The sequence below is a fragment of the Lemur catta genome, chromosome 9 (genome assembly GCF_020740605.2).
Source record: "Lemur catta isolate mLemCat1 chromosome 9, mLemCat1.pri, whole genome shotgun sequence".
In the NCBI taxonomy this organism is placed as follows: Eukaryota; Metazoa; Chordata; class Mammalia; order Primates; family Lemuridae; genus Lemur; species Lemur catta.
This window is the reverse complement of record NC_059136.1, coordinates 19,805,159-19,912,682: the sequence shown is the minus strand read 5'-3', so window position 1 is coordinate 19,912,682 and position 107,524 is coordinate 19,805,159. Positions and strand designations below refer to the sequence as shown.

General features: G+C 38.9%; 26 non-coding genes and 2 pseudogenes across 26 annotated transcripts; all 28 read right to left on the bottom strand.

Annotated features, from left to right (window-relative positions):
• Positions 1-3,094: 3,094 nt before the first annotated feature.
• Positions 3,095-3,160, bottom strand: LOC123645540. The gene has a single exon (XR_006737651.1). It is a non-coding gene; the product is annotated as a small nucleolar RNA SNORD109A (small nucleolar RNA).
• Positions 3,161-6,732: 3,572 nt separating this feature from the next.
• On the bottom strand, positions 6,733-6,798 carry LOC123645539. The gene has a single exon (XR_006737650.1). It is a non-coding gene; the product is annotated as a small nucleolar RNA SNORD109A (small nucleolar RNA).
• A 3,572-nt stretch (positions 6,799-10,370) lies between these two features.
• On the bottom strand, positions 10,371-10,436 carry LOC123645538. Its single transcript, XR_006737649.1, has one exon. It is a non-coding gene; the product is annotated as a small nucleolar RNA SNORD109A (small nucleolar RNA).
• A 3,572-nt stretch (positions 10,437-14,008) lies between these two features.
• Positions 14,009-14,074, bottom strand: LOC123645537. The gene has a single exon (XR_006737648.1). It is a non-coding gene; the product is annotated as a small nucleolar RNA SNORD109A (small nucleolar RNA).
• A 3,572-nt stretch (positions 14,075-17,646) lies between these two features.
• On the bottom strand, positions 17,647-17,712 carry LOC123645536. Its single transcript, XR_006737647.1, has one exon. It is a non-coding gene; the product is annotated as a small nucleolar RNA SNORD109A (small nucleolar RNA).
• A 3,572-nt stretch (positions 17,713-21,284) lies between these two features.
• LOC123645535 lies at positions 21,285-21,350 on the bottom strand. The gene has a single exon (XR_006737646.1). It is a non-coding gene; the product is annotated as a small nucleolar RNA SNORD109A (small nucleolar RNA).
• Positions 21,351-24,922: 3,572 nt separating this feature from the next.
• Positions 24,923-24,988, bottom strand: LOC123645519. The gene has a single exon (XR_006737630.1). It is a non-coding gene; the product is annotated as a small nucleolar RNA SNORD109A (small nucleolar RNA).
• Positions 24,989-28,560: 3,572 nt separating this feature from the next.
• LOC123645518 lies at positions 28,561-28,626 on the bottom strand. Its single transcript, XR_006737629.1, has one exon. It is a non-coding gene; the product is annotated as a small nucleolar RNA SNORD109A (small nucleolar RNA).
• A 3,572-nt stretch (positions 28,627-32,198) lies between these two features.
• Positions 32,199-32,264, bottom strand: LOC123645534. The gene has a single exon (XR_006737645.1). It is a non-coding gene; the product is annotated as a small nucleolar RNA SNORD109A (small nucleolar RNA).
• A 3,572-nt stretch (positions 32,265-35,836) lies between these two features.
• Positions 35,837-35,902, bottom strand: LOC123645533. Its single transcript, XR_006737644.1, has one exon. It is a non-coding gene; the product is annotated as a small nucleolar RNA SNORD109A (small nucleolar RNA).
• Positions 35,903-39,474: 3,572 nt separating this feature from the next.
• On the bottom strand, positions 39,475-39,540 carry LOC123645532. The gene has a single exon (XR_006737643.1). It is a non-coding gene; the product is annotated as a small nucleolar RNA SNORD109A (small nucleolar RNA).
• Positions 39,541-43,112: 3,572 nt separating this feature from the next.
• LOC123645531 lies at positions 43,113-43,178 on the bottom strand. The gene has a single exon (XR_006737642.1). It is a non-coding gene; the product is annotated as a small nucleolar RNA SNORD109A (small nucleolar RNA).
• Positions 43,179-46,750: 3,572 nt separating this feature from the next.
• LOC123645530 lies at positions 46,751-46,816 on the bottom strand. Its single transcript, XR_006737641.1, has one exon. It is a non-coding gene; the product is annotated as a small nucleolar RNA SNORD109A (small nucleolar RNA).
• A 3,572-nt stretch (positions 46,817-50,388) lies between these two features.
• Positions 50,389-50,454, bottom strand: LOC123645529. The gene has a single exon (XR_006737640.1). It is a non-coding gene; the product is annotated as a small nucleolar RNA SNORD109A (small nucleolar RNA).
• A 3,571-nt stretch (positions 50,455-54,025) lies between these two features.
• On the bottom strand, positions 54,026-54,091 carry LOC123645517. Its single transcript, XR_006737628.1, has one exon. It is a non-coding gene; the product is annotated as a small nucleolar RNA SNORD109A (small nucleolar RNA).
• A 3,572-nt stretch (positions 54,092-57,663) lies between these two features.
• Positions 57,664-57,729, bottom strand: LOC123645528. Its single transcript, XR_006737639.1, has one exon. It is a non-coding gene; the product is annotated as a small nucleolar RNA SNORD109A (small nucleolar RNA).
• Positions 57,730-61,301: 3,572 nt separating this feature from the next.
• On the bottom strand, positions 61,302-61,367 carry LOC123645527. Its single transcript, XR_006737638.1, has one exon. It is a non-coding gene; the product is annotated as a small nucleolar RNA SNORD109A (small nucleolar RNA).
• A 3,572-nt stretch (positions 61,368-64,939) lies between these two features.
• Positions 64,940-65,005, bottom strand: LOC123645526. The gene has a single exon (XR_006737637.1). It is a non-coding gene; the product is annotated as a small nucleolar RNA SNORD109A (small nucleolar RNA).
• A 3,572-nt stretch (positions 65,006-68,577) lies between these two features.
• On the bottom strand, positions 68,578-68,643 carry LOC123645525. The gene has a single exon (XR_006737636.1). It is a non-coding gene; the product is annotated as a small nucleolar RNA SNORD109A (small nucleolar RNA).
• Positions 68,644-72,215: 3,572 nt separating this feature from the next.
• LOC123645524 lies at positions 72,216-72,281 on the bottom strand. Its single transcript, XR_006737635.1, has one exon. It is a non-coding gene; the product is annotated as a small nucleolar RNA SNORD109A (small nucleolar RNA).
• A 3,572-nt stretch (positions 72,282-75,853) lies between these two features.
• LOC123645523 lies at positions 75,854-75,919 on the bottom strand. The gene has a single exon (XR_006737634.1). It is a non-coding gene; the product is annotated as a small nucleolar RNA SNORD109A (small nucleolar RNA).
• Positions 75,920-79,491: 3,572 nt separating this feature from the next.
• On the bottom strand, positions 79,492-79,557 carry LOC123645522. Its single transcript, XR_006737633.1, has one exon. It is a non-coding gene; the product is annotated as a small nucleolar RNA SNORD109A (small nucleolar RNA).
• A 3,572-nt stretch (positions 79,558-83,129) lies between these two features.
• Positions 83,130-83,195, bottom strand: LOC123645521. Its single transcript, XR_006737632.1, has one exon. It is a non-coding gene; the product is annotated as a small nucleolar RNA SNORD109A (small nucleolar RNA).
• A 3,573-nt stretch (positions 83,196-86,768) lies between these two features.
• LOC123645520 lies at positions 86,769-86,834 on the bottom strand. Its single transcript, XR_006737631.1, has one exon. It is a non-coding gene; the product is annotated as a small nucleolar RNA SNORD109A (small nucleolar RNA).
• A 2,376-nt stretch (positions 86,835-89,210) lies between these two features.
• Positions 89,211-89,286, bottom strand: LOC123645370 (annotated as a pseudogene).
• A 1,373-nt stretch (positions 89,287-90,659) lies between these two features.
• On the bottom strand, positions 90,660-90,740 carry LOC123645361. The gene has a single exon (XR_006737541.1). It is a non-coding gene; the product is annotated as a small nucleolar RNA SNORD115 (small nucleolar RNA).
• A 2,723-nt stretch (positions 90,741-93,463) lies between these two features.
• On the bottom strand, positions 93,464-93,543 carry LOC123645369. Its single transcript, XR_006737548.1, has one exon. It is a non-coding gene; the product is annotated as a small nucleolar RNA SNORD115 (small nucleolar RNA).
• Positions 93,544-95,538: 1,995 nt separating this feature from the next.
• On the bottom strand, positions 95,539-95,605 carry LOC123645373 (annotated as a pseudogene).
• Positions 95,606-107,524: the final 11,919 nt, after the last annotated feature.

Sequence of the window (107,524 nt, the reverse complement as noted above, 5' to 3'; positions counted from 1 at the left end):
AGAAAAAAATAAAGAAGATTCCTTGGACAGGGAAGACACATCCATGGGCAAATATATGTACTGTAAAAAGAATCTCCTTTAAGCCGCCGAAGGAATGAACACATAGACCTTGAAGTTCTGACTTCACCAGCCCCAGACACACAGAAGAATGGCAAAAGTACCAAAGGGGTTGCTCACCTCTCTTCCCTGAAGTACAACAACTTGTTCTCATTCTTAACCTGCAACAAAGCATCATATGAAAATATAAATCAGGTCAGAAATGCGCCAAATTATTTAGAAACAAAGTGCCACACTAGGTCTTCTTTAATTACTTATCATACAGGCATCCCAGCATCCTAGTCCTTGTGATAAACATCAGAGTGGATCTTTTGTCACCTTTGTCATTTCATTTATTCACTTGCTTCCTCCCTGAATTCTTAACCTGCAGTTTCCTCGATACCAAGCTATCTGAGTTAGTGACACAGCAGTTTTTGCTCGAATGCAAAGTTCTAAAGCTGTATTCAACCAAAAAGATTTTATGAGAATACCCTGTGGTGCGAAAAATGGAAGGTACAGGGTCATGGCAGTGTGAGATCTTTGAGGAGGACATCAATTGGGCCAGTGCAGAAGGGGTCATTTGTCCTGTTCTAGTAGAATAAATGGCCACTCGGCTGCACCTCAACATCCTCAGGTACTTGTGCTTATCCTGGATCCAGACAAGTCCACTTCCAGTAAATAAGGATTCCTCACACCACACTAACGCCCCAGAACCTTTATCCCCTACATTCAGCTCATAGCGGATTACAGCACAGGTGGGCCTTTCAGGTGACTTTAGTGAAGCTTGCCGTAATGGCAACAGCAGAAGTATCTCAGGACCCTTTGGTCTGGAGCAATACTTGAAGAGATGCTGCAGTGGGACAGATGTCAATGATGATGTAGTACTCAATAGAATAGAATCCTGGAGTTCACTGTGAACTTGGATTGTATCATTTCAAAGACTATTAATATGTGCCAGGACATAAGTATCCAGTGTGGGAATTTTCCTGTCAGATTGGTTTCTAGTCCCTAACCAAAGCATATACATGTGTTCGTGTTACACGCATAGGACAATTCCCCACGTGACTCTATTTAAGGACTAGGTGTAACATGATTTCAACATAATCCAAATCCAGGCTAGCCAATTCTCCTTCAGGAATCCTTGGCTTCCATAACCAACAAATACAGCAAAATACCTCAGTATTTTCTTATTCGGTCCTCATTACTATTGTGCAAAATACATTTGCTTTCAGAAGCTGTGTAAAATCTCCCGGTCAAAGAAGACTTTACTTATTTTCCTGATTTGGCCCACTTTTCAACATCTTGTCAGTTTCGTTTAATGCTCTATTATTGGCAAGCGCAAGAAATATTAACCGCAAATGACTGAAAATCATAAGTAGATAAGTATAGTATATGCAAGAACAATACACGCAAACTACGAAGCACTACAGCGAACTCACAATCAACAGCTCTCATTGAAGATTCAATCTACATTAATAAAGATCTTATTAATAAATTTTGAATTGAAATCTCTCACCCAGGAAGAGAGGTGAGGAGTCTAGGTTCTATTTCGATATATACAACATACACCCAGCGGAACAGACACTTCAATACGTGTAGATGGCATAATGTTAACTGTATGATTCCATTTCACCACGACTTGACTTATGGGAAAGTAAAAGGATCATTTCTTTCTCACTACCCTCCAAGTTCTGTCTGAAACCAAAAACGAAGCCGAGAGAAAATCAGCCTTCACTCTCATTCCACTCGAAACGTCTGATACACAGAAAAATACAAGTAAGGCAAGATGAAGCAAGAAAATGGAATCCAGAATCCTGATAAACTAACAGGCGGATGACCCATTTTCAGAAAGAGCAGAGAAATAATAAAAACTCTGTCATAAACAATGAAAAGAAGACAATGGCAGGAATGTGTTAATAGATGGTAGATTCATAAGGAAAATGGAAATTATGAAAGGGAACCAAGTGGGAATTCCAGGACATAAAGTAATATCTTCCATAAAAAGATTTCACATGAGCTGATACATGCTGACAACATGGATGAACTTCAAAGAATTTAGGCTAAGTAAAACAAACAACAACCAACGTACTACATACGGTATGATGCCAGGTATATAAAATTTCTGAATAAGGCAAATCCATATAGACAGAACCCTGCTTAGCGGTTACCTGGGGCTAGGGAACAAAGTATACATTGATTATAAGTGGGGATGGGGCAACTTTTAGGGATGATGCACAGTTTCTAAATGTGAATTTTGGAGATGCGCACACAACTCTGTCGACTTAGTAAAAAATCATTGACTTGTACACTTAATGTGTCCTTGTTTGGGAAGGGGTAATGAAGAGTTGTTGGTGAAGGGGTAACTCTGTTCAAAGGAAGGAGAAATTCTAGTGTTCAATAGTGAAATAGGGCAAGTAGAGTTAACAATAATTTACCATATTTCAGAAGAGCTAGAATTTTTCAAATGTTCCCAACAGAGAGCGATGATAAAGGTTTCAGGTCAATCATGACCCAATTACCAAGGTCATGACACATAATGCTGTGTCATCTGCCCGTATTAAAATATAACGTGTACTCCTTGAATATGTACAATTACTACGCTTCAACAAAAGTTATTTTAAACCGTCACAAGTTTAGCTACTCACCCCATTCTCTGACGTGGAGGACCACATGGCAGGCTTTCTATCTCGGCAAAACATGACAGGGGAAAAAAAGAAAAGAAAAAAAGCGAAGGCAAACTCTTAGAAAATCCTCATCAGGGAAAGTAACAAAGCACGGATATTGCTTTCTTCCTGAGCGGTTCTATTGTCATTATTGAAAAGAGGCATAGCGTTCCCTCGGTATTGGCATTAACACACCAATGAGATTTCCAGTACGTATCACTGTTGCTGGACCCTTCCTTAATACAATCATTTTAATGTCCTCATGTCAAGGTAATATGTCCAGAACACGGTGAAAACACACACGTGCTCCCAGCGCTATTACGCTGTCCCTGTGGCCTTACCAAATAAGCCAGCATCTCAAAGTCTTACTTGTCCTACCAGAGGGCCACTCATCTGGACCTCAGATGTACATCTGCCATGTGTCGTCACCGTCCTCGGACACTTAGGCTCATCATCGATCCAGACAATACCCCTTCCAACAAACAAGTATATTCCACAGCCAGGCTTATTTTGTGCAGGCTAATCTCATGCTTTACCAATGGAGAAAAGTAAATGTACAGTGGATGTTTTGTTTAGTACCTGCTTACTGGAATGCTCACACAAAAAACAAGAAAAAAATGACCTTCGATTGTTCTAATAAAATTAGATAAGAAGTACGAGGGAAATTTCAGTAAACCAGTAAATCCACTAAAACTTTAAGGAATAAGTCAGGTACCGAAGTAACATATGGTATCATTACCGAACAAAGATGAACAAAAACCTCTATCTTGGGAAGGTGCCAGATAAATATTAAAAAATTTAATATTCAGTACACGAGAATTCCATTACAAGATTATTCTCCCTCTTCAGAAAATGGTCAAAAAGAGAAATACGTAAGTCATTCCCCAAAATCTTCTTGGTTACTTCAAAAACATATCGAAAGAAAAGGGAAGAAACAAATAAAGAAGATTCCTTGGACAGGGAAGACACATCCACGGGCAAATATATGTACTGTAAAAAGAATCTCCTTTAAGCCGCCGAAGGAATGAACACATAGACCTTGAAGTTCTGACTTCACCAGCCCCAGACACACAGAAGAATGGCAAAAGTACCAAAGGGGTTGCTCACCTCTCTTCCCTGAAGTACAACAACTTGTTCTCATTCTTAACCTGCAACAAAGCATCATATGAATATATAAATCAGGTCAGAAATGCGCCAAATTATTTAGAAACAAAGTGCCACACTAGGTCTTCTTTAATTACTTATCATACAGGCATCCCAGCATCCTAGTCCTTGTGATAAACATCAGAGTGGATCTTTTGTCACCTTTGTCATTTCATTTATTCACTTGCTTCCTCCCTGAATTCTTAACCTGCAGTTTCCTCGATACCAAGCTATCTGAGTTAGTGACACAGCAGTTTTTGCTCGAATGCAAAGTTCTAAAGCTGTATTCAACCAAAAAGATTTTATGAGAATACCCTGTGGTGCGAAAAATGGAAGGTACAGGGTCATGGCAGTGTGAGATCCTTGAGGAGGACATCAATTGGGCCAGTGCAGAAGGGGTCATTTGTCCTGTTCTAGTAGAATAAATGGCCACTCGGCTGCACCTCAACATCCTCAGGTACTTGTGCTTATCCTGGATCCAGACAAGTCCACTTCCAGTAAATAAGGATTCCTCACACCACACTAACGCCCCAGAACCTTTATCCCCTACATTCAGCTCATAGCGGATTACAGCACAGGTGGGCCTTTCAGGTGACTTTAGTGAAGCTTGCCGTAATGGCAACAGCAGAAGTATCTCAGGACCCTTTGGTCTGGAGCAATACTTGAAGAGATGCTGCAGTGGGACAGTTGTCAATGATGATGTAGTACTCAATAGAATAGAATCCTGGAGTTCACTGTGAACTTGGATTGTATCATTTCCAAGACTATTAATATGTGCCAGGACGTATGTGACATAAGTATCCAGTGTGGGAATTTTCCTGTCAGATTGGTTTCTAGTCCCTAACCAAAGCATATACATGTGTTCGTGTTACACGCATAGGACAATTCCCCACGTGACTCTATTTAAGGACTAGGAGTAACATGATTTCAACATAATCCAAATCCAGGCTAGCCAATTCTCCTTCAGGAATCCTTGCCTTCCATAACCAACAAATACAGCAAAATACCTCAGTATTTTCTTATTCGGTCCTCATTACTATTGTGCAAAATACATTTGCTTTCAGAAGCTGTGTAAAATCTCCCGGTCAAAGAAGACTTTACTTATTTTCCTGATTTGGCCCACTTTTCAACATCTTGTCAGTTTCGTTTAATGCTCTATTATTGGCAAGCGCAAGAAATATTAACCGCAAATGACTGAAAATCATAAGTAGATAAGTATAGTATATGCAAGAACAATACACGCAAACTACGAAGCACTACAGCGAACTCACAATCAACAGCTCTCATTGAAGATTCAATCTACATTAATAAAGATCTTATTAATAAATTTTGAATTGAAATCTCTCACCCAGGAAGAGAGGTGAGGAGTCTAGGTTCTATTTTGATATATACAACATACACCCAGCGGAACAGACACTTCAATACGTGTAGATGGCATAATGTTAACTGTATGATTCCATTTCACCACGACTTGACTTATGGGAAAGTTAAAGGATCATTTCTTTCTCACTACCCTCCAAGTTCTGTCTGAAACCAAAAACGAAGCCGAGAGAAAATCAGCCTTCACTCTCATTCCACTCGAAACGTCTGATACACAGAAAAATACAAGTAAGGCAAGATGAAGCAAGAAAATGGAATCCAGAATCCTGATAAACTAACAGGCGGATGACCCATTTTCAGAAAGAGCAGAGAAATAATAAAAACTCTGTCATAAACAATGAAAAGAAGACAATGGCAGGAATGTGTTAATAGATGGTAGATTCATAAGGAAAATGGAAATTATGAAAGGGAACCAAGTGGGAATTCCAGGACATAAAGTAATATCTTCCATAAAAAGATTTCACATGAGCTGATACATGCTGACAACATGGATGAACTTCAAAGAATTTAGGCTAAGTAAAACAAACAACAACCAACGTACTACATACGGTATGATGCCAGGTATATAAAATTTCTGAATAAGGCAAATCCATATAGACAGAAACCTGCTTAGCGGTTACCTGGGGCTAGGGAACAAAGTATACATTGATTATAAGTGGGGATGGGGCAACTTTTAGGGATGATGCACAGTTTCTAAATGTGAATTTTGGAGATGCGCACACAACTCTGTCGACTTAGTAAAAAATCATTGACTTGTACACTTAATGTGTCCTTGTTTGGGAAGGGGTAATGAAGAGTTGTTGGTGAAGGGGTAACTCTGTTCAAAGGAAGGAGAAATTCTAGTGTTCAATAGTGAAATAGGGCAAGTAGAGTTAACAATAATTTACCATATTTCAGAAGAGCTAGAATTTTTCAAATGTTCCCAACAGAGAGCGATGATAAAGGTTTCAGGTCAATCATGACCCAATTACCAAGGTCATGACACATAATGCTGTGTCATCTGCCCGTATTAAAATATAACGTGTACTCCTTGAATATGTACAATTACTACGCTTCAACAAAAGTTATTTTAAACCGTCACAAGTTTAGCTACTCACCCCATTCTCTGACGTGGAGGACCACATGGCAGGCTTTCTATCTGGGCAAAACATGACAGGGGAAATAAAGAAAAGAAAAAAAGCGAAGGCAAACTCTTAGAAAATCCTCAACAGTGAAAGTAACAAAGCACTGATATTGCTTTCTTCCTGAGCGGTTCCATTGTCATTATTGAAAAGAGGCATAGCGTTCCCTCGGTATTGGCATTAACACACCAATGAGATTTCCAGTACGTATCACTGTTGCTGGACCCTTCCTTAATACAATCATTTTAATGTCCTCATGTCAAGGTAATATGTCCAGAACACGGTGAAAACACACACGTGCTCCCAGCGCTATTACGCTGTCCCTGTGGCCTTACCAAATAAGCCAGCATCTCAAAGTCTTACTTGTCCTACCAGAGGGCCACTCATCTGGACCTCAGATGTACATCTGCCATGTGTCGTCACCGTCCTCGGACACTTAGGCTCATCATCGATCCAGACAATACCCCTTCCAACAAACAAGTATATTCCACAGCCAGGCTTATTTTGTGCAGGCTAATCTCATGCTTTACCAATGGAGAAAAGTAAATGTACAGTGGATGTTTTGTTTAGTACCTGCTTACTGGAATGCTCACACAAAAAACAAGAAAAAAATGACCTTCGATTGTTCTAATAAAATTAGATAAGAAGTACGAGGGAAATTTCAGTAAACCAGTAAATCCACTAAAACTTTAAGGAATAAGTCAGGTACCGAAGTAACATATGGTATCATTACCGAACAAAGATGAACAAAAACCTCTATCTTGGGAAGGTGCCAGATAAATATTAAAAAATTTAATATTCAGTACACGAGAATTCCATTACAAGATTATTCTCCCTCTTCAGAAAATGGTCAAAAAGAGAAATACGTAAGTCATTCCCCAAAATCTTCTTGGTTACTTCAAAAACATATCGAAAGAAAAGGGAAGAAACAAATAAAGAAGATTCCTTGGACAGGGAAGACACATCCACGGGCAAATATATGTACTGTAAAAAGAATCTCCTTTAAGCCGCCGAAGGAATGAACACATAGACCTTGAAGTTCTGACTTCACCAGCCCCAGACACACAGAAGAATGGCAAAAGTACCAAAGGGGTTGCTCACCTCTCTTCCCTGAAGTACAACAACTTGTTCTCATTCTTAACCTGCAACAAAGCATCATATGAATATATAAATCAGGTCAGAAATGCGCCAAATTATTTAGAAACAAAGTGCCACACTAGGTCTTCTTTAATTACTTATCATACAGGCATCCCAGCATCCTAGTCCTTGTGATAAACATCAGAGTGGATCTTTTGTCACCTTTGTCATTTCATTTATTCACTTGCTTCCTCCCTGAATTCTTAACCTGCAGTTTCCTCGATACCAAGCTATCTGAGTTAGTGACACAGCAGTTTTTGCTCGAATGCAAAGTTCTAAAGCTGTATTCAACCAAAAAGATTTTATGAGAATACCCTGTGGTGCGAAAAATGGAAGGTACAGGGTCATGGCAGTGTGAGATCCTTGAGGAGGACATCAATTGGGCCAGTGCAGAAGGGGTCATTTGTCCTGTTCTAGTAGAATAAATGGCCACTCGGCTGCACCTCAACATCCTCAGGTACTTGTGCTTATCCTGGATCCAGACAAGTCCACTTCCAGTAAATAAGGATTCCTCACACCACACTAACGCCCCAGAACCTTTATCCCCTACATTCAGCTCATAGCGGATTACAGCACAGGTGGGCCTTTCAGGTGACTTTAGTGAAGCTTGCCGTAATGGCAACAGCAGAAGTATCTCAGGACCCTTTGGTCTGGAGCAATACTTGAAGAGATGCTGCAGTGGGACAGTTGTCAATGATGATGTAGTACTCAATAGAATAGAATCCTGGAGTTCACTGTGAACTTGGATTGTATCATTTCCAAGACTATTAATATGTGCCAGGACGTATGTGACATAAGTATCCAGTGTGGGAATTTTCCTGTCAGATTGGTTTCTAGTCCCTAACCAAAGCATATACATGTGTTCGTGTTACACGCATAGGACAATTCCCCACGTGACTCTATTTAAGGACTAGGAGTAACATGATTTCAACATAATCCAAATCCAGGCTAGCCAATTCTCCTTCAGGAATCCTTGCCTTCCATAACCAACAAATACAGCAAAATACCTCAGTATTTTCTTATTCGGTCCTCATTACTATTGTGCAAAATACATTTGCTTTCAGAAGCTGTGTAAAATCTCCCGGTCAAAGAAGACTTTACTTATTTTCCTGATTTGGCCCACTTTTCAACATCTTGTCAGTTTCGTTTAATGCTCTATTATTGGCAAGCGCAAGAAATATTAACCGCAAATGACTGAAAATCATAAGTAGATAAGTATAGTATATGCAAGAACAATACACGCAAACTACGAAGCACTACAGCGAACTCACAATCAACAGCTCTCATTGAAGATTCAATCTACATTAATAAAGATCTTATTAATAAATTTTGAATTGAAATCTCTCACCCAGGAAGAGAGGTGAGGAGTCTAGGTTCTATTTCGATATATACAACATACACCCAGCGGAACAGACACTTCAATACGTGTAGATGGCATAATGTTAACTGTATGATTCCATTTCACCACGACTTGACTTATGGGAAAGTTAAAGGATCATTTCTTTCTCACTACCCTCCAAGTTCTGTCTGAAACCAAAAACGAAGCCGAGAGAAAATCAGCCTTCACTCTCATTCCACTCGAAACGTCTGATACACAGAAAAATACAAGTAAGGCAAGATGAAGCAAGAAAATGGAATCCAGAATCCTGATAAACTAACAGGCGGATGACCCATTTTCAGAAAGAGCAGAGAAATAATAAAAACTCTGTCATAAACAATGAAAAGAAGACAATGGCAGGAATGTGTTAATAGATGGTAGATTCATAAGGAAAATGGAAATTATGAAAGGGAACCAAGTGGGAATTCCAGGACATAAAGTAATATCTTCCATAAAAAGATTTCACATGAGCTGATACATGCTGACAACATGGATGAACTTCAAAGAATTTAGGCTAAGTAAAACAAACAACAACCAACGTACTACATACGGTATGATGCCAGGTATATAAAATTTCTGAATAAGGCAAATCCATATAGACAGAAACCTGCTTAGCGGTTACCTGGGGCTAGGGAACAAAGTATACATTGATTATAAGTGGGGATGGGGCAACTTTTAGGGATGATGCACAGTTTCTAAATGTGAATTTTGGAGATGCGCACACAACTCTGTCGACTTAGTAAAAAATCATTGACTTGTACACTTAATGTGTCCTTGTTTGGGAAGGGGTAATGAAGAGTTGTTGGTGAAGGGGTAACTCTGTTCAAAGGAAGGAGAAATTCTAGTGTTCAATAGTGAAATAGGGCAAGTAGAGTTAACAATAATTTACCATATTTCAGAAGAGCTAGAATTTTTCAAATGTTCCCAACAGAGAGCGATGATAAAGGTTTCAGGTCAATCATGACCCAATTACCAAGGTCATGACACATAATGCTGTGTCATCTGCCCGTATTAAAATATAACGTGTACTCCTTGAATATGTACAATTACTACGCTTCAACAAAAGTTATTTTAAACCGTCACAAGTTTAGCTACTCACCCCATTCTCTGACGTGGAGGACCACATGGCAGGCTTTCTATCTGGGCAAAACATGACAGGGGAAATAAAGAAAAGAAAAAAAGCGAAGGCAAACTCTTAGAAAATCCTCAACAGTGAAAGTAACAAAGCACTGATATTGCTTTCTTCCTGAGCGGTTCCATTGTCATTATTGAAAAGAGGCATAGCGTTCCCTCGGTATTGGCATTAACACACCAATGAGATTTCCAGTACGTATCACTGTTGCTGGACCCTTCCTTAATACAATCATTTTAATGTCCTCATGTCAAGGTAATATGTCCAGAACACGGTGAAAACACACACGTGCTCCCAGCGCTATTACGCTGTCCCTGTGGCCTTACCAAATAAGCCAGCATCTCAAAGTCTTACTTGTCCTACCAGAGGGCCACTCATCTGGACCTCAGATGTACATCTGCCATGTGTCGTCACCGTCCTCGGACACTTAGGCTCATCATCGATCCAGACAATACCCCTTCCAACAAACAAGTATATTCCACAGCCAGGCTTATTTTGTGCAGGCTAATCTCATGCTTTACCAATGGAGAAAAGTAAATGTACAGTGGATGTTTTGTTTAGTACCTGCTTACTGGAATGCTCACACAAAAAACAAGAAAAAAATGACCTTCGATTGTTCTAATAAAATTAGATAAGAAGTACGAGGGAAATTTCAGTAAACCAGTAAATCCACTAAAACTTTAAGGAATAAGTCAGGTACCGAAGTAACATATGGTATCATTACCGAACAAAGATGAACAAAAACCTCTATCTTGGGAAGGTGCCAGATAAATATTAAAAAATTTAATATTCAGTACACGAGAATTCCATTACAAGATTATTCTCCCTCTTCAGAAAATGGTCAAAAAGAGAAATACGTAAGTCATTCCCCAAAATCTTCTTGGTTACTTCAAAAACATATCGAAAGAAAAGGGAAGAAAAAAATAAAGAAGATTCCTTGGACAGGGAAGACACATCCACGGGCAAATATATGTACTGTAAAAAGAATCTCCTTTAAGCCGCCGAAGGAATGAACACATAGACCTTGAAGTTCTGACTTCACCAGCCCCAGACACACAGAAGAATGGCAAAAGTACCAAAGGGGTTGCTCACCTCTCTTCCCTGAAGTACAACAACTTGTTCTCATTCTTAACCTGCAACAAAGCATCATATGAAAATATAAATCAGGTCAGAAATGCGCCAAATTATTTAGAAACAAAGTGCCACACTAGGTCTTCTTTAATTACTTATCATACAGGCATCCCAGCATCCTAGTCCTTGTGATAAACATCAGAGTGGATCTTTTGTCACCTTTGTCATTTCATTTATTCACTTGCTTCCTCCCTGAATTCTTAACCTGCAGTTTCCTCGATACCAAGCTATCTGAGTTAGTGACACAGCAGTTTTTGCTCGAATGCAAAGTTCTAAAGCTGTATTCAACCAAAAAGATTTTATGAGAATACCCTGTGGTGCGAAAAATGGAAGGTACAGGGTCATGGCAGTGTGAGATCCTTGAGGAGGACATCAATTGGGCCAGTGCAGAAGGGGTCATTTGTCCTGTTCTAGTAGAATAAATGGCCACTCGGCTGCACCTCAACATCCTCAGGTACTTGTGCTTATCCTGGATCCAGACAAGTCCACTTCCAGTAAATAAGGATTCCTCACACCACACTAACGCCCCAGAACCTTTATCCCCTACATTCAGCTCATAGCGGATTACAGCACAGGTGGGCCTTTCAGGTGACTTTAGTGAAGCTTGCCGTAATGGCAACAGCAGAAGTATCTCAGGACCCTTTGGTCTGGAGCAATACTTGAAGAGATGCTGCAGTGGGACAGTTGTCAATGATGATGTAGTACTCAATAGAATAGAATCCTGGAGTTCACTGTGAACTTGGATTGTATCATTTCCAAGACTATTAATATGTGCCAGGACGTATGTGACATAAGTATCCAGTGTGGGAATTTTCCTGTCAGATTGGTTTCTAGTCCCTAACCAAAGCATATACATGTGTTCGTGTTACACGCATAGGACAATTCCCCACGTGACTCTATTTAAGGACTAGGAGTAACATGATTTCAACATAATCCAAATCCAGGCTAGCCAATTCTCCTTCAGGAATCCTTGCCTTCCATAACCAACAAATACAGCAAAATACCTCAGTATTTTCTTATTCGGTCCTCATTACTATTGTGCAAAATACATTTGCTTTCAGAAGCTGTGTAAAATCTCCCGGTCAAAGAAGACTTTACTTATTTTCCTGATTTGGCCCACTTTTCAACATCTTGTCAGTTTCGTTTAATGCTCTATTATTGGCAAGCGCAAGAAATATTAACCGCAAATGACTGAAAATCATAAGTAGATAAGTATAGTATATGCAAGAACAATACACGCAAACTACGAAGCACTACAGCGAACTCACAATCAACAGCTCTCATTGAAGATTCAATCTACATTAATAAAGATCTTATTAATAAATTTTGAATTGAAATCTCTCACCCAGGAAGAGAGGTGAGGAGTCTAGGTTCTATTTCGATATATACAACATACACCCAGCGGAACAGACACTTCAATACGTGTAGATGGCATAATGTTAACTGTATGATTCCATTTCACCACGACTTGACTTATGGGAAAGTTAAAGGATCATTTCTTTCTCACTACCCTCCAAGTTCTGTCTGAAACCAAAAACGAAGCCGAGAGAAAATCAGCCTTCACTCTCATTCCACTCGAAACGTCTGATACACAGAAAAATACAAGTAAGGCAAGATGAAGCAAGAAAATGGAATCCAGAATCCTGATAAACTAACAGGCGGATGACCCATTTTCAGAAAGAGCAGAGAAATAATAAAAACTCTGTCATAAACAATGAAAAGAAGACAATGGCAGGAATGTGTTAATAGATGGTCGATTCATAAGGAAAATGGAAATTATGAAAGGGAACCAAGTGGGAATTCCAGGACATAAAGTAATATCTTCCATAAAAAGATTTCACATGAGCTGATACATGCTGACAACATGGATGAACTTCAAAGAATTTAGGCTAAGTAAAACAAACAACAACCAACGTACTACATACGGTATGATGCCAGGTATATAAAATTTCTGAATAAGGCAAATCCATATAGACAGAAACCTGCTTAGCAGTTACCTGGGGCTAGGGAACAAAGTATACATTGATTATAAGTGGGGATGGGGCAACTTTTAGGGATGATGCACAGTTTCTAAATGTGAATTTTGGAGATGCGCACACAACTCTGTCGACTTAGTAAAAAATCATTGACTTGTACACTTAATGTGTCCTTGTTTGGGAAGGGGTAATGAAGAGTTGTTGGTGAAGGGGTAACTCTGTTCAAAGGAAGGAGAAATTCTAGTGTTCAATAGTGAAATAGGGCAAGTAGAGTTAACAATAATTTACCATATTTCAGAAGAGCTAGAATTTTTCAAATGTTCCCAACAGAGAGCGATGATAAAGGTTTCAGGTCAATCATGACCCAATTACCAAGGTCATGACACATAATGCTGTGTCATCTGCCCGTATTAAAATATAACGTGTACTCCTTGAATATGTACAATTACTACGCTTCAACAAAAGTTATTTTAAACCGTCACAAGTTTAGCTACTCACCCCATTCTCTGACGTGGAGGACCACATGGCAGGCTTTCTATCTGGGCAAAACATGACAGGGGAAAAAAAGAAAAGAAAAACAGCGAAGGCAAACTCTTAGAAAATCCTCAACAGTGAAAGTAACAAAGCACTGATATTGCTTTCTTCCTGAGCGGTTCTATTGTCATTATTGAAAAGAGGCATAGCGTTCCCTCGGTATTGGCATTAACACACCAATGAGATTTCCAGTACGTATCACTGTTGCTGGACCCTTCCTTAATACAATCATTTTAATGTCCTCATGTCAAGGTAATATGTCCAGAACACGGTGAAAACACACACGTGCTCCCAGCGCTATTACGCTGTCCCTGTGGCCTTACCAAATAAGCCAGCATCTCAAAGTCTTACTTGTCCTACCAGAGGGCCACTCATCTGGACCTCAGATGTACATCTGCCATGTGTCGTCACCGTCCTCGGACACTTAGGCTCATCATCGATCCAGACAATACCCCTTCCAACAAACAAGTATATTCCACAGCCAGGCTTATTTTGTGCAGGCTAATCTCATGCTTTACCAATGGAGAAAAGTAAATGTACAGTGGATGTTTTGTTTAGTACCTGCTTACTGGAATGCTCACACAAAAAACAAGAAAAAAATGACCTTCGATTGTTCTAATAAAATTAGATAAGAAGTACGAGGGAAATTTCAGTAAACCAGTAAATCCACTAAAACTTTAAGGAATAAGTCAGGTACCGAAGTAACATATGGTATCATTACCGAACAAAGATGAACAAAAACCTCTATCTTGGGAAGGTGCCAGATAAATATTAAAAAATTTAATATTCAGTACACGAGAATTCCATTACAAGATTATTCTCCCTCTTCAGAAAATGGTCAAAAAGAGAAATACGTAAGTCATTCCCCAAAATCTTCTTGGTTACTTCAAAAACATATCGAAAGAAAAGGGAAGGAACAAATAAAGAAGATTCCTTGGACAGGGAAGACACATCCACGGGCAAATATATGTACTGTAAAAAGAATCTCCTTTAAGCCGCCGAAGGAATGAACACATAGACCTTGAAGTTCTGACTTCACCAGCCCCAGACACACAGAAGAATGGCAAAAGTACCAAAGGGGTTGCTCACCTCTCTTCCCTGAAGTACAACAACTTGTTCTCATTCTTAACCTGCAACAAAGCATCATATGAAAATATAAATCAGGTCAGAAATGCGCCAAATTATTTAGAAACAAAGTGCCACACTAGGTCTTCTTTAATTACTTATCATACAGGCATCCCAGCATCCTAGTCCTTGTGATAAACATCAGAGTGGATCTTTTGTCACCTTTGTCATTTCATTTATTCACTTGCTTCCTCCCTGAATTCTTAACCTGCAGTTTCCTCGATACCAAGCTATCTGAGTTAGTGACACAGCAGTTTTTGCTCGAATGCAAAGTTCTAAAGCTGTATTCAACCAAAAAGATTTTATGAGAATACCCTGTGGTGCGAAAAATGGAAGGTACAGGGTCATGGCAGTGTGAGATCCTTGAGGAGGACATCAATTGGGCCAGTGCAGAAGGGGTCATTTGTCCTGTTCTAGTAGAATAAATGGCCACTCGGCTGCACCTCAACATCCTCAGGTACCTGTGCTTATCCTGGATCCAGACAAGTCCACTTCCAGTAAATAAGGATTCCTCACACCACACTAACGCCCCAGAACCTTTATCCCCTACATTCAGCTCATAGCGGATTACAGCACAGGTGGGCCTTTCAGGTGACTTTAGTGAAGCTTGCCGTAATGGCAACAGCAGAAGTATCTCAGGACCCTTTGGTCTGGAGCAATACTTGAAGAGATGCCGCAGTGGGACAGTTGTCAATGATGATGTAGTACTCAATAGAATAGAATCCTGGAGTTCACTGGGAACTTGGATTGTATCATTTCCAAGACTATTAATATGTGCCAGGACGTATGTGACATAAGTATCCAGTGTGGGAATTTTCCTGTCAGATTGGTTTCTAGTCCCTAACCAAAGCATATACATGTGTTCGTGTTACACGCATAGGACAATTCCCCACGTGACTCTATTTAAGGACTAGGAGTAACATGATTTCAACATAATCCAAATCCAGGCTAGCCAATTCTCCTTCAGGAATCCTTGCCTTCCATAACCAACAAATACAGCAAAATACCTCAGTATTTTCTTATTCGGTCCTCATTACTATTGTGCAAAATACATTTGCTTTCAGAAGCTGTGTAAAATCTCCCGGTCAAAGAAGACTTTACTTATTTTCCTGATTTGGCCCACTTTTCAACATCTTGTCAGTTTCGTTTAATGCTCTATTATTGGCAAGCGCAAGAAATATTAACCGCAAATGACTGAAAATCATAAGTAGATAAGTATAGTATATGCAAGAACAATACACGCAAACTACGAAGCACTACAGCGAACTCACAATCAACAGCTCTCATTGAAGATTCAATCTACATTAATAAAGATCTTATTAATAAATTTTGAATTGAAATCTCTCACCCAGGAAGAGAGGTGAGGAGTCTAGGTTCTATTTCGATATATACAACATACACCCAGCGGAACAGACACTTCAATACGTGTAGATGGCATAATGTTAACTGTATGATTCCATTTCACCACGACTTGACTTATGGGAAAGTTAAAGGATCATTTCTTTCTCACTACCCTCCAAGTTCTGTCTGAAACCAAAAACGAAGCCGAGAGAAAATCAGCCTTCACTCTCATTCCACTCGAAACGTCTGATACACAGAAAAATACAAGTAAGGCAAGATGAAGCAAGAAAATGGAATCCAGAATCCTGATAAACTAACAGGCGGATGACCCATTTTCAGAAAGAGCAGAGAAATAATAAAAACTCTGTCATAAACAATGAAAAGAAGACAATGGCAGGAATGTGTTAATAGATGGTCGATTCATAAGGAAAATGGAAATTATGAAAGGGAACCAAGTGGGAATTCCAGGACATAAAGTAATATCTTCCATAAAAAGATTTCACATGAGCTGATACATGCTGACAACATGGATGAACTTCAAAGAATTTAGGCTAAGTAAAACAAACAACAACCAACGTACTACATATGGTATGATGCCAGGTATATAAAATTTCTGAATAAGGCAAATCCATATAGACAGAAACCTGCTTAGCAGTTACCTGGGGCTAGGGAACAAAGTATACATTGATTATAAGTGGGGATGGGGCAACTTTTAGGGATGATGCACAGTTTCTAAATGTGAATTTTGGAGATGCGCACACAACTCTGTCGACTTAGTAAAAAATCATTGACTTGTACACTTAATGTGTCCTTGTTTGGGAAGGGGTAATGAAGAGTTGTTGGTGAAGGGGTAACTCTGTTCAAAGGAAGGAGAAATTCTAGTGTTCAATAGTGAAATAGGGCAAGTAGAGTTAACAATAATTTACCATATTTCAGAAGAGCTAGAATTTTTCAAATGTTCCCAACAGAGAGCGATGATAAAGGTTTCAGGTCAATCATGACCCAATTACCAAGGTCATGACACATAATGCTGTGTCATCTGCCCGTATTAAAATATAACGTGTACTCCTTGAATATGTACAATTACTACGCTTCAACAAAAGTTATTTTAAACCGTCACAAGTTTAGCTACTCACCCCATTCTCTGACGTGGAGGACCACATGGCAGGCTTTCTATCTGGGCAAAACATGACAGGGGAAAAAAAGAAAAGAAAAACAGCGAAGGCAAACTCTTAGAAAATCCTCAACAGTGAAAGTAACAAAGCACTGATATTGCTTTCTTCCTGAGCGGTTCTATTGTCATTATTGAAAAGAGGCATAGCGTTCCCTCGGTATTGGCATTAACACACCAATGAGATTTCCAGTACGTATCACTGTTGCTGGACCCTTCCTTAATACAATCATTTTAATGTCCTCATGTCAAGGTAATATGTCCAGAACACGGTGAAAACACACACGTGCTCCCAGCGCTATTACGCTGTCCCTGTGGCCTTACCAAATAAGCCAGCATCTCAAAGTCTTACTTGTCCTACCAGAGGGCCACTCATCTGGACCTCAGATGTACATCTGCCATGTGTCGTCACCGTCCTCGGACACTTAGGCTCATCATCGATCCAGACAATACCCCTTCCAACAAACAAGTATATTCCACAGCCAGGCTTATTTTGTGCAGGCTAATCTCATGCTTTACCAATGGAGAAAAGTAAATGTACAGTGGATGTTTTGTTTAGTACCTGCTTACTGGAATGCTCACACAAAAAACAAGAAAAAAATGACCTTCGATTGTTCTAATAAAATTAGATAAGAAGTACGAGGGAAATTTCAGTAAACCAGTAAATCCACTAAAACTTTAAGGAATAAGTCAGGTACCGAAGTAACATATGGTATCATTACCGAACAAAGATGAACAAAAACCTCTATCTTGGGAAGGTGCCAGATAAATATTAAAAAATTTAATATTCAGTACACGAGAATTCCATTACAAGATTATTCTCCCTCTTCAGAAAATGGTCAAAAAGAGAAATACGTAAGTCATTCCCCAAAATCTTCTTGGTTACTTCAAAAACATATCGAAAGAAAAGGGAAGGAACAAATAAAGAAGATTCCTTGGACAGGGAAGACACATCCACGGGCAAATATATGTACTGTAAAAAGAATCTCCTTTAAGCCGCCGAAGGAATGAACACATAGACCTTGAAGTTCTGACTTCACCAGCCCCAGACACACAGAAGAATGGCAAAAGTACCAAAGGGGTTGCTCACCTCTCTTCCCTGAAGTACAACAACTTGTTCTCATTCTTAACCTGCAACAAAGCATCATATGAAAATATAAATCAGGTCAGAAATGCGCCAAATTATTTAGAAACAAAGTGCCACACTAGGTCTTCTTTAATTACTTATCATACAGGCATCCCAGCATCCTAGTCCTTGTGATAAACATCAGAGTGGATCTTTTGTCACCTTTGTCATTTCATTTATTCACTTGCTTCCTCCCTGAATTCTTAACCTGCAGTTTCCTCGATACCAAGCTATCTGAGTTAGTGACACAGCAGTTTTTGCTCGAATGCAAAGTTCTAAAGCTGTATTCAACCAAAAAGATTTTATGAGAATACCCTGTGGTGCGAAAAATGGAAGGTACAGGGTCATGGCAGTGTGAGATCCTTGAGGAGGACATCAATTGGGCCAGTGCAGAAGGGGTCATTTGTCCTGTTCTAGTAGAATAAATGGCCACTCGGCTGCACCTCAACATCCTCAGGTACCTGTGCTTATCCTGGATCCAGACAAGTCCACTTCCAGTAAATAAGGATTCCTCACACCACACTAACGCCCCAGAACCTTTATCCCCTACATTCAGCTCATAGCGGATTACAGCACAGGTGGGCCTTTCAGGTGACTTTAGTGAAGCTTGCCGTAATGGCAACAGCAGAAGTATCTCAGGACCCTTTGGTCTGGAGCAATACTTGAAGAGATGCCGCAGTGGGACAGTTGTCAATGATGATGTAGTACTCAATAGAATAGAATCCTGGAGTTCACTGGGAACTTGGATTGTATCATTTCCAAGACTATTAATATGTGCCAGGACGTATGTGACATAAGTATCCAGTGTGGGAATTTTCCTGTCAGATTGGTTTCTAGTCCCTAACCAAAGCATATACATGTGTTCGTGTTACACGCATAGGACAATTCCCCACGTGACTCTATTTAAGGACTAGGAGTAACATGATTTCAACATAATCCAAATCCAGGCTAGCCAATTCTCCTTCAGGAATCCTTGCCTTCCATAACCAACAAATACAGCAAAATACCTCAGTATTTTCTTATTCGGTCCTCATTACTATTGTGCAAAATACATTTGCTTTCAGAAGCTGTGTAAAATCTCCCGGTCAAAGAAGACTTTACTTATTTTCCTGATTTGGCCCACTTTTCAACATCTTGTCAGTTTCGTTTAATGCTCTATTATTGGCAAGCGCAAGAAATATTAACCGCAAATGACTGAAAATCATAAGTAGATAAGTATAGTATATGCAAGAACAATACACGCAAACTACGAAGCACTACAGCGAACTCACAATCAACAGCTCTCATTGAAGATTCAATCTACATTAATAAAGATCTTATTAATAAATTTTGAATTGAAATCTCTCACCCAGGAAGAGAGGTGAGGAGTCTAGGTTCTATTTCGATATATACAACATACACCCAGCGGAACAGACACTTCAATACGTGTAGATGGCATAATGTTAACTGTATGATTCCATTTCACCACGACTTGACTTATGGGAAAGTTAAAGGATCATTTCTTTCTCACTACCCTCCAAGTTCTGTCTGAAACCAAAAACGAAGCCGAGAGAAAATCAGCCTTCACTCTCATTCCACTCGAAACGTCTGATACACAGAAAAATACAAGTAAGGCAAGATGAAGCAAGAAAATGGAATCCAGAATCCTGATAAACTAACAGGCGGATGACCCATTTTCAGAAAGAGCAGAGAAATAATAAAAACTCTGTCATAAACAATGAAAAGAAGACAATGGCAGGAATGTGTTAATAGATGGTAGATTCATAAGGAAAATGGAAATTATGAAAGGGAACCAAGTGGGAATTCCAGGACATAAAGTAATATCTTCCATAAAAAGATTTCACATGAGCTGATACATGCTGACAACATGGATGAACTTCAAAGAATTTAGGCTAAGTAAAACAAACAACAACCAACGTACTACATACGGTATGATGCCAGGTATATAAAATTTCTGAATAAGGCAAATCCATATAGACAGAAACCTGCTTAGCGGTTACCTGGGGCTAGGGAACAAAGTATACATTGATTATAAGTGGGGATGGGGCAACTTTTAGGGATGATGCACAGTTTCTAAATGTGAATTTTGGAGATGCGCACACAACTCTGTCGACTTAGTAAAAAATCATTGACTTGTACACTTAATGTGTCCTTGTTTGGGAAGGGGTAATGAAGAGTTGTTGGTGAAGGGGTAACTCTGTTCAAAGGAAGGAGAAATTCTAGTGTTCAATAGTGAAATAGGGCAAGTAGAGTTAACAATAATTTACCATATTTCAGAAGAGCTAGAATTTTTCAAATGTTCCCAACAGAGAGCGATGATAAAGGTTTCAGGTCAATCATGACCCAATTACCAAGGTCATGACACATAATGCTGTGTCATCTGCCCGTATTAAAATATAACGTGTACTCCTTGAATATGTACAATTACTACGCTTCAACAAAAGTTATTTTAAACCGTCACAAGTTTAGCTACTCACCCCATTCTCTGACGTGGAGGACCACATGGCAGGCTTTCTATCTGGGCAAAACATGACAGGGGAAATAAAGAAAAGAAAAAAAGCGAAGGCAAACTCTTAGAAAATCCTCAACAGTGAAAGTAACAAAGCACTGATATTGCTTTCTTCCTGAGCGGTTCCATTGTCATTATTGAAAAGAGGCATAGCGTTCCCTCGGTATTGGCATTAACACACCAATGAGATTTCCAGTACGTATCACTGTTGCTGGACCCTTCCTTAATACAATCATTTTAATGTCCTCATGTCAAGGTAATATGTCCAGAACACGGTGAAAACACACACGTGCTCCCAGCGCTATTACGCTGTCCCTGTGGCCTTACCAAATAAGCCAGCATCTCAAAGTCTTACTTGTCCTACCAGAGGGCCACTCATCTGGACCTCAGATGTACATCTGCCATGTGTCGTCACCGTCCTCGGACACTTAGGCTCATCATCGATCCAGACAATACCCCTTCCAACAAACAAGGATATTCCACAGCCAGGCTTATTTTGTGCAGGCTAATCTCATGCTTTACCAATGGAGAAAAGTAAATGTACAGTGGATGTTTTGTTTAGTACCTGCTTACTGGAATGCTCACACAAAAAACAAGAAAAAAATGACCTTCGATTGTTCTAATAAAATTAGATAAGAAGTACGAGGGAAATTTCAGTAAACCAGTAAATCCACTAAAACTTTAAGGAATAAGTCAGGTACCGAAGTAACATATGGTATCATTACCGAACAAAGATGAACAAAAACCTCTATCTTGGGAAGGTGCCAGATAAATATTAAAAAATTTAATATTCAGTACACGAGAATTCCATTACAAGATTATTCTCCCTCTTCAGAAAATGGTCAAAAAGAGAAATACGTAAGTCATTCCCCAAAATCTTGTTGGTTACTTCAAAAACATATCGAAAGAAAAGGGAAGGAACAAATAAAGAAGATTCCTTGGACAGGGAAGACACATCCACGGGCAAATATATGTACTGTAAAAAGAATCTCCTTTAAGCCGCCGAAGGAATGAACACATAGACCTTGAAGTTCTGACTTCACCAGCCCCAGACACACAGAAGAATGGCAAAAGTACCAAAGGGGTTGCTCACCTCTCTTCCCTGAAGTACAACAACTTGTTCTCATTCTTAACCTGCAACAAAGCATCATATGAAAATATAAATCAGGTCAGAAATGCGCCAAATTATTTAGAAACAAAGTGCCACACTAGGTCTTCTTTAATTACTTATCATACAGGCATCCCAGCATCCTAGTCCTTGTGATAAACATCAGAGTGGATCTTTTGTCACCTTTGTCATTTCATTTATTCACTTGCTTCCTCCCTGAATTCTTAACCTGCAGTTTCCTCGATACCAAGCTATCTGAGTTAGTGACACAGCAGTTTTTGCTCGAATGCAAAGTTCTAAAGCTGTATTCAACCAAAAAGATTTTATGAGAATACCCTGTGGTGCGAAAAATGGAAGGTACAGGGTCATGGCAGTGTGAGATCCTTGAGGAGGACATCAATTGGGCCAGTGCAGAAGGGGTCATTTGTCCTGTTCTAGTAGAATAAATGGCCACTCGGCTGCACCTCAACATCCTCAGGTACTTGTGCTTATCCTGGATCCAGACAAGTCCACTTCCAGTAAATAAGGATTCCTCACACCACACTAACGCCCCAGAACCTTTATCCCCTACATTCAGCTCATAGCGGATTACAGCACAGGTGGGCCTTTCAGGTGACTTTAGTGAAGCTTGCCGTAATGGCAACAGCAGAAGTATCTCAGGACCCTTTGGTCTGGAGCAATACTTGAAGAGATGCTGCAGTGGGACAGTTGTCAATGATGATGTAGTACTCAATAGAATAGAATCCTGGAGTTCACTGTGAACTTGGATTGTATCATTTCCAAGACTATTAATATGTGCCAGGACGTATGTGACATAAGTATCCAGTGTGGGAATTTTCCTGTCAGATTGGTTTCTAGTCCCTAACCAAAGCATATACATGTGTTCGTGTTACACGCATAGGACAATTCCCCACGTGACTCTATTTAAGGACTAGGAATAACATGATTTCAACATAATCCAAATCCAGGCTAGCCAATTCTCCTTCAGGAATCCTTGCCTTCCATAACCAACAAATACAGCAAAATACCTCAGTATTTTCTTATTCGGTCCTCATTACTATTGTGCAAAATACATTTGCTTTCAGAAGCTGTGTAAAATCTCCCGGTCAAAGAAGACTTTACTTATTTTCCTGATTTGGCCCACTTTTCAACATCTTGTCAGTTTCGTTTAATGCTCTATTATTGGCAAGCGCAAGAAATATTAACCGCAAATGACTGAAAATCATAAGTAGATAAGTATAGTATATGCAAGAACAATACACGCAAACTACGAAGCACTACAGCGAACTCACAATCAACAGCTCTCATTGAAGATTCAATCTACATTAATAAAGATCTTATTAATAAATTTTGAATTGAAATCTCTCACCCAGGAAGAGAGGTGAGGAGTCTAGGTTCTATTTCGATATATACAACATACACCCAGCGGAACAGACACTTCAATACGTGTAGATGGCATAATGTTAACTGTATGATTCCATTTCACCACGACTTGACTTATGGGAAAGTTAAAGGATCATTTCTTTCTCACTACCCTCCAAGTTCTGTCTGAACCCAAAAACGAAGCCGAGAGAAAATCAGCCTTCACTCTCATTCCACTCGAAACGTCTGATACACAGAAAAATACAAGTAAGGCAAGATGAAGCAAGAAAATGGAATCCAGAATCCTGATAAACTAACAGGCGGATGACCCATTTTCAGAAAGAGCAGAGAAATAATAAAAACTCTGTCATAAACGATGAAAAGAAGACAATGGCAGGAATGTGTTAATAGATGGTAGATTCATAAGGAAAATGGAAATTATGAAAGGGAACCAAGTGGGAATTCCAGGACATAAAGTAATATCTTCCATAAAAAGATTTCACATGAGCTGATACATGCGGACAACATGGATGAACTTCAAAGAATTTAGGCTAAGTAAAACAAACAACAACCAACGTACTACATACGGTATGATGCCAGGTATATAAAATTTCTGAATAAGGCAAATCCATATAGACAGAAACCTGCTTAGCGGTTACCTGGGGCTAGGGAACAAAGTATACATTGATTATAAGTGGGGATGGGGCAACTTTTAGGGATGATGCACAGTTTCTAAATGTGAATTTTGGAGATGCGCACACAACTCTGTCGACTTAGTAAAAAATCATTGACTTGTACACTTAATGTGTCCTTGTTTGGGAAGGGGTAATGAAGAGTTGTTGGTGAAGGGGTAACTCTGTTCAAAGGAAGGAGAAATTCTAGTGTTCAATAGTGAAATAGGGCAAGTAGAGTTAACAATAATTTACCATATTTCAGAAGAGCTAGAATTTTTCAAATGTTCCCAACAGAGAGCGATGATAAAGGTTTCAGGTCAATCATGACCCAATTACCAAGGTCATGACACATAATGCTGTGTCATCTGCCCGTATTAAAATATAACGTGTACTCCTTGAATATGTACAATTACTACGCTTCAACAAAAGTTATTTTAAACCGTCACAAGTTTAGCTACTCACCCCATTCTCTGACGTGGAGGACCACATGGCAGGCTTTCTATCTGGGCAAAACATGACAGGGGAAATAAAGAAAAGAAAAAAAGCGAAGGCAAACTCTTAGAAAATCCTCAACAGTGAAAGTAACAAAGCACTGATATTGCTTTCTTCATGAGCGGTTCTATTGTCATTATTGAAAAGAGGCATAGCGTTCCCTCGGTATTGGCATTAACACACCAATGAGATTTCCAGTACGTATCACTGTTGCTGGACCCTTCCTTAATACAATCATTTTAATGTCCTCATGTCAAGGTAACATGTCCAGAACACGGTGAAAACACACACGTGCTCCCAGCGCTATTATGCTGTCCCTGTGGCCATACCAAATAAGCCAGCATCTCAAAGTCTTACTTGTCCTACCAGAGGGCCACTCATCTGGACCTCAGATGTACATCTGCCATGTGTCATCACCGTCCTCGGACACTTAGGCTCATCATCGATCCAGACAATACCCCTTCCAACAAACAAGTATATTCCACAGCCAGGCTTATTTTGTGCAGGCTAATCTCATGCTTTACCAATGGAGAAAAGTAAATGTACAGTGGATGTTTTGTTTAGTACCTGCTTACTGGAATGCTCACACAAAAAACAAGAAAAAAATGACCTTCGTTTGTTCTAATAAAATTAGATAAGAAGTACGAGGGAAATTTCAGTAAACCAGTAAATCCACTAAAACTTTAAGGAATAAGTCAGGTACCGAAGTAACATATGGTATCATTACCGAACAAAGATGAACAAAAACCTCTATCTTGGGAAGGTGCCAGATAAATATTAAAAAATTTAATATTCAGTACACGAGAATTCCATTACAAGATTATTCTCCCTCTTCAGAAAATGGTCAAAAAGAGAAATACGTAAGTCATTCCCCAAAATCTTCTTGGTTACTTCAAAAACATATCGAAAGAAAAGGGAAGAAACAAATAAAGAAGATTCCTTGGACAGGGAAGACACATCCACGGGCAAATATATGTACTGTAAAAAGAATCTCCTTTAAGCTGCCGAAGGAATGAACACATAGACCTTGAAGTTCTGACTTCACCAGCCCCAGACACACAGAAGAATGGCAAAAGTACCAAAGGGGTTGCTCACCTCTCTTCCCTGAAGTACAACAACTTGTTCTCATTCTTAACCTGCAACAAAGCATCATACGAAAATATAAATCAGGTCAGAAATGCGCCAAATTATTTAGAAACAAAGTGCCACACTAGGTCTTCTTTAATTACTTATCATACAGGCATCCCAGCATCCTAGTCCTTGTGATAAACATCAGAGTGGATCTTTTGTCGCCTTTGTCATTTCATTTATTCCCTTGCTTCCTCCCTGAACTCTTAACCTGCAGTTTCCTCGATACCAAGCTATCTGAGTTAGTGACACAGCAGTTTTTGCTCGAATGCAAAGTTCTAAAGCTGTATTCAACCAAAAAGATTTTATGAGAATACCCTGTGGTGCGAAAAATGGAAGGTACAGGGTCATGGCAGTGTGAGATCTTTGAGGAGGACATCAATTGGGCCAGTGCAGAAGGGGTCATTTTTCCGGTTCTAGTAGAATAAATGGCCACTCGGCTGCACCTCAACATCCTCAGGTACTTGTGCTTAACCTGGATCCAGACAAGTCCACTTCCAGTAAATAAGGATTCCTCACACCACACTAACGCCCCAGAACCTTTATCCCCTACATTCAGCTCATAGCGGATTACAGCACAGGTGGGCCTTTCAGTTGACTTTAGTGAAGCTTGCCGTAATGGCAACAGCAGAAGTATCTCAGGACCCTTTGGTCTGGAGCAATACTTGAAGAGATGCTGCAGTGGGACAGTTGTCAATGATGATGTAGTACTCAATAGAATAGAATCCTGGAGTTCACTGTGAACTTGGATTGTATCATTTCCAAGACTATTAATATGTGCCAGGACGTATGTGACATAAGTATCCAGTGTGGGAATTTTCCTGTCAGATTGGTTTCTAGTCCCTAACCAAAGCATATACATGTGTTCGTGTTACACGCATAGGACAATTCCCCACGTGACTCTATTTAAGGACTGGGAGTAACATGATTTCAACATAATCCAAATCCAGGCTAGCCAATTCTCCTTCAGGAATCCTTGCCTTCCATAACCAACAAATACAGCAAAATACCTCAGTATTTTCTTATTCGGTCCTCATTACTATTGTGCAAAATACATTTGCTTTCAGAAGCTGTGTAAAATCTCCCGGTCAAAGAAGACTTTACTTATTTTCCTGATTTGGCCCACTTTTCAACATCTTGTCAGTTTCGTTTAATGCTCTATTATTGGCAAGCGCAAGAAATATTAACCGCAAATGACTGAAAATCATAAGTAGATAAGTATAGTATATGCAAGAACAATACACGCAAACTACGAAGCACTACAGCGAACTCACAATCAACAGCTCTCATTGAAGACTCAATCTACATTAATAAAGATCTTATTAATAAATTTTGAATTGAAATCTCTCACCCAGGAAGAGAGGTGAGGAGTCTAGGTTCTATTTCGATATATACATCATACACCCAGCGGAACAGACACTTCAATACGTGTAGATGGCATAATGTTAACAGTATGATTCCATTTCACCACGACTTGACTTATGGGAAAGTTAAAGGATCATTTCTTTCTCACTACCCTCCAAGTTCTGTCTGAACCCAAAAACGAAGCCGAGAGAAAATCAGCCTTCACTCTCATTCCACTCGAAACGTCTGATACACAGAAAAATACAAGTAAGGCAAGATGAAGCAAGAAAATGGAATCCAGAATCCTGATAAACTAACAGGCGGATGACCCATTTTCAGAAAGAGCAGAGAAATAATAAAAACTCTGTCATAAACGATGAAAAGAAGACAATGGCAGGAATGTGTTAATAGATGGTAGATTCATAAGGAAAATGGAAATTATGAAAGGGAACCAAGTGGGAATTCCAGGACATAAAGTAATATCTTCCATAAAAAGATTTCACATGAGCTGATACATGCGGACAACATGGATGAACTTCAAAGAATTTAGGCTAAGTAAAACAAACAACAACCAACGTACTACATACGGTATGATGCCAGGTATATAAAATTTCTGAATAAGGCAAATCCATATAGACAGAAACCTGCTTAGCGGTTACCTGGGGCTAGGGAACAAAGTATACATTGATTATAAGTGGGGATGGGGCAACTTTTAGGGATGATGCACAGTTTCTAAATGTGAATTTTGGAGATGCGCACACAACTCTGTCGACTTAGTAAAAAATCATTGACTTGTACACTTAATGTGTCCTTGTTTGGGAAGGGGTAATGAAGAGTTGTTGGTGAAGGGGTAACTCTGTTCAAAGGAAGGAGAAATTCTAGTGTTCAATAGTGAAATAGGGCAAGTAGAGTTAACAATAATTTACCATATTTCAGAAGAGCTAGAATTTTTCAAATGTTCCCAACAGAGAGCGATGATAAAGGTTTCAGGTCAATCATGACCCAATTACCAAGGTCATGACACATAATGCTGTGTCATCTGCCCGTATTAAAATATAACGTGTACTCCTTGAATATGTACAATTACTACGCTTCAACAAAAGTTATTTTAAACCGTCACAAGTTTAGCTACTCACCCCATTCTCTGACGTGGAGGACCACATGGCAGGCTTTCTATCTGGGCAAAACATGACAGGGGAAATAAAGAAAAGAAAAAAAGCGAAGGCAAACTCTTAGAAAATCCTCAACAGTGAAAGTAACAAAGCACTGATATTGCTTTCTTCCTGAGCGGTTCCATTGTCATTATTGAAAAGAGGCATAGCGTTCCCTCGGTATTGGCATTAACACACCAATGAGATTTCCAGTACGTATCACTGTTGCTGGACCCTTCCTTAATACAATCATTTTAATGTCCTCATGTCAAGGTAATATGTCCAGAACACGGTGAAAACACACACGTGCTCCCAGCGCTATTACGCTGTCCCTGTGGCCTTACCAAATAAGCCAGCATCTCAAAGTCTTACTTGTCCTACCAGAGGGCCACTCATCTGGACCTCAGATGTACATCTGCCATGTGTCATCACCGTCCTCGGACACTTAGGCTCATCATCGATCCAGACAATACCCCTTCCAACAAACAAGTATATTCCACAGCCAGGCTTATTTTGTGCAGGCTAATCTCATGCTTTACCAATGGAGAAAAGTAAATGTACAGTGGATGTTTTGTTTAGTACCTGCTTACTGGAATGCTCACACAAAAAACAAGAAAAAAATGACCTTCGATTGTTCTAATAAAATTAGATAAGAAGTACGAGGGAAATTTCAGTAAACCAGTAAATCCACTAAAACTTTAAGGAATAAGTCAGGTACCGAAGTAACATATGGTATCATTACCGAACAAAGATGAACAAAAACCTCTCTCTTGGGAAGGTGCCAGATAAATATTAAAAAATTTAATATTCAGTACACGAGAATTCCATTACAAGATTATTCTCCCTCTTCAGAAAATGGTCAAAAAGAGAAATACGTAAGTCATTCCCCAAAATCTTCTTGGTTACTTCAAAAACATATCGAAAGAAAAGGGAAGAAACAAATAAAGAAGATTCCTTGGACAGGGAAGACACATCCACGGGCAAATATATGTACTGTAAAAAGAATCTCCTTTAAGCCGCCGAAGGAATGAACACATAGACCTTGAAGTTCTGACTTCACCAGCCCCAGACACACAGAAGAATGGCAAAAGTACCAAAGGGGTTGCTCACCTCTCTTCCCTGAAGTACAACAACTTGTTCTCATTCTTAACCTGCAACAAAGCATCATATGAAAATATAAATCAGGTCAGAAATGCGCCAAATTATTTAGAAACAAAGTGCCACACTAGGTCTTCTTTAATTACTTATCATACAGGCATCCCAGCATCCTAGTCCTTGTGATAAACATCAGAGTGGATCTTTTGTCACCTTTGTCATTTCATTTATTCACTTGCTTCCTCCCTGAATTCTTAACCTGCAGTTTCCTCGATACCAAGCTATCTGAGTTAGTGACACAGCAGTTTTTGCTCGAATGCAAAGTTCTAAAGCTGTATTCAACCAAAAAGATTTTATGAGAATACCCTGTGGTGCGAAAAATGGAAGGTACAGGGTCATGGCAGTGTGAGATCCTTGAGGAGGACATCAATTGGGCCAGTGCAGAAGGGGTCATTTGTCCTGTTCTAGTAGAATAAATGGCCACTCGGCTGCACCTCAACATCCTCAGGTACTTGTGCTTATCCTGGATCCAGACAAGTCCACTTCCAGTAAATAAGGATTCCTCACACCACACTAACGCCCCAGAACCTTTATCCCCTACATTCAGCTCATAGCGGATTACAGCACAGGTGGGCCTTTCAGGTGACTTTAGTGAAGCTTGCCGTAATGGCAACAGCAGAAGTATCTCAGGACCCTTTGGTCTGGAGCAATACTTGAAGAGATGCTGCAGTGGGACAGTTGTCAATGATGATGTAGTACTCAATAGAATAGAATCCTGGAGTTCACTGTGAACTTGGATTGTATCATTTCCAAGACTATTAATATGTGCCAGGACGTATGTGACATAAGTATCCAGTGTGGGAATTTTCCTGTCAGATTGGTTTCTAGTCCCTAACCAAAGCATATACATGTGTTCGTGTTACACGCATAGGACAATTCCCCACGTGACTCTATTTAAGGACTAGGAGTAACATGATTTCAACATAATCCAAATCCAGGCTAGCCAATTCTCCTTCAGGAATCCTTGCCTTCCATAACCAACAAATACAGCAAAATACCTCAGTATTTTCTTATTCGGTCCTCATTACTATTGTGCAAAATACATTTGCTTTCAGAAGCTGTGTAAAATCTCCCGGTCAAAGAAGACTTTACTTATTTTCCTGATTTGGCCCACTTTTCAACATCTTGTCAGTTTCGTTTAATGCTCTATTATTGGCAAGCGCAAGAAATATTAACCGCAAATGACTGAAAATCATAAGTAGATAAGTATAGTATATGCAAGAACAATACACGCAAACTACGAAGCACTACAGCGAACTCACAATCAACAGCTCTCATTGAAGATTCAATCTACATTAATAAAGATCTTATTAATAAATTTTGAATTGAAATCTCTCACCCAGGAAGAGAGGTGAGGAGTCTAGGTTCTATTTCGATATATACAACATACACCCAGCGGAACAGACACTTCAATACGTGTAGATGGCATAATGTTAACTGTATGATTCCATTTCACCACGACTTGACTTATGGGAAAGTTAAAGGATCATTTCTTTCTCACTACCCTCCAAGTTCTGTCTGAAACCAAAAACGAAGCCGAGAGAAAATCAGCCTTCACTCTCATTCCACTCGAAACGTCTGATACACAGAAAAATACAAGTAAGGCAAGATGAAGCAAGAAAATGGAATCCAGAATCCTGATAAACTAACAGGCGGATGACCCATTTTCAGAAAGAGCAGAGAAATAATAAAAACTCTGTCATAAACGATGAAAAGAAGACAATGGCAGGAATGTGTTAATAGATGGTAGATTCATAAGGAAAATGGAAATTATGAAAGGGAACCAAGTGGGAATTCCAGGACATAAAGTAATATCTTCCATAAAAAGATTTCACATGAGCTGATACATGCTGACAACATGGATGAACTTCAAAGAATTTAGGCTAAGTAAAACAAACAACAACCAACGTACTACATACGGTATGATGCCAGGTATATAAAATTTCTGAATAAGGCAAATCCATATAGACAGAAACCTGCTTAGCGGTTACCTGGGGCTAGGGAACAAAGTATACATTGATTATAAGTGGGGATGGGGCAACTTTTAGGGATGATGCACAGTTTCTAAATGTGAATTTTGGAGATGCGCACACAACTCTGTCGACTTAGTAAAAAATCATTGACTTGTACACTTAATGTGTCCTTGTTTGGGAAGGGGTAATGAAGAGTTGTTGGTGAAGGGGTAACTCTGTTCAAAGGAAGGAGAAATTCTAGTGTTCAATAGTGAAATAGGGCAAGTAGAGTTAACAATAATTTACCATATTTCAGAAGAGCTAGAATTTTTCAAATGTTCCCAACAGAGAGCGATGATAAAGGTTTCAGGTCAATCATGACCCAATTACCAAGGTCATGACACATAATGCTGTGTCATCTGCCCGTATTAAAATATAACGTGTACTCCTTGAATATGTACAATTACTACGCTTCAACAAAAGTTATTTTAAACCGTCACAAGTTTAGCTACTCACCCCATTCTCTGACGTGGAGGACCACATGGCAGGCTTTCTATCTGGGCAAAACATGACAGGGGAAATAAAGAAAAGAAAAAAAGCGAAGGCAAACTCTTAGAAAATCCTCAACAGTGAAAGTAACAAAGCACTGATATTGCTTTCTTCCTGAGCGGTTCCATTGTCATTATTGAAAAGAGGCATAGCGTTCCCTCGGTATTGGCATTAACACACCAATGAGATTTCCAGTACGTATCACTGTTGCTGGACCCTTCCTTAATACAATCATTTTAATGTCCTCATGTCAAGGTAATATGTCCAGAACACGGTGAAAACACACACGTGCTCCCAGCGCTATTACGCTGTCCCTGTGGCCTTACCAAATAAGCCAGCATCTCAAAGTCTTACTTGTCCTACCAGAGGGCCACTCATCTGGACCTCAGATGTACATCTGCCATGTGTCGTCACCGTCCTCGGACACTTAGGCTCATCATCGATCCAGACAATACCCCTTCCAACAAACAAGTATATTCCACAGCCAGGCTTATTTTGTGCAGGCTAATCTCATGCTTTACCAATGGAGAAAAGTAAATGTACAGTGGATGTTTTGTTTAGTACCTGCTTACTGGAATGCTCACACAAAAAACAAGAAAAAAATGACCTTCGATTGTTCTAATAAAATTAGATAAGAAGTACGAGGGAAATTTCAGTAAACCAGTAAATCCACTAAAACTTTAAGGAATAAGTCAGGTACCGAAGTAACATATGGTATCATTACCGAACAAAGATGAACAAAAACCTCTCTCTTGGGAAGGTGCCAGATAAATATTAAAAAATTTAATATTCAGTACACGAGAATTCCATTACAAGATTATTCTCCCTCTTCAGAAAATGGTCAAAAAGAGAAATACGTAAGTCATTCCCCAAAATCTTCTTGGTTACTTCAAAAACATATCGAAAGAAAAGGGAAGAAACAAATAAAGAAGATTCCTTGGACAGGGAAGACACATCCACGGGCAAATATATGTACTGTAAAAAGAATCTCCTTTAAGCCGCCGAAGGAATGAACACATAGACCTTGAAGTTCTGACTTCACCAGCCCCAGACACACAGAAGAATGGCAAAAGTACCAAAGGGGTTGCTCACCTCTCTTCCCTGAAGTACAACAACTTGTTCTCATTCTTAACCTGCAACAAAGCATCATATGAAAATATAAATCAGGTCAGAAATGCGCCAAATTATTTAGAAACAAAGTGCCACACTAGGTCTTCTTTAATTACTTATCATACAGGCATCCCAGCATCCTAGTCCTTGTGATAAACATCAGAGTGGATCTTTTGTCGCCTTTGTCATTTCATTTATTCCCTTGCTTCCTCCCTGAACTCTTAACCTGCAGTTTCCTCGATACCAAGCTATCTGAGTTAGTGACACAGCAGTTTTTGCTCGAATGCAAAGTTCTAAAGCTGTATTCAACCAAAAAGATTTTATGAGAATACCCTGTGGTGCGAAAAATGGAAGGTACAGGGTCATGGCAGTGTGAGATCTTTGAGGAGGACATCAATTGGGCCAGTGCAGAAGGGGTCATTTTTCCTGTTCTAGTAGAATAAATGGCCACTCGGCTGCACCTCAACATCCTCAGGTACTTGTGCTTAACCTGGATCCAGACAAGTCCACTTCCAGTAAATAAGGATTCCTCACACCACACTAACGCCCCAGAACCTTTATCCCCTACATTCAGCTCATAGCGGATTACAGCACAGGTGGGCCTTTCAGGTGACTTTAGTGAAGCTTGCCGTAATGGCAACAGCAGAAGTATCTCAGGACCCTTTGGTCTGGAGCAATACTTGAAGAGATGCTGCAGTGGGACAGTTGTCAATGATGATGTAGTACTCAATAGAATAGAATCCTGGAGTTCACTGTGAACTTGGATTGTATCATTTCCAAGACTATTAATATGTGCCAGGACGTATGTGACATAAGTATCCAGTGTGGGAATTTTCCTGTCAGATTGGTTTCTAGTCCCTAACCAAAGCATATACATGTGTTCGTGTTACACGCATAGGACAATTCCCCACGTGACTCTATTTAAGGACTAGGAGTAACATGATTTCAACATAATCCAAATCCAGGCTAGCCAATTCTCCTTCAGGAATCCTTGCCTTCCATAACCAACAAATACAGCAAAATACCTCAGTATTTTCTTATTCGGTCCTCATTACTATTGTGCAAAATACATTTGCTTTCAGAAGCTGTGTAAAATCTCCCGGTCAAAGAAGACTTTACTTATTTTCCTGATTTGGCCCACTTTTCAACATCTTGTCAGTTTCGTTTAATGCTCTATTATTGGCAAGCGCAAGAAATATTAACCGCAAATGACTGAAAATCATAAGTAGATAAGTATAGTATATGCAAGAACAATACACGCAAACTACGAAGCACTACAGCGAACTCACAATCAACAGCTCTCATTGAAGATTCAATCTACATTAATAAAGATCTTATTAATAAATTTTGAATTGAAATCTCTCACCCAGGAAGAGAGGTGAGGAGTCTAGGTTCTATTTCGATATATACAACATACACCCAGCGGAACAGACACTTCAATACGTGTAGATGGCATAATGTTAACTGTATGATTCCATTTCACCACGACTTGACTTATGGGAAAGTTAAAGGATCATTTCTTTCTCACTACCCTCCAAGTTCTGTCTGAAACCAAAAACGAAGCCGAGAGAAAATCAGCCTTCACTCTCATTCCACTCGAAACGTCTGATACACAGAAAAATACAAGTAAGGCAAGATGAAGCAAGAAAATGGAATCCAGAATCCTGATAAACTAACAGGCGGATGACCCATTTTCAGAAAGAGCAGAGAAATAATAAAAACTCTGTCATAAACAATGAAAAGAAGACAATGGCAGGAATGTGTTAATAGATGGTAGATTCATAAGGAAAATGGAAATTATGAAAGGGAACCAAGTGGGAATTCCAGGACATAAAGTAATATCTTCCATAAAAAGATTTCACATGAGCTGATACATGCTGACAACATGGATGAACTTCAAAGAATTTAGGCTAAGTAAAACAAACAACAACCAACGTACTACATACGGTATGATGCCAGGTATATAAAATTTCTGAATAAGGCAAATCCATATAGACAGAAACCTGCTTAGCGGTTACCTGGGGCTAGGGAACAAAGTATACATTGATTATAAGTGGGGATGGGGCAACTTTTAGGGATGATGCACAGTTTCTAAATGTGAATTTTGGAGATGCGCACACAACTCTGTCGACTTAGTAAAAAATCATTGACTTGTACACTTAATGTGTCCTTGTTTGGGAAGGGGTAATGAAGAGTTGTTGGTGAAGGGGTAACTCTGTTCAAAGGAAGGAGAAATTCTAGTGTTCAATAGTGAAATAGGGCAAGTAGAGTTAACAATAATTTACCATATTTCAGAAGAGCTAGAATTTTTCAAATGTTCCCAACAGAGAGCGATGATAAAGGTTTCAGGTCAATCATGACCCAATTACCAAGGTCATGACACATAATGCTGTGTCATCTGCCCGTATTAAAATATAACGTGTACTCCTTGAATATGTACAATTACTACGCTTCAACAAAAGTTATTTTAAACCGTCACAAGTTTAGCTACTCACCCCATTCTCTGACGTGGAGGACCACATGGCAGGCTTTCTATCTGGGCAAAACATGACAGGGGAAATAAAGAAAAGAAAAAAAGCGAAGGCAAACTCTTAGAAAATCCTCAACAGTGAAAGTAACAAAGCACTGATATTGCTTTCTTCCTGAGCGGTTCCATTGTCATTATTGAAAAGAGGCATAGCGTTCCCTCGGTATTGGCATTAACACACCAATGAGATTTCCAGTACGTATCACTGTTGCTGGACCCTTCCTTAATACAATCATTTTAATGTCCTCATGTCAAGGTAATATGTCCAGAACACGGTGAAAACACACACGTGCTCCCAGCGCTATTACGCTGTCCCTGTGGCCTTACCAAATAAGCCAGCATCTCAAAGTCTTACTTGTCCTACCAGAGGGCCACTCATCTGGACCTCAGATGTACATCTGCCATGTGTCGTCACCGTCCTCGGACACTTAGGCTCATCATCGATCCAGACAATACCCCTTCCAACAAACAAGTATATTCCACAGCCAGGCTTATTTTGTGCAGGCTAATCTCATGCTTTACCAATGGAGAAAAGTAAATGTACAGTGGATGTTTTGTTTAGTACCTGCTTACTGGAATGCTCACACAAAAAACAAGAAAAAAATGACCTTCGATTGTTCTAATAAAATTAGATAAGAAGTACGAGGGAAATTTCAGTAAACCAGTAAATCCACTAAAACTTTAAGGAATAAGTCAGGTACCGAAGTAACATATGGTATCATTACCGAACAAAGATGAACAAAAACCTCTCTCTTGGGAAGGTGCCAGATAAATATTAAAAAATTTAATATTCAGTACACGAGAATTCCATTACAAGATTATTCTCCCTCTTCAGAAAATGGTCAAAAAGAGAAATACGTAAGTCATTCCCCAAAATCTTCTTGGTTACTTCAAAAACATATCGAAAGAAAAGGGAAGAAACAAATAAAGAAGATTCCTTGGACAGGGAAGACACATCCACGGGCAAATATATGTACTGTAAAAAGAATCTCCTTTAAGCCGCCGAAGGAATGAACACATAGACCTTGAAGTTCTGACTTCACCAGCCCCAGACACACAGAAGAATGGCAAAAGTACCAAAGGGGTTGCTCACCTCTCTTCCCTGAAGTACAACAACTTGTTCTCATTCTTAACCTGCAACAAAGCATCATATGAAAATATAAATCAGGTCAGAAATGCGCCAAATTATTTAGAAACAAAGTGCCACACTAGGTCTTCTTTAATTACTTATCATACAGGCATCCCAGCATCCTAGTCCTTGTGATAAACATCAGAGTGGATCTTTTGTCGCCTTTGTCATTTCATTTATTCCCTTGCTTCCTCCCTGAACTCTTAACCTGCAGTTTCCTCGATACCAAGCTATCTGAGTTAGTGACACAGCAGTTTTTGCTCGAATGCAAAGTTCTAAAGCTGTATTCAACCAAAAAGATTTTATGAGAATACCCTGTGGTGCGAAAAATGGAAGGTACAGGGTCATGGCAGTGTGAGATCTTTGAGGAGGACATCAATTGGGCCAGTGCAGAAGGGGTCATTTTTCCTGTTCTAGTAGAATAAATGGCCACTCGGCTGCACCTCAACATCCTCAGGTACTTGTGCTTAACCTGGATCCAGACAAGTCCACTTCCAGTAAATAAGGATTCCTCACACCACACTAACGCCCCAGAACCTTTATCCCCTACATTCAGCTCATAGCGGATTACAGCACAGGTGGGCCTTTCAGGTGACTTTAGTGAAGCTTGCCGTAATGGCAACAGCAGAAGTATCTCAGGACCCTTTGGTCTGGAGCAATACTTGAAGAGATGCTGCAGTGGGACAGTTGTCAATGATGATGTAGTACTCAATAGAATAGAATCCTGGAGTTCACTGTGAACTTGGATTGTATCATTTCCAAGACTATTAATATGTGCCAGGACGTATGTGACATAAGTATCCAGTGTGGGAATTTTCCTGTCAGATTGGTTTCTAGTCCCTAACCAAAGCATATACATGTGTTCGTGTTACACGCATAGGACAATTCCCCACGTGACTCTATTTAAGGACTAGGAGTAACATGATTTCAACATAATCCAAATCCAGGCTAGCCAATTCTCCTTCAGGAATCCTTGCCTTCCATAACCAACAAATACAGCAAAATACCTCAGTATTTTCTTATTCGGTCCTCATTACTATTGTGCAAAATACATTTGCTTTCAGAAGCTGTGTAAAATCTCCCGGTCAAAGAAGACTTTACTTATTTTCCTGATTTGGCCCACTTTTCAACATCTTGTCAGTTTCGTTTAATGCTCTATTATTGGCAAGCGCAAGAAATATTAACCGCAAATGACTGAAAATCATAAGTAGATAAGTATAGTATATGCAAGAACAATACACGCAAACTACGAAGCACTACAGCGAACTCACAATCAACAGCTCTCATTGAAGATTCAATCTACATTAATAAAGATCTTATTAATAAATTTTGAATTGAAATCTCTCACCCAGGAAGAGAGGTGAGGAGTCTAGGTTCTATTTCGATATATACAACATACACCCAGCGGAACAGACACTTCAATACGTGTAGATGGCATAATGTTAACTGTATGATTCCATTTCACCACGACTTGACTTATGGGAAAGTTAAAGGATCATTTCTTTCTCACTACCCTCCAAGTTCTGTCTGAAACCAAAAACGAAGCCGAGAGAAAATCAGCCTTCACTCTCATTCCACTCGAAACGTCTGATACACAGAAAAATACAAGTAAGGCAAGATGAAGCAAGAAAATGGAATCCAGAATCCTGATAAACTAACAGGCGGATGACCCATTTTCAGAAAGAGCAGAGAAATAATAAAAACTCTGTCATAAACAATGAAAAGAAGACAATGGCAGGAATGTGTTAATAGATGGTAGATTCATAAGGAAAATGGAAATTATGAAAGGGAACCAAGTGGGAATTCCAGGACATAAAGTAATATCTTCCATAAAAAGATTTCACATGAGCTGATACATGCTGACAACATGGATGAACTTCAAAGAATTTAGGCTAAGTAAAACAAACAACAACCAACGTACTACATACGGTATGATGCCAGGTATATAAAATTTCTGAATAAGGCAAATCCATATAGACAGAAACCTGCTTAGCGGTTACCTGGGGCTAGGGAACAAAGTATACATTGATTATAAGTGGGGATGGGGCAACTTTTAGGGATGATGCACAGTTTCTAAATGTGAATTTTGGAGATGCGCACACAACTCTGTCGACTTAGTAAAAAATCATTGACTTGTACACTTAATGTGTCCTTGTTTGGGAAGGGGTAATGAAGAGTTGTTGGTGAAGGGGTAACTCTGTTCAAAGGAAGGAGAAATTCTAGTGTTCAATAGTGAAATAGGGCAAGTAGAGTTAACAATAATTTACCATATTTCAGAAGAGCTAGAATTTTTCAAATGTTCCCAACAGAGAGCGATGATAAAGGTTTCAGGTCAATCATGACCCAATTACCAAGGTCATGACACATAATGCTGTGTCATCTGCCCGTATTAAAATATAACGTGTACTCCTTGAATATGTACAATTACTACGCTTCAACAAAAGTTATTTTAAACCGTCACAAGTTTAGCTACTCACCCCATTCTCTGACGTGGAGGACCACATGGCAGGCTTTCTATCTGGGCAAAACATGACAGGGGAAAAAAAGAAAAGAAAAAAAGCGAAGGCAAACTCTTAGAAAATCCTCAACAGTGAAAGTAACAAAGCACTGATATTGCTTTCTTCCTGAGCGGTTCCATTGTCATTATTGAAAAGAGGCATAGCGTTCCCTCGGTATTGGCATTAACACACCAATGAGATTTCCAGTACGTATCACTGTTGCTGGACCCTTCCTTAATACAATCATTTTAATGTCCTCATGTCAAGGTAATATGTCCAGAACACGGTGAAAACACACACGTGCTCCCAGCGCTATTACGCTGTCCCTGTGGCCTTACCAAATAAGCCAGCATCTCAAAGTCTTACTTGTCCTACCAGAGGGCCACTCATCTGGACCTCAGATGTACATCTGCCATGTGTCGTCACCGTCCTCGGACACTTAGGCTCATCATCGATCCAGACAATACCCCTTCCAACAAACAAGTATATTCCACAGCCAGGCTTATTTTGTGCAGGCTAATCTCATGCTTTACCAATGGAGAAAAGTAAATGTACAGTGGATGTTTTGTTTAGTACCTGCTTACTGGAATGCTCACACAAAAAACAAGAAAAAAATGACCTTCGATTGTTCTAATAAAATTAGATAAGAAGTACGAGGGAAATTTCAGTAAACCAGTAAATCCACTAAAACTTTAAGGAATAAGTCAGGTACCGAAGTAACATATGGTATCATTACCGAACAAAGATGAACAAAAACCTCTATCTTGGGAAGGTGCCAGATAAATATTAAAAAATTTAATATTCAGTACACGAGAATTCCATTACAAGATTATTCTCCCTCTTCAGAAAATGGTCAAAAAGAGAAATACGTAAGTCATTCCCCAAAATCTTCTTGGTTACTTCAAAAACATATCGAAAGAAAAGGGAAGAAACAAATAAAGAAGATTCCTTGGACAGGGAAGACACATCCACGGGCAAATATATGTACTGTAAAAAGAATCTCCTTTAAGCCGCCGAAGGAATGAACACATAGACCTTGAAGTTCTGACTTCACCAGCCCCAGACACACAGAAGAATGGCAAAAGTACCAAAGGGGTTGCTCACCTCTCTTCCCTGAAGTACAACAACTTGTTCTCATTCTTAACCTGCAACAAAGCATCATATGAAAATATAAATCAGGTCAGAAATGCGCCAAATTATTTAGAAACAAAGTGCCACACTAGGTCTTCTTTAATTACTTATCATACAGGCATCCCAGCATCCTAGTCCTTGTGATAAACATCAGAGTGGATCTTTTGTCACCTTTGTCATTTCATTTATTCACTTGCTTCCTCCCTGAATTCTTAACCTGCAGTTTCCTCGATACCAAGCTATCTGAGTTAGTGACACAGCAGTTTTTGCTCGAATGCAAAGTTCTAAAGCTGTATTCAACCAAAAAGATTTTATGAGAATACCCTGTGGTGCGAAAAATGGAAGGTACAGGGTCATGGCAGTGTGAGATCCTTGAGGAGGACATCAATTGGGCCAGTGCAGAAGGGGTCATTTGTCCTGTTCTAGTAGAATAAATGGCCACTCGGCTGCACCTCAACATCCTCAGGTACTTGTGCTTATCCTGGATCCAGACAAGTCCACTTCCAGTAAATAAGGATTCCTCACACCACACTAACGCCCCAGAACCTTTATCCCCTACATTCAGCTCATAGCGGATTACAGCACAGGTGGGCCTTTCAGGTGACTTTAGTGAAGCTTGCCGTAATGGCAACAGCAGAAGTATCTCAGGACCCTTTGGTCTGGAGCAATACTTGAAGAGATGCTGCAGTGGGACAGTTGTCAATGATGATGTAGTACTCAATAGAATAGAATCCTGGAGTTCACTGGGAACTTGGATTGTATCATTTCCAAGACTATTAATATGTGCCAGGACGTATGTGACATAAGTATCCAGTGTGGGAATTTTCCTGTCAGATTGGTTTCTAGTCCCTAACCAAAGCATATACATGTGTTCGTGTTACACGCATAGGACAATTCCCCACGTGACTCTATTTAAGGACTAGGAGTAACATGATTTCAACATAATCCAAATCCAGGCTAGCCAATTCTCCTTCAGGAATCCTTGCCTTCCATAACCAACAAATACAGCAAAATACCTCAGTATTTTCTTATTCGGTCCTCATTACTATTGTGCAAAATACATTTGCTTTCAGAAGCTGTGTAAAATCTCCCGGTCAAAGAAGACTTTACTTATTTTCCTGATTTGGCCCACTTTTCAACATCTTGTCAGTTTCGTTTAATGCTCTATTATTGGCAAGCGCAAGAAATATTAACCGCAAATGACTGAAAATCATAAGTAGATAAGTATAGTATATGCAAGAACAATACACGCAAACTACGAAGCACTACAGCGAACTCACAATCAACAGCTCTCATTGAAGATTCAATCTACATTAATAAAGATCTTATTAATAAATTTTGAATTGAAATCTCTCACCCAGGAAGAGAGGTGAGGAGTCTAGGTTCTATTTCGATATATACAACATACACCCAGCGGAACAGACACTTCAATACGTGTAGATGGCATAATGTTAACTGTATGATTCCATTTCACCACGACTTGACTTATGGGAAAGTTAAAGGATCATTTCTTTCTCACTACCCTCCAAGTTCTGTCTGAAACCAAAAACGAAGCCGAGAGAAAATCAGCCTTCACTCTCATTCCACTCGAAACGTCTGATACACAGAAAAATACAAGTAAGGCAAGATGAAGCAAGAAAATGGAATCCAGAATCCTGATAAACTAACAGGCGGATGACCCATTTTCAGAAAGAGCAGAGAAATAATAAAAACTCTGTCATAAACAATGAAAAGAAGACAATGGCAGGAATGTGTTAATAGATGGTAGATTCATAAGGAAAATGGAAATTATGAAAGGGAACCAAGTGGGAATTCCAGGACATAAAGTAATATCTTCCATAAAAAGATTTCACATGAGCTGATACATGCTGACAACATGGATGAACTTCAAAGAATTTAGGCTAAGTAAAACAAACAACAACCAACGTACTACATACGGTATGATGCCAGGTATATAAAATTTCTGAATAAGGCAAATCCATATAGACAGAAACCTGCTTAGCGGTTACCTGGGGCTAGGGAACAAAGTATACATTGATTATAAGTGGGGATGGGGCAACTTTTAGGGATGATGCACAGTTTCTAAATGTGAATTTTGGAGATGCGCACACAACTCTGTCGACTTAGTAAAAAATCATTGACTTGTACACTTAATGTGTCCTTGTTTGGGAAGGGGTAATGAAGAGTTGTTGGTGAAGGGGTAACTCTGTTCAAAGGAAGGAGAAATTCTAGTGTTCAATAGTGAAATAGGGCAAGTAGAGTTAACAATAATTTACCATATTTCAGAAGAGCTAGAATTTTTCAAATGTTCCCAACAGAGAGCGATGATAAAGGTTTCAGGTCAATCATGACCCAATTACCAAGGTCATGACACATAATGCTGTGTCATCTGCCCGTATTAAAATATAACGTGTACTCCTTGAATATGTACAATTACTACGCTTCAACAAAAGTTATTTTAAACCGTCACAAGTTTAGCTACTCACCCCATTCTCTGACGTGGAGGACCACATGGCAGGCTTTGTATCTGGGCAAAACATGACAGGGGAAAAAAAGAAAAGAAAAAAAGCGAAGGCAAACTCTTAGAAAATCCTCAACAGTGAAAGTAACAAAGCACTGATATTGCTTTCTTCCTGAGCGGTTCCATTGTCATTATTGAAAAGAGGCATAGCGTTCCCTCGGTATTGGCATTAACACACCAATGAGATTTCCAGTACGTATCACTGTTGCTGGACCCTTCCTTAATACAATCATTTTAATGTCCTCATGTCAAGGTAATATGTCCAGAACACGGTGAAAACACACACGTGCTCCCAGCGCTATTACGCTGTCCCTGTGGCCTTACCAAATAAGCCAGCATCTCAAAGTCTTACTTGTCCTACCAGAGGGCCACTCATCTGGACCTCAGATGTACATCTGCCATGTGTCGTCACCGTCCTCGGACACTTAGGCTCATCATCGATCCAGACAATACCCCTTCCAACAAACAAGTATATTCCACAGCCAGGCTTATTTTGTGCAGGCTAATCTCATGCTTTACCAATGGAGAAAAGTAAATGTACAGTGGATGTTTTGTTTAGTACCTGCTTACTGGAATGCTCACACAAAAAACAAGAAAAAAATGACCTTCGATTGTTCTAATAAAATTAGATAAGAAGTACGAGGGAAATTTCAGTAAACCAGTAAATCCACTAAAACTTTAAGGAATAAGTCAGGTACCGAAGTAACATATGGTATCATTACCGAACAAAGATGAACAAAAACCTCTCTCTTGGGAAGGTGCCAGATAAATATTAAAAAATTTAATATTCAGTACACGAGAATTCCATTACAAGATTATTCTCCCTCTTCAGAAAATGGTCAAAAAGAGAAATACGTAAGTCATTCCCCAAAATCTTCTTGGTTACTTCAAAAACATATCGAAAGAAAAGGGAAGAAACAAATAAAGAAGATTCCTTGGACAGGGAAGACACATCCACGGGCAAATATATGTACTGTAAAAAGAATCTCCTTTAAGCCGCCGAAGGAATGAACACATAGACCTTGAAGTTCTGACTTCACCAGCCCCAGACACACAGAAGAATGGCAAAAGTACCAAAGGGGTTGCTCACCTCTCTTCCCTGAAGTACAACAACTTGTTCTCATTCTTAACCTGCAACAAAGCATCATATGAAAATATAAATCAGGTCAGAAATGCGCCAAATTATTTAGAAACAAAGTGCCACACTAGGTCTTCTTTAATTACTTATCATACAGGCATCCCAGCATCCTAGTCCTTGTGATAAACATCAGAGTGGATCTTTTGTCACCTTTGTCATTTCATTTATTCACTTGCTTCCTCCCTGAATTCTTAACCTGCAGTTTCCTCGATACCAAGCTATCTGAGTTAGTGACACAGCAGTTTTTGCTCGAATGCAAAGTTCTAAAGCTGTATTCAACCAAAAAGATTTTATGAGAATACCCTGTGGTGCGAAAAATGGAAGGTACAGGGTCATGGCAGTGTGAGATCCTTGAGGAGGACATCAATTGGGCCAGTGCAGAAGGGGTCATTTGTCCTGTTCTAGTAGAATAAATGGCCACTCGGCTGCACCTCAACATCCTCAGGTACTTGTGCTTATCCTGGATCCAGACAAGTCCACTTCCAGTAAATAAGGATTCCTCACACCACACTAACGCCCCAGAACCTTTATCCCCTACATTCAGCTCATAGCGGATTACAGCACAGGTGGGCCTTTCAGGTGACTTTAGTGAAGCTTGCCGTAATGGCAACAGCAGAAGTATCTCAGGACCCTTTGGTCTGGAGCAATACTTGAAGAGATGCTGCAGTGGGACAGTTGTCAATGATGATGTAGTACTCAATAGAATAGAATCCTGGAGTTCACTGGGAACTTGGATTGTATCATTTCCAAGACTATTAATATGTGCCAGGACGTATGTGACATAAGTATCCAGTGTGGGAATTTTCCTGTCAGATTGGTTTCTAGTCCCTAACCAAAGCATATACATGTGTTCGTGTTACACGCATAGGACAATTCCCCACGTGACTCTATTTAAGGACTAGGAGTAACATGATTTCAACATAATCCAAATCCAGGCTAGCCAATTCTCCTTCAGGAATCCTTGCCTTCCATAACCAACAAATACAGCAAAATACCTCAGTATTTTCTTATTCGGTCCTCATTACTATTGTGCAAAATACATTTGCTTTCAGAAGCTGTGTAAAATCTCCCGGTCAAAGAAGACTTTACTTATTTTCCTGATTTGGCCCACTTTTCAACATCTTGTCAGTTTCGTTTAATGCTCTATTATTGGCAAGCGCAAGAAATATTAACCGCAAATGACTGAAAATCATAAGTAGATAAGTATAGTATATGCAAGAACAATACACGCAAACTACGAAGCACTACAGCGAACTCACAATCAACAGCTCTCATTGAAGATTCAATCTACATTAATAAAGATCTTATTAATAAATTTTGAATTGAAATCTCTCACCCAGGAAGAGAGGTGAGGAGTCTAGGTTCTATTTCGATATATACAACATACACCCAGCGGAACAGACACTTCAATACGTGTAGATGGCATAATGTTAACTGTATGATTCCATTTCACCACGACTTGACTTATGGGAAAGTTAAAGGATCATTTCTTTCTCACTACCCTCCAAGTTCTGTCTGAAACCAAAAACGAAGCCGAGAGAAAATCAGCCTTCACTCTCATTCCACTCGAAACGTCTGATACACAGAAAAATACAAGTAAGGCAAGATGAAGCAAGAAAATGGAATCCAGAATCCTGATAAACTAACAGGCGGATGACCCATTTTCAGAAAGAGCAGAGAAATAATAAAAACTCTGTCATAAACAATGAAAAGAAGACAATGGCAGGAATGTGTTAATAGATGGTAGATTCATAAGGAAAATGGAAATTATGAAAGGGAACCAAGTGGGAATTCCAGGACATAAAGTAATATCTTCCATAAAAAGATTTCACATGAGCTGATACATGCTGACAACATGGATGAACTTCAAAGAATTTAGGCTAAGTAAAACAAACAACAACCAACGTACTACATACGGTATGATGCCAGGTATATAAAATTTCTGAATAAGGCAAATCCATATAGACAGAAACCTGCTTAGCGGTTACCTGGGGCTAGGGAACAAAGTATACATTGATTATAAGTGGGGATGGGGCAACTTTTAGGGATGATGCACAGTTTCTAAATGTGAATTTTGGAGATGCGCACACAACTCTGTCGACTTAGTAAAAAATCATTGACTTGTACACTTAATGTGTCCTTGTTTGGGAAGGGGTAATGAAGAGTTGTTGGTGAAGGGGTAACTCTGTTCAAAGGAAGGAGAAATTCTAGTGTTCAATAGTGAAATAGGGCAAGTAGAGTTAACAATAATTTACCATATTTCAGAAGAGCTAGAATTTTTCAAATGTTCCCAACAGAGAGCGATGATAAAGGTTTCAGGTCAATCATGACCCAATTACCAAGGTCATGACACATAATGCTGTGTCATCTGCCCGTATTAAAATATAACGTGTACTCCTTGAATATGTACAATTACTACGCTTCAACAAAAGTTATTTTAAACCGTCACAAGTTTAGCTACTCACCCCATTCTCTGACGTGGAGGACCACATGGCAGGCTTTCTATCTGGGCAAAACATGACAGGGGAAATAAAGAAAAGAAAAAAAGCGAAGGCAAACTCTTAGAAAATCCTCAACAGTGAAAGTAACAAAGCACTGATATTGCTTTCTTCCTGAGCGGTTCCATTGTCATTATTGAAAAGAGGCATAGCGTTCCCTCGGTATTGGCATTAACACACCAATGAGATTTCCAGTACGTATCACTGTTGCTGGACCCTTCCTTAATACAATCATTTTAATGTCCTCATGTCAAGGTAATATGTCCAGAACACGGTGAAAACACACACGTGCTCCCAGCGCTATTACGCTGTCCCTGTGGCCTTACCAAATAAGCCAGCATCTCAAAGTCTTACTTGTCCTACCAGAGGGCCACTCATCTGGACCTCAGATGTACATCTGCCATGTGTCGTCACCGTCCTCGGACACTTAGGCTCATCATCGATCCAGACAATACCCCTTCCAACAAACAAGTATATTCCACAGCCAGGCTTATTTTGTGCAGGCTAATCTCATGCTTTACCAATGGAGAAAAGTAAATGTACAGTGGATGTTTTGTTTAGTACCTGCTTACTGGAATGCTCACACAAAAAACAAGAAAAAAATGACCTTCGATTGTTCTAATAAAATTAGATAAGAAGTACGAGGGAAATTTCAGTAAACCAGTAAATCCACTAAACCTTTAAGGAATAAGTCAGGTACCGAAGTAACATATGGTATCATTACCGAACAAAGATGAACAAAAACCTCTATCTTGGGAAGGTGCCAGATAAATATTAAAAAATTTAATATTCAGTACACGAGAATTCCATTACAAGATTATTCTCCCTCTTCAGAAAATGGTCAAAAAGAGAAATACGTAAGTCATTCCCCAAAATCTTCTTGGTTACTTCAAAAACATATCGAAAGAAAAGGGAAGAAACAAATAAAGAAGATTCCTTGGACAGGGAAGACACATCCACGGGCAAATATATGTACTGTAAAAAGAATCTCCTTTAAGCCGCCGAAGGAATGAACACATAGACCTTGAAGTTCTGACTTCACCAGCCCCAGACACACAGAAGAATGGCAAAAGTACCAAAGGGGTTGCTCACCTCTCTTCCCTGAAGTACAACAACTTGTTCTCATTCTTAACCTGCAACAAAGCATCATATGAAAATATAAATCAGGTCAGAAATGCGCCAAATTATTTAGAAACAAAGTGCCACACTAGGTCTTCTTTAATTACTTATCATACAGGCATCCCAGCATCCTAGTCCTTGTGATAAACATCAGAGTGGATCTTTTGTCACCTTTGTCATTTCATTTATTCACTTGCTTCCTCCCTGAATTCTTAACCTGCAGTTTCCTCGATACCAAGCTATCTGAGTTAGTGACACAGCAGTTTTTGCTCGAATGCAAAGTTCTAAAGCTGTATTCAACCAAAAAGATTTTATGAGAATACCCTGTGGTGCGAAAAATGGAAGGTACAGGGTCATGGCAGTGTGAGATCCTTGAGGAGGACATCAATTGGGCCAGTGCAGAAGGGGTCATTTGTCCTGTTCTAGTAGAATAAATGGCCACTCGGCTGCACCTCAACATCCTCAGGTACTTGTGCTTATCCTGGATCCAGACAAGTCCACTTCCAGTAAATAAGGATTCCTCACACCACACTAACGCCCCAGAACCTTTATCCCCTACATTCAGCTCATAGCGGATTACAGCACAGGTGGGCCTTTCAGGTGACTTTAGTGAAGCTTGCCGTAATGGCAACAGCAGAAGTATCTCAGGACCCTTTGGTCTGGAGCAATACTTGAAGAGATGCTGCAGTGGGACAGTTGTCAATGATGATGTAGTACTCAATAGAATAGAATCCTGGAGTTCACTGGGAACTTGGATTGTATCATTTCCAAGACTATTAATATGTGCCAGGACGTATGTGACATAAGTATCCAGTGTGGGAATTTTCCTGTCAGATTGGTTTCTAGTCCCTAACCAAAGCATATACATGTGTTCGTGTTACACGCATAGGACAATTCCCCACGTGACTCTATTTAAGGACTAGGAGTAACATGATTTCAACATAATCCAAATCCAGGCTAGCCAATTCTCCTTCAGGAATCCTTGCCTTCCATAACCAACAAATACAGCAAAATACCTCAGTATTTTCTTATTCGGTCCTCATTACTATTGTGCAAAATACATTTGCTTTCAGAAGCTGTGTAAAATCTCCCGGTCAAAGAAGACTTTACTTATTTTCCTGATTTGGCCCACTTTTCAACATCTTGTCAGTTTCGTTTAATGCTCTATTATTGGCAAGCGCAAGAAATATTAACCGCAAATGACTGAAAATCATAAGTAGATAAGTATAGTATATGCAAGAACAATACACGCAAACTACGAAGCACTACAGCGAACTCACAATCAACAGCTCTCATTGAAGATTCAATCTACATTAATAAAGATCTTATTAATAAATTTTGAATTGAAATCTCTCACCCAGGAAGAGAGGTGAGGAGTCTAGGTTCTATTTCGATATATACAACATACACCCAGCGGAACAGACACTTCAATACGTGTAGATGGCATAATGTTAACTGTATGATTCCATTTCACCACGACTTGACTTATGGGAAAGTTAAAGGATCATTTCTTTCTCACTACCCTCCAAGTTCTGTCTGAAACCAAAAACGAAGCCGAGAGAAAATCAGCCTTCACTCTCATTCCACTCGAAACGTCTGATACACAGAAAAATACAAGTAAGGCAAGATGAAGCAAGAAAATGGAATCCAGAATCCTGATAAACTAACAGGCGGATGACCCATTTTCAGAAAGAGCAGAGAAATAATAAAAACTCTGTCATAAACAATGAAAAGAAGACAATGGCAGGAATGTGTTAATAGATGGTAGATTCATAAGGAAAATGGAAATTATGAAAGGGAACCAAGTGGGAATTCCAGGACATAAAGTAATATCTTCCATAAAAAGATTTCACATGAGCTGATACATGCTGACAACATGGATGAACTTCAAAGAATTTAGGCTAAGTAAAACAAACAACAACCAACGTACTACATACGGTATGATGCCAGGTATATAAAATTTCTGAATAAGGCAAATCCATATAGACAGAAACCTGCTTAGCGGTTACCTGGGGCTAGGGAACAAAGTATACATTGATTATAAGTGGGGATGGGGCAACTTTTAGGGATGATGCACAGTTTCTAAATGTGAATTTTGGAGATGCGCACACAACTCTGTCGACTTAGTAAAAAATCATTGACTTGTACACTTAATGTGTCCTTGTTTGGGAAGGGGTAATGAAGAGTTGTTGGTGAAGGGGTAACTCTGTTCAAAGGAAGGAGAAATTCTAGTGTTCAATAGTGAAATAGGGCAAGTAGAGTTAACAATAATTTACCATATTTCAGAAGAGCTAGAATTTTTCAAATGTTCCCAACAGAGAGCGATGATAAAGGTTTCAGGTCAATCATGACCCAATTACCAAGGTCATGACACATAATGCTGTGTCATCTGCCCGTATTAAAATATAACGTGTACTCCTTGAATATGTACAATTACTACGCTTCAACAAAAGTTATTTTAAACCGTCACAAGTTTAGCTACTCACCCCATTCTCTGACGTGGAGGACCACATGGCAGGCTTTCTATCTGGGCAAAACATGACAGGGGAAATAAAGAAAAGAAAAAAAGCGAAGGCAAACTCTTAGAAAATCCTCAACAGTGAAAGTAACAAAGCACTGATATTGCTTTCTTCCTGAGCGGTTCCATTGTCATTATTGAAAAGAGGCATAGCGTTCCCTCGGTATTGGGATTAACACACCAATGAGATTTCCAGTACGTATCACTGTTGCTGGACCCTTCCTTAATACAATCATTTTAATGTCCTCATGTCAAGGTAATATGTCCAGAACACGGTGAAAACACACACGTGCTCCCAGCGCTATTACGCTGTCCCTGTGGCCTTACCAAATAAGCCAGCATCTCAAAGTCTTACTTGTCCTACCAGAGGGCCACTCATCTGGACCTCAGATGTACATCTGCCATGTGTCGTCACCGTCCTCGGACACTTAGGCTCATCATCGATCCAGACAATACCCCTTCCAACAAACAAGTATATTCCACAGCCAGGCTTATTTTGTGCAGGCTAATCTCATGCTTTACCAATGGAGAAAAGTAAATGTACAGTGGATGTTTTGTTTAGTACCTGCTTACTGGAATGCTCACACAAAAAACAAGAAAAAAATGACCTTCGATTGTTCTAATAAAATTAGATAAGAAGTACGAGGGAAATTTCAGTAAACCAGTAAATCCACTAAAACTTTAAGGAATAAGTCAGGTACCGAAGTAACATATGGTATCATTACCGAACAAAGATGAACAAAAACCTCTATCTGGGAAGGTGCCAGATAAATATTAAAAAACTTAATATTCAGTACACGAGAATTCCATTACAAGATTATTCTCCCTCTTCAGAAAATGGTCAAAAAGAGAAATACGTAAGTCATTCCCCAAAATCTTGTTGGTTACTTCAAAAACATATCGAAAGAAAAGGGAAGAAACAAATAAAGAAGATTCCTTGGACAGGGAAGACACATCCACGGGCAAATATATGTACTGTAAAAAGAATCTCCTTTAAGCCGCCGAAGGAATGAACACATAGACCTTGAAGTTCTGACTTCACCAGCCCCAGACACACAGAAGAATGGCAAAAGTACCAAAGGGGTTGCTCACCTCTCTTCCCTGAAGTACAACAACTTGTTCTCATTCTTAACCTGCAACAAAGCATCATATGAAAATATAAATCAGGTCAGAAATGCGCCAAATTATTTAGAAACAAAGTGCCACACTAGGTCTTCTTTAATTACTTATCATACAGGCATCCCAGCATCCTAGTCCTTGTGATAAACATCAGAGTGGATCTTTTGTCACCTTTGTCATTTCATTTATTCACTTGCTTCCTCCCTGAATTCTTAACCTGCAGTTTCCTCGATACCAAGCTATCTGAGTTAGTGACACAGCAGTTTTTGCTCGAATGCAAAGTTCTAAAGCTGTATTCAACCAAAAAGATTTTATGAGAATACCCTGTGGTGCGAAAAATGGAAGGTACAGGGTCATGGCAGTGTGAGATCCTTGAGGAGGACATCAATTGGGCCAGTGCAGAAGGGGTCATTTGTCCTGTTCTAGTAGAATAAATGGCCACTCGGCTGCACCTCAACATCCTCAGGTACCTGTGCTTATCCTGGATCCAGACAAGTCCACTTCCAGTAAATAAGGATTCCTCACACCACACTAACGCCCCAGAACCTTTATCCCCTACATTCAGCTCATAGCGGATTACAGCACAGGTGGGCCTTTCAGGTGACTTTAGTGAAGCTTGCCGTAATGGCAACAGCAGAAGTATCTCAGGACCCTTTGGTCTGGAGCAATACTTGAAGAGATGCTGCAGTGGGACAGTTGTCAATGATGATGTAGTACTCAATAGAATAGAATCCTGGAGTTCACTGTGAACTTGGATTGTATCATTTCCAAGACTATTAATATGTGCCAGGACGTATGTGACATAAGTATCCAGTGTGGGAATTTTCCTGTCAGATTGGTTTCTAGTCCCTAACCAAAGCATATACATGTGTTCGTGTTACACGCATAGGACAATTCCCCACGTGACTCTATTTAAGGACTAGGAGTAACATGATTTCAACATAATCCAAATCCAGGCTAGCCAATTCTCCTTCAGGAATCCTTGCCTTCCATAACCAACAAATACAGCAAAATACCTCAGTATTTTCTTATTCGGTCCTCATTACTATTGTGCAAAATACATTTGCTTTCAGAAGCTGTGTAAAATCTCCCGGTCAAAGAAGACTTTACTTATTTTCCTGATTTGGCCCACTTTTCAACATCTTGTCAGTTTCGTTTAATGCTCTATTATTGGCAAGCGCAAGAAATATTAACCGCAAATGACTGAAAATCATAAGTAGATAAGTATAGTATATGCAAGAACAATACACGCAAACTACGAAGCACTACAGCGAACTCACAATCAACAGCTCTCATTGAAGATTCAATCTACATTAATAAAGATCTTATTAATAAATTTTGAATTGAAATCTCTCACCCAGGAAGAGAGGTGAGGAGTCTAGGTTCTATTTCGATATATACAACATACACCCAGCGGAACAGACACTTCAATACGTGTAGATGGCATAATGTTAACTGTATGATTCCATTTCACCACGACTTGACTTATGGGAAAGTTAAAGGATCATTTCTTTCTCACTACCCTCCAAGTTCTGTCTGAAACCAAAAACGAAGCCGAGAGAAAATCAGCCTTCACTCTCATTCCACTCGAAACGTCTGATACACAGAAAAATACAAGTAAGGCAAGATGAAGCAAGAAAATGGAATCCAGAATCCTGATAAACTAACAGGCGGATGACCCATTTTCAGAAAGAGCAGAGAAATAATAAAAACTCTGTCATAAACAATGAAAAGAAGACAATGGCAGGAATGTGTTAATAGATGGTAGATTCATAAGGAAAATGGAAATTATGAAAGGGAACCAAGTGGAAATTCCAGGACATAAAGTAATATCTTCCATAAAAAGATTTCACATGAGCTGATACATGCTGACAACATGGATGAACTTCAAAGAATTTAGGCTAAGTAAAACAAACAACAACCAACGTACTACATACGGTATGATGCCAGGTATATAAAATTTCTGAATAAGGCAAATCCATATAGACAGAAACCTGCTTAGCGGTTACCTGGGGCTAGGGAACAAAGTATACATTGATTATAAGTGGGGATGGGGCAACTTTTAGGGATGATGCACAGTTTCTAAATGTGAATTTTGGAGATGCGCACACAACTCTGTCGACTTAGTAAAAAATCATTGACTTGTACACTTAATGTGTCCTTGTTTGGGAAGGGGTAATGAAGAGTTGTTGGTGAAGGGGTAACTCTGTTCAAAGGAAGGAGAAATTCTAGTGTTCAATAGTGAAATAGGGCAAGTAGAGTTAACAATAATTTACCATATTTCAGAAGAGCTAGAATTTTTCAAATGTTCCCAACAGAGAGCGATGATAAAGGTTTCAGGTCAATCATGACCCAATTACCAAGGTCATGACACATAATGCTGTGTCATCTGCCCGTATTAAAATATAACGTGTACTCCTTGAATATGTACAATTACTACGCTTCAACAAAAGTTATTTTAAACCGTCACAAGTTTAGCTACTCACCCCATTCTCTGACGTGGAGGACCACATGGCAGGCTTTCTATCTGGGCAAAACATGACAGGGGAAATAAAGAAAAGAAAAAAAGCGAAGGCAAACTCTTAGAAAATCCTCAACAGTGAAAGTAACAAAGCACTGATATTGCTTTCTTCCTGAGCGGTTCCATTGTCATTATTGAAAAGAGGCATAGCGTTCCCTCGGTATTGGCATTAACACACCAATGAGATTTCCAGTACGTATCACTGTTGCTGGACCCTTCCTTAATACAATCATTTTAATGTCCTCATGTCAAGGTAATATGTCCAGAACACGGTGAAAACACACACGTGCTCCCAGCGCTATTACGCTGTCCCTGTGGCCTTACCAAATAAGCCAGCATCTCAAAGTCTTACTTGTCCTACCAGAGGGCCACTCATCTGGACCTCAGATGTACATCTGCCATGTGTCATCACCGTCCTCGGACACTTAGGCTCATCATCGATCCAGACAATACCCCTTCCAACAAACAAGTATATTCCACAGCCAGGCTTATTTTGTGCAGGCTAATCTCATGCTTTACCAATGGAGAAAAGTAAATGTACAGTGGATGTTTTGTTTAGTACCTGCTTACTGGAATGCTCACACAAAAAACAAGAAAAAAATGACCTTCGATTGTTCTAATAAAATTAGATAAGAAGTACGAGGGAAATTTCAGTAAACCAGTAAATCCACTAAACCTTTAAGGAATAAGTCAGGTACCGAAGTAACATATGGTATCATTACCGAACAAAGATGAACAAAAACCTCTATCTTGGGAAGGTGCCAGATAAATATTAAAAAATTTAATATTCAGTACACGAGAATTCCATTACAAGATTATTCTCCCTCTTCAGAAAATGGTCAAAAAGAGAAATACGTAAGTCATTCCCCAAAATCTTCTTGGTTACTTCAAAAACATATCGAAAGAAAAGGGAAGAAACAAATAAAGATGATTCCTTGGACAGGGAAGACACATCCACGGGCAAATATATGTACTGTAAAAAGAATCTCCTTTAAGCCGCCGAAGGAATGAACACATAGACCTTGAAGTTCTGACTTCACCAGCCCCAGACACACAGAAGAATGGCAAAAGTACCAAAGGGGTTGCTCACCTCTCTTCCCTGAAGTACAACAACTTGTTCTCATTCTTAACCTGCAACAAAGCATCATATGAAAATATAAATCAGGTCAGAAATGCGCCAAATTATTTAGAAACAAAGTGCCACACTAGGTCTTCTTTAATTACTTATCATACAGGCATCCCAGCATCCTAGTCCTTGTGATAAACATCAGAGTGGATCTTTTGTCACCTTTGTCATTTCATTTATTCACTTGCTTCCTCCCTGAATTCTTAACCTGCAGTTTCCTCGATACCAAGCTATCTGAGTTAGTGACACAGCAGTTTTTGCTCGAATGCAAAGTTCTAAAGCTGTATTCAACCAAAAAGATTTTATGAGAATACCCTGTGGTGCGAAAAATGGAAGGTACAGGGTCATGGCAGTGTGAGATCCTTGAGGAGGACATCAATTGGGCCAGTGCAGAAGGGGTCATTTGTCCTGTTCTAGTAGAATAAATGGCCACTCGGCTGCACCTCAACATCCTCAGGTACCTGTGCTTATCCTGGATCCAGACAAGTCCACTTCCAGTAAATAAGGATTCCTCACACCACACTAACGCCCCAGAACCTTTATCCCCTACATTCAGCTCATAGCGGATTACAGCACAGGTGGGCCTTTCAGGTGACTTTAGTGAAGCTTGCCGTAATGGCAACAGCAGAAGTATCTCAGGACCCTTTGGTCTGGAGCAATACTTGAAGAGATGCTGCAGTGGGACAGTTGTCAATGATGATGTAGTACTCAATAGAATAGAATCCTGGAGTTCACTGGGAACTTGGATTGTATCATTTCCAAGACTATTAATATGTGCCAGGACGTATGTGACATAAGTATCCAGTGTGGGAATTTTCCTGTCAGATTGGTTTCTAGTCCCTAACCAAAGCATATACATGTGTTCGTGTTACACGCATAGGACAATTCCCCACGTGACTCTATTTAAGGACTAGGAGTAACATGATTTCAACATAATCCAAATCCAGGCTAGCCAATTCTCCTTCAGGAATCCTTGCCTTCCATAACCAACAAATACAGCAAAATACCTCAGTATTTTCTTATTCGGTCCTCATTACTATTGTGCAAAATACATTTGCTTTCAGAAGCTGTGTAAAATCTCCCGGTCAAAGAAGACTTTACTTATTTTCCTGATTTGGCCCACTTTTCAACATCTTGTCAGTTTCGTTTAATGCTCTATTATTGGCAAGCGCAAGAAATATTAACCGCAAATGACTGAAAATCATAAGTAGATAAGTATAGTATATGCAAGAACAATACACGCAAACTACGAAGCACTACAGCGAACTCACAATCAACAGCTCTCATTGAAGATTCAATCTACATTAATAAAGATCTTATTAATAAATTTTGAATTGAAATCTCTCACCCAGGAAGAGAGGTGAGGAGTCTAGGTTCTATTTCGATATATACAACATACACCCAGCGGAACAGACACTTCAATACGTGTAGATGGCATAATGTTAACTGTATGATTCCATTTCACCACGACTTGACTTATGGGAAAGTTAAAGGATCATTTCTTTCTCACTACCCTCCAAGTTCTGTCTGAAACCAAAAACGAAGCCGAGAGAAAATCAGCCTTCACTCTCATTCCACTCGAAACGTCTGATACACAGAAAAATACAAGTAAGGCAAGATGAAGCAAGAAAATGGAATCCAGAATCCTGATAAACTAACAGGCGGATGACCCATTTTCAGAAAGAGCAGAGAAATAATAAAAACTCTGTCATAAACAATGAAAAGAAGACAATGGCAGGAATGTGTTAATAGATGGTAGATTCATAAGGAAAATGGAAATTATGAAAGGGAACCAAGTGGGAATTCCAGGACATAAAGTAATATCTTCCATAAAAAGATTTCACATGAGCTGATACATGCTGACAACATGGATGAACTTCAAAGAATTTAGGCTAAGTAAAACAAACAACAACCAACGTACTACATACGGTATGATGCCAGGTATATAAAATTTCTGAATAAGGCAAATCCATATAGACAGAAACCTGCTTAGCGGTTACCTGGGGCTAGGGAACAAAGTATACATTGATTATAAGTGGGGATGGGGCAACTTTTAGGGATGATGCACAGTTTCTAAATGTGAATTTTGGAGATGCGCACACAACTCTGTCGACTTAGTAAAAAATCATTGACTTGTACACTTAATGTGTCCTTGTTTGGGAAGGGGTAATGAAGAGTTGTTGGTGAAGGGGTAACTCTGTTCAAAGGAAGGAGAAATTCTAGTGTTCAATAGTGAAATAGGGCAAGTAGAGTTAACAATAATTTACCATATTTCAGAAGAGCTAGAATTTTTCAAATGTTCCCAACAGAGAGCGATGATAAAGGTTTCAGGTCAATCATGACCCAATTACCAAGGTCATGACACATAATGCTGTGTCATCTGCCCGTATTAAAATATAACGTGTACTCCTTGAATATGTACAATTACTACGCTTCAACAAAAGTTATTTTAAACCGTCACAAGTTTAGCTACTCACCCCATTCTCTGACGTGGAGGACCACATGGCAGGCTTTCTATCTGGGCAAAACATGACAGGGGAAATAAAGAAAAGAAAAAAAGCGAAGGCAAACTCTTAGAAAATCCTCAACAGTGAAAGTAACAAAGCACTGATATTGCTTTCTTCCTGAGCGGTTCCATTGTCATTATTGAAAAGAGGCATAGCGTTCCCTCGGTATTGGCATTAACACACCAATGAGATTTCCAGTACGTATCACTGTTGCTGGACCCTTCCTTAATACAATCATTTTAATGTCCTCATGTCAAGGTAATATGTCCAGAACACGGTGAAAACACACACGTGCTCCCAGCGCTATTACGCTGTCCCTGTGGCCTTACCAAATAAGCCAGCATCTCAAAGTCTTACTTGTCCTACCAGAGGGCCACTCATCTGGACCTCAGATGTACATCTGCCATGTGTCGTCACCGTCCTCGGACACTTAGGCTCATCATCGATCCAGACAATACCCCTTCCAACAAACAAGTATATTCCACAGCCAGGCTTATTTTGTGCAGGCTAATCTCATGCTTTACCAATGGAGAAAAGTAAATGTACAGTGGATGTTTTGTTTAGTACCTGCTTACTGGAATGCTCACACAAAAAACAAGAAAAAAATGACCTTCGATTGTTCTAATAAAATTAGATAAGAAGTACGAGGGAAATTTCAGTAAACCAGTAAATCCACTAAACCTTTAAGGAATAAGTCAGGTACCGAAGTAACATATGGTATCATTACCGAACAAAGATGAACAAAAACCTCTATCTTGGGAAGGTGCCAGATAAATATTAAAAAATTTAATATTCAGTACACGAGAATTCCATTACAAGATTATTCTCCCTCTTCAGAAAATGGTCAAAAAGAGAAATACGTAAGTCATTCCCCAAAATCTTCTTGGTTACTTCAAAAACATATCGAAAGAAAAGGGAAGAAACAAATAAAGAAGATTCCTTGGACAGGGAAGACACATCCACGGGCAAATATATGTACTGTAAAAAGAATCTCCTTTAAGCCGCCGAAGGAATGAACACATAGACCTTGAAGTTCTGACTTCACCAGCCCCAGACACACAGAAGAATGGCAAAAGTACCAAAGGGGTTGCTCACCTCTCTTCCCTGAAGTACAACAACTTGTTCTCATTCTTAACCTGCAACAAAGCATCATATGAAAATATAAATCAGGTCAGAAATGCGCCAAATTATTTAGAAACAAAGTGCCACACTAGGTCTTCTTTAATTACTTATCATACAGGCATCCCAGCATCCTAGTCCTTGTGATAAACATCAGAGTGGATCTTTTGTCACCTTTGTCATTTCATTTATTCACTTGCTTCCTCCCTGAATTCTTAACCTGCAGTTTCCTCGATACCAAGCTATCTGAGTTAGTGACACAGCAGTTTTTGCTCGAATGCAAAGTTCTAAAGCTGTATTCAACCAAAAAGATTTTATGAGAATACCCTGTGGTGCGAAAAATGGAAGGTACAGGGTCATGGCAGTGTGAGATCCTTGAGGAGGACATCAATTGGGCCAGTGCAGAAGGGGTCATTTGTCCTGTTCTAGTAGAATAAATGGCCACTCGGCTGCACCTCAACATCCTCAGGTACCTGTGCTTATCCTGGATCCAGACAAGTCCACTTCCAGTAAATAAGGATTCCTCACACCACACTAACGCCCCAGAACCTTTATCCCCTACATTCAGCTCATAGCGGATTACAGCACAGGTGGGCCTTTCAGGTGACTTTAGTGAAGCTTGCCGTAATGGCAACAGCAGAAGTATCTCAGGACCCTTTGGTCTGGAGCAATACTTGAAGAGATGCTGCAGTGGGACAGTTGTCAATGATGATGTAGTACTCAATAGAATAGAATCCTGGAGTTCACTGGGAACTTGGATTGTATCATTTCCAAGACTATTAATATGTGCCAGGACGTATGTGACATAAGTATCCAGTGTGGGAATTTTCCTGTCAGATTGGTTTCTAGTCCCTAACCAAAGCATATACATGTGTTCGTGTTACACGCATAGGACAATTCCCCACGTGACTCTATTTAAGGACTAGGAGTAACATGATTTCAACATAATCCAAATCCAGGCTAGCCAATTCTCCTTCAGGAATCCTTGCCTTCCATAACCAACAAATACAGCAAAATACCTCAGTATTTTCTTATTCGGTCCTCATTACTATTGTGCAAAATACATTTGCTTTCAGAAGCTGTGTAAAATCTCCCGGTCAAAGAAGACTTTACTTATTTTCCTGATTTGGCCCACTTTTCAACATCTTGTCAGTTTCGTTTAATGCTCTATTATTGGCAAGCGCAAGAAATATTAACCGCAAATGACTGAAAATCATAAGTAGATAAGTATAGTATATGCAAGAACAATACACGCAAACTACGAAGCACTACAGCGAACTCACAATCAACAGCTCTCATTGAAGATTCAATCTACATTAATAAAGATCTTATTAATAAATTTTGAATTGAAATCTCTCACCCAGGAAGAGAGGTGAGGAGTCTAGGTTCTATTTCGATATATACAACATACACCCAGCGGAACAGACACTTCAATACGTGTAGATGGCATAATGTTAACTGTATGATTCCATTTCACCACGACTTGACTTATGGGAAAGTTAAAGGATCATTTCTTTCTCACTACCCTCCAAGTTCTGTCTGAAACCAAAAACGAAGCCGAGAGAAAATCAGCCTTCACTCTCATTCCACTCGAAACGTCTGATACACAGAAAAATACAAGTAAGGCAAGATGAAGCAAGAAAATGGAATCCAGAATCCTGATAAACTAACAGGCGGATGACCCATTTTCAGAAAGAGCAGAGAAATAATAAAAACTCTGTCATAAACAATGAAAAGAAGACAATGGCAGGAATGTGTTAATAGATGGTAGATTCATAAGGAAAATGGAAATTATGAAAGGGAACCAAGTGGGAATTCCAGGACATAAAGTAATATCTTCCATAAAAAGATTTCACATGAGCTGATACATGCTGACAACATGGATGAACTTCAAAGAATTTAGGCTAAGTAAAACAAACAACAACCAACGTACTACATACGGTATGATGCCAGGTATATAAAATTTCTGAATAAGGCAAATCCATATAGACAGAAACCTGCTTAGCGGTTACCTGGGGCTAGGGAACAAAGTATACATTGATTATAAGTGGGGATGGGGCAACTTTTAGGGATGATGCACAGTTTCTAAATGTGAATTTTGGAGATGCGCACACAACTCTGTCGACTTAGTAAAAAATCATTGACTTGTACACTTAATGTGTCCTTGTTTGGGAAGGGGTAATGAAGAGTTGTTGGTGAAGGGGTAACTCTGTTCAAAGGAAGGAGAAATTCTAGTGTTCAATAGTGAAATAGGGCAAGTAGAGTTAACAATAATTTACCATATTTCAGAAGAGCTAGAATTTTTCAAATGTTCCCAACAGAGAGCGATGATAAAGGTTTCAGGTCAATCATGACCCAATTACCAAGGTCATGACACATAATGCTGTGTCATCTGCCCGTATTAAAATATAACGTGTACTCCTTGAATATGTACAATTACTACGCTTCAACAAAAGTTATTTTAAACCGTCACAAGTTTAGCTACTCACCCCATTCTCTGACGTGGAGGACCACATGGCAGGCTTTCTATCTGGGCAAAACATGACAGGGGAAATAAAGAAAAGAAAAAAAGCGAAGGCAAACTCTTAGAAAATCCTCAACAGTGAAAGTAACAAAGCACTGATATTGCTTTCTTCCTGAGCGGTTCCATTGTCATTATTGAAAAGAGGCATAGCGTTCCCTCGGTATTGGCATTAACACACCAATGAGATTTCCAGTACGTATCACTGTTGCTGGACCCTTCCTTAATACAATCATTTTAATGTCCTCATGTCAAGGTAATATGTCCAGAACACGGTGAAAACACACACGTGCTCCCAGCGCTATTACGCTGTCCCTGTGGCCTTACCAAATAAGCCAGCATCTCAAAGTCTTACTTGTCCTACCAGAGGGCCACTCATCTGGACCTCAGATGTACATCTGCCATGTGTCGTCACCGTCCTCGGACACTTAGGCTCATCATCGATCCAGACAATACCCCTTCCAACAAACAAGTATATTCCACAGCCAGGCTTATTTTGTGCAGGCTAATCTCATGCTTTACCAATGGAGAAAAGTAAATGTACAGTGGATGTTTTGTTTAGTACCTGCTTACTGGAATGCTCACACAAAAAACAAGAAAAAAATGACCTTCGATTGTTCTAATAAAATTAGATAAGAAGTACGAGGGAAATTTCAGTAAACCAGTAAATCCACTAAAACTTTAAGGAATAAGTCAGGTACCGAAGTAACATATGGTATCATTACCGAACAAAGATGAACAAAAACCTCTCTCTTGGGAAGGTGCCAGATAAATATTAAAAAATTTAATATTCAGTACACGAGAATTCCATTACAAGATTATTCTCCCTCTTCAGAAAATGGTCAAAAAGAGAAATACGTAAGTCATTCCCCAAAATCTTCTTGGTTACTTCAAAAACATATCGAAAGAAAAGGGAAGAAACAAATAAAGAAGATTCCTTGGACAGGGAAGACACATCCACGGGCAAATATATGTACTGTAAAAAGAATCTCCTTTAAGCCGCCGAAGGAATGAACACATAGACCTTGAAGTTCTGACTTCACCAGCCCCAGACACACAGAAGAATGGCAAAAGTACCAAAGGGGTTGCTCACCTCTCTTCCCTGAAGTACAACAACTTGTTCTCATTCTTAACCTGCAACAAAGCATCATATGAAAATATAAATCAGGTCAGAAATGCGCCAAATTATTTAGAAACAAAGTGCCACACTAGGTCTTCTTTAATTACTTATCATACAGGCATCCCAGCATCCTAGTCCTTGTGATAAACATCAGAGTGGATCTTTTGTCACCTTTGTCATTTCATTTATTCACTTGCTTCCTCCCTGAATTCTTAACCTGCAGTTTCCTCGATACCAAGCTATCTGAGTTAGTGACACAGCAGTTTTTGCTCGAATGCAAAGTTCTAAAGCTGTATTCAACCAAAAAGATTTTATGAGAATACCCTGTGGTGCGAAAAATGGAAGGTACAGGGTCATGGCAGTGTGAGATCCTTGAGGAGGACATCAATTGGGCCAGTGCAGAAGGGGTCATTTGTCCTGTTCTAGTAGAATAAATGGCCACTCGGCTGCACCTCAACATCCTCAGGTACCTGTGCTTATCCTGGATCCAGACAAGTCCACTTCCAGTAAATAAGGATTCCTCACACCACACTAACGCCCCAGAACCTTTATCCCCTACATTCAGCTCATAGCGGATTACAGCACAGGTGGGCCTTTCAGGTGACTTTAGTGAAGCTTGCCGTAATGGCAACAGCAGAAGTATCTCAGGACCCTTTGGTCTGGAGCAATACTTGAAGAGATGCTGCAGTGGGACAGTTGTCAATGATGATGTAGTACTCAATAGAATAGAATCCTGGAGTTCACTGGGAACTTGGATTGTATCATTTCCAAGACTATTAATATGTGCCAGGACGTATGTGACATAAGTATCCAGTGTGGGAATTTTCCTGTCAGATTGGTTTCTAGTCCCTAACCAAAGCATATACATGTGTTCGTGTTACACGCATAGGACAATTCCCCACGTGACTCTATTTAAGGACTAGGAGTAACATGATTTCAACATAATCCAAATCCAGGCTAGCCAATTCTCCTTCAGGAATCCTTGCCTTCCATAACCAACAAATACAGCAAAATACCTCAGTATTTTCTTATTCGGTCCTCATTACTATTGTGCAAAATACATTTGCTTTCAGAAGCTGTGTAAAATCTCCCGGTCAAAGAAGACTTTACTTATTTTCCTGATTTGGCCCACTTTTCAACATCTTGTCAGTTTCGTTTAATGCTCTATTATTGGCAAGCGCAAGAAATATTAACCGCAAATGACTGAAAATCATAAGTAGATAAGTATAGTATATGCAAGAACAATACACGCAAACTACGAAGCACTACAGCGAACTCACAATCAACAGCTCTCATTGAAGATTCAATCTACATTAATAAAGATCTTATTAATAAATTTTGAATTGAAATCTCTCACCCAGGAAGAGAGGTGAGGAGTCTAGGTTCTATTTCGATATATACAACATACACCCAGCGGAACAGACACTTCAATACGTGTAGATGGCATAATGTTAACTGTATGATTCCATTTCACCACGACTTGACTTATGGGAAAGTTAAAGGATCATTTCTTTCTCACTACCCTCCAAGTTCTGTCTGAAACCAAAAACGAAGCCGAGAGAAAATCAGCCTTCACTCTCATTCCACTCGAAACGTCTGATACACAGAAAAATACAAGTAAGGCAAGATGAAGCAAGAAAATGGAATCCAGAATCCTGATAAACTAACAGGCGGATGACCCATTTTCAGAAAGAGCAGAGAAATAATAAAAACTCTGTCATAAACAATGAAAAGAAGACAATGGCAGGAATGTGTTAATAGATGGTAGATTCATAAGGAAAATGGAAATTATGAAAGGGAACCAAGTGGGAATTCCAGGACATAAAGTAATATCTTCCATAAAAAGATTTCACATGAGCTGATACATGCTGACAACATGGATGAACTTCAAAGAATTTAGGCTAAGTAAAACAAACAACAACCAACGTACTACATACGGTATGATGCCAGGTATATAAAATTTCTGAATAAGGCAAATCCATATAGACAGAAACCTGCTTAGCGGTTACCTGGGGCTAGGGAACAAAGTATACATTGATTATAAGTGGGGATGGGGCAACTTTTAGGGATGATGCACAGTTTCTAAATGTGAATTTTGGAGATGCGCACACAACTCTGTCGACTTAGTAAAAAATCATTGACTTGTACACTTAATGTGTCCTTGTTTGGGAAGGGGTAATGAAGAGTTGTTGGTGAAGGGGTAACTCTGTTCAAAGGAAGGAGAAATTCTAGTGTTCAATAGTGAAATAGGGCAAGTAGAGTTAACAATAATTTACCATATTTCAGAAGAGCTAGAATTTTTCAAATGTTCCCAACAGAGAGCGATGATAAAGGTTTCAGGTCAATCATGACCCAATTACCAAGGTCATGACACATAATGCTGTGTCATCTGCCCGTATTAAAATATAACGTGTACTCCTTGAATATGTACAATTACTACGCTTCAACAAAAGTTATTTTAAACCGTCACAAGTTTAGCTACTCACCCCATTCTCTGACGTGGAGGACCACATGGCAGGCTTTCTATCTGGGCAAAACATGACAGGGGAAATAAAGAAAAGAAAAAAAGCGAAGGCAAACTCTTAGAAAATCCTCAACAGTGAAAGTAACAAAGCACTGATATTGCTTTCTTCCTGAGCGGTTCCATTGTCATTATTGAAAAGAGGCATAGCGTTCCCTCGGTATTGGCATTAACACACCAAAGAGATTTCCAGTACGTATCACTGTTGCTGGACCCTTCCTTAATACAATCATTTTAATGTCCTCATGTCAAGGTAATATGTCCAGAACACGGTGAAAACACACACGTGCTCCCAGCGCTATTACGCTGTCCCTGTGGCCTTACCAAATAAGCCAGCATCTCAAAGTCTTACTTGTCCTACCAGAGGGCCACTCATCTGGACCTCAGATGTACATCTGCCATGTGTCGTCACCGTCCTCGGACACTTAGGCTCATCATCGATCCAGACAATACCCCTTCCAACAAACAAGTATATTCCACAGCCAGGCTTATTTTGTGCAGGCTAATCTCATGCTTTACCAATGGAGAAAAGTAAATGTACAGTGGATGTTTTGTTTAGTACCTGCTTACTGGAATGCTCACACAAAAAACAAGAAAAAAATGACCTTCGATTGTTCTAATAAAATTAGATAAGAAGTACGAGGGAAATTTCAGTAAACCAGTAAATCCACTAAACCTTTAAGGAATAAGTCAGGTACCGAAGTAACATATGGTATCATTACCGAACAAAGATGAACAAAAACCTCTATCTTGGGAAGGTGCCAGATAAATATTAAAAAATTTAATATTCAGTACACGAGAATTCCATTACAAGATTATTCTCCCTCTTCAGAAAATGGTCAAAAAGAGAAATACGTAAGTCATTCCCCAAAATCTTCTTGGTTACTTCAAAAACATATCGAAAGAAAAGGGAAGAAACAAATAAAGAAGATTCCTTGGACAGGGAAGACACATCCACGGGCAAATATATGTACTGTAAAAAGAATCTCCTTTAAGCCGCCGAAGGAATGAACACATAGACCTTGAAGTTCTGACTTCACCAGCCCCAGACACACAGAAGAATGGCAAAAGTACCAAAGGGGTTGCTCACCTCTCTTCCCTGAAGTACAACAACTTGTTCTCATTCTTAACCTGCAACAAAGCATCATATGAAAATATAAATCAGGTCAGAAATGCGCCAAATTATTTAGAAACAAAGTGCCACACTAGGTCTTCTTTAATTACTTATCATACAGGCATCCCAGCATCCTAGTCCTTGTGATAAACATCAGAGTGGATCTTTTGTCACCTTTGTCATTTCATTTATTCACTTGCTTCCTCCCTGAATTCTTAACCTGCAGTTTCCTCGATACCAAGCTATCTGAGTTAGTGACACAGCAGTTTTTGCTCGAATGCAAAGTTCTAAAGCTGTATTCAACCAAAAAGATTTTATGAGAATACCCTGTGGTGCGAAAAATGGAAGGTACAGGGTCATGGCAGTGTGAGATCCTTGAGGAGGACATCAATTGGGCCAGTGCAGAAGGGGTCATTTGTCCTGTTCTAGTAGAATAAATGGCCACTCGGCTGCACCTCAACATCCTCAGGTACTTGTGCTTATCCTGGATCCAGACAAGTCCACTTCCAGTAAATAAGGATTCCTCACACCACACTAACGCCCCAGAACCTTTATCCCCTACATTCAGCTCATAGCGGATTACAGCACAGGTGGGCCTTTCAGGTGACTTTAGTGAAGCTTGCCGTAATGGCAACAGCAGAAGTATCTCAGGACCCTTTGGTCTGGAGCAATACTTGAAGAGATGCTGCAGTGGGACAGTTGTCAATGATGATGTAGTACTCAATAGAATAGAATCCTGGAGTTCACTGTGAACTTGGATTGTATCATTTCCAAGACTATTAATATGTGCCAGGACGTATGTGACATAAGTATCCAGTGTGGGAATTTTCCTGTCAGATTGGTTTCTAGTCCCTAACCAAAGCATATACATGTGTTCGTGTTACACGCATAGGACAATTCCCCACGTGACTCTATTTAAGGACTAGGAGTAACATGATTTCAACATAATCCAAATCCAGGCTAGCCAATTCTCCTTCAGGAATCCTTGCCTTCCATAACCAACAAATACAGCAAAATACCTCAGTATTTTCTTATTCGGTCCTCATTACTATTGTGCAAAATACATTTGCTTTCAGAAGCTGTGTAAAATCTCCCGGTCAAAGAAGACTTTACTTATTTTCCTGATTTGGCCCACTTTTCAACATCTTGTCAGTTTCGTTTAATGCTCTATTATTGGCAAGCGCAAGAAATATTAACCGCAAATGACTGAAAATCATAAGTAGATAAGTATAGTATATGCAAGAACAATACACGCAAACTACGAAGCACTACAGCGAACTCACAATCAACAGCTCTCATTGAAGATTCAATCTACATTAATAAAGATCTTATTAATAAATTTTGAATTGAAATCTCTCACCCAGGAAGAGAGGTGAGGAGTCTAGGTTCTATTTCGATATATACAACATACACCCAGCGGAACAGACACTTCAATACGTGTAGATGGCATAATGTTAACTGTATGATTCCATTTCACCACGACTTGACTTATGGGAAAGTTAAAGGATCATTTCTTTCTCACTACCCTCCAAGTTCTGTCTGAAACCAAAAACGAAGCCGAGAGAAAATCAGCCTTCACTCTCATTCCACTCGAAACGTCTGATACACAGAAAAATACAAGTAAGGCAAGATGAAGCAAGAAAATGGAATCCAGAATCCTGATAAACTAACAGGCGGATGACCCATTTTCAGAAAGAGCAGAGAAATAATAAAAACTCTGTCATAAACAATGAAAAGAAGACAATGGCAGGAATGTGTTAATAGATGGTAGATTCATAAGGAAAATGGAAATTATGAAAGGGAACCAAGTGGGAATTCCAGGACATAAAGTAATATCTTCCATAAAAAGATTTCACATGAGCTGATACATGCTGACAACATGGATGAACTTCAAAGAATTTAGGCTAAGTAAAACAAACAACAACCAACGTACTACATACGGTATGATGCCAGGTATATAAAATTTCTGAATAAGGCAAATCCATATAGACAGAAACCTGCTTAGCGGTTACCTGGGGCTAGGGAACAAAGTATACATTGATTATAAGTGGGGATGGGGCAACTTTTAGGGATGATGCACAGTTTCTAAATGTGAATTTTGGAGATGCGCACACAACTCTGTCGACTTAGTAAAAAATCATTGACTTGTACACTTAATGTGTCCTTGTTTGGGAAGGGGTAATGAAGAGTTGTTGGTGAAGGGGTAACTCTGTTCAAAGGAAGGAGAAATTCTAGTGTTCAATAGTGAAATAGGGCAAGTAGAGTTAACAATAATTTACCATATTTCAGAAGAGCTAGAATTTTTCAAATGTTCCCAACAGAGAGCGATGATAAAGGTTTCAGGTCAATCATGACCCAATTACCAAGGTCATGACACATAATGCTGTGTCATCTGCCCGTATTAAAATATAACGTGTACTCCTTGAATATGTACAATTACTACGCTTCAACAAAAGTTATTTTAAACCGTCACAAGTTTAGCTACTCACCCCATTCTCTGACGTGGAGGACCACATGGCAGGCTTTCTATCTGGGCAAAACATGACAGGGGAAATAAAGAAAAGAAAAAAAGCGAAGGCAAACTCTTAGAAAATCCTCAACAGTGAAAGTAACAAAGCACTGATATTGCTTTCTTCCTGAGCGGTTCTATTGTCATTATTGAAAAGAGGCATAGCGTTCCCTCGGTATTGGCATTAACACACCAATGAGATTTCCAGTACGTATCACTGTTGCTGGACCCTTCCTTAATACAATCATTTTAATGTCCTCATGTCAAGGTAATATGTCCAGAACACGGTGAAAACACACACGTGCTCCCAGCGCTATTACGCTGTCCCTGTGGCCTTACCAAATAAGCCAGCATCTCAAAGTCTTACTTGTCCTACCAGAGGGCCACTCATCTGGACCTCAGATGTACATCTGCCATGTGTCGTCACCGTCCTCGGACACTTAGGCTCATCATCGATCCAGACAATACCCCTTCCAACAAACAAGTATATTCCACAGCCAGGCTTATTTTGTGCAGGCTAATCTCATGCTTTACCAATGGAGAAAAGTAAATGTACAGTGGATGTTTTGTTTAGTACCTGCTTACTGGAATGCTCACACAAAAAACAAGAAAAAAATGACCTTCGATTGTTCTAATAAAATTAGATAAGAAGTACGAGGGAAATTTCAGTAAACCAGTAAATCCACTAAAACTTTAAGGAATAAGTCAGGTACCGAAGTAACATATGGTATCATTACCGAACAAAGATGAACAAAAACCTCTATCTTGGGAAGGTGCCAGATAAATATTAAAAAATTTAATATTCAGTACACGAGAATTCCATTACAAGATTATTCTCCCTCTTCAGAAAATGGTCAAAAAGAGAAATACGTAAGTCATTCCCCAAAATCTTCTTGGTTACTTCAAAAACATATCGAAAGAAAAGGGAAGAAACAAATAAAGAAGATTCCTTGGACAGGGAAGACACATCCACGGGCAAATATATGTACTGTAAAAAGAATCTCCTTTAAGCCGCCGAAGGAATGAACACATAGACCTTGAAGTTCTGACTTCACCAGCCCCAGACACACAGAAGAATGGCAAAAGTACCAAAGGGGTTGCTCACCTCTCTTCCCTGAAGTACAACAACTTGTTCTCATTCTTAACCTGCAACAAAGCATCATATGAAAATATAAATCAGGTCAGAAATGCGCCAAATTATTTAGAAACAAAGTGCCACACTAGGTCTTCTTTAATTACTTATCATACAGGCATCCCAGCATCCTAGTCCTTGTGATAAACATCAGAGTGGATCTTTTGTCACCTTTGTCATTTCATTTATTCACTTGCTTCCTCCCTGAATTCTTAACCTGCAGTTTCCTCGATACCAAGCTATCTGAGTTAGTGACACAGCAGTTTTTGCTCGAATGCAAAGTTCTAAAGCTGTATTCAACCAAAAAGATTTTATGAGAATACCCTGTGGTGCGAAAAATGGAAGGTACAGGGTCATGGCAGTGTGAGATCCTTGAGGAGGACATCAATTGGGCCAGTGCAGAAGGGGTCATTTGTCCTGTTCTAGTAGAATAAATGGCCACTCGGCTGCACCTCAACATCCTCAGGTACTTGTGCTTATCCTGGATCCAGACAAGTCCACTTCCAGTAAATAAGGATTCCTCACACCACACTAACGCCCCAGAACCTTTATCCCCTACATTCAGCTCATAGCGGATTACAGCACAGGTGGGCCTTTCAGGTGACTTTAGTGAAGCTTGCCGTAATGGCAACAGCAGAAGTATCTCAGGACCCTTTGGTCTGGAGCAATACTTGAAGAGATGCTGCAGTGGGACAGTTGTCAATGATGATGTAGTACTCAATAGAATAGAATCCTGGAGTTCACTGGGAACTTGGATTGTATCATTTCCAAGACTATTAATATGTGCCAGGACGTATGTGACATAAGTATCCAGTGTGGGAATTTTCCTGTCAGATTGGTTTCTAGTCCCTAACCAAAGCATATACATGTGTTCGTGTTACACGCATAGGACAATTCCCCACGTGACTCTATTTAAGGACTAGGAGTAACATGATTTCAACATAATCCAAATCCAGGCTAGCCAATTCTCCTTCAGGAATCCTTGCCTTCCATAACCAACAAATACAGCAAAATACCTCAGTATTTTCTTATTCGGTCCTCATTACTATTGTGCAAAATACATTTGCTTTCAGAAGCTGTGTAAAATCTCCCGGTCAAAGAAGACTTTACTTATTTTCCTGATTTGGCCCACTTTTCAACATCTTGTCAGTTTCGTTTAATGCTCTATTATTGGCAAGCGCAAGAAATATTAATCGCAAATGACTGAAAATCATAAGTAGATAAGTATAGTATATGCAAGAACAATACACGCAAACTACGAAGCACTACAGCGAACTCACAATCAACAGCTCTCATTGAAGATTCAATCTACATTAATAAAGATCTTATTAATAAATTTTGAATTGAAATCTCTCACCCAGGAAGAGAGGTGAGGAGTCTAGGTTCTATTTCGATATATACAACATACACCCAGCGGAACAGACACTTCAATACGTGTAGATGGCATAATGTTAACTGTATGATTCCATTTCACCACGACTTGACTTATGGGAAAGTTAAAGGATCATTTCTTTCTCACTACCCTCCAAGTTCTGTCTGAAACCAAAAACGAAGCCGAGAGAAAATCAGCCTTCACTCTCATTCCACTCGAAACGTCTGATACACAGAAAAATACAAGTAAGGCAAGATGAAGCAAGAAAATGGAATCCAGAATCCTGATAAACTAACAGGCGGATGACCCATTTTCAGAAAGAGCAGAGAAATAATAAAAACTCTGTCATAAACAATGAAAAGAAGACAATGGCAGGAATGTGTTAATAGATGGTAGATTCATAAGGAAAATGGAAATTATGAAAGGGAACCAAGTGGGAATTCCAGGACATAAAGTAATATCTTCCATAAAAAGATTTCACATGAGCTGATACATGCTGACAACATGGATGAACTTCAAAGAATTTAGGCTAAGTAAAACAAACAACAACCAACGTACTACATACGGTATGATGCCAGGTATATAAAATTTCTGAATAAGGCAAATCCATATAGACAGAAACCTGCTTAGCGGTTACCTGGGGCTAGGGAACAAAGTATACATTGATTATAAGTGGGGATGGGGCAACTTTTAGGGATGATGCACAGTTTCTAAATGTGAATTTTGGAGATGCGCACACAACTCTGTCGACTTAGTAAAAAATCATTGACTTGTACACTTAATGTGTCCTTGTTTGGGAAGGGGTAATGAAGAGTTGTTGGTGAAGGGGTAACTCTGTTCAAAGGAAGGAGAAATTCTAGTGTTCAATAGTGAAATAGGGCAAGTAGAGTTAACAATAATTTACCATATTTCAGAAGAGCTAGAATTTTTCAAATGTTCCCAACAGAGAGCGATGATAAAGGTTTCAGGTCAATCATGACCCAATTACCAAGGTCATGACACATAATGCTGTGTCATCTGCCCGTATTAAAATATAACGTGTACTCCTTGAATATGTACAATTACTACGCTTCAACAAAAGTTATTTTAAACCGTCACAAGTTTAGCTACTCACCCCATTCTCTGACGTGGAGGACCACATGGCAGGCTTTCTATCTGGGCAAAACATGACAGGGGAAATAAAGAAAAGAAAAAAAGCGAAGGCAAACTCTTAGAAAATCCTCAACAGTGAAAGTAACAAAGCACTGTTATTGCTTTCTTCCTGAGCGGTTCTATTGTCATTATTGAAAAGAGGCATAGCGTTCCCTCGGTATTGGCATTAACACACCAATGAGATTTCCAGTACGTATCACTGTTGCTGGACCCTTCCTTAATACAATCATTTTAATGTCCTCATGTCAAGGTAATATGTCCAGAACACGGTGAAAACACACACGTGCTCCCAGCGCTATTACGCTGTCCCTGTGGCCTTACCAAATAAGCCAGCATCTCAAAGTCTTACTTGTCCTACCAGAGGGCCACTCATCTGGACCTCAGATGTACATCTGCCATGTGTCGTCACCGTCCTCGGACACTTAGGCTCATCATCGATCCAGACAATACCCCTTCCAACAAACAAGTATATTCCACAGCCAGGCTTATTTTGTGCAGGCTAATCTCATGCTTTACCAATGGAGAAAAGTAAATGTACAGTGGATGTTTTGTTTAGTACCTGCTTACTGGAATGCTCACACAAAAAACAAGAAAAAAATGACCTTCGATTGTTCTAATAAAATTAGATAAGAAGTACGAGGGAAATTTCAGTAAACCAGTAAATCCACTAAAACTTTAAGGAATAAGTCAGGTACCGAAGTAACATATGGTATCATTACCGAACAAAGATGAACAAAAACCTCTATCTTGGGAAGGTGCCAGATAAATATTAAAAAATTTAATATTCAGTACACGAGAATTCCATTACAAGATTATTCTCCCTCTTCAGAAAATGGTCAAAAAGAGAAATACGTAAGTCATTCCCCAAAATCTTCTTGGTTACTTCAAAAACATATCGAAAGAAAAGGGAAGAAACAAATAAAGAAGATTCCTTGGACAGGGAAGACACATCCACGGGCAAATATATGTACTGTAAAAAGAATCTCCTTTAAGCCGCCGAAGGAATGAACACATAGACCTTGAAGTTCTGACTTCACCAGCCCCAGACACACAGAAGAATGGCAAAAGTACCAAAGGGGTTGCTCACCTCTCTTCCCTGAAGTACAACAACTTGTTCTCATTCTTAACCTGCAACAAAGCATCATATGAAAATATAAATCAGGTCAGAAATGCGCCAAATTATTTAGAAACAAAGTGCCACACTAGGTCTTCTTTAATTACTTATCATACAGGCATCCCAGCATCCTAGTCCTTGTGATAAACATCAGAGTGGATCTTTTGTCACCTTTGTCATTTCATTTATTCACTTGCTTCCTCCCTGAATTCTTAACCTGCAGTTTCCTCGATACCAAGCTATCTGAGTTAGTGACACAGCAGTTTTTGCTCGAATGCAAAGTTCTAAAGCTGTATTCAACCAAAAAGATTTTATGAGAATACCCTGTGGTGCGAAAAATGGAAGGTACAGGGTCATGGCAGTGTGAGATCCTTGAGGAGGACATCAATTGGGCCAGTGCAGAAGGGGTCATTTGTCCTGTTCTAGTAGAATAAATGGCCACTCGGCTGCACCTCAACATCCTCAGGTACTTGTGCTTATCCTGGATCCAGACAAGTCCACTTCCAGTAAATAAGGATTCCTCACACCACACTAACGCCCCAGAACCTTTATCCCCTACATTCAGCTCATAGCGGATTACAGCACAGGTGGGCCTTTCAGGTGACTTTAGTGAAGCTTGCCGTAATGGCAACAGCAGAAGTATCTCAGGACCCTTTGGTCTGGAGCAATACTTGAAGAGATGCTGCAGTGGGACAGTTGTCAATGATGATGTAGTACTCAATAGAATAGAATCCTGGAGTTCACTGGGAACTTGGATTGTATCATTTCCAAGACTATTAATATGTGCCAGGACGTATGTGACATAAGTATCCAGTGTGGGAATTTTCCTGTCAGATTGGTTTCTAGTCCCTAACCAAAGCATATACATGTGTTCGTGTTACACGCATAGGACAATTCCCCACGTGACTCTATTTAAGGACTAGGAGTAACATGATTTCAACATAATCCAAATCCAGGCTAGCCAATTCTCCTTCAGGAATCCTTGCCTTCCATAACCAACAAATACAGCAAAATACCTCAGTATTTTCTTATTCGGTCCTCATTACTATTGTGCAAAATACATTTGCTTTCAGAAGCTGTGTAAAATCTCCCGGTCAAAGAAGACTTTACTTATTTTCCTGATTTGGCCCACTTTTCAACATCTTGTCAGTTTCGTTTAATGCTCTATTATTGGCAAGCGCAAGAAATATTAATCGCAAATGACTGAAAATCATAAGTAGATAAGTATAGTATATGCAAGAACAATACACGCAAACTACGAAGCACTACAGCGAACTCACAATCAACAGCTCTCATTGAAGATTCAATCTACATTAATAAAGATCTTATTAATAAATTTTGAATTGAAATCTCTCACCCAGGAAGAGAGGTGAGGAGTCTAGGTTCTATTTCGATATATACAACATACACCCAGCGGAACAGACACTTCAATACGTGTAGATGGCATAATGTTAACTGTATGATTCCATTTCACCACGACTTGACTTATGGGAAAGTTAAAGGATCATTTCTTTCTCACTACCCTCCAAGTTCTGTCTGAAACCAAAAACGAAGCCGAGAGAAAATCAGCCTTCACTCTCATTCCACTCGAAACGTCTGATACACAGAAAAATACAAGTAAGGCAAGATGAAGCAAGAAAATGGAATCCAGAATCCTGATAAACTAACAGGCGGATGACCCATTTTCAGAAAGAGCAGAGAAATAATAAAAACTCTGTCATAAACAATGAAAAGAAGACAATGGCAGGAATGTGTTAATAGATGGTAGATTCATAAGGAAAATGGAAATTATGAAAGGGAACCAAGTGGGAATTCCAGGACATAAAGTAATATCTTCCATAAAAAGATTTCACATGAGCTGATACATGCTGACAACATGGATGAACTTCAAAGAATTTAGGCTAAGTAAAACAAACAACAACCAACGTACTACATACGGTATGATGCCAGGTATATAAAATTTCTGAATAAGGCAAATCCATATAGACAGAAACCTGCTTAGCGGTTACCTGGGGCTAGGGAACAAAGTATACATTGATTATAAGTGGGGATGGGGCAACTTTTAGGGATGATGCACAGTTTCTAAATGTGAATTTTGGAGATGCGCACACAACTCTGTCGACTTAGTAAAAAATCATTGACTTGTACACTTAATGTGTCCTTGTTTGGGAAGGGGTAATGAAGAGTTGTTGGTGAAGGGGTAACTCTGTTCAAAGGAAGGAGAAATTCTAGTGTTCAATAGTGAAATAGGGCAAGTAGAGTTAACAATAATTTACCATATTTCAGAAGAGCTAGAATTTTTCAAATGTTCCCAACAGAGAGCGATGATAAAGGTTTCAGGTCAATCATGACCCAATTACCAAGGTCATGACACATAATGCTGTGTCATCTGCCCGTATTAAAATATAACGTGTACTCCTTGAATATGTACAATTACTACGCTTCAACAAAAGTTATTTTAAACCGTCACAAGTTTAGCTACTCACCCCATTCTCTGACGTGGAGGACCACATGGCAGGCTTTCTATCTGGGCAAAACATGACAGGGGAAATAAAGAAAAGAAAAAAAGCGAAGGCAAACTCTTAGAAAATCCTCAACAGTGAAAGTAACAAAGCACTGTTATTGCTTTCTTCCTGAGCGGTTCTATTGTCATTATTGAAAACAGGCATAGCGTTCCCTCGGTATTGGCATTAACACACCAATGAGATTTCCAGTACGTATCACTGTTGCTGGACCCTTCCTTAATACAATCATTTTAATGTCCTCATGTCAAGGTAATATGTCCAGAACACGGTGAAAACACACACGTGCTCCCAGCGCTATTACGCTGTCCCTGTGGCCTTACCAAATAAGCCAGCATCTCAAAGTCTTACTTGTCCTACCAGAGGGCCACTCATCTGGACCTCAGATGTACATCTGCCATGTGTCGTCACCGTCCTCGGACACTTAGGCTCATCATCGATCCAGACAATACCCCTTCCAACAAACAAGTATATTCCACAGCCAGGCTTATTTTGTGCAGGCTAATCTCATGCTTTACCAATGGAGAAAAGTAAATGTACAGTGGATGTTTTGTTTAGTACCTGCTTACTGGAATGCTCACACAAAAAACAAGAAAAAAATGACCTTCGATTGTTCTAATAAAATTAGATAAGAAGTACGAGGGAAATTTCAGTAAACCAGTAAATCCACTAAAACTTTAAGGAATAAGTCAGGTACCGAAGTAACATATGGTATCATTACCGAACAAAGATGAACAAAAACCTCTATCTTGGGAAGGTGCCAGATAAATATTAAAAAATTTAATATTCAGTACACGAGAATTCCATTACAAGATTATTCTCCCTCTTCAGAAAATGGTCAAAAAGAGAAATACGTAAGTCATTCCCCAAAATCTTCTTGGTTACTTCAAAAACATATCGAAAGAAAAGGGAAGAAACAAATAAAGAAGATTCCTTGGACAGGGAAGACACATCCACGGGCAAATATATGTACTGTAAAAAGAATCTCCTTTAAGCCGCCGAAGGAATGAACACATAGACCTTGAAGTTCTGACTTCACCAGCCCCAGACACACAGAAGAATGGCAAAAGTACCAAAGGGGTTGCTCACCTCTCTTCCCTGAAGTACAACAACTTGTTCTCATTCTTAACCTGCAACAAAGCATCATATGAAAATATAAATCAGGTCAGAAATGCGCCAAATTATTTAGAAACAAAGTGCCACACTAGGTCTTCTTTAATTACTTATCATACAGGCATCCCAGCATCCTAGTCCTTGTGATAAACATCAGAGTGGATCTTTTGTCACCTTTGTCATTTCATTTATTCACTTGCTTCCTCCCTGAATTCTTAACCTGCAGTTTCCTCGATACCAAGCTATCTGAGTTAGTGACACAGCAGTTTTTGCTCGAATGCAAAGTTCTAAAGCTGTATTCAACCAAAAAGATTTTATGAGAATACCCTGTGGTGCGAAAAATGGAAGGTACAGGGTCATGGCAGTGTGAGATCCTTGAGGAGGACATCAATTGGGCCAGTGCAGAAGGGGTCATTTGTCCTGTTCTAGTAGAATAAATGGCCACTCGGCTGCACCTCAACATCCTCAGGTACTTGTGCTTATCCTGGATCCAGACAAGTCCACTTCCAGTAAATAAGGATTCCTCACACCACACTAACGCCCCAGAACCTTTATCCCCTACATTCAGCTCATAGCGGATTACAGCACAGGTGGGCCTTTCAGGTGACTTTAGTGAAGCTTGCCGTAATGGCAACAGCAGAAGTATCTCAGGACCCTTTGGTCTGGAGCAATACTTGAAGAGATGCTGCAGTGGGACAGTTGTCAATGATGATGTAGTACTCAATAGAATAGAATCCTGGAGTTCACTGGGAACTTGGATTGTATCATTTCCAAGACTATTAATATGTGCCAGGACGTATGTGACATAAGTATCCAGTGTGGGAATTTTCCTGTCAGATTGGTTTCTAGTCCCTAACCAAAGCATATACATGTGTTCGTGTTACACGCATAGGACAATTCCCCACGTGACTCTATTTAAGGACTAGGAGTAACATGATTTCAACATAATCCAAATCCAGGCTAGCCAATTCTCCTTCAGGAATCCTTGCCTTCCATAACCAACAAATACAGCAAAATACCTCAGTATTTTCTTATTCGGTCCTCATTACTATTGTGCAAAATACATTTGCTTTCAGAAGCTGTGTAAAATCTCCCGGTCAAAGAAGACTTTACTTATTTTCCTGATTTGGCCCACTTTTCAACATCTTGTCAGTTTCGTTTAATGCTCTATTATTGGCAAGCGCAAGAAATATTAACCGCAAATGACTGAAAATCATAAGTAGATAAGTATAGTATATGCAAGAACAATACACGCAAACTACGAAGCACTACAGCGAACTCACAATCAACAGCTCTCATTGAAGATTCAATCTACATTAATAAAGATCTTATTAATAAATTTTGAATTGAAATCTCTCACCCAGGAAGAGAGGTGAGGAGTCTAGGTTCTATTTCGATATATACAACATACACCCAGCGGAACAGACACTTCAATACGTGTAGATGGCATAATGTTAACTGTATGATTCCATTTCACCACGACTTGACTTATGGGAAAGTTAAAGGATCATTTCTTTCTCACTACCCTCCAAGTTCTGTCTGAAACCAAAAACGAAGCCGAGAGAAAATCAGCCTTCACTCTCATTCCACTCGAAACGTCTGATACACAGAAAAATACAAGTAAGGCAAGATGAAGCAAGAAAATGGAATCCAGAATCCTGATAAACTAACAGGCGGATGACCCATTTTCAGAAAGAGCAGAGAAATAATAAAAACTCTGTCATAAACAATGAAAAGAAGACAATGGCAGGAATGTGTTAATAGATGGTAGATTCATAAGGAAAATGGAAATTATGAAAGGGAACCAAGTGGGAATTCCAGGACATAAAGTAATATCTTCCATAAAAAGATTTCACATGAGCTGATACATGCTGACAACATGGATGAACTTCAAAGAATTTAGGCTAAGTAAAACAAACAACAACCAACGTACTACATACGGTATGATGCCAGGTATATAAAATTTCTGAATAAGGCAAATCCATATAGACAGAAACCTGCTTAGCGGTTACCTGGGGCTAGGGAACAAAGTATACATTGATTATAAGTGGGGATGGGGCAACTTTTAGGGATGATGCACAGTTTCTAAATGTGAATTTTGGAGATGCGCACACAACTCTGTCGACTTAGTAAAAAATCATTGACTTGTACACTTAATGTGTCCTTGTTTGGGAAGGGGTAATGAAGAGTTGTTGGTGAAGGGGTAACTCTGTTCAAAGGAAGGAGAAATTCTAGTGTTCAATAGTGAAATAGGGCAAGTAGAGTTAACAATAATTTACCATATTTCAGAAGAGCTAGAATTTTTCAAATGTTCCCAACAGAGAGCGATGATAAAGGTTTCAGGTCAATCATGACCCAATTACCAAGGTCATGACACATAATGCTGTGTCATCTGCCCGTATTAAAATATAACGTGTACTCCTTGAATATGTACAATTACTACGCTTCAACAAAAGTTATTTTAAACCGTCACAAGTTTAGCTACTCACCCCATTCTCTGACGTGGAGGACCACATGGCAGGCTTTCTATCTGGGCAAAACATGACAGGGGAAATAAAGAAAAGAAAAAAAGCGAAGGCAAACTCTTAGAAAATCCTCAACAGTGAAAGTAACAAAGCACTGATATTGCTTTCTTCCTGAGCGGTTCTATTGTCATTATTGAAAACAGGCATAGCGTTCCCTCGGTATTGGCATTAACACACCAATGAGATTTCCAGTACGTATCACTGTTGCTGGACCCTTCCTTAATACAATCATTTTAATGTCCTCATGTCAAGGTAATATGTCCAGAACACGGTGAAAACACACACGTGCTCCCAGCGCTATTACGCTGTCCCTGTGGCCTTACCAAATAAGCCAGCATCTCAAAGTCTTACTTGTCCTACCAGAGGGCCACTCATCTGGACCTCAGATGTACATCTGCCATGTGTCGTCACCGTCCTCGGACACTTAGGCTCATCATCGATCCAGACAATACCCCTTCCAACAAACAAGTATATTCCACAGCCAGGCTTATTTTGTGCAGGCTAATCTCATGCTTTACCAATGGAGAAAAGTAAATGTACAGTGGATGTTTTGTTTAGTACCTGCTTACTGGAATGCTCACACAAAAAACAAGAAAAAAATGACCTTCGATTGTTCTAATAAAATTAGATAAGAAGTACGAGGGAAATTTCAGTAAACCAGTAAATCCACTAAAACTTTAAGGAATAAGTCAGGTACCGAAGTAACATATGGTATCATTACCGAACAAAGATGAACAAAAACCTCTATCTTGGGAAGGTGCCAGATAAATATTAAAAAATTTAATATTCAGTACACGAGAATTCCATTACAAGATTATTCTCCCTCTTCAGAAAATGGTCAAAAAGAGAAATACGTAAGTCATTCCCCAAAATCTTCTTGGTTACTTCAAAAACATATCGAAAGAAAAGGGAAGAAACAAATAAAGAAGATTCCTTGGACAGGGAAGACACATCCACGGGCAAATATATGTACTGTAAAAAGAATCTCCTTTAAGCCGCCGAAGGAATGAACACATAGACCTTGAAGTTCTGACTTCACCAGCCCCAGACACACAGAAGAATGGCAAAAGTACCAAAGGGGTTGCTCACCTCTCTTCCCTGAAGTACAACAACTTGTTCTCATTCTTAACCTGCAACAAAGCATCATATGAAAATATAAATCAGGTCAGAAATGCGCCAAATTATTTAGAAACAAAGTGCCACACTAGGTCTTCTTTAATTACTTATCATACAGGCATCCCAGCATCCTAGTCCTTGTGATAAACATCAGAGTGGATCTTTTGTCACCTTTGTCATTTCATTTATTCACTTGCTTCCTCCCTGAATTCTTAACCTGCAGTTTCCTCGATACCAAGCTATCTGAGTTAGTGACACAGCAGTTTTTGCTCGAATGCAAAGTTCTAAAGCTGTATTCAACCAAAAAGATTTTATGAGAATACCCTGTGGTGCGAAAAATGGAAGGTACAGGGTCATGGCAGTGTGAGATCTTTGAGGAGGACATCAATTGGGCCAGTGCAGAAGGGGTCATTTGTCCTGTTCTAGTAGAATAAATGGCCACTCGGCTGCACCTCAACATCCTCAGGTACTTGTGCTTATCCTGGATCCAGACAAGTCCACTTCCAGTAAATAAGGATTCCTCACACCACACTAACGCCCCAGAACCTTTATCCCCTACATTCAGCTCATAGCGGATTACAGCACAGGTGGGCCTTTCAGGTGACTTTAGTGAAGCTTGCCGTAATGGCAACAGCAGAAGTATCTCAGGACCCTTTGGTCTGGAGCAATACTTGAAGAGATGCTGCAGTGGGACAGTTGTCAATGATGATGTAGTACTCAATAGAATAGAATCCTGGAGTTCACTGGGAACTTGGATTGTATCATTTCCAAGACTATTAATATGTGCCAGGACGTATGTGACATAAGTATCCAGTGTGGGAATTTTCCTGTCAGATTGGTTTCTAGTCCCTAACCAAAGCATATACATGTGTTCGTGTTACACGCATAGGACAATTCCCCACGTGACTCTATTTAAGGACTAGGAGTAACATGATTTCAACATAATCCAAATCCAGGCTAGCCAATTCTCCTTCAGGAATCCTTGGCTTCCATAACCAACAAATACAGCAAAATACCTCAGTATTTTCTTATTCGGTCCTCATTACTATTGTGCAAAATACATTTGCTTTCAGAAGCTGTGTAAAATCTCCCGGTCAAAGAAGACTTTACTTATTTTCCTGATTTGGCCCACTTTTCAACATCTTGTCAGTTTCGTTTAATGCTCTATTATTGGCAAGCGCAAGAAATATTAACCGCAAATGACTGAAAATCATAAGTAGATAAGTATAGTATATGCAAGAACAATACACGCAAACTACGAAGCACTACAGCGAACTCACAATCAACAGCTCTCATTGAAGATTCAATCTACATTAATAAAGATCTTATTAATAAATTTTGAATTGAAATCTCTCACCCAGGAAGAGAGGTGAGGAGTCTAGGTTCTATTTCGATATATACAACATACACCCAGCGGAACAGACACTTCAATACGTGTAGATGGCATAATGTTAACTGTATGATTCCATTTCACCACGACTTGACTTATGGGAAAGTTAAAGGATCATTTCTTTCTCACTACCCTCCAAGTTCTGTCTGAAACCAAAAACGAAGCCGAGAGAAAATCAGCCTTCACTCTCATTCCACTCGAAACGTCTGATACACAGAAAAATACAAGTAAGGCAAGATGAAGCAAGAAAATGGAATCCAGAATCCTGATAAACTAACAGGCGGATGACCCATTTTCAGAAAGAGCAGAGAAATAATAAAAACTCTGTCATAAACAATGAAAAGAAGACAATGGCAGGAATGTGTTAATAGATGGTAGATTCATAAGGAAAATGGAAATCATGAAAGGGAACCAAGTGGGAATTCCAGGACATAAAGTAATATCTTCCATAAAAAGATTTCACATGAGCTGATACATGCTGACAACATGGATGAACTTCAAAGAATTTAGGCTAAGTAAAACAAACAACAACCAACGTACTACATACGGTATGATGCCAGGTATATAAAATTTCTGAATAAGGCAAATCCATATAGACAGAAACCTGCTTAGCGGTTACCTGGGGCTAGGGAACAAAGTATACATTGATTATAAGTGGGGATGGGGCAACTTTTAGGGATGATGCACAGTTTCTAAATGTGAATTTTGGAGATGCGCACACAACTCTGTCGACTTAGTAAAAAATCATTGACTTGTACACTTAATGTGTCCTTGTTTGGGAAGGGGTAATGAAGAGTTGTTGGTGAAGGGGTAACTCTGTTCAAAGGAAGGAGAAATTCTAGTGTTCAATAGTGAAATAGGGCAAGTAGAGTTAACAATAATTTACCATATTTCAGAAGAGCTAGAATTTTTCAAATGTTCCCAACAGAGAGCGATGATAAAGGTTTCAGGTCAATCATGACCCAATTACCAAGGTCATGACACATAATGCTGTGTCATCTGCCCGTATTAAAATATAACGTGTACTCCTTGAATATGTACAATTACTACGCTTCAACAAAAGTTATTTTAAACCGTCACAAGTTTAGCTACTCACCCCATTCTCTGACGTGGAGGACCACATGGCAGGCTTTCTATCTGGGCAAAACATGACAGGGGAAATAAAGAAAAGAAAAAAAGCGAAGGCAAACTCTTAGAAAATCCTCAACAGTGAAAGTAACAAAGCACTGATATTGCTTTCTTCCTGAGCGGTTCTATTGTCATTATTGAAAAGAGGCATAGCGTTCCCTCGGTATTGGCATTAACACACCAATGAGATTTCCAGTACGTATCACTGTTGCTGGACCCTTCCTTAATACAATCATTTTAATGTCCTCATGTCAAGGTAATATGTCCAGAACACGGTGAAAACACACACGTGCTCCCAGCGCTATTACGCTGTCCCTGTGGCCTTACCAAATAAGCCAGCATCTCAAAGTCTTACTTGTCCTACCAGAGGGCCACTCATCTGGACCTCAGATGTACATCTGCCATGTGTCGTCACCGTCCTCGGACACTTAGGCTCATCATCGATCCAGACAATACCCCTTCCAACAAACAAGTATATTCCACAGCCAGGCTTATTTTGTGCAGGCTAATCTCATGCTTTACCAATGGAGAAAAGTAAATGTACAGTGGATGTTTTGTTTAGTACCTGCTTACTGGAATGCTCACACAAAAAACAAGAAAAAAATGACCTTCGATTGTTCTAATAAAATTAGATAAGAAGTACGAGGGAAATTTCAGTAAACCAGTAAATCCACTAAAACTTTAAGGAATAAGTCAGGTACCGAAGTAACATATGGTATCATTACCGAACAAAGATGAACAAAAACCTCTATCTTGGGAAGGTGCCAGATAAATATTAAAAAATTTAATATTCAGTACACGAGAATTCCATTACAAGATTATTCTCCCTCTTCAGAAAATGGTCAAAAAGAGAAATACGTAAGTCATTCCCCAAAATCTTCTTGGTTACTTCAAAAACATATCGAAAGAAAAGGGAAGAAACAAATAAAGAAGATTCCTTGGACAGGGAAGACACATCCACGGGCAAATATATGTACTGTAAAAAGAATCTCCTTTAAGCCGCCGAAGGAATGAACACATAGACCTTGAAGTTCTGACTTCACCAGCCCCAGACACACAGAAGAATGGCAAAAGTACCAAAGGGGTTGCTCACCTCTCTTCCCTGAAGTACAACAACTTGTTCTCATTCTTAACCTGCAACAAAGCATCATATGAAAATATAAATCAGGTCAGAAATGCGCCAAATTATTTAGAAACAAAGTGCCACACTAGGTCTTCTTTAATTACTTATCATACAGGCATCCCAGCATCCTAGTCCTTGTGATAAACATCAGAGTGGATCTTTTGTCACCTTTGTCATTTCATTTATTCACTTGCTTCCTCCCTGAATTCTTAACCTGCAGTTTCCTCGATACCAAGCTATCTGAGTTAGTGACACAGCAGTTTTTGCTCGAATGCAAAGTTCTAAAGCTGTATTCAACCAAAAAGATTTTATGAGAATACCCTGTGGTGCGAAAAATGGAAGGTACAGGGTCATGGCAGTGTGAGATCTTTGAGGAGGACATCAATTGGGCCAGTGCAGAAGGGGTCATTTGTCCTGTTCTAGTAGAATAAATGGCCACTCGGCTGCACCTCAACATCCTCAGGTACTTGTGCTTATCCTGGATCCAGACAAGTCCACTTCCAGTAAATAAGGATTCCTCACACCACACTAACGCCCCAGAACCTTTATCCCCTACATTCAGCTCATAGCGGATTACAGCACAGGTGGGCCTTTCAGGTGACTTTAGTGAAGCTTGCCGTAATGGCAACAGCAGAAGTATCTCAGGACCCTTTGGTCTGGAGCAATACTTGAAGAGATGCTGCAGTGGGACAGTTGTCAATGATGATGTAGTACTCAATAGAATAGAATCCTGGAGTTCACTGTGAACTTGGATTGTATCATTTCCAAGACTATTAATATGTGCCAGGACGTATGTGACATAAGTATCCAGTGTGGGAATTTTCCTGTCAGATTGGTTTCTAGTCCCTAACCAAAGCATATACATGTGTTCGTGTTACACGCATAGGACAATTCCCCACGTGACTCTATTTAAGGACTAGGAGTAACATGATTTCAACATAATCCAAATCCAGGCTAGCCAATTCTCCTTCAGGAATCCTTGCCTTCCATAACCAACAAATACAGCAAAATACCTCAGTATTTTCTTATTCGGTCCTCATTACTATTGTGCAAAATACATTTGCTTTCAGAAGCTGTGTAAAATCTCCCGGTCAAAGAAGACTTTACTTATTTTCCTGATTTGGCCCACTTTTCAACATCTTGTCAGTTTTGTTTAATGCTTTATTATTGGCAAGCGCAAGAAATATTAATCGCAAATGAGTGAAAATCATAAGTAGATAAGTATAATATATGCAAGAACAATACACGCAAACTACGAAGCACTACAGCGAACTCACAATCAACAGCTCTTATTGAAGATTCAATCTACATTAATAAAGATCTTATTAATAAATTTTGAATTGAAATCTCTCACCCAGGAAGAGAGGTGAGGAGTCTAGGTTCTATTTCGATATATACAACATACACCCAGCGGAACAGACACTTCAATACGTGTAGATGGCATAATGTTAACTGTATGATTCCATTTCACCACGACTTGACTTATGGGAAAGTTAAAGGATCATTTCTTTCTCACTACCCTCCAAGTTCTGTCTGAAACCAAAGAAGAAGCCGAGAGAATATCAGCCTTCACTCTCACTCTACTCGAAACATCTGATACACAGAAAAATACAAGTAAGACAAGATGAAGCAAGAAAATGGAATCCAGAATCCTGATAAATGAACAGGCGGATGACCCATTTTCAGAAAGAGCAGAAAAATTATAAAAACTCTTTTATAAACAATGAAAAGTAGACAATGGCAGGAATGTGTTAATAGATGGTAGATTCATAAGGAAAATGGAAATTATGAAAGGGAACCAAGTGGGAATTCCAGGACATAAAGTAATATCTTCAGTAAAAAGACTTCAAATGAGCTGATACATGCTGACAACATGGATGGACTTCAAAGACTTTATGCTAAGTAAAAGAAACAACAACAAAAAAACTATATATGTTATGGATTCCATTTATATAAAATTTCTGGATAAGGCAAATCCATATAGACAGAAAGCTGCTTAGTGTTTACCTGGGGCTTGGGAACAAAGTATGTATCGATTATTAGTGGGGATGGGGCAACTTTTAGGGATGATGCACAGTTTCTAAATGTGAATTGTGGAGATGGACACACAACTCTGTCAACTTAGTAAAAAATCATTGACTTGTACACTTAATGTGTCCTTGTTTGGGAAGGGGTAATGAAGAGTTGTTGGTGAAGGGGTAACTCTGTTCAAAAGAAGGAGAAATTCTAGTGTTCAATAGTGAAATAGGGCAAGTAGAGTTAACAATAATTTATCATATTTCAGAAGAGCTAGAATTTTTCAAATGTTCCCAACAGAGAGCGATGATAAAGGTTTCAGGTCAATCATGAGCCAATTACTCAGGTCATGACACATAATGATGTGTCATCCGCTTGTATTAAAATATAACGTGTACTCCTTGAATATGTACAATTAGTATGCTTCAACAAAAATTATTTTAAACAGTCACAAGTTTAGCTACTCACCCCATTCTCTGACGTGGAGGACCCCATGGCAGGCTTTCTATCTGGGCAAAACATGACAGGGGAAATAAAGAAAAGAAAAAAAGTGAAGGCAAACTCTTAGAAAATCCTCAACAGTGAAAGTAACAAAGCACTGATATTGCTTTCTTCCTGAGCGGTTCTATTGTCATTATTGAAAACAGGCATAGCCTTCCCTCGGTATTGGCATTATCACAGCAATGAGATTTCCAGTACGTATCACTGTTGCTGGACCCTTCCTTAATACAATCATTTTAATGTCCTCATGTCAAGGAAATATGTCCAGAACACGGTGAAAACACACACGTGCTCCCAGTGCTATTACGCTGTCCCTTAGGGGTTACCAAATAAGCCAGCACCTCAAAGTCTTCCTTGTCCTACCAGAGGGCCACTCATCTGGACCTCAGATGTACATCTGCCATGTGTCGTCACCGTCCTCGGACACTTAGGCTCATCATCGATCCAGTCAATACCCCTTCCAACAAACAAGTATTTTCCACACCCAGGCTTATTTTGTGAAGGCTAATCTTATGCTTTACCAATGGAGAGAAATAAATGTGCAGTGGATGTTTTGTTTAGTACCTGCCTAGCGGAATGCTCATTCAAAAAACATGAAGAAAAATGACCTTCGATTGTTCTAATAAAATTAGATAAGAAGTACGTGGGAAATTTCAGTAAACCTTTAAATCAACTAAAACTTTAAGGAATAAGTCATATACCGAAGTAATATATGGTATCATTACAGAACAAATAAGAACAAAACCTCTATCTTGGGAAGGTACCAGATAAATATTAAAAAATTTAATATTCAGTACACGATAATTCCATTACAAGATTATTTTCTGTCTTCAAAATATCGTGAAAAAGAGAAATACGTAAGCCATTCCCCAAAATCTTGTTGGTTACTTCAAAAAGATATCGAAAAAAAAGGGAAGAAACAAAAAAGAAGATTCTTTGAACAGTGGAAGACACATCCGCGGGCAAATATATGTACTGTAAAAAGAATCTCCTTTAAGCCGCCGAAGGAATGAACACATAGACCTTGAAGTTCTGACTTCACCAGCCCCAGACACACAGAAAAATTGCAAAAGTACCAAAGTGGTTGCTCACCTCTCTTCCCTGAAGTACAACAACTTGTTCTCATTCTTAACCTGTAACTAAGCATCATCTGAATAAATAAATCAGGTCAGAAATGCACCAAATTATGTAGAAATGAAATTCCATAGTGGTTTCTTTATAATTATTTATCATACAGGCATCCCAGCATCCTTGTCCTTATGATAAACATCAGAGTGGATCTTTTGTCACCTTTGTTGTTTCATTTATTCACTTGTTTCCTCCCTGAATTCTTAACCTGCAATTTCCTCAATACCGAGCTATCTGAGTTAGTTACAGAGCAGTTTTTGCTTGAATGCCAAGTTCTAAAGCTGTATGCAACCAAAAAGATTTTATGAGAATACCCTGTGGTGTGAAAAATGGAAGATAGAAGATAATGTCAGTGTGAGATCTTTGAGGAGGACATCAATTGGGCTAGTGCCAAAAGGGTTATTTGTCCTGTTCTAATAGAATAGATGGCCACTCGGCTGCACCTCAACATCCTCAGTTACTTGTGCTTATCCTTGATCCTGAGAAGTCCACTTCTAATTAATAAGGATTTCTGACATTACACTAACACCCCCAAAATTTTATCCCCTGCATTCAGCTTATAATATATTACAGTACCGGTCGATGTTTCAGTTGATTTTAGTGAAGCTTGCTTTAATGGCTACTGCTGAAGTAGTCTTTATATAAGAACTACAGTCACAGGGTAGGGTAACATCTCTCATATGTATACGACTCGTGTTGTTATTCCTAATTTCTATGGGAGCAGCATGTTTGATACTCCAAATATACCCAATATTTAAGTTGCAGATAACTTATTCACTGTGTATGGTAAAGACCAAATGTATAGGTGTCAAGTCTTTTGGTAACCTGACAAGGATTTATTTTATTGAAGAAATGAAGTTTCTTCTCCTCTTCGCTTGGCTGATATGCAATACGCATATCCATAACAGGTGGCAATACTCATAGCATATAGGTTCCTTTGTAATGAATCTAATGACACCACATGAGATTTGGGTTAAGGAAAGATGACTTCAGATTACCTGTAATCTTTTATTTGTACTTGGTAACGGCAACCTATATGCCTGAATCTCAAACCATTCTCTGAAGTTGCCAACGTCTTTCAGTTGTGAATACTCTCTCAATGATCTATAAATATCATTATGTCATAGGAATCCAAAAAATGGAATAATAGAATTGGATTGTCGTTTGTGTAGATCAAAATGAATATTTCACTAAAGAGTTGACTGCAATTAAGTACAAAACATCTCACCTTTAAATGAAAGCATGTTCAGGGAAAAAAATGATTTTTAATTAGTACACATTAGTAGATCAGTCACTCATTGGGAAGAATAGATTATTACTCACTTGTTTTAAATGAATGACTATATGTAATCATTTCAACGGCCAGAGTTCATAGTCAAGTGTCCTATTTGAAAACTTCCAATCCCCAATGTAGGACTGATACCTAATCCATGGAATGGTACATTTATTGCTGATTGAGCATACTGAAGCACATAATGAGGAAAAATAAGCCAAGATATCTACTCTAACAAAGTGGGAGTATTAATAATACACAAATTAATATCAAGACAAAGGATAAAAATAGTTCTCTTAGAAGCAGATAGATAGAGGTAAGGAAAGTGAGCTTCCCCAAAGGGTTTCGTTCTACCAGATAGAGTACCTCCCCAAAATCTAATGAATTCTCACATCTTGTTACAAAAATTATCACTTCCTTTGGGCCTCAGCATAATCCTATTGAGCATGATTTTTATATCATCACATCTACTGAAGATACTCTCCACACATGTATCCATTTTGTCTTGGAAACACTTACCAGAATAGCATCCATAACTCATTGTTCAAACGAACGGAAGACCAATTGGATTCACTAAAGCTTGGCTGGGTGGTAACATTTGCCTCAGTGGCAAAATACCAAAGGATGCTCTTCCTCAACAGTCCTTACCTAGGAGGATAGGAATAGGACCATAGTTCAATAACAGAAATAAAACTTTTGTGGGAACGGCTCAAACATACTGTTTCTTGGTGGAGAAATATGGATGATACCACCACAAAAACATGTTACTAAGGCTCTAGAACATTGGCTCATTAAACTGCGCCAAACAGGTTCGGGGGCCACACGGCTACTACTTTTTGCGGACCCAAGTTTGTCCCTCATGGAGGTGACCTCTCGGCTCAGAAACAACCTGGGCATCATCTGAGAGAAACTCCATTTCAGACAGAGAGGTCTCACCATGGGATGCCCAGCTTTCAGCCCACCAAACACAGGAGAGGTAAGCAACACAGAGAGCATGGCAGTGTGGGATCTTGCAATGCTAGATGCTACCTGAGCCCATAGGCCATGAGGGGACACAAAGGGCATTGAGGTCAGACCACTGCAACAGCACATCCCCCCACCAGTCCCAGGACTCACCACAGACACAGCAGCTCATTGCTCCCAGGGCTTTGGGCAATTCAGGCCCCTGGGTGGGCCACAGCCATGCCTCTCAGCGGCCAGCACCTGAGGATTCAAGCCACATGCACAGCAATGTGTCCCGTGACAACCCCCCCCAGTGGTGTCCTCCCTCCCGCAGGGGTATGACCCCCTCAGGCCTGCTGGCCCGGGACCTCAGACACAACAACTAGACTGAGCCACGCATTGCCCTGGGTCTCGCTCCAGGAACCATTTTCTCCTTAGACCAACTGGACTAGCCCGGCCCAGAAGGGCATGCCCCCTTGGTGGGTTAGATTCCCCAGGGGCATCCCCCAGAAGGAGGGAGTAGCGCCCTGTCCACTTCACCATGGGCTTGCCAGCAGGGGGCGCTCATGGCCCTAAGGCAGAACCTTGGCCACCCAATTGCTCTACGGATCGTGGCTCAGGCCCCAAGTGATCCACTCACCTGTGATCCTCACTGCCTTGGGGCCAACCTGGGCTGAACGGCTGCCTGAAAGACACAACGGGGGCAGCACGAGCTCAGCACGGACCTGCCAACACACCCTGCCCTGGGGAATGGTCCCCCTGACACCCTGCCCACAAAAGGAGCTTGGGGTGGTCGTTGAGGAGCGCAGAGAGCACCTGGGGTCCCCCGAGATGCCCTCCAGGGCTTCCAGTCTCCAGCTGAAGAGACAGTTGCCCACCACGGGAGATCAGCAGCCCAAAGTCCTCTTCCAAAATGCTCACCTAAGCTGGGCCTCAGCGTAATCCTACTGAGCATGATTTTTAAGTCATCACCTCTCTTCAGACCATATAAGGTTCTCATCATTGACCCAGCCCAGGGCGCGCCTCCCCACACACACATGCACTGTGACCTGGAGAAGAGAAGCTCACCACAGGTGCATCCAGGAGAATAGGGGGCCACAAAGGATGTGGGTTTCGGCATAGTGCCTGCTGGGCACCGGGTTGACGGCCACTGTCCCAGGGGCACCAGGCCTGTGGGAGCTCTTTCTCTGGTACGGTATCTGCCTGGGAAGGTGGAGGACAGGGGTTGTTCCAAATGGGGTCACACTCCTCTCGGGGGGTGGGGGCTGGCTCACCCATGCATTTCCTCCAGGGACCCAATAAGAGATCACCACCAGGGAACCCTTTCAGGGCCTGGGGGCCCTTCCTACCCCCATATCTTGATGGGACCAGAACACCACAGGGCAGACTGGTTATTGGGCTTGGGCCCCGCAAGGCAGGCCACTTCCTAGAGCAGGTCAAGAGCATCTCACTGCTCCTTCCTGCCAGGAAGCACCCCAGGGCCCGTGCAGGGCCACCTTTCCCCATCTACTGGCCATAAGCTAAAATTGCTCATGACTGAGGGCCCAGACCAGAAAGCCATGTGCATCCCCACACCCACCAGAGGGATCCCCTGTCCCTTGGCAGGGTGCTCAGGAGCCAGGGCCTCCATGCACTGACCCCGGCTGTGAGAAATTGCAGGCTGTGGACCCCAGGCTGGGCCACCTCGTCTGTGTCCTGGCTCTGGATTCAGGGACCATGCAGAGCTCCAACACAGAGCCCAGGTCAACCAGGGCCAGGGCCACATGGCCACTCCTTTCTGTGGGCCCATGTCCCCCTTCTCCAGAGGTGAAGTCTCGGCTCTGAAACGACCTGGGCATCCTCTGAGGGAAACTCCATTCCACCTTGGGATGCCCAGCTTTCAGCTGGCCACCCAGGGGAGAGGGAAACACTCCGATCTGTGTGGCAGTGCAGTAGCGTGGGATGCCGGATGCTGACTTTGACATGGGGACCAGTGAGAGGACTGGCCAACACCATAGGATGTGACCTCCTGGCTCAGAAATAATGTTGTTATCATGTGTTTGAAAGTTCATTTCATAGTGTGTTCTTCCACCTGGGGACACCTTGCTGTCAGTCCTTCCAGGTCTCCAGCTTAGGTGACAATATCCTACCCTGACAATTCTGCATGCTAAGCATATTGAGTATGATTTTTCACTTAAAACCTCTTTTGTATTTATTATCATGGCTAAGTATCCCATAGCAGCACTCCCTCTGTATTGTTTTTAGTCCTGTTCATCTTATATCAATATTGGTATTAATTTTTTTGTTTCCATATTTTTATGTACATTGTTTGATATTAAGGGGTTACTATCTTCTCATTTTTTTGCCTGATCTAGTTTTGTATATATCTATTTGTCTGATTTTACTTCTGAACTACAGATGTGAATCTCTGCCCATAATTTTCCTGTGATTTGTTACTAGTTTATGCTTTCTTTTGTGGTTGTCATTGTATACTTCAATAAAATTAATTTTAATGGAATTGCAGAATATTGATTATCTATCACAATTATTATATTATACTTTGTTCTTAACTGTTTTCATTCACCTAGGTGGTTTTAAGCAAAAAAACCCTGGAACTTTCCACTTATGTATTCTCTTTGTATTTAAGGTAGCCCTTTGAGTGATGTTTGGCATGTTCTATTGCATATGACATGTTTTTTAAAAGACACACTTAAAACCAAAGCAATGCCATGTTCTATAAATTAGGTCCGAGGCCACTCTGAGTAGTATTCTTTTTCTGACATCTTCTATCATTCCTTGTATTAACTTTCATTTTGTGACATAAGATATTTGGATATTATTATGCAGCTGAAATTTTTATATCACTTTTCTCTTCAGTATAATTGATTTTACATTTATTTTGAATAGGAATTTACTCAGTATTGTATTTTCTTCTTTGTCAGTAGGATCCTTTTAAACATGTCTTCATTAACCCGGTAGCAGTAGTACTCTCTTAGAATCTCAATTTAGATTATACAGATACTTATCTAGTCATGTATAGAGGGACTCATATGAGTATTGAACTGTGAATCATATCAAAGTCGAGTAATAGTATTTTCTCATTGGATAACATCAGGTGGAGCTGTCACTCAATAACAACAGCCCTTACCAATATTGAGGTTGACAAAATAAGTAAACCCACTGCCTTAGGGTAAATTTTCACTAGTTTAGTAGTCTGTTTGGAATGTATCTGCGACTGAATGAAGCCACTCACTTTTTCTCAATGTAAATGTGTTACTCTTACATTTAATCTAAGTTTTGAATTCTATCAAAATTACATAAAAAGAAAAGATTTTGTCAAAGGATCAAATCAAGTAAGGCAATACCTCATTCCAGAAGGAAACCCCATATTGATACTCAGGTTGTTTGAATGAGTAAACATAATTACTTTAAGGGTTATTCTTCACTAATCCAAAAGTCTTTGGAATGTATATGTTACTAATGGCAGCCACTCACCTTTTTTCAATGAAATGGTTTTTCTCTTGGCAGCACATCTTACTGAAAGACACAAGAGCCCCCCAAAATAAGCCCCAAATGTGCCATACTATAGAAATTATAGATCACTGAAATAAACCTTAAGAGATAAGAATTTGTTAGAAATGCATAGATAGGGTTGAGCAAAGTAAGTTTCCCACAAGGGTTTCATTTGCTTACACCCAAAATAAAAATAATGAATCAATCCCAACTTCTGGCCCCAGAATTATAAAGAAGACTGAGACTCAGAATAGTCCAAGTGAGCGTGATTTTATGTCCTCATCTTTCTTCAAGATAATATAAATTCTCATCATTGACCTGAATTCTGAAACTCCCCACACATAACTGCACTTTAACCTGAGTGCTGAATGTATTTATTAGACAAGTCTTTTTGACGGCTGTGTGCTAAAGTACACTGGAGTTCCATACATTCTGTGCAGAATACTGATGTGGCATAATTTGTCACAGGCCAAAGGGTTCTTTTCCTCCTTAGTTTTTATCTAAGTGGACAGGAGCTGGACAGGTGTCCAAACCAAATACTACATCTCTCATGGTGTATGGCTCAGCTTGATTTTCCTTAATGACCCATTATGATTATTCTTACAAAAAAGACCTGTTATGGAAGCTGTGGATCATTGATTCACCAAACACAAGGACAAAGAATGTGAGTTTCTTGATTGGTGAAGACCTAGTCAGGTGGTGTCATGCAGAGCATCTTATTGCTTGTCCTTGTTCTATCCCTTCAAGGAACTGTATCAGGAACATTTGCCACAGTCCACTGCATATGAATTAGCATAAAATGACACTCATGAAGCCATGTAAGACTGCATATCAGATATCAAGTCACTTGGAGTGGTACTCATTCTCATGCATCTTGAGCAACCCATACATAAAAATTCCAAAGCTGTGACAGAGAATCCATTGTTTTCATATCGTGAGTCTTTATCAATGAACCACACATATTACAAAACTAGGGCAACATAAAAATATTACAGTAGGGGTAAATATATCAACTTCTCTAACTCCTATAATTAGGCTAAAATAATATCACACCTTTGAGATAGTTACTATGACTCAGAAATATCTGTGTCATTATTATTTCAATGAATGTTCAGGAAAAAGAGACTTTTTCTCATGAGGATACTATCAAGTAGGTCAGTCAATTATTAAGAAAATAGGATGCATACTGTGTGATTTGATGAACCTATGCCAAGGCCATATTAAGAACAACTGGCATCATTCATAGCATTTATAATATATTTTCTGCATTATACTTAAATAATGGAGTCACATGATTAGGTGAGCTGACATTCTGATATTAGTTTGCTTATCAATTTATTCAACTTCAAGTTTCATTGTCAAGCATATTACTGAATCTTGAGTTTCCATCACAGTGAAAATATCATCAAATATGAGACCATACACAATAAGGAAAAAATACAGGGTCTTTTCTTTTGGGAACTTTTCATGAGGTACTTCACAGAAATAAAATATTCTCATCAATATACTTTGGCTAAATTTGCAAGTTATCCATATCAGTAAAATTGGTATCATTCATAGTCATACACTGCCTGTAATGAATCTATTGAAGACAGATAAAACTCTGGATCTAGAAATCAAATATCACATTGTCCATGATCTTACTCAATTTCATGAATCAAGGGCAATGTATATACCCTAACATCAAACTTTTGAGTGAAATTTTTGCAGTCCTTCAGTTGTATTTCCTCAATTAACTATACATACCAACTATACATACCAACATCACAGTAACCCAAAAATACAAATGAATTGTCTACTTGTAGGTATAAACCCAAATCCATATCTCCCAGAAGAGATGGTTTCAATGTATCCTAAAACTACCAACTTAAAGTAAAGGAAGTTCATATAAAAAGGGAAGATTTCTAATGATAATCCTATCAAGTAGGTCAATTACTCATTGTGAAGAATAAGCTGGTAACTCACTATTTTTTTTTCTCAAACAGTGAATGTAATCATCTTAAAGGCCAATATTTTCTTGGAAAATGTCTTACCTGGACATTTCTAAGTCATCAAAGGAAGCCAGCTACACGTTTTAAATCACTCAGTGAGAAAAATATATACAACAATGCAATTCTCTAACAATGCAATGCAAATGTGCTAAGAAATAAAGATACTAAAATCAGGTTGAAAGAATCTGAAAGTTCTTTTTTTACAAGCAGATATCTAGAGGTGGGTGAAACAAGTTCACCAAAAGCTTTCATTTATCAAGATCAAATTGAATACCTAGAAAGAGTTATCTCCCACTGTTCATTCAAGGTTGTCACATCTTCTTTGTCTCAGTGTAATCCTATAGAGCATGATTGATATGACATCACATCTTCCAAATTCTCATCATTGTTCTAAGCCTTTGCATTCCTCATGCATCCATTGGTCCTAAAAACTCTTACCAGGGATAACATCTTTAAACCCTGCTGCTTATGTGGACTGGAGTTCAAGTGGATTCAGTTTAGGGTTACCAGATAGCTATCATGTGTTCAAGTGCATGATGCCTTGATATGTTTTCTTCAATAGTTTTTATCTAAGATAAGAAAAACATCTCTTATGTGTGCATTACTCACATGTGGTATTTCATAATTTGTATACTAGCATATGTTCTTATTTCCCAAAAGGCTACAGTATTAGGTTTCCTCTCTCCCAAGAACCTATGAATAGCTTTCATGTGTAAACCAAAGCTTCCTATTGACCATATCTTGTATATATTCTCAAAGAAGACATTTGAGGAACAACTGACATCTTTCATAGTGTCAGAGGCGGGGGGAAGTAATCAAAATGCAAAGCAACATGTCAATTCATAAATTTAGAGTTAACTAATTTTATTGTTAAGCAAAACAATTACCCTGAATGTATGCTCATAGCTGAAAAGTGGCTACAAAGCTATTGGGGACTTTCAGCACTATTTGAAATGAAAGCTACAATTATTGTTACATATCACCCTGTCTTAAAGAAACATTCAGCAGATATTCAAGTTGTGTCTGTAGTTACATCGAGCTTATTCTGACATTCTGCTTTTCTTAATTCTCTATCAGGCTTACTACGATGTCTTGTTCTTTGACAATCTTTTTTTTTTTTTTAATTTACAATAAGCTCTAATCCAATATGACTTAGAAGTCATTTTATCAAAAAGACACCTGCACATGAATGTTTGTTTCAGCACAATTCATAATTGGAAAGAGGTAGAATCAACCCAAATGCCCAATAATTCATAAGCAGATTAACAAAATGTAGTATATGTATACCATGGAGGACTTTGATAATTCTTTATCAGTACTTCCTACATTTGCCCTTCCAAGTATATTTAGGGCATGTGATTAGTTACATCCTCAACATTTCAGTAAGGTTAAAACAAACTGTTTTCCCACAATCATCTTCCAATTTGATATTTTATAGTATTAGATTTTTGTTTGTAAAATTTGCATTATAGTTTTTGTTTTGTTTTGTTTTTTATTTCAGCTCGTCATGGGGGTACAAAAGCTCAGGTTATATACATTGTCCATGTCCCGCCCATCCCCCTGAGTCAGAGCCTCAAGCATGTCCTGGAGAATGGACATGCATTATAGTTTTGATTCTTCTTTGTGCAGTTTTAAATTTTTCATGTATTTACCAATTCCAAAGAAGTATACATAATAGTACTGATTAACATTATAAGATGAATTTTAAAACATAAAAGAATATTCACTTTAGATAACTAGCCTTTGAAAATATCATACCACAGTGATGCATATTAAAGCAGGTTCTTGATTAGCTTCACATACAAATACTCCATCATACAACAGAGTTAGAAATTGTTGATTAATTTTAGTATACTGTTTTTATCTGTGATTTAAAACTTGAGGCTTATTTTTCATTTTTGTTTTGGTTTTTCCCAACTTATACCTAATGCATAATCAACACATGAGGCTTGGTAGTCTAAAGCTGTAATTTGAATTTTTTATTGCATAGCCGAATATATTTCTTGTAAAAATTCATAAATTACATAACATATTATTCCTGTAGGTTAACCCAGGACTGATAGAAATAGTCCATCTTCCCAAGTAATGTTTCTTATATAAGATGCATATATCACCCCAATCCCATTATCCATTATTAAAACTTGATTATGGAGCATTTGTTGGAGGGTACACATAAAACTGTTAAACTGTAAAAATACAATCATAATGTAAAAAAGGATTCAGTTCATTTCAAATCATGGGGACAAAGCCATCGAACTGGCCATTTCTTGTATCTGTCAATACACTTGAATTATAATCAATTATATCTCCTTGAAAGACATTCATCTAACATGATTGTTTCACATATGAATAGGAGAAAACTTATATATCTTAGTGAAATTAGATTTATTAGTTTGGTTTTCAGAAGTTTCAATCTGTAATGCCAAAGTTCATCTTTTATCTATAATATTAGTGTGATCAACCTTTATACATCATCATTGAATCTCTACAGGGTTTGTAAGATGCCCAATACCTAATCGTTTCCCTAAGTAGGTACGATCTTGTAGCTCAGAACTAGCAAGTACATACTGTAGTTGTTGAACAACTGGTGGTTGTGAAAATTCTTTAGCGATATTTTTTCATCATTACCAGATGTCCAATTACAAATTTTCTCAATTTCATCCTAATTTTTCTCAATTGTTTTATCTTGCATTAGGTTTTTATTCTATCCTGTTTGCATCTGAGTTATATGTTTTTGCAATCATCCAAGGTACTAAGATTGTCAGTATTTCTATATCGTAAGAGTTTGCAATTATAGTCCCTATTTCTATGCCCCCTGATATGATATTTGATAATCCTTTTTAGCTTGATCATAGCACCATTTTATTCCATGTGTAAAAATTTTCCATAATAGTAAAGTCTATTGTGTACAAGTAGAATTGAATTTATTCACAGTAACTGTGGTAAGATTAAAAGAGGCAAAGCATTTATTTATCCTAGAGGTCCTGAGTATGGGGACTGGAGACTGCCATGTTCTAAATAGGGTAGACTCATTTTTATGGGATGATATGTTTTTGAAGATATCAACCCTCATCATTTCAGCTGGGTTATTTTCTTTTCATGGGTACACTCTGGGGAAAAGATTCCTTATTTAATAAATGGTGCTGGGAAAACTGGATAGCCACATGTAGAAGACTAAAACAGGACCCACAGCTTTCACCTCTCACAAAAATCAAATGACGGTGGATAACAGACTTAAATCTTAGGTGGGAAACTATTAGAATTCTAGAAGAAAATGTAGGAAAGACTCTTACAGACATTGGTCTAGGCAAAGAATTTATGAAGAAAATCCCTAAGGCAATCACAGCAACAACAAAAATAAACGAATGGGGCATGATTAAATTAAAAAGCTTCTGTACAGCCAAAGAAACAGTCACGAAAATAAACAGACAGCCTACAGAATGGGAAAAAATTTTCGCATACTACACATCAGATAAAGGACTGATAATAAGAATCTATTTAGAACTCAGGAAAATCAGCAAGAAAAAAATCAAACAACCCTATCAAAAAGTGGGCAAAGGACATGAATAGAAATTTTTCAAAAGAAGATATAAGAATGGCTAACAAACATATGAAAAAATGCTCAACATCCCTAATCATCAGGAAAATGCAAATCAAAACCACAATGAGATATCACTTAACTCCAGTGAGAATGGCCTTGATCAAAAAGTCCCAAAACAACACATGTTGGCGTGGATGCGGAGAGACAGGAACACTCATACACTGCTGGTGGGACTGCAAACTAGTGCAACCCCTGTGGAAAGCATTATGGAGATACCGTAAACAGATTCAAGTAGACCTACCATTCGATCCAGCAATCCCTTTATTGGGCATATACCCAGAAGAACAAAAGTCATTCTATAACAAAGACACCTGTACCCGAATGTTTATAGCAGCACAATTCACAATTGCAAAGATGTGGAAACAACCCAAATGCCCATCAATCCACGAATGGATTAGTAAACTGTGGTATATGTATACCATGGAGTATTGCTCAGCTGTAAGAAATAACGATGATACGACATCTCTTTGATTTTCCTGGAGAGAATTGGAACCCATTATATTAAGTGAAGTATCCAAAGAATGGAAAAACAAGCATCACATGTACTCACCAGATAATTGGTTTCCCTGGTCATCACCTAAATGCACATCGGTGAAGGATACCAATTGGATATCAGACTGAGATGGGGGGCGGGGGATGGGTGTATGCCTACATGATGAGTGCATTGCGCACCGTCTGGGGAATGGTCATGCTTGAAGGTGCTGACATGGGGAGGTGGGGGGTGGGGGGAGGGGTTGGAGGTATGACTACATGGTGAGTGCCAGGTGCACTGTCTGGAGAATGGACACGCTTGAGGCTCTGACTCAGGGGGATGGGCGTGACATGGTCAATGTATATAACCTGAACTTATGTACCCCCATGATGAGCTGAAATAAAAAAAAAAAAGATATAGAGCAGTTGGAGTTTTGTGATACTGTTCAGGGACTTTCAATTTGAACATAATTATATCTGAGCTTAATTGGCTAAAAAATTTCTTCTCATGTGCATATTCAGTCACACAAATTATGGCGACATTTAAGATTGTTTAATTTTATTTGTGTAATATTGATCTATCCGTGAGATGACTTGAAATGTTCCACTTCTTTTAAATTTAAACCATCCAATTGATAAGTCTGAAGTATTATGACATCAGATCAGAACCTGGGCTGATAATAATTAAAAGGAAAAAAAATATTATGACAAAGAAAGCAGTGTCTTGAGCCCTCACCCTATATTGAGCACAATTTGTAATCAATGAAAATTCCTTGAGATTGAGATACTAATTTTTAAAAGAAGTACTAATATTTAATAAGCTTTAACTGATATGATATGAAATAAAGTATCGAAATTATAATGGTCAAGATAATTATGAAGAACATAACACAATAGTCTGTCTCTTCTGTTGTCTGTCCATAAGGGAAGCTTTTCTCCTCAGCTTGCATATATTATTGTAATTTACTATCTAGAGAATTTTACCTTAAGTTCTTAAGTAGGAGTTATAGCCCATTCAATTATAGGTGTTGGTCTCACATATGAAGCATGCATCCATTTGGTTTTCTCCATCATCTTGATAGCAATGTGAATTATCAACACCTAGTAGGATTCTGTCCAGTGTAGTGACAATCAGTCTGTCATTGTAACACTTTGATATAGACTGGGTCTCCTGTTCAATATCATTGACACACATTCCCAGGGGGATTTTCCAGTATCTGACCACATGATGGCAAAGTGAGCCTCTTTAAGTATTATATCTGAGCATAAGGGTTTTCCATTGTATCAGAGAATGGGGTAGGCTCAAACCCAAGATTCACTGATCTTCCAAACTCAAAGGAAGAAATGCTGTGCTTCTTCAGGGATTTAACATTCTTTTAAATAAAACCCATGGTAAGGCTTTGGGTTTCTGTACAGTGGCTTAAATTCTTTAGAGTATGGTTCATTCATTCTACTTGTCCAGAGGACTGGGGATAATAAGGAGCAGGCACATTCTTGGTATTTGTGGAATATTACAAGGCTCTTGAATTACCATAGAAATAAAATGACCTTCCCTATTGGATTCTAGATATACAGGCATTCCAAAGGTTAGATATGATACAGTAAGTGCGTGATTACTGTTTAAGCATCTGCCTTCACCCATCTGGACACCAGTACTCAACATGGCCAAAAATATTGAATGTCTTCTAAAGGTGGAAGCTCTAAGTTCTTGTGCCATCAGATCTGACATAACATTGGCCTTAGTGTGTTTTATTGACTTATCTTAGTCATCCACTGTAAAGAATTTTTCTGACAATTTTTTCTGACAAAAGAACTTTTTCTGACAAACAGCATATGTTCATATTTTCTCCTGAATTATTTGATCCTATTACAAAGTATTGCAAGATTCCAAGTTTTCAGTATATTTCTTTTGTTTGAATGAGTTTGTTGTTATCATGAAAAAGCTATTCAATCATATAACAATTGGAATAAAGGAAATTTTTCATTATGTAATTCTCACTTTCCTGTGGTGTTTGTAGTTCTCTTTGATTCATAATTTTCTAATTGTTAGAAAATTGGCTATTTCTGAAATTATAAATGGGAATTCCTGGATAGAAGTGATAGGAGTTTGATTTCTCCAGTTCAAATCTTGGTAGCTGTTTTGTAGCTAGGTTTGCAAATTGATTTCTTTTTAGATATTTCATCTTGTTTTCCAGTGTTAGCTACACAATAAATTATATAAATCTGTTAGAGAAGTTTGAATGACTCTAATAAATCAGTAATTAGTTTCCCATGTAATATTTTAATTCCTATTTATGTTAGCATCTATTCTTTCAGAGTTGTCTAGTCACATGACAGACCACAAACACATACTTATTATTAGCACTGTATAGATATCTGCTTTAAGACTGAAGGCTAATTTAACAGCTTGTATAGCAGTTATAAGTTTTGCCACTTGGAATGATTTTATATTTGGGAGAAGAGAAGCCTGTAAAACTTCATGAAGGTTGGCTACTGCAAAGGTTGCTTATATATTCCCTTGTTGGTCTTTTGCACAGGAGATACCAAAGAATATTTAGTCAGCATTGGAAATAGGAATATTAGGTAAACCAGATCGAGCTCCAGTATCTTCCTCAATGACTGTGGTTGTTTCCTGCATCCCTTTGCTGTATCTCCATCAATGTGGAGTTATTAGTTTAGTACTTTCTTACTCTGCAGCACTATAAGATGCTCCAGGCTTATCTTACACATTTACTGCCCAGTCCTGGAATTAGCAATTTCTGCAAGATCTGCATCTATTGTTACTAGAATGTCATTGTTTCTAGGCATTCTCAGCTGATAAAGGAAGTAAACATGTGTGCCTAATAACTACACACACACACATCTGTAAATATTTATGTGTGTGACCACCTGTATGTATATTAAACAGGAGTTTATACTGATGTTCTCAACTCTAATCCATTACAAAATGGATAATTCTAGCTTTTTCTGCTGCTTGTCTGTAACCTTTCACTCTACCAAAAAGAAAACTTACACTATCTGCTAGCCATTTACTTAATTGTTCTATTTGATATACATGTATAATGATTTCATAATTGCTAACTCATACACCCACAGGAAACAACTTTATCAAGTAGAGTACAGTGCTTATATACAGTTATTTTGCCTTTAGTCTTACAGATTCCACTCATTTTCAAAGTTACTTCAGTCAGCAATCTCATTAATAAGGTTGTTTCATACATTTGTAATACAGTTGGGTTCTTTTATCACACACTATATTCTATCCTGGGATCCCCCAACCTCCTAAATGATTTTTTAAAATTTGTATACCTTAAGGTTCATTCTTTTTGATTTAAACTTCTATGGGTTTTGACAAATGTATAGTATCATGCATACACTATTACATTATCATACAGAATAAATTCACATGGATTCATAGATTGCATTTATCTATTCAAACCTTGCCACCTCACTCAAACCCCTGATAACCACTGATGTCTATAGTTTTGCCTTTTCCAGAATGTCATATAAATGGAATAACACTGTATGTATCCTTTTCAGACTGGCTTCTTTAATTTAGCAATATGCATTTAAGATTTATCCATGTCTTTGTGTGGCTTGATGGGTTATTTCTTTTTATTGGTTACTTCTTCATTCCTCAAGCAGGAAGAGAAATAATAGATGCTGCAGACCTGTTTGCACTCCACCTGACTTCCTTTTGGGGAAATTAGAAACTTAAAAACTCTTATTCCCTAGACTTTCTTGCAGCTAGAATTCAGAGTACTAACTAGTCTCAGCCAATTAGATGAACTTGTGTTATGAATTCTATCGTTACAATTTCTTTTTAATTTGGTCTTAGAGTTTCTGTCTTCAGAGTGACCATAAGCCAAGACAGCCACTCTCTCAGAGAGCCCTGACCTGAGGAAAGTTGAGTTCAGGTGTGTCGGTCAGGTAAGACACATGTCATAGTTTATTTATCCATTCGACTATTGAATGGTATTTTAGTTAATTCCAGGTTTTGGCAATTATGAATAAAGCTGTTATATTCATGTGCTGGATTTTGTGTAAACATAAGTTGGGTAAATACCTAGGAGCATAGTGGCTGAATGTGTGGCAGGACTATGTTTAGCTTTATAAGAAACTTTCAAACTGTCTTGAAAAGTGGCTGTACCACTGTGCATTCCCATCATCAATGAATGTTATTTGCCTCCTCACCAGCAATTGGCATTATCAGCCATTCCACTATGTACTATGTATGTAATGGTATTTTATTGTTTAATTTGTATCTCCCTAGTTTCAGAAAATGTTGAACATCTTTACATATGCTTATTTATCACCTGTATATCTTTATTGGTGAGATGTCTGTTCAGATCTTTTGTCCACTTTTTAATTGGGTTGTTTGTTTTCTTACCACTGAGCTTTAAGAGTTCTCTACATAATTGACCAGAAGACCTTTATCAGAAATGTGTTTTGAAAATATTTCCCCCCAACCTGTGGCTTGTGTTTTTATTAACTTAACAGTGTATTTCACCAGGCAGAGATTTGATTTCTTTAAAAAGTCTAACTTACTATTTTATTGATTGATTGATTGACTGATTGACAGATGGAATCTTGCTCTATTACCCAGGCTGGAGTGTGGTGGAATGATCATAGCTCACTACAGCCTCAAACTCCTGGGCTCAACTGATACTTCTGCCTCAGCCTCCTGAGTAGCTGGGATATGGGGCTAATTAAAAAAAAAATAGAGACAGTGTCTCACTATGTTGTCAAACTCCTGGCCTCAGCCTCCCGAGTAGGTGGGATTATAGGCATGAGCCACTGTGCCTAGCTCTTACCATTTTTTTCTTCATGGTTTGTACTTTTGGCATTGTATCTAAGAACTCATCACAAAACCTAAGGTCATGTAAATTTTCTCCTGTGTTTTTTTAGAAGTTTAAAGTTTTGCATTTCCTATTTAGTTCTATGATCTATTTTGAGTTAATTTTTGTAAAACGTGTAAGACCTGTCTAGGTTCACTTTTTATTCACTTTTTTATATATGGATATCTCCTTGTTCCAGAACTGTTAATTGAAAAAAATATCTTTTATTTGTTGGATTGCCTTTGTGACTGTCAGAGATCAGTTAATTATATGTGTGTGTCTATTTCCGGGCTCTCTATTCTGTACTATTAATCTATGTGTCTATCCTTTTCCCAATATCACAATGTCTTGATTCCTGTAGATTTATAGTACAATAGAAGTTTTAAAATCAAGCAGTATGAGGTCTCTACCTTTGTTCTTCTGTATTGTGTTGGTTATTCTAGGTCTTTTGTCTTTACATAAAAACCTTAGAACCAGTTTTTCAGTATCTACAAAATAACTTGCTGAAATTTTGAATAGAATTGCATGGAGTCTATAGATCAAGTTAGGAAGAACTGTCATTTTGATAATATTGAGTATTTCAATCCCTGGATGAAAAATCTGTCCATTTATTCAGAACTTCTTTGATTTTTTTCATCAAAGTTTTCTCCATATAGACATATAGATCCTGTACCTATATATTTAGATTTGCTTGTTTTATACTTTGTTTTATTTTGGTGTTTTGTAGTTTTTTTTCAAATTGCCTATTTCTGGTATATAGAAAAACAACTGGCTTTCACATATTAACGTTGTATCCTTTAACCTTTCTATATTCACTTATCAGCTCCAGGAAGCTTTTTTAAAAAATTAATTAATTAATTAATTTATTTATTTTTTCTTCTTCTTTTATTTCAGCTCATCATGGGGGTACAAAAGCTCAGGTTATATACATTGTCCATGTCCCGCCCATCCCCCTGAGTCAGGGATTTTTCTCCATAGGCAGTCATGTCTTCTGTGAGTAAAGACAGTTTTATTTTTTCCATTGCAATTTATATGCTTCGTTCCTTTTTCTTTTCTTATTGAAATAGCTACGACTTCTGGTATGATGTTGCAAAGGATGGAGATCATACTTGCCTTTCTTGAAATTAGCATAGTCTCTCACCATTTAAGTATGATATTAGCTGTAGGGCTTTTTGTAGATGTTCTTTATCAAGTTGAGGAAACTTGCATGTATTCCTAGTTTCCTGAGCTTTTTCTTTATAACATGAATGAGTGTTAGATTTTGTCAGATGCCTCTTCTGCATATATTGATATGATTTTTCTTTTGTAGGCTACTGATATGATGAATTACATTGATTGAATTCTGAATGTTAACACACATAGCCTTGCATACCTGGAATAAATACCACTTGGTTTTGGTATATGATTTTTCTATACATTGTTGAATTAAATTTGGTAATGTTTTGTTGAGGATTTTTATGTCAATGTTCAAGAGAGATATTGGTCTATAGTTTTGCTTTCTTGTAATGCCTTTATCTGGTTACTGTGGTGGGGTAATGATGGTTTGATGCAATGAGTTGGGAAGTGTTCATTCTGGTTCTATTTTCTGGAAGTAATAGTGGAGAATTGGTATTAATTTTTACTTAAATGTTTAGCAAAATTCACGTGTTACACAGTCTTGGTGTGGTGTCTTCTTTTTTGGAAGGTTATTAATTATAATTCAATTTTATGAATAGTTATAGGACTATTCAGGTTATCTATTTCTCCTTATAGGAGTTTTAGTAGTTTTTTTCTTTCAGGAATTGGTGCATAAGGTAACAAATTTGGGGGCAAAGAGTTGTCCTTAGTATTCTGTTATTATCCTTTTAATGTCTATGGAATCAGTACTGATGTCCCCTCATTTTTTCTAATACTGGCCATTTGTCTTTCTTCTTTTCCTTGCTTAGCTTGACCAGAAGTTTAGCAATTTTATTGATCTTTTACAATACTCAAGGTTTGGTTTTATTTTATGTATTAAATCTTATTAATTTTAATTCTAATATTTATTATTTCTTGTTTGCATAAGACCTAAATTGATCTTCTTTCTCTACTGTTCTAAGGTTAAAGATTAGATTATTGATTTTGGATTTTTTCTTCTCTAATATATGAATTTAATGTTAAAAAATTCCCTGTAAGCAATGTTTTAACTGTATCCCATAAATTATAATAAATAATATTTTCATTTGGAGTTACTTCAAAGTAATTTTTGATTTCTATAGTGACTTGTTCTTTGATGTGTCTGTTATTTAGAAGTGTATTGTTTAATTTCCAAATATTTGGGGAGCAGTTCTCAGCTCTATCTTTCTATTGATTTCTAGTTTTATTTCATTTATGGCCTGAGAACTTAGCATGATTTATAATCTTTTAGATTTGTTAAGTTTTGTTTAATGGCACATAATATCATTTATTTTGGTAAATGTTTCATGTAAACTTTAGAATAATGTGTATTCTTCTGTTGTTGGATGGAGTACTCTCCAAGTGTCAGACAAGTTAAGGACAGTGCTAGTCAGGTCATCTGTACCCTTACTATTTTTTTCCCTGCTTGCCTTATTACTGCCAGAGGGATGATGAAGCCTGTGGCTGTAAAAGTGGACTTGTCTGTTTCTTTTTTCAGTTCTACCAACGTTTACCTCACGTATCTTGACACTCTGTTGTTAGGTGCATACACATTTGTGATTTTTATATCTTCTTGTAGAATTGACCCTTTATAACTATGAAATGCCACTCTTCGTGCCTGGTAATCTTCCTTATTCTGAAGTCTGCTCTGTCTGAAATCAGTGTGACCACTCTAGCTATCCTTCGATTAATGTTAGTATGGTATATCTTTCTCCATCCTTTTACTTTTAACTTATCTAAATCTTTCATTTTAAAGTAGGTTTCTTGTAGACAGTTAGTTGGGTCTTGTTGTCTTAATCCATTCTGACAATCTCTGTCTTTTAATTTAGATGATTCACACTTAAAGTGATTATTTATATAGTTGGATTAATATATCCATATTTATTACCACTTTCTAGTCACTGCATTACTGTTTCTTTATACCCCTTATTTTACTATGTTCTCTGCTTCTCTGCTTTTACTTGATGATTTTGCATTTGTCCCTCCTCTTCACATATCATTTATATTTTCTTAATTTTTTATTGGTTCCCCTAAAACTTACAATATACATTTTTAACTAATTTAAGCCTATCTTCAAATTATATCATACCATTTAATGTATAGTGAAAGTATCTTATAACAGATTATTCTCAATTTCTTTCTTCTATTTCTTGTGGCATGGTTGTCATTCATTTCACATAACTATATGCCATAATCATCCAATACATTATTTCTATTATTACTTTAGGAACTCTTTTTTTCTGATAAGAAGTCCACAGTAATTCCT